Source organism: Cornus florida, unplaced genomic scaffold (genome assembly GCF_030987335.1).
Source record: "Cornus florida cultivar Cherokee Brave unplaced genomic scaffold, ASM3098733v1 CherokeeBrave_3.0.0_Hap2_Chr05, whole genome shotgun sequence".
Classification (NCBI taxonomy): Eukaryota; Viridiplantae; Streptophyta; class Magnoliopsida; order Cornales; family Cornaceae; genus Cornus; species Cornus florida.
This window is the reverse complement of record NW_026775575.1, coordinates 108,211,283-108,313,990: the sequence shown is the minus strand read 5'-3', so window position 1 is coordinate 108,313,990 and position 102,708 is coordinate 108,211,283. Positions and strand designations below refer to the sequence as shown.

At 35.5% G+C, this 102,708-nt stretch overlaps 6 protein-coding genes across 9 annotated transcripts; 1 reads left to right on the top strand and 5 right to left on the bottom strand.

Moving 5' to 3' along the window:
• Positions 1–5,231: 5,231 nt before the first annotated feature.
• On the bottom strand, positions 5,232–8,383 carry LOC132308403 (alpha-1,3-arabinosyltransferase XAT3-like). 3 transcript variants are annotated; one of them, XM_059806472.1, is made up of 4 exons: positions 8,032–8,383; positions 7,571–7,912; positions 6,797–6,871; positions 5,232–6,661 (listed from the first exon to the last, which is right to left on the bottom strand). In XM_059806472.1, exon 4 carries the CDS (start codon positions 6,555–6,557, stop codon positions 5,499–5,501), a length of 1,059 nt encoding a protein of 352 aa, XP_059662455.1. In that variant the 5' UTR covers positions 6,558–6,661; positions 6,797–6,871; positions 7,571–7,912; positions 8,032–8,383; the 3' UTR covers positions 5,232–5,498. The 3 variants fall into 3 exon arrangements, with proteins under 3 accessions (XP_059662455.1, XP_059662456.1, XP_059662454.1); XM_059806473.1 differs by lacking the exon at positions 6,797–6,871; XM_059806471.1 differs by lacking the exons at positions 7,571–7,912; positions 8,032–8,383 and having other exon boundaries at positions 6,797–7,564.
• Positions 8,384–30,165: 21,782 nt separating this feature from the next.
• On the bottom strand, positions 30,166–32,365 carry LOC132310466 (alpha-1,3-arabinosyltransferase XAT3-like). The gene is made up of 3 exons (XM_059808636.1): positions 32,200–32,365; positions 31,998–32,105; positions 30,166–31,548 (listed from the first exon to the last, which is right to left on the bottom strand). Exons 1-3 carry the CDS (start codon positions 32,315–32,317, stop codon positions 30,368–30,370), a joined length of 1,407 nt encoding a protein of 468 aa, XP_059664619.1. The 5' UTR covers positions 32,318–32,365; the 3' UTR covers positions 30,166–30,367.
• An 8,418-nt stretch (positions 32,366–40,783) lies between these two features.
• LOC132308402 (condensin complex subunit 2-like) lies at positions 40,784–49,295 on the bottom strand. 2 transcript variants are annotated; one of them, XM_059806469.1, is made up of 13 exons: positions 48,564–49,295; positions 48,323–48,424; positions 48,063–48,180; positions 47,072–47,145; positions 46,931–46,991; positions 46,634–46,834; positions 46,259–46,545; positions 45,928–46,072; positions 45,583–45,839; positions 44,883–44,910; positions 42,283–42,428; positions 41,761–41,871; positions 40,784–41,251 (listed from the first exon to the last, which is right to left on the bottom strand). In XM_059806469.1, exons 1-13 carry the CDS (start codon positions 48,774–48,776, stop codon positions 41,048–41,050), a joined length of 1,947 nt encoding a protein of 648 aa, XP_059662452.1. In that variant the 5' UTR covers positions 48,777–49,295; the 3' UTR covers positions 40,784–41,047. The 2 variants fall into 2 exon arrangements, with proteins under 2 accessions (XP_059662452.1, XP_059662453.1); XM_059806470.1 differs by having other exon boundaries at positions 42,283–42,425.
• Positions 49,296–60,806: 11,511 nt separating this feature from the next.
• LOC132308401 (GDP-L-galactose phosphorylase 1-like) lies at positions 60,807–63,650 on the top strand. Its single transcript, XM_059806467.1, has 7 exons — positions 60,807–61,462; positions 61,636–61,757; positions 61,846–61,905; positions 62,021–62,263; positions 62,359–62,544; positions 62,648–62,896; positions 63,032–63,650. Exons 1-7 carry the CDS (start codon positions 61,342–61,344, stop codon positions 63,338–63,340), a joined length of 1,290 nt encoding a protein of 429 aa, XP_059662450.1. The 5' UTR covers positions 60,807–61,341; the 3' UTR covers positions 63,341–63,650.
• Positions 63,651–72,480: 8,830 nt separating this feature from the next.
• Positions 72,481–76,072, bottom strand: LOC132308400 (endoglucanase 11-like). Its single transcript, XM_059806466.1, has 5 exons — positions 75,817–76,072; positions 75,496–75,708; positions 74,744–74,944; positions 74,386–74,640; positions 72,481–73,363 (listed from the first exon to the last, which is right to left on the bottom strand). The coding sequence occupies exons 1-5, from the start codon at positions 76,051–76,053 to the stop codon at positions 72,647–72,649; spliced, it is 1,623 nt and encodes a 540-aa protein (XP_059662449.1). The 5' UTR covers positions 76,054–76,072; the 3' UTR covers positions 72,481–72,646.
• A 4,701-nt stretch (positions 76,073–80,773) lies between these two features.
• Positions 80,774–86,067, bottom strand: LOC132308399 (small ubiquitin-related modifier 1). The gene is made up of 3 exons (XM_059806465.1): positions 85,887–86,067; positions 81,131–81,280; positions 80,774–81,037 (listed from the first exon to the last, which is right to left on the bottom strand). The coding sequence occupies exons 1-3, from the start codon at positions 85,968–85,970 to the stop codon at positions 80,972–80,974; spliced, it is 300 nt and encodes a 99-aa protein (XP_059662448.1). The 5' UTR covers positions 85,971–86,067; the 3' UTR covers positions 80,774–80,971.
• Positions 86,068–102,708: the final 16,641 nt, after the last annotated feature.

Here is a 102,708-nt window from a genome sequence, read left to right as displayed (position 1 = left end):
CCATTTATCATGTGATAGTGGACAACTTGACATTCACTTATCATAAAATATATTTGATAATATATATATATATATATATATATATATATATATATATATATTGCCTTTTGAACTCAGAAACCATTGACTTAATAAATATAGGGTAAAGTACAGCCACACCCCCTGAGGTTTGGTAAAATGACACTCAGAGGAAACTTACCTGATTTTTGGACAAAGACACACCTGAAGGTTTAAAAATGGACAAAGACACCCCTTTACATGAAAAATTGACTAAATTACCCTTTAACTGTTTAGGAGACTTTTTTACTTTACAATTTAATAAATTGGACCAATCTACCCTCATGAATAATTTATGCATAAAAAAATAAAAACTTTATATTGTTCACTATTTTTTTTTTTTTACTTTATAAATGTCCCAACTTCTTAAAAATGTAGACGTCTAAAATGATTTTTTGATTCAATACATATATTTTAAATAAATTATATTTTGTTATTACTTTTTTTCTTTTTATTTTTTATTTTTAAATTAAGATGCTTAATTCTTTCATCTAAAAAAAATTAAACCGATCTCTTTTCCTTAAAAAAATATATATATATGGTACCAGTATAACTTTATACATCTTAAATTATATATTAAATATTATGCATTTTCCAATATAAAAAGAAAATAGGTACTAGTATAACTTTATGCATCTTAACTTTATGCTTGCCTTTGTTTTTTTTTTTTTTCCCCTTTGTTTTATTGTTTTTTTTCCCTTTGTTTTATTATTATTTTTTTTTTCCCCTTTTATGTTGAGAAATGTATAATATTTGATATATAATTTAAGATGCATAAAGTTATACTGTTACAATATTTTTTATTTTTAAGGAAAATATATTGATTTAATTTTTTTAGATGAAAGAACTAAGCATCTTAATATAAAAATAAAAAATAAAAAGAAAAGAAGTAATAACAAAATATAATTTATTTGAAATATATGTATTGAATCAAAAAATCATTTTAGACGTCTACATTTTTAAGAAGTTGAGACATTTATAAAGTAAATAACAAAAAAAAAAAAAAAAAATTGAACAATATAAAGTTTTTTTTTTTTTTTGGTTACTTTTTTTTATGCATAAATTATTCATGAGGGTAGATTGGTCCAATTTATTAAATTGTAAAGTTAAAAAAGTCGGCTAAACTATCAAAGGGTAATTTAGTAAATTTCTCATGTAAAGGGGTATTTTTGTCCTTTTTGAACCTTCAGTGGGTGTTTTTGTCCAAAAAATAGGTAACTTTCATTTGAGTGTCCTTTTGCCAACCCTCAAGGGGTGTTACTGTACTTTACTCATAAATATATTATTGAAATTGTTGAACAAGTGGGCGGCGATTTCATTACTTAGACATGGGAGCTTAATAAATATATAATTGAAATTGCAAGGAGGTTCACTTGAGCCAATTTATCTAAGGAGTGCGTTCAAACAAGAAAAGAAAAACAAAGGTGAATTTAAATGTGACCATATGTGGGACCAAAAAGTTATAAAAATGGAGAATTGTTCATATGTTAAGTAGTTTTTCTTCTCTCTTTTTTTCGTGCTCCAAGACCAAAAAAATATAAAATAAGTAAAATAAAAAGTATAAAAATTTCATATAAATACAAACAGAAACAGATACATATGAATGTGTTGACCCTAAAATCGGCTCATAAGATCCGATCTTAATTTGATGTAGTGCAGGCGTGCCAGAACCAATTGTATGGTTCGAGTGTGAGTTGTCAACTTGCAGTCTCTTTGAAAATATTGACTATCAGGCGATGCAAGGAGAAAGAGAACAAATATAATTCTTCTTCAAGTTCTAATTGCCTTAATTAAAAAGACTTTATCAGTGAACAATATATAGTAATAATATAAGAATAGAAATGGGAAAAAAATATAGATATAGAAAGTGATAGGAAGAAGAGATAGGAAGAGAGAGATATAAGGAAGAAATAAAACGAGACTGAAATAGAGAGGGATAGAGATAGAGATAGCAAGGATACTATTTGGGGAAAGTGCTCCGAAAAGCAAACAAATAAATATAATGTTTCTAAGAGTGCCGGACCTCTTACAAAGCATGCTCATAGCATTATTTATAGAAAACTACCTAAAACAAACTCCTATATGCAAGTATTTTACTTGCATTACAACTCTATCACTTAATAAACTATTAATTCAAAATAAATGAATCATATAGGTAACATAATTATGCAACTAAAACTAACTAAAAGATAAGTCTTAAAACAATGATCTTTAACCACAACTTATTTAAAATACTCTTCCCATCTTTGCATGCAATTTCAACTTCAATTTACGTGGAATATCACCCTTCTCTATTGCCACGTCATCAATACAAAATTTACCAAAATGGTGTCAACAATGCCTCCCATTTTAAATGTCTTATCGGCTGTCGGCCGCCCAAGCCGATAAGATATTTGAAATTTTAAAATACATTGGAAGGAAATTTTGAGTTAATTAATTGGAATAAGATTGCAAATCAGTGAGCTCCAAAACTTTATTTCTTTTGAATCACCCCTAAAATCATCTTTATTTAGCAAATCTGCCGATTTAGGCTTCTTCCTAGATTCTCATAAAGTTTGCCGATATCACTTGCCCAGAAATCCAGAAAGGACTTGCCTACCATGAGTTTTCTAACTCCACTAGCAAATCATGATCATGATCGGCAAGAATTAAATTATTATGAAGCGTCATTCTAGCCGATCTACCTATTATCTCTACTAGATGAATAACATTGTGCCAGCAAGGAGTTGTCTTAACTGATTTCCTTCCAGCCGATTTCATTTCAGCCAATTGTCTTTTAGCCGATTTTGCCTTCAGCTTAATCGGCAGGACTGCATTATGCCCAAAAGTCCATTGATCGGCAAACATGACCCACTATAATCGGCAGGTTCAAGTAGATGGTATGAATCAACTAACTTTTGTTGGGGGTTTGCAATCACATGCCCCTCGGCAGCCGTTAGTAGTGCTAGTGGACCTTGTTGAACTACCTCGGCCTGGATTAAGGCTAAAACCTGAGCCATCATTGCTTTAATCTCCTGATTCTCCTGCCGATAATCGACAAATGCCTCATTAAATTCTCCCATTTGGAGATTTAGTTGGGATCTTATTTCTCCCATTTGTTGATTTACCACCTGCCGATAATCGGCAAGTGCCTCTTTAAATTCTCCCATTTGGAAATTTAGTTGGGATCTTATTTCGCCCACTTATAGATTTACCACCAGCCGATAATCGGCTGCTGGAAGATGTCGATAATCGGCTACTGGAAGATTTCGATAATCGACTGCTGGAAGATGCCGATAATCAGCGGTTGTTGGCGTCTGCCGATAATCGACTTCTGGAATATGCCGATAATCAGTTATTGGAACATACCGATAATCAACTGTTAGAACATGCCGATAATCAGCAGCTACTGGAACATGTCGATAATCAGTTGCTGGAACATACCGATAATTTGCGACTGCTGAAACATGCCGATAATCAGCGACTATTGGCGTCTGCCGATAATCGGTTGCTGGAATATGCCGATAATCAGCGACTTCTGGAACATGCCGATAATCAGCGACTTCTAGAACATGCCGATAATCAGCGACTTCTGTAACATGCCGATAATCAACGACTTCTGGAACATGCCGATAATCGGCGACTAATTGCTGATAATTATCTGGCCAACTATATGGCTGATTAGAATATTTGAACATCGGCTGTTTTGACTGATCAGAATATTTGTATGTCGGTTGAGAAGTTTACTGCATATTTTTACTATAAATCACTCACCTAGTGGGGTCCCACTGGGCGTGCCAAAAATGTTAATCCTAAAATCGGCTCCTAAGATCCGATCTTAATTTGATGTAGTGCGGGCGTGCAAGAATCAATTGTATGGTTCAAGTGTGAGTTGTAAACTTGCAGTCTCTTTGAAAATATTGACTATCAGGCGATGTGAGGAGAAAGAGAACAAATATAATTCCTCTTCGAGTTCTAATTGCCTTAATTAAAAGGACTTTATCAGTGAATAATATATAGTAATAATATGAGAATAGAAAAGGGAGAAAATATAGATATAGAAAGTGATAGGGAGAAGAGATAGGGAGAGAGAGATATAAGGAAGAAATAGAACGAGACTGAAATAGAGAGGGAGAGAGATAGAGATAGCAAGGATGCTCTTTGGGGAAAGTGCTCCGGAAAGCAAACAAATAAATATAATATTTCTGAGGGTACTGGACCTCTTACAAAGCATGCCTATAGCATTATTTATAGAAAACTACCTAAAACAAACTCCTATATGCAAGTATTTTACTTGCATTACAACTCTATCACTTAATAAACTATTAATTCAAAATAAACTAATCCTATAGATAACATAATTATGCAACTAAAACTAACTAAAAAATAAGTCTTAAAACAATGATCTTTATCCATAACTTATTCAAAATACTCTTCCAATCTTTGCATGCAATTTCAACTTCAATTTACGTGGAATATCACCCTTCTCTATTGCCACGTCATCAATACAAAATTTACCAAAATGGGTGTCAACAGAATGTAAATAAATTCATCATTTCATTATTCCACTGCGATGGGAATCTAACATGCATGTTTAAATCATTTATCATTTATTTGTTTAATTGAATATCTCTCGTAGGGGCTCCAATCATCTTAAGGCTGACCGGTTCATCTTCATTTTAATATGGCCTAGTTTCATAAAGTAAAAGTTAAATTCATTTTATTTTTTACCTTAATTTATATTGTTGAAGGATTTAGAAATTAACATCACATTCCCTCTAATAACTTGAGTTTTTATAGTAGATGATTATTAATATAGTATCAAAGCAGGTAAGGTTTAGTATTCAAACTTTTCCACCGTCAACCTCATAATTAAAATTGAAACACGTATTGTACCAAAAATAAAAAAATAAATAAATAAACACCACACACAAGTAGTCGGATTGAATAATTTAAATATTAACTCTACACCCTATTATAATAATTTAAGAATTTAAACAAGTATTATAATAATTTAAACTTTTAGAGTAGAAATGTGCATTCAAATATAAAAATAATTATAATGAAAAGGCAAATCACAACCCATTAAGGCTATGCTTATCTATGATAATTAAAATTGGAATACGTTTTGCTGAATGTTATATACAGATTTTTCCGGCCAATGGAAAATGGAAGAGCAGGCATGGAGGAGTTGCTTGCACCAATAAAACACATTAATATTTTCAAATAACGTACCTTCTAAGTGATCTTATTGCTTTCTAAAACAATATTACTCTGCATGACTAATCTTTGCTATTATTTCACAGGATGACAAATCAAAACAATTAATCTTACAAAAAAGCTTTTTGGATAAGACTGCGTAAATTTCACCATCCCTAAATTCCGCAATAATAGTAACCTCGTGCATTAGACTAGTAACCTCGTGCACTAGACTAGCCCTTTTAATCTTCTGAACAAATTCTTCAATTTGTAGGAGATGAGTGTCCAAGAAATCCAAGTGCTTCAACAAGAGTCTTTCTAAACCTCACAAGATTGATCTTCATATTCTGCCCATCAACATATATAGCCCTGGCTGTATAGTAGCCCATTGCAAATATAGCACCTGGATCCACAAAGACTTGGTGATCTCGGCCATACCTATCGATAAGCGTGCTCTCCTCCGGTTCAATCTTATACTCCAAGTACTGCACACCCATGTCTTGAGCTGGTTCGCCAAAGTAGGCATTTGAGGCCCACTCTAGCCCCCACGGCACCACTTGCACCATCACCGCCCCGGTAGGTAAGAACAGTTCATTTGCAAGGCCAGCACCATGTGCACCAACCATCACACTGCAGGAGTTCACAACACTGGCAAACTTGTCTAAATTTGCCATCCTGTTTGGGGTCACCACGACTACGCGAAACCCTAGCTCTTCCATCATACCCACCATCTCATCTTCATTCAGAAACATTCTTGATCCATTACGAGATATAAGCATCAACACCGGTTGCTCTATCTTTGACAGTGTCTTTACTTTAAGATTATATGCTTCTTTAAGAAACTGTTTGAAGTCAAGCATTGAGTACCCTCCTGGGATGTCACTATAATTTATGGCTAGATTGTCATGGTACTCAAGCCCAACAACTATTCCTGGAAAACAATGCACACTACCATTTGAAGCCGAATTTATAAACTCATAAGGAGACAAGTGGGTTAAAATCCGGTTATATTTAGTAACAAACCAAGGATCGTAATCAACAATGATAAATTGTACATGGGATTGGAAGTGGTGGGTTGTGAGGAACAATGGAATGATGATTTCATTGAATTCATGGAATAGGTTTCCCATGAAGCCACTGGTTGAGAAGATCACAGCTGGGACAACATGGGTATAATTACAAGCTGGTGATGTGATGCTTCCTTCAAGTATCTGAACTGGTGTGATGGTCTTCATGGCAGTCTCGTCTTCTTTTCTTGCGTATGGCTGAACATTGCGTTGACTTTGTGGCATAGGCCGATCTGATGGCACATGAACTGTCATAGTTTGGGTGTCAATCCTCACTGGTTTGTTTGAGACACAAACTTCTGAGTGAGGAGCAGAATTGCAAGCAAATCCAGTGGCTTCAAGCTGGGTTCGATCTTTTCCTGTTTGCATACATAGATCAACTAATTTAGTTTTATACAGTAATTAGAAAATAATAAGAGAATCTTGATTCTTGATAATGACAAGGTGCATTTATGATAACTGGACGATTAAAATGCAGTGGGATAAGAAGGAACCTCTCACTAGTCTTTCAAAAATAAATTTCTCACTGGTGCCATGCCTAGCTCTCCAATTTGATAGCTGTTGTTTCCCTATCATTTCCCAACAATTCAAATCATTGAAACTAGCCAAGTTTAAAAACTGAATGCCCATTAAGTACAAGAACAATCAGACTTACATTCATCAAACAAAACAGCTTTTGGTGAGAAAATTGCAGCATAAATCAAAGGGAGAATTAGTAAGTAAAGTATTACTGGAGTTGTACTGAAAACCAGCCTTCTCGAGTCCTTCTCCATCCTCAATCTTAAAAATCTATTTGAAGTTCTTGTGTTTTATAAAATAGATGCATGTTGAAGATGACCCATGAAGGAGTGAATGACTATCAGTTGGGTTGTCTATTTTATTTAGTTAGACTAAACAATTTTTTCGGTAAGTATGACTTAAACAAACATTATCGCGAGGGAATCAATACTCGGTGTAATCACCAATGAAGTCAATATATGCTGGCTCCCATGTAAAAATGTAGAAGATTTAATAAGAGAATATATACTGGGACAATAAAATAATAAGAGAATCTTGATAATAACAATTGCCTAGTTGAAGATTTAATTAATTTTTCGGTGAATCCAATTGCTGCTATCCATATTAAACTATTGATCCTCATAACCTACCTTCTTTTACCACACCGACAAAACAATCATAACTAGTCCTTGGCTCCTTAATATCCTAGTTTCTAACAAGGCTAGCATATAATCTATCAAAGCATTTGGGCTAACTGGATTAGAACATACTTAATTAGGTCAAGAAACTTCTGGGTTTTGAAAGCTCCGCGGCAAAAGCAAAGCTCATGCAGTTTGAAGAAGCTTCTGAGGCTGAGGAGCATTTCAGCTAGACATTTCATCAAACAGAAAATAGGCAATGGGAGTTGATACATTCTTCATCACAGATCATTGGCTGTCGGTCCGTGGGACCCATCTGGTTTGGAACACAAATTCACTCCATTGGTACCAATTTAAAACAAATTGCCAACTCTCTTGATCGCAGCCACCTTCTAATTGCTAATGTTTGTCTAGCAGTGAATCCCCCACACAATATTTGCTCTTCAAATGTGATTTTGTTGCCCCAATTTGGTCCTTTCATCAAAAAAAAACGCAGATTCCATATTAGGCCTTCTAATTGGAGAGCCTTGGGGGACTGGTGTTCCCACCATTTGGATGAAATAATCGATTTCCAATCGAGTTTCAAAACTTACCCTGTCAGCTTGTGTGTACCACGTTTGGATCCAAAGAAACTCCACAATCTTTCGTTGAACTGTTACTACCCAAAATCAGGTCATGCACAGCTTGAATTTACAGGTCTTTTCTGTACATTACTATTTATTTAGAAAAAGGAGTAGTCTTTAATTTTACAAGAAAGAAAAAACTGACGTAAATAGTTTTTAAAAAATATATATATTTGAGAAAACAGAAAAATTAAATAATAATAAATAAAAATAAAATAAAATTAGAGAAGCAGATTTTTGTATAGCTAAAACACTGAACAAGCAATCGCCTATTCCAGCTTTTGATTTTTTAAGTTTGGGAGCTGTATTAAAGAGTGTTCTTCTCCCATTAATCTTGTTGAGATTTTTTTAGCAAGAGAACTATTCTTATTAGTTTCCTCAGATATCACGTCAATACATTTTTTTTTTTTCAAGAAAAATTAATTACAAACCCTACAAAAATATGCTACTTTATTTATTAAAAAAATCATGCAACAATTGTGTAATTATTATTCGTACTAATTGCATCGTACAAAATCTATCTTCATGGAAATGTAATACCCTTAAGAAAAATCAACTTATAAACTAATCCTGTTACATATATATCTATTGCACGATTTAGCTATTATTTTACATTTCTTAGCAAGTATCTCATTTACTCGAAACAAGGTCAACAATTAAATTCAGAATTTCTCTTTTATTGAAGTTGTAACTAACTTGACTCCTATCATTTATCAATAATAAATAATAATAAAATAAAATGGAGATAAAATTATATCAAAAAAAACAAAAACTCGACACATTACTAGTTGTAATGGGTGGGTATTTTGTTATTCGACTCAAAAACTCAAGTTAATAGATGGGGCTAACACCCAGCCCTATATATACCCAATTACTCTCCCATCCGGATTCGATGTAGGACAAACTCCCTCGCCCGAACTCACAACGCCCTCGTCGCAGATCGGGCCACTCTACCTACCCGGATTAGTCACCCGGAAGCCCTCCGAGCCAGGCGCTTAGCGTGACACAGGATCAAAGACTGGGTCTAACTCTGATATCAACTGTTACGAGTGGATGCTTCGTGATCCGACCAAAAAGCCTAACCTAATAGATGGGGCTAACACTCAGCCTATATACACAATCACTCTCTCATTTAGATCAAATATGGAACAAACTTCCCTTGTTACACTAGCCTAATACCGACATATAAAATTTTATAAATTGATTTTAATAAAATATGATACCAGTATGTAAGACATATAAAATTTTATAAACTGATTTTAATAAAATATGTATTACAAGTTTGAGGCCTTTGTTTACTTGTATGACATGCAGGTGAAGAAATGCTTCTAAACTCACACATATAAATTTGGGCTTAAATCCTAAAATTCTCAATACTATCATTTTTTTTATCATAAAACTCTAACTTATTTTTAAAACTTTAACAGTATTACAAAGTTATCACTTTGCCCCAATTTTGTTAGTGTGAGACATTAACCTAGCGCGTGGTTTTCACATGCATTGATAATCAAATTTTGGTGACAAAACTACCCCTACAAGAACATGCGTCAACCGTGTGCTATCAACTTTTATTTTTATTTGTTTGTGCAAGAGGATAATGTTGTAATTTATAAAATATGAATTTTTGTTTTTTTAAATAAAGTGATATATCATAAGGGTAATTTAGTCATTTAACAAACCCCTAATGGTTCATTGACATAATTGGGACAAAGTAATAACTTTGTAATACTGTTAAGGTTTTTACAAATAAATTGAAATTTTTTATGATCAAAAAATGATAGTATTGGTGATTTTACGATTTAAGCCCTTTAAATTTTAATGAACTTACATAATAAAAATAAATAAATAAAAATGTAAAATCACAACTTTGAAGCCTCATTTGTATGGATTTAGAATAGAATTTGGTATAAAAAACAGACTAACTACTTTATATTACCAAACAATCCAAAAAAATACTCTAAGGACAAAGTTATTATTTCAATAATAAAAGAGTTTCAGCAAATATTTTATCAAGACCTGTAATGTCTGTGTGTGGTGTGTTTTAACAGCAAAAGAAAAAGAGAAAAGAAAAGAAAAAAAAAATGTGGGACCCCCGAAGTTTAAGTGGTCATAAGACCACTTTTTTTCCTTTTTTTTTTTGTTCTCTGTTGTTTTTTCTCTCTCGCAGCTCTCTGCTTCTCTGTATTTCTTTTATTACTTTTTCTTTTGCAAGCTTTCACTCTAGATTAATTCCTCATCTCTTGGTATTTTGAAGTGCCGTTTGCGGCAAATTGAAGCCCACGACGAGGTCTTCAAATCCATACCAACAATTTCAGCTTTTGGCCACTCTAGGGAGTCCAAAAATCTTGACCCATTTTGAGGGTTTGAGGTGGAAATTGGGGGTTTTGCATCATTTTCAGGTAGGGGTCTCTAATTCTCATTTTTTCTTGCACCTTTGTGAATTTTTCTACTATGATCCATGTCAAGCATGTCTAATTTTAGTTGGTTGTTTCTAAATTGATTTACTTGGGCATGTGAAGTATGTTAAATGATGTATGGCTAGATTTATATAGAAAACATATCTAAAATGTTAATTTTCCATGTTTTTTTTTTATGTTGTAGTTTAATTGAAAATGATATAAGAAAAGCATGTCTATTGCTCTATGTCTATTGTGTTGATGAAATGTTAGAATTTATATGAGAAAGCATGTGAGATTATGTAGAATTAATTTTCTCATAATGATAAAAAAATAAAAAAATGTCCAATGCATTCATAACATGGGCACGAAAAAAAAAGGATGAAATGATTTGGAATAAATGAAATGGGATTTTGGGAAAGTGTTTCGATAAAATGTTTTGAGAAAACCCGGTCGCTGCGGAGTCACCAAAGGGTCGGTGTGTTAATATAGCCTAGAGGAAATTAGGGAGATTGCCCTAGCATGGTTGAGCTATCTAGGCTCCAAATGACGTTGCGGAATTACCAAAGGTCAGGGACAGTAGTCAATCCTTCTCTCGTGTCGCTGCGGAGTCACCAAAGGGCGGGTTATATTAACAGTTTGTGAAGTGATGATGTTTTTCTGAAAATGGGAAGTGACATGCATAACATTGCATTCATGGCACGAGACTTATTTGATTTGAGCTTAGAATTGATATTGCGTTTTCCCGGCTTTGCATGACCCCAAATTCCTAATGTCCTATTCTCTGTTTGGATTCACGAGGTTTCAAGAGGTGCGTCTTAGGCACTACCTACTGAGCAACTTGCTCACCCTATCATTTAATAAAAAAATTTCAGGAAACGGAAAAGAAGTGACGGATGACGTTCCACCACAGGGCTAATTTGGATTAGAAGACTTTTTGCCATTTTGTGTACTAAGTCCCATATTTTTTGTAAAACCTTAGTTTGTTATATTCGGCATAGAGGTTTGTGGACCCTTGTTATTGTAATTATAATTATGGACTGTAATTTTAGTATAAGTTGTATAAACGTTGTAAAACCTGGACGTTCGATATTATTCTTGTATTTTGGGACTGTAATTATGATATTGGATGATATAGTGTAATACCCCTAATTTTAAAAAGGATATTCCTGATATTTAATGGTATTTAATTTATTATTTAAGTGCATTTTATTTGATTATGTGTCATTATTTTTTTCATTAGATACTTAATTGTTTTCTTTTGTGGTGATTTAATTTATTTAAATGATATTTATTTTTAGTTATTTGATTGGAATTACTTGTTAGTGTTTTAATTATTTAATTGGCATTAATGGTTTAAGTATAATTGGTTTAGTTATTTGATTGGAATTACTTGTTAGTGTTTTAATTATTTAATTGGCATTAATAGTTTAAGTGTAATTGGTTTAATTATTTTATGTGTGTCTTATTTGGTTTAATTGGGTTTACTAATTATTATTTTGTTCAATTAGATTATTTGTTAAGTATTTAATGGTGAATAGGGTAATTAGGTAAATACATCTAACTAGGGTTTTAATTACAGTATAAATTAGGGTTTTATATTATAGCCGTCGTAGGTTTCTACGTTAATTGGATAGGCCGGTTAGGATTGTGAGTTGGACTTAAATGAACCTAGGGTTTAGGAAAACTCTATAAGTATAAGGTAGACGTCTGTGTAGGGTTTTTTTTAAACAAAGCACACGTTTTGTGGAAGTGGAGAAGGAAAAACGCAGTTTTTTACATTCTGCCAAGGTTTGATCAAAGCTCCGATCCCGCTTCGTCCGTGGTCCGATCGAGCTGAATTTTGGAGGAGAGGTTTATGACTCAGTGAGACACAATCTGAACGGTGGAGATCAGAGTTTAACCTCGGGAATAGTGATTCGTACTCGTGAACAGTAACTGGGTCGCACAGGTTTTTTTCCATTCTGCCCAGATTTCATCAAACATCCGATCCCGCTTCGTCCGTGGTCCGATCGAGTTGAAATTTGGAGGATAGGTTTATGACTCAGTGTCGCACAATCTGAACAGTGGAGATCATATTTTGAGTTCGAGAATAGTGTTTCGTACCCATGAACAGTAACCGGGTTTTGGAACTCACCGGGATTTTTTAAAAAGACGACGTTGAAATTTTGAACAAAAGTTTCTGAGCCAAGATTCTATCCTTACTCTTTCCCTTAGGCTTCATACTCTTTGCACTCTTAAATGATTCCAGGATTAATAAAGATTAAACCAAACTAAAATGATATCTGTTTTGCTATGAAACTGGTAGTTACAGTAGTGTTGTATGCTTGTTCAACCTAGACTAAGCATGTTTGTGGATGCATTGTGGTTCTGTGGTTCACGTTTTTCCTTACCACTGCTAGTATAAGTTATTGGAAGGATGGGTCTAGATGATAGCTATCTTAACTTCTGTAATAGCAACTGTTGGAACTTAAACACTAGGAGGATTTGAGTTTAACACTAGATCGGTTTTGTGGAACACTATAATTTGAGCATGTCTACATACATACTGTGAATATTGTTTTGATGCTTACATTATCACAGTTAGTATCAACTGTGGAGGTTAGGATTTTGTGATACATACCCTACATATCTGTATGTCATTTGTAAGGTGTTAAATGGAAGTTTTAATTAATTCTGTCTTTATATCAGACTAAAGGGAACAACTTAAATTGGGCATGTATATGTTGTTGTTGTGACCCTGTTTATCAATGCTTATTTTATCACTGCTAACATTGAATGTTGGATGTTGGAATTTAGTTGATATATACTTGATTTATTGGTATTATTAACTACTGGAGGATTGGAAAGTAGGCACCGGTATGGGACGGTAGCATACTAAGGATGGGTTTGATTTTAAAACAATACCATTACCCACCTACTTGGAATAAGGATGGGATTAACTAAAAGTTAAGTCCCGTGGATTTGTATTGTCATGGCAACTACTTGTTGAGCGGCAATACCAGGGATTTTGGATGGATTTTATATATGTACTGTTATGGTGCCTCGGTATGAGCTTGAGCCTCAGGACCGATGGCTAGGGAGCGTATATGCATCGGGATGTGTAGCTGGCTACGATGGTTGGAGGTGTACCCTGTTTAGGTATAGGTACATATGCCCACTTCGTGTGCGTTTTAGCATGTTACCTCTATTCAGGTTGAGACCGGCCTGTAGTCCAGTGAGAGTCCTTTAGTGTGACTATATATATATTTACGGACTATTAGCTATTGTTGAATTGTTTAGGATGTACATGCGTATCGGGCCTCTGTTTGGATTGTAGTAGTATAGAACTTGCGCGTGGGCCTGACCCACTTCTATTTTTCAGGTACACGACAGTTCCAGGCTTAGACGTGTTCGTGCTGAGCAGAGGTCTCTATTCACTCTTCCGACGATGTAGGGCTCTCTCTATAGTTTTATTTCTGGACGTTTATTACAGTTGTTCTATCTTCCGTTTGGATGTTTAATAGGGGTCCACTAGAGATGGATTCCCAAGTGGTAAACTGATAGAGTTTTGGAGTTTGGGTTTGATGGATTTTAATAATTATAATATTTTTGCGGATTCTATTTTTAGTTCCTTCCAGCTTTAACTTCATTTCTTAATTTATTTTGTATTCCGTGTTCATTATAAAATATTAATTGTTTGATATTCCCTCGAGTTTGGGCCTGGGCCTGATCAACCCGTGTCTCGGATCCGAGGGGTATCACAGTTGGTATCAGAGCACTCCAGGTTCAAGTGTCTCTAGGATGTTTTCATATTAAGTCTTCCGCGTAGCGTTTTCTCTTGAATAGAGCTTAAGTTAGGATTCATTGTATTCCTTATGGTTCGTATAGAAAGGGTACTGATGTCTGTCTTTTCATGTTAACAGATGGTTAACGCTAGAAATGGACAGAACATGCAAGGAACTAGGAAGGAAAGGAGAACGGCACGTAGGCAACAATATCTCCTACGGCGTCAGCAAATGGAGGAAGAGTAGCAAAAGCTTAGGTTTCAAGATGACATGGATCAGTTTCAGGAGGAACAGGAGAATGTTCAACAGACTCTAGACCAGGTCAGAGATCCAGAGATTCCTCCTCACCTCAATGACCTCGTTGCTCGGGCTATAGAGGATGGGGTAATAGCTGCACTTAGGAATCAGCCTCAAGTACAGCCGGCACCTGTACCAGCACCAGTGGTTCAAACGGATTCTTGGGGAAAGGCTAGGAGCTCTTTCACAAAGGGGAGTCCACCTGTGTTCTCAGGCTCAACCGATGCGAGAGCAGCTCACCAGTGGAAACAGGACATTGAGCGTCATCTTCGTTTGGTTCAGTGCACGGAGGTTCAGAAGCAAATGCTTGCTACTTTCAAGCTAGTTGGGGATGCACTACAGTGGTGGGAGTCAGTTACCACCTCAGAGGAGAGGATGACATTGTCTTATGATGAGTTCAGTGCTCGCTTTGATGAGAAATATTTTCCCTATGCAGTCAGGGCAGCTATGAAGACCGAGTTTCTAAGTCTGCAGTAGGGAAACATGACAGTGGCGGAGTATGAGCAGCAGTTCACACGCTTGTCTCTCTTTACACCGGAGGAAGTGGATACAGAGGAGAAGAAGCGCAACAGTTTTGTCAAGGGACTGATGTGGTCTATCAAGAGAGCTATTACAGGTAGTCCAACCTATACTACCTATGCTCAGGTGGTAGACGCCGCTCTACAATAGTATCAGTTGACTGTGGACATCAGACAGGCTCGTGGTGAGAAGCGGGGAGATAAAGACTCTACTAATCAATCAGCTGAAAAGGGGAATGGCAATGGTCACCGGCAGAATGACAAAGGCAAGTTCCAAGGACAACAGCCTTGGAAAAAGCACAAAGGTAGTTCAGATGCTCACCGGAATGGGGCACCTATTCAGAGGTAACAGAATGGGGGACCACAGGCAGGACAGGGTCAGCCACAGGCTAACCGACAGAGGAGGCCATTTGGTACTTTCCAGGGTAGTTGTTACACTTGTGGAGAGTATAGTCATACCACCAGGCAGTGTCCTAAAGCAGGACAAGGACAGGGACAGAGACAGTATGTGCAGCAGGGACAGAGGGCGCCAGTGCCTCTACCAACTCCACAGGTTCCACAGATTCAGGGATAGACACATCTGGCTTTACCGGCACCGCCGTAGACTCAGGGACAGGCACCACAGCAATTGCACTATGGCAGGGTGTATAACCCCATGCCACAGGATGTTCAGGCACCTCAGACTATTGAGGGTAAGTTTTTTATTCATGGTTTGCATGGACGTGTTTTATTTGATACGGGTGCTATACACTCATTTGTAGCTATGACTTTTGTTGCTTTGTCTGGGATGAGGACGAGGGTATGCACTAGACCTCAGGGTATTTCTACACCATTGAATGATACAGCTATTATACATGAGAGTGATGGGCCTGTGACACTAGATATTGGCAGACTCAGATTTCTAACCAATCTATTGGTCCTGAACATGCACACTTATGATGTGATACTTGGGATGGATTGGTTGTCTCACTACCATGCCCAAGTTGTTTGTTTTGATAGATCTATTATTTTTACGATACCTGGTCAGGATATGTATGTAGTAGCTATGCCACGTTCTAAAGGGGGCGGTGGCACCTATTTGTTCCATGTGGAGGAGGAAAATGAGGAGAGGATTACTGTGTCATTGGATAACATACCGATTGTACAGGATTTCCCGGATGTATTTCAGGAGATTCCAGGGTTGCCACCTAGTCGCGAGATCGATTTTGTGATAGACTTAGCTCCAGGCACTGCGCCTATTGCTAGGGCACCCTATAGGATGGCACCGGTAGAGATGATAGAGCTGAGGGATCAAATTCAGCAGTTACTCAGCCAGGGTTTTATTCGTAGGAGTACATCACCTTGGGGAGCACCGGTTCTGTTTGTAAAGAAGAAGGATGGTTCACTTTGTCTGTGTATAGATTACAGGAGTTGAACAAGGTTACGATTCGTAACAAGTATCCTTTGCCCAGGATTGATGACTTGTTTGATCAGTTAAGGGGAGCTACATATTTCTCCAAGATTGATCTGCGTTCTGGGTATCATCAGCTGAGGGTCAGGGAGCAGGATGTTCCTAAGACAGCATTTCTCACGCGATATGGTTCTTATGAGTTTCGAGTTATGCCGTTTGGGACGACTAATGCACCTGCAGTATTCATGGACTTAATGAATAAAGTCTTCCGGGCTTATTTGGATCAGTTTGTTATTGTCTTTATTGATGACATCTTGATCTATTCTCGGTCGGAGGACGATCATGCTAGACATCTTCGCATAATCTTACAGACGCTTCGTGAGCACCAGTTATATGCCAAGTTCGATAAGTGTGAATTTTGGCAGCGGAAGGTGAAATTTCTGGGTCACGTGGTGTCAGAAAAGGGGATAGCAGTGGATCCGGCCAAGGTTTCAGCGGTGGTTGAGTGGGGACAGCCTACATCACCTACTGAGATTCGGAGTTTTCTCGGTCTGGCAGGATATTACAGGAGATTCATCTAGGGTTTCTCCAAGATAGCAGGACCACTCACTCATCTGACCAAGAAGGGTGTACAGTTCATGTGGGATGAACACTGTCAGCGAGCTTTTGATGAGCTGAAAAGGAAGCTGACTTCTGCACCGGTTCTGGCTACTCCGCAGAGCGGGATAGAGTATCTTGTTTACACGGATGCTTCGTTGCAGGGTTTTGGATGTGTATTGATGCAGGAGGAGCGACCGATTTCTTATGGATCTCGGAAACTTAAGTCTCATGAGCTTAATTATCCAACACATGATTTGGAGTTGGCAGCAGTGGTCTTTGCCTTGCGTATTTGGAGGCATTATCTGCTGGGTGAGTCCTTCAGATTATTCAGTGATCACAAGAATCTACAGTACTTGTTCACTCAGCGGGAGTTGAATATGAGACAACGCAGATGGTTGGAGTTTGTAAAAGACTATCATTTTTCTATACAATACCATCCAGGGAAAGCGAATGTAGTGGCGGATGCACTCAGTCGCCGACCTGTTGGTAGTCTTTCTGCTCTATTCACTACTGAGTGGAATGCTTTGAAGAGTGTGGATGAGTTGTCAGACGCTTTTATGGCTTGCATGGTGGTTACACCTTCCATCATTCGCAAGGTTTTACAAGCACAACTCACCGATCAGCAGTGTGTCGACAAGGTCGCAGAGATAGCTTCCGGAGAGGTTCCATTCTACTATGTTGGGGCTGATGGAGGTTTAAGGTACAAGGGACGGTTAGTGGTACCTTCTGCTGATAATTTGAGGAATGATGTGATGACTGAGACTCATCACTCTGAGTTCTCTATTCATCCAGGAGGCGATAAGATGTATCAAGATATGAAGCGGCAGTTTTGGTGGGCAGGTATGAAGAGGGACATTGCTCTTTTTGTTTCTCAATGTAGTACTTGTCAGATGGTTAAGATTGATCATCAGAGGCCGCCAGGAGCTCTACAGCCACTACCAATTTCGGAGTGGAAATGGGAGAGCATATCTATGGATTTTGTGGAAGGGTTGCCAAATTCTTTCAAGGGGCATAATTCCATATGGGTCATTGTGGATAGGTTGACCAAGTCAACTCATTTCTTGCCTATTTGCACTGACTACACTTCAGAGCAGTTGGCGAGGCTTTACATTTCAGAGATTGTGAAGCTACATGGCATTCCATTGTCTATTATATCGGACAGGTATTCGAGCTTTGTATCTGGATTTTGAAAGAGTTTTCAGCAGGCTTTAGGTACGGAGTTACACCTTAGTACTGCTTATCATCCTCAGACTGACGGACAGACTGAGAGGGTGAATCAGATTATGGAAGATATGCTTCGGTCATGTGTTTTTGATTTCAAGGGCCACTGGGAGGAATATTTGCCACTTGTGGAGTTTGCTTATAACAATAGTTTCCAGAAGACTATTGGTATGGCACCATTTGAGGCATTGTACGGTCGACCGTGTCGGTCACCTGTTTGTTGGATGGAGGTTGGAGAGAATCGATTCTTAGGTCCTGAGTTCATCAAGGATACCTCTGAAAAGATTACTCTTATTCGAGATCGCATGCGTACTGCCCAAAGTAGGCAGAAGAGTTATGTTGATCGTCGTACTCGGGCTTTGGAGTTTCAGGTTAGGGATCAGGTTCTACTCAAAGTGTCTCCTATGAAGGATGTTATGCGCTTTGGGAAGAAAGGGAAGTTGTCACCGTGATTTGTTGGTCCATTCATGATTACGGATCGCATTGGAGCTGTTGCTTATCGGTTGGCACTTCCGAATACTTTGGATCGCGTCCACAACGTGTTTCATGTTTTCATGTTGCGGAAATTTCTTCGAGATGAGGATCGGTATCAGCATATCGATGTTAGGGAAATTGTGTTGCAGCCGGATGCAACTTATTTAGAGCCACCGTGTCGTATTGTCAACCGACGAGATCAGATTCTTCGTAATAAGGAAATTCCTTTGGTTAGTGTTCAGTGGAGTCATCACAATGAGTCTGAGTCCCCTTGGGAACGAGAGGATGTCATTCGCTCACGGTTTCCTGAAATATTGAAAGAAGGTAAGAGTGAATTCCGAGGACGGAATTCCTTTTGTTAGGGGGGAAGAATGTAATACCCCTAATTTTAAAAAAGATATTCCTGGTATTTAATGGTATTTAATTTATTATTTAAGTGCATTTTATTTGATTCCCAATTTTAAAAAAGATATTCCTGGTATTTAATTTATTATTTAAGTACATTTTATTTGATTATGTGTCATTATTTTTTTCATTAGGTGCTTAATTGTTTTCTTTTGTGGTGATTTAATTTATTTAAATGATATTTATTTTTAGTTATTTGATTGGAATTACTTGTTAGTGTTTTAATTATTTAATTGGCATTAATGGTTTAAGTATAATTGGTTTAGTTATTTGATTGGAATTACTTGTTAGTGTTTTAATTATTTAATTGGCATTAATGGTTTAAGTGTAATTGGTTTAATTATTCTATGTGTGTCTTATTTTATGTGTGTCTTATTTGGTTTAATTGGGTTTACTAATTATTATTTTGTTCAATTAGATTATTTGTTAAGTATTTAATGGTGAATAGGGTAATTTGGTAAATACATCTAACTAGGGTTTTAATTACAGTATAAATTAGGGTTTTATATTATAGCCGTCGTAGGTTTCTACGTTAATTGGATGGGCCGGTTAGGATTGTGAGTTGGACTTAAATGAACCTAGGATTTAGGAAAACTCTATAAGTATAAGGTAGACGTCTATGTAGGGTTTTTTTTAAACAAAGCACACGTTTTGTGGAAGTGGAGAAGGAAAAACGCAGTTTTTCACATTCTGCCAAGGTTTGATCAAAGCTCCAATCCCGCTTCGTCCATGGTCCGATCGAGCTGAATTTTGGAGGAGAGGTTCACGACTCAGTGACGCACAATCTGAACTATGGAGATCAGAGTTTGACCTCGGGAATAGTGATTCGTACTCGTGAACAGTAACTGGGTCGCACAGGTTTTTTTCCATTCTGCCCAGATTTCATCAAACATCCGATCCCGTTTCGTCCGTGGTCCGATCGAGCTAAAATTTGGAGGATAGGTTCATGACTCAGTGTCACACAATCTGAACGGTGGAGATCAGATTTTGAGTTCAGGAATAGTGTTTCATACCCATGAACAGTAACCGGGTTTTGGAACTCGCCGGGATTTTTTAAGAAGACGGCGTTGAAATTTTGAACAAAAGTTTCTGAGCCAAGATTCTATCCTTACTCTTTCCCTTAGGCTTCATACTCTTTGCACTCTTAAATGATTCCAGGATTAATAAAGATTACACCAAACTAAAATGATATCTGTTTTGCTATGAAACTGGTAGTTACAGTAGTGTTGTATGCTTGTTCAACCTAAACTAGGCATGTTTGTGGATGCATTGTGGTTCTGTGGTTCACGTTTTTCCTTACCACTGCTAGTATAAGTTATTGGAAGGATGGGTCTAGATGATAGCTATCTTAACTTCTGTAATAGCAACTGTTGGAACTTAAATACTAGGAGGATTTGAGTTTAACACTAGATCGATTTTGTGGAACACTATAATTTGAGCGTGTCTACATACATACTGTGAATATTGTTTTGATGCTTACATTATCACAGTTAGTATCAACTGTGGAGGTTAGGATTTTGTGATACATACCCTACATATCTGTATGTCATTTGTAAGGTGTTAAATGGAAGTTTTAATTAATTCTGTCTTTATATCAGACTAAAGGGAACAAATTAAATTGGGCATGTATATGTTGTTGTTGTGACCCTGTTTATCAATGCTTATTTTATCACTGCTAACATTGAATGTTGGATGTTAGAATTTAGTTGATATATACTTGATTTATTGGTATTATTGACTACTGGAGGATTGGAAAGTAGGCACCGGTATGAGACGGTGGCATACTAAGGATGGGTTTGGTTTTTAAAACAATACCATTACCCACCTACTTGGAATAAGGATGGGATTAACTAAAAGTTAAGTCCCGTGGATTTGTATTGTCATGGCAACCACTTGTTGAGCGGCAATACCAGGGATTTTGGATGGATTTTATATATATACTGTTATGGTGCCTCGGTATGAGCTTGAGCCTCAGGACCGATGGCTAGGGAGCATATATGCATCGGGATGTGTAGCTGGCTACAATGGTTGGAGGTGTACCCTGTTTAGGTATAGGTACATATGCCCACTTCGTGTGCGTTTTAGCATGTTACCTCTGTTCAGGTTGAGACCGGCCTGTAGTCCAGTGATGGATTTTAATAATTATAATATTTTTGCGGATTCTATTTTTAGTTCCTTCCAGTTTTAATTTCATTTCTTAATTTATTTTGTATTCCGTGTTCATTATAAAATATTAATTGCTTGATATTCCCTCGGATTTGGGCCTGGGCCTGATCAACCCGTGTCTCGGATCCGAGGGGTATCACATATAGTATGTGGTTGCACCACCATGTAGTGTATTATATGATATTTGTGTTAGGACAGGTTTAAAATTCTTTTAAACAGGTTGTAGGACGATTTTTAGCGAAGGTCATGCCAAATTTTTTATTTTTTATTTTGGCATCAGTTAGGGTCGATACAAATTTGGTATCAGAGCCGAGGTTCGAAAACAGTTAGGACGACGGGTAGAGGCCTACATAGGGGTTGCATGGGAAGTCATTTGCATAGTTTATGTGATTAATTGTTAAAGTATTTTGCTATGTGCAAAAGCATGCTTAACTGTTTACTTGTTTACGTGCTTATGTGCTTATATGCTTATATTAATGTGTTCATTGCCTAGTCTTGCATGTTAAGTGTTAGTATAGCATCCTTTTTTGTTGAGTTGTTCACGGTTGAACCTTAGTGTTATCGTTATTAAATCGTTTTATTTGTTTTATAGAACGATGTCACGGCGTGAGGAACCCAGGGAAGTTGGCCCTAGGCCAACAAGGGGTGATGTTGGCGAGAGCTCGAGCTCCAATCCTGCAGATCAAGTTGATGAGGACATACTTCTTAGGGACTTGATTCCCCCAAGAGTTGTCCCCACAATGAAGGATAATGTTGAAGCACCCGTAGAAGTGGGTGAAGGTTCTGTGGCACTGGAGTTAAATCGTTTGTTGCAAAGTGCCGTGAGGGCAACGATTGCGGCTCAGTCGCAGTCGGCACCATAACCTACAGTTCAAGTTGAGGAGACGCCGGCTCAGAAGCGTCTCAAGATTATTAAAGGGTTTTCTCAGTTGATGCCGGTAATGTTTGAAGGTGGTGCAGATCCTATGGTAGCAGATGACTACATGGAGCAAGTTGAAACTCAATTAACTTCTATGGATGTGACGGAGGATCACTTGAAAATTATCCTAGCCAGTTACAAGTTCACAAATGATGCTAAGTTTTGGTGGAAATCGATAACAAATCAATATAAAATTAAAGAGATGAGTTGGGATAGATTCAAAGAGCTGTTCTATGAGAAATATTTCCCTGCCTCCAATAGGTGGGAGTTAAAGAATTAGTTTATTGGCCTTATCCAAGGTAATATGTCAGTGACAGAATACGAGAACAAGTTCACGTCTCTTTCCCGCTTTGCTCTAGAGATGGTGAGTAATGAAGTTGATAAGGTTCAGAAGTTTATCTCCGGACTTGACTATAAAATGAGGCCGTTGTTAATAGCACAGGACATCAAGGCTTATTCTGAGGCAATGGAATGGGCATTAATGTTAGAGGTGGAGGCCAAAAATAAAGAAGCAAGAAGGGAACAGTGGAGGCAAAAGAGGAATATAGGACCATCTGCAGAGGAACCTTCAGGGAAAAGGAACAGGGGTGGTTCATCTCAGTTTCAGGGGCAGCAGTCTGCATAATCTGCTCATACCACTCCGTTGCCAGCTCGGTCTGATAGGAGTGGAGTCATTTGCTTTCAATGTCAGCAGCCTGGACATTATAAGTCTAATTGTCCCATGAGATTGACTTCAGTTTCTTTAGCTCCGAGGGCTTGTTATGGGTGTGGCCAGCACGGCCATTTGATTCGAGACTATCCGAGTCAGGGAGCAGGCACCATTAGTGGCAGAGGGTCACGGCAGAGGCCGTCACAGTCGGCTACGGTTCAATCAGGTTTCAGACCACCGCCACCACCACAGCCTGCCATGTCTTCTCAAGGTTCACGACCAGCTAGAAGGGATACTCCTACTGTGTCAGCACAACAGTCTGGTGTTCAGATTAGTAGTTCACAGGCACAGGCACCGCAGGGGCGTGTCTTGGCCCTTGCACCGACTGATGCATCTCCTAGATCTTCAGTTCTCTGAGGTATATTTCCAGTGTTTGGTTCTTGCGCCCGTGTTTTGTTTGACTCTGGTGCATCTCATTCTTTCATTTCATCATCATTTGCACTTGCATCGGGGTTAGAGGTCAGTTTCATGGATCGGGCGTTGTGTGTTGATACGCCAGTTGGGGTTTCAGTGTCTTTGAGTCGCGTTGTGCGGGATTGTTCCATTGTGATAGCCGGGCGGACTTTTGTGTTTGACCTTATCCTCCTGGAGATGACTAGCTTTGATGTCATTCTCGGGATGGATTAGTTAGCTTCATTTCATGCTACGATCGACTGTTATAGAGGAAGGGTTACAGTTTGCACTCCCGAGGGAGACTGTTTCTTTTTCGTGGGAGATCGGAGTGATTCCCACATTTCATCGTTTTATGGAGTTTGTGGACGGAGTCGTGGTGAATACTTCTTGGCTAGCCTTATAGCCGAAGAAGATGATGTTGGGAAAGAGGATTATCCTGCGGTTGTTCGTGATTTTCTGGACGTGTTTCCGGAGGATTTGACAGAGTTGCCTCCATATAGAGAAGTGGAGTTCTCTATTGATTTGATACCAGGTATCGCGCCGATTTCTATGGCACCATATCATATGGCACCAGTTGTATTGGAAGAATTAAAGAGGCAACTTGATGATTTGAGGATGAAAGGTTTCATTCGACCGACTGTGTCACCATGGGGCGCACCAGTCTTGTTTGCTAAGAAGAAAGATGGTTCTTTGAGGTTGTGCATTGATTAACGGAAGTTGAATCGTGCTACCATCAAAAATAAGTATCATTTGCCAATGATAGATGATTTGTTTGATCAGTTGAGAAGAGCCAGTTGTTTTTCGAAGATTGACTTGAGGTCAGGCTACTATCAGTTATGGGTTAGGGATGAGGATATACCAAAAATAGCATTCCGTACGCGGTATGGACACTATGAGTTCCTTGTTATGCCTTTTGGCTTGACTAATGCGCCAGCGGCATTCATGGACTTGATGAACCGTGTCTTTTACGATTACTTGGACCAGTTTGTGGTAGTTTTCGTGAATGACATTCTCATGTATTCACGATCTCGGGAGGAGCACGAGGTCCATTTGAGTATTGTTTTACAGATTTTACGGGAGCATCGATTGTATGCCAAATATGAGAAATGTGAGTTTTGGCTACAGGAGGTGAAATTTTTGGGATATGTTGTTTTAGAAAGTGAAGTGTCAGTAGATCCATCAAAGGTTGTAGCAGTTTTGAATTGGGAGCAACCCAAGAATGTTTTTGAGATTCGGAGTTTCCTTGACCTAGCAAGTTACTATTGGAGACTTGTGAAGGATTTTTCCCGTTTGGCAGCGCCTATGACCCGTTTGACCTAGAAAGGGATCAAGTTTGTCTGGAATGAAGCTTGTGAGTCATCTTTTCAATAGTTGAAGACAAGATTGACTACAGTTCCAGTATTAGTAATCCCTGAGCGTGGCTTGGATTATGTAATTTATTGTGATTCTTCACGTGATGGTTTGGGATATGTGTTGATGCAGGATGGTAGAGTAGCGGCTTAAGGGTCTCGACAGCTAAAGACTCACGAGCTTAACTACCCTACTCATGATTTGGAGTTAGCAGCAGTTGTATTTGCCTTGAAATGTTGGAGACATTACTTGTATGGTGAGAGATTCGAGGTGTACTCGGATCATAAAAGTCTCAAGTACCTTTTCTCCCAAAAGAACTTGAACAATAGACAAAGAAGATGGGTTGAGTTCTTGGAGGACTACAATTTTGACTTACAGTATCATCCGGGCAAGGCAAATGTGGTAGCAGATGCCTTAAGCCGGAAATCTTGTGGGACTATGGCCTGTTTGGCTATTCGGAAGTGGAAAATGCTTAAGGATTTGGCAGAGATGGGATTGCATTGCTTTGATGACGATGTTGACAGTGAGCCAGCATTCTTGTTTAGTCTTGTGGCTCAGCCTACTCTTGTTGTACGAGTGATTGAGTTACAGAGACAGGACCCGGATTTAGATGTTATTCACGTTTTGATCTCCAGTGGTGAGACAGTGAAAGATTGGGCCTTGCATGTAGATGGGGGTCTACGGTTCAGGGGGTTTATTAGTGGTTTCCACGGTTTGTCGTGAGGACGTCTTATGGGAGTTTCACACTTTCCGCTTTGCAGTTCATCCAGGTGGTACCAAGATGTATCATAATTTGAGACGTCAGTATTGGTGGAACGGGATAAAGAAAGATGTTACTCAGTTTGTGGCTAAGTGCCTTACCTGTCAGCAGGTGAAGGCCGAGCATCAGAGACCAGCTGGTTTGTTGCAACCATTACCTGTAGCACAGTGGAAATGGGAAAATATTGCTATGGATTTTATGACAGGTCTTCCAAAGTCACGGAGGGGCAATGAAGCCGTATGGGTCATCATTGACAGATTGACCAAGACGGCTCACTTTTTGCCTATTACGGCAACAAATGATGCAGAGAAACTTGGTGTATTTTATGTGAAGGAGATTGTAAGGTTGCATGGAGTTCCAGTAACCATTGTCTCAGATAGGGATGCCAAGTTCACTTCGAAGTTCTGGGAAGGACTTCAAGCAGCGTTTGGTTCAGCGTTGCATCTTAGTACGGCATTCCATCAACAGACAGACGGCCAGTCGGAGCGTACTATCCGGATCTTAGAGGATATGCTTAGGGCATGTGTGCTTGATTTGGGAGGTAGTTGGGAGGATCACCTTTTACTTATTGAGTTTGCTTATAACAACAGTTATCAGGCGAGTATTCAGATGGCTCCATTTGAGGCGTTGTATGGTAGACCTTATAGGTCTCTTGTTTGTTGGACTGAGGTGGGTGAGAACGCCGCCTTAGGACCCGACATAGTACTCGAGACTACTGAGAAGATTAAGCTGATCAGACAGAGGTTACTTACAGCTCAGAGCCGACAGAAGAGCTATGCAGATAGGCGGAGACAACCTCTATCTTTTGAGGTGGGAGACCATGTTTTTCTACGGGTTTCTCCACGAAAGGGGTTGATGAGATTTGGGAAAAGTGGCAAGTTATCGCCACGATTCATTGGACCGTTTGAGATTTTGGACTGTGTAGGAGAGGTTGCTTACAGACTTGCTTTACCACCACAAATGGACAGAGTTCACAATGTCTTCCATGTATCGATGTTACGGAAGTACGAGCCAGATCCATCTCACATTTTGAGTTGGGTTGATGTAGACATTGCTGAGAATGTTTCCAACGAGGAGGGACTAGTTCGGATCCTTGACACACAGCAGAAGGTGTTGAGGAACAAGACAATACCAATGGTGAAAGTTCATTGAAGACACCACGGAGTTGAGGAGGCTACTTGGGAGCTCGAACAGGAGGTTCGCTCCAAGTATCCAGAGTTGTTTTCTCCCTCGGGTATGGCTTGATTTCGGGGATGAAATCTTTTAAAGTTGGGGAGAATGTAATGTGTGTGTGTGGTGTGTTTTAACAGCAAAAGAAAAAGAGAAAAGAAAAGAAAAAAAAAATGTGGGACCCACGAAGTTTAAATGGTCATAAGACCACGTTTTTTTTCCTTTTTTTTTTTCTCTGTTGTTTCTTCTCTCTCGCAGCTCTCTACTTCTCTGTATTTCTTTTTTTTCTTTTTCTTTTGCAAGCTTTCACTCTAGATTAATTCCTCATCTCTTGGTATTTTGAAGTGCCGTTTGCGGCAAATTGAAGCCCACGACGAGGTCTTCAAATCCATACTAACAATTTCAGCTTTTGGCCACTCTAGGGAGTCCAAAAATCTTGACCCATTTTGAGGGTTTGAGGTGGAAATTGGGGGTTTTGCATCATTTTAAGGTAGGGGTCTCTAATTCTCGTTTTTTCTTGCACCTTTGTGAATTTTTCTACTATGATCCATGTCAAGCATGTCTAATTTTAGTTGGTTGTTTCTAAATTGATTTACTTGGGCATATGAAGTATGTTAAATGATGTATGGCTAGATTTGTATAGAAAACATATCTAAAATGTTAATTTTTCATGCATTGGACATTTTTGGGATAAATGAAATGGGATTTTGGGGAAGTGTATCGATAAAATGTTTTGAGAAAACCTGGTCGCTGCGGAGTCACCAAAGGGCCGGTGTATTAATATAGCCTAGAGGGAACTAGGGAGATTGCCCTGGCGTGGTTAAGTTATCTGGGCCCCAAATGACGCTGCGGAGGTATCAAAGGTCAGGGACAGCAGCCAATCTTTCTCTTGTGTCGCTGCGGAGTCACCAAAGGGCGGGTTATATTAACAGTTTGTGAAGTGATGATGTTTTTCTGAAAATGGGGAGTGACATGCATAACATTGCATTAATGGCACGAGACTTATTTGATTTGAGCTTAGAATTGATATTGTGTTTTCCCGGCTTTGCATGACCCCAAATTCCTATTGTCCTATTCTCTATTTGGATTCACGGGATTTCAAGAGGTGCATCTTAGGCACTGCCTACTGAGCAACTTGCTCACCCTATCATTTAATAAAAAATTTCCAGGAAACGAGAAAGAAGTGGCGGATGATGTTCTACCACAGGGCTAATTTGGATTAGAAGACTTTTTGCCATTTTGTATACTAAGTCCCATATTTTTGTAAAATCTTAGTTTGTTATATTTGGCATAGAGGTTTGTGGACCCTTGTTCTTGTAATTATAATTATGGACTGTAATTTTAGTATAAACGTTGTAAAACCTGGACGTTCGATATTAATCTTGTATTTTATGACTGTAATTATGATATTTGGATGATATAGTATATGGTTACACCACCATTGAGTGTATTATATGATATTTGTGTTGGGACAAGTTTAAAATTCTTTTAAACAGGTTGTTGTAGGACGATTTTTAGCGAATGTTATGCCAAATTTTTTTTTTAATTTTGGCATCAGCTAAGGTCGTGACAAGACCGAAAAACCCTTCTGACAATAGAAGCTCTTCTAAAATAAAATTTTCAAATAATAACACAAAACGCAAAGCTAAAGCTATGCCAAAAGGACTAAGGGGTTGCGGAATAAATTCAAAAAAAAAAAAAAAAAAAACGCTTTTATCAGTAGAGTTTTCAAAAAATTATGGTTTACCCTAATTTTAAAAACACTAAATTCTAACTTCATTCAAGAGTTTTACTAAGCTAAATTTGATAACCACTAAAAAGGCTTTTTATGATTACCAAACATATTTAAATACAATTTTTCAAAATAAAAGTGATTTTAAACCGTAGATAAGCAATCCCGAACGATCTCCAAATCTTCGATGCATGAAACGCCTTATAAACTACTTAGACACTTGGTAAATGGAGACATCTTGATCCAACAATGTTCTTTTTCTTTTCTATGCACGTGTTTCCCTAATCTCCCATAAACAATACGAATCAACTAAGTTAATAGATATAATAAGTTCCTATTTAAATGGAAGGAAAGTAATAATATAACCTTTTGCAGCCACTATATATTATTTATTATATGGTAGGAAAGAAAAATTAAGTTGTATTCAAATGAGTTTAAGGAGCCCTTTAATTCAAAATAATATTGTTGAAGTGGTTAGACTCGAACTTCTTTTTATGGACAAGTCTGCAACTAATATGTAGTTGTGTAAAAGAATAGGGGATTTCAGAGGATATTTTCAAGCACTAATAGATCCTCGCACAGACTAAGATTTATATAAGAGCTAAATTTATATGGAATCACTTTCAAGTTAAGAAAATTTTGATAAGAAAACATATTTTCGTGGTGAACTCATGTTTCAATCGAACCTTACTTTAGTTATTGTGTTCGAAGCTAACACAACTGAGATCAAGCGAATTTTGATTGCCACTAACACTACTTACTGAGATCAAACTTAACACAGATACAATTGATCCCAGTTCATTCGTGTCCAAAACAAGGTGTCTCGTTAAAAAAAACATTCCTAGGGACACTATCTCCTCGACCCCGCAAGTTGAGACTTGGGATTTGCAAAGTGCCAACATATATAAACCAAACTTGTGATTTAGACTCCACAACCTCAACATAACATATTATAGTAACAGAGATCGTTGGATGCTTGGCTTATCCCATCAGCATTGCTTGCGTTGCCGGAATGCTTATGTTTGGTTGAGTCGTTTTTGTTGCAGTGCAAATGGGGGACAGTTATGTCTTTGGTTCAATTTTATTTCCTATGAGTATGAGTTTGTTGTTGTTGTTATTATTATCATTTTTACTTTATATATATACATATATATATATACACATTTTTGTTAGGTTGTCCCATAACCCTCTGTGTTTGGCTGTCATGGTTGATTGAATACAATTCTTTGAACACTTACCTTTCAAAAAAAAAAAAAAAACTATTGAATCATTAATTTTATTTATTAAAAATGTTTGGGACACGTAAAAATTGACATATTATTAAGATAATGTATATCTAAAATGACTGTATGTACCCATGTTAGACAGTTAGAGGCCACGTCATCATCAAAAGACTCATTTAGGGAAGAGATGAACTGGGGAACGATTATAAAAAATAGAAAACGTTAGGTGAAGATAGGGAGAGTTTTGTCTATTTAGAAACAGATAAAGGTGGGAACACATTAAGAAAAGACGTGAGGGTTTAATAACTATATTGTTGAAGTTAAACTGGGGGCAATTTCATAAATAGACATGAAAGCTCAATAAGTATATTATTCAACTTGTATAAAAGTCAGGGACTCAAAACAAAGAAAGAAAAAGAAAGGTGGAATTCAGATGTGAACATGTGGACCAAAAAATTATTAAAATGGAGAATTGTTCCTAGCTTCTTTTTTTTTTTTCCGACCTTTGTGATCATTCTTTTATTTCCCACCATTCTTCTTCGGCTAAATTCATTCTCATTTTTAGCCCAAGTTTCTATTTTCCTCCACATTTGTCAAAATCATGCAAATGTGCATTAAAAGAAAATAATAAATAGAAGAGCAAGCATGCATGAAGTTGCTTACACCAATAAAACATCTTACCATTTTCTGATAATTACATACCTTCTGAGTGATCTTATTGCTTTACAAAACAGTATTAATTACCATGCGTGACTAAATATTTATTGATCTTCCCAGGGTGATAAATTTAAAGAATTAATCTTGAAAACAAGTTCTTCAATTTGTAGGTGTAGGAGATGACTGTCCAAGAAATCTAAGTGCTTCAATAAGAGTCTTTCTAAACCTCACAAGATCGATCTTCATATTCTGCCCATCAACATATACAGCCCTGGCTGCATGGTAGCCCTTTGCAAATACAGCACCTACATCCACAATGACCTCGTGATCTCGGCCATAAGTATCGACAAGCGAGCTCTCCTCTGCTTCAATCTTGTACTCCATGTACTTCACACCCATGCCCGGAGCTGGTTCACCAAAGTAGGCATTTGAGGCCCACTCCAGCCCCCATGGCACCACTTGCACCATCACTGCCCCGGTAGGCAAGAACACTTCATTTGCTAGGCCAGCACCATGTGCACCAACCATCACACTGCAGGAGTTCACAACACTGGCAAACTTGTCTAAATTTGCCATCCTGTTTGGGGTCACCACGACAACGCGAAACCCTAGCTCTTCCATCATGCCCCCCATCTCATCCTCATTCAGAAACATTCTTGATCCTTTACGCGATATAAGCACCAACACCGGTTGCTCTATCTTTGACACAACACTACTCTTTACCTTAAGATTATATGCTTCTCGAAGAAACTGTTTGAAGTCCAGCATTGAATACCCTTCTGGGAGATCACTAGAATTTATGGCTAGATTGTTATGGAACTGAAGCCCAACCACCATTCCTGTAAAACAATGCACACTACTACCATTTGAAGCCGGATTTATGACCTCATAAGGAGACAAATGGGCTAAAATCCGGTTATATTTATTGACAAAATAAGGCTTGTAATCAACGACGATAAATTGTAGATTGGATTGGAAATGGTAGGTTGTGAGGAACAATGGGATGATGATTTCGTTGAATTCATGGAATAGGTTTCCCACGAAGCCACTGGTTGAAAAGATGGCGGCTGGGACATTGTGGGTGTAATTGCAAGCTGGTGGTGTGATATTGTTTCCTTGAAGTATCTGAACTGGTGTGATGGTATTCATGGTGTTCTCATCTTCTCTTCTTGCATATGGCCGAACATTGCGATGACCTCGTGGCATAGGCTGGTCTGATAGCACATGTACTGTCATGGTGTTGGTGTCAATCCTCACCGGTTTGTTTGTCACACAAACTTCCGAGTGCTCAGCAGTATTGCAAGCAAATCCAGTGGTTTCAAGTTGCGTTCGATCTTCTCCTGTTTGCATATATATATATATATATATATATATATAGATCAACTTTAGTTTTACATCGTAATTAGAAAATTATAAGGCAATCTTGATTCTTGACAATGATTCAAGGCATGTCCAGATGCAAATTCACTTGAGACAAAATGACTTCAATGTTTTCCAAGAGCCTATATATACATATATAGCATCACCAGAAAACATGTCACTGTTCTTTCTAGCAATCACTTTGAGAGGTAATTAGGTCAAACTCATTAACTAGAACCAAATAAAGTTGTAGCATTATTTCATCCTTTAAATTGCTCCTACACATACCTTGGACTAATACATAATTTTTTAGCAGATGATTTTCACGACACTACTGATATTAGATCGAAAAGCCTAACCATGGCATGAATTATATTTAAAAACATATCTATATATATATATAATTGAGCACACATAATTAAGAAGGAACCTGTCACTAGACTTCTAAAAATAAATTTCTGGAACTCTTGCTCTTGTACATCGTTATCGACATTTCTGGTGCCAAGCCGAGCTCTCCAATTTGATAACAGTTGTTTCCCTGCTATCATTTCCCAACAATTCAAATCATTGAAACTAGCCAAGTTTAAAAAACTAAACTCCCATTATATAAGTACAATAGCAATCAAACTTACACTCATCATACGAAACTGATTTTGTTGAAAAAATGGCAGCATAAAACAAAGGGAGAATTAGCAAGTACAGTATCAATGGAGTTTTATTGAAAACCAGCCTTCTCGAGTCCTTCTTCATCCGGCCTCGATCTCGAAAATATGATTTGTGTTCATGTCTGATATAAATTAGATGAGCATGTTGAAGGATTGAATGATTGTTGAGTTGTCTATTTTTTGGAAGACTAAGCCTGTTTTTATTCTTGGATTAGCTTTCTCATTTTTTATTATATTTAATTGTTGAAAGGGAAACTTGAGCTGAATTGTCGAAGCATGTAATTTGTGTCAGCTGTTCAAACATTGTTTAGCTAATGGTTGTTAGTGTTTGGACTTTAATTCATCACAATAATTAATCATTCACCCAACCAGCTTCATTAGGGGGCATCTTAATTTGATTTAATATATTTGTATATATTATATATTAGTATATCAAATCTTGGCATGGTATGACATATTAAACTTATTGCGATGTTTATTCAGCATTAATGGTGTCAATGGCTACCGTAGAAAAATGTAGAAGAAATTAAATAAATGTTTTGTTATGGCTAGCCAACGAATTATTAAGTAGTAGTGTATACCCACTCATTTATGCCCAATCACTTTCCCATCCGATTTTGATGTGAAACAAATGACTCTTATTACATTCTTCCCCACCCAAACTCGCAAAGCCCTCATTGCGGCTCGGGCCACCCTACTTACATGGGTTGCTCATCCGGACGCCTTCCGAGCCGAGCGCTTAACGTGACACTGGATCAAAAACTTAGTCTGGCTCTGCTATCAACTGTAACGGGTGGGCGCTTGCCCATTTATCCAAAAGTTCAAACTATTGGGTAGTACTGCATACTTACCCATTTATACCCAATCACTTTCCCATTCGATTCCGATGTAGAACAAATGACCCTTGTTACACTAACCTAGTTGAAGATTCAAGTGGTTTTAGTTAATTAATCTCAATCAATCATTTAGTTAGGTTACAATTAAGCAACTAATTATATCTATGAACTCATGTAGTAAAGTAGGTAAAGATTTTTATGTGAAAAACTCAGACTTGTCAAAAACTTGACAAATCAATGAAATAATATTATATTATTACATTATAAGTAGAAAAACAGTGTTATAACTAGTTAGGAATTCTAATTCCCTCTTAATCACCGGTGGTTAGTTTATCTATAATTTACAATCTCGCTCTTGAAATCATACATCTTCTGATCCCAATTACTGATATTAAACAATCACTCCTCATAATATCTTTTACCATATGAACAAAAAATCCAACTAGAATAATCTTTAATTTGACTAGAAAAAAGATGATGTGGTTTCTAGTCTTCTTCAATGCATGAAGCGCCTTATAATTAAACTAACTACACACACAAATGGGAGGGTTTTTTTATTATTTTTTTTTGGAATTTTTAAGCAAAATTGTATAAATATGAAACGTAATTACAAAGATCTCCAGCTTGGCTGAAGAGACAAAGCAATTGACCCAAAACAAAAGCAACAAATGGATCAAGCCCAACCTATTCCGAGCCCACAAGGAATTGTACAAGATATGTTATACCACACATCCTTAAAATGAAAAAACTCTCTTTTCGCATTTTTTTTAAATTTTAAAATGTTTGAAAATTCAAATGAAAATGTTTGAAAATGCAAGAGATGACAGCTACATTTTCATTTGAATTTTTAAAAAAATACAAAAAGAAAGTTTTAATTATTAATATGTAATTGATCGAGTCAATAAATATGCATTTATTTAGCACAGCAAGAGATAACCATTACATTTTCATTCTAAATTAATTTTATTAAATAAATACATCACTAGATTTTAGTTTGATAACATATTATGCCATACACTTTGGCTAGTCATTTTATCTCTACTATCGGATTTCATATTCCAATTTTAAATAGTGGAGTCTTCTCTACTAACGGTACGTGTTTTAAATTACACTCAATTCTTCTAACTACTTGGAATGATTTTTATTTTTTATTTTTATTTTTTTTCACATTGTCCAAACTCAGTCTAGGTTTATGGATGAGAAAGGGCATATTAGCTCATGTGCTTAACTAATGCACACACCAAATACGCGTATTTTACGCACCTTTTTTATACAACTTTTTACCAACCCACCACTCAGAAAACATTTATCAAAAATGAATTGAGATTCTTGAAAGACTATAAAATAATACAAGTCAATGTCTTTTATATATATATATATATATTTAAAGTCACTGTACAGATGGATAAGGTTGTGACAAATTTTGCTTAAGTTGGAATGAATTGGCTATGCATGCACATATACAATGGAATTCCTATATAATCCCTTTGGTTAGATAGAAATTTATATATGATAGAAAGTGAAAGTGAAATAAAGAAAAAGAAAATCAAGTTTTCAGTATGCATTTAATTAGCAGGAAAAATTTTCAACAAAATTATGAGAAAATATTACTTTGTTAATTTGGATAGGATGAAAATGAAAAAAAAAATATATGATTCTATTACAAAAACTATCCTAAGGAATTTAAATATTTTAAAATAAAATAAATTTGTATTTGATGAACCACTTTATACCTAATTGTTTATATCCATTTTTAACAAAATAAATAAATAAATAAATAAAATAAAAGGAAAGTAAAATAAATATATTATTAAAAATAATAATATTATTATTTCTATTAATATCTAAATTGTATCTTTAACGGACACAACAATTGTAAAACCCAAATCTGGAGATTGTAAGTTTCCAATTAAACTAAGAATCTCAATTACCTACAGCACCAACAGTAAAAAAATATAATAATAATAATAAAATAAAATAAAATAAACATGTATATATACCACTTGATCTCAATCATTATTAATTATAGAACCCAAAATAATAATAATAATAAATAAATTTTATATGCACATATAAAAATATAAATAATTAAATTAGGATTATATCAATTTACAGAAGAAAATGCGTGAAGTTTGTGACAACGAGTGGAGAGAATCAAGGAGAGAAACATGGAAAAACCGAGAAAGTGAAGAAAAGTGGGGGGAGAAACAACTGACAAGGGTATAAGATGAAACTAAGGTATAAAGTGGCTAAGTTTTGCGAGAAAGTAAATTTTCGCGTATTTTATACTGGAAAATTTTTGGCTTGGTTTGGTTAGATAGAATCAACTCAACTGGGAAAAAAAAGAATATAGAAAATTTTAAAACTTTTTTATAGTTTGGTTAGATAAAAAAATAAAAGTTCTAGAAAATTAGAATTATTGTAACCCTTTATTTTTTCCAAAATATTTCCTTTACAAAACAGGGGGAAATTTTATTTTCCCATGAAAACACATTTTTTAATTTAGTTTTCCTATTTCACCCAACAATTTCATTAATATTATTTTACCCAACAACTTCATTTTATATTTGGAAACAATAACAATTTTTTACTAAGTTTCAAAGAATTGGTGTCCATTAATAACTTTATCATTGATAAATTTTTAATTAACTTGACTTACATTCTTAGTTGTTTTTCATCATATATGAATAATAGTATTTCAAAAGGTCTAAATTAAATGAAAACTTTATCATTTTTTTAATATATTTTATTACTAATTCTTTATTATTTTATTATTTTATAATATAAGGGTAATTTAGGTATCCAAACTATAATATGATATTTTCCTACCATTTCCTTGAAGAAATTTTCATTCTAACCAAATACATACTATAAGATCAATTTTCTTTTCATTCACTTCACTTTTCTTTTCATTTTTCATTTCTTTGGGTTTGTTTGATTAGATGGAAATAGATGGTGGAAAGTGAAAATGAAAGAAAGTAAAGTGAAGGAAAAGAAAGTAAAGTTTCCATGTTGCATTTGGTTAGCATGGAAATTTTTCAAGAAAATTGTGAGAAAATATTATGTAGTTAGTTTGGATAGAATGAAAGGGAAAAGAAAATGATTGTACTTGTCAAAATTGTCCTTATAATTTTAAATACTAAAAATATAAATAAATCTGACTAAAATTAATTCATGCATCAAATTTTGTTATTGATAATAATATTCTGAACTTGTGTGAGACACCAAGTCACCGGAATTTCTTTACTCAAAAATATTTTAATATATATATATATGATTTGGACCTTACAATTTATATAGTAATTGTAAAAATTTTGATGAAGTCGAATAAGATTAGGATTGTTCCACTATATGTTTGTTTATATTAGAATAATCAAAATCAATAAAATTTTACATATAACAACCAAATTTATGAGGGTTTTCTTTTTGAATTCAACTAGAATTATATAACTATAAAATATTTTGTATTATTCTTTTTAAGGAACGTATATTTTTTGTAAAATTTATAATAACTCTAGTATTAAAATTATAAAACCTAGTTGATATGTATATAAACATATTAAAAATTAATATAATGCACTTAAAAAATATCCACCATAATATGTTATATGTATATACGTATTTGGAAGGAAAAAAAAAAAGCAATAAAAATTGATTAAAAAAAAAATTGCTAAAAATAAGATGTCTCCAATTTCACAATTTCATTTGCGTTTGGAAAAAAAATGTTTCTAAAAAAGGGACAAAAAAATAAAGGAAACCCAAGTTATCCAACTGATAATAATAGGTATAATAGGAATTTAAAATATTACTTAACAACTTTCCCGAGAAATAAAAATTTTCGCGCACAAAAAATTTAAATATTTTTCGATTCTTTTCTTTTCTTGCTAGTTCTACCTAACCAAACAAACCCTTTGTCATTCTTACTAGAAAATCAATTTTCTTTTCATTCACTTCACTTTTCTTTTCATTTTCCATTTCTTTTCCATTCTTGCTATTTCCATCTAACCAAACGGAGCCTTTAAGAAAAATTCACAAGAGCGAGAATCCTACTTTTCCAAAAGTTTTCACTTTCTATCTAACCAAAATGTATAAATTTTTAAAATATTTTCTTTTTCTTTTCCTTTCTAACTAGTTCTTGCTAACCAAAGCAACCCTAGTGAATAAGATCTCATACGTATTAAAATTGAGCTCTCATCGATATAACAGTCTGCAATGTGGCAAGAACAATAACATGGACTTAAAGAGCAAACAGAACAAATTAAGAACACCATGAATAAATACATAACTAAAAGACAGCATTTAGCATAAACAACAAGCTCTTTACAATTCAACTAAAAAAAAACAAGCTCTTTACAAACAATCCTATATGTTTTTATTTTATTTTTTAATAATACCATCATGTCTAAATTTGTACAGTGTTCGACAGAAGAACCTGTTTAATTGTAGAATATTAATAATAAGTGGAAAAGACTTGAGCCTTTCTCTTGAAGCAATAGGTTTCATAATCGATTTTTTTTAGATGCAAATAATGTTTTAGAGGTCATACTCACAGACATAATCCGAGGTTAATTTACCCAATCTGTGTGGGAAGCGCCTTACACAAGTCCAGTAATTTAGTCAAGGCATAGCCCCAAACACCCCGTCGGAAAAAAAAAATCGAAAAGGCATGCATTGAGCATGAGACTTTGAATAGGATGATTAGGATCCTCAAAAGGGTTGGTGAGATAGCCCATGAATCCTCTTCCATGACTCCTCCCTCTGCATCTTCAATTGCTTATAGAAGTTCCCTATAAATATCTCAGCTCTGGTAAACAGTTCTTGCCCACTAAGGACCTCGGCCTCCTCTTCTTCTTCTTCTTCATCATCACCTTCAGCTAGCTTTTCAGCTTCAGTCTCTCCACCTCCTATAAAGAAAAGGCTCGGTGTAGACGGGCATTTCTTCACCTTATGCACCTTGACAGTGAAAACTATCTTCTCTGATGAGGATTTTTGTACCACCTTTGGCTTTTTAGGGTTACATTCAGAATTGATTATGCTATCGGTAGGAGAGGCTTCTGAAACGACAACCGGAGGTTTTTGGTCATCTGGAGCTTTAGAGAAGAAGTGGAGAAGGCCAGCTTCGGCTCCGAGTGCGATAATGAGAAGATTGAAGACAAAGTAGAGATATGTAGGCCTTAAAGATGTGGATAGAAGAGGTGTAATGACGAGTGCAGCAGCTATGAGAGAGAGCTTCAGAATCTGAGACTTGGCCTTGTCCATGGCTTTTGCCGGCTGAAAAGGGTCGTGCAGATTGGGGTTTATATAACCAAAGGGAATAGGCTGAATAGCAGTTGTTTTGGTATAAATGATGTATGTGCTTTGTGGACATACATATACATACATACATACATATATATATATATACACACACACACATATGTATGTATGGAACAGAGAGAGAGGGGGGGGGGGGGGGGGGGATGACTGTAAATGACTAAGATATGCATTGATACTTTTTTATTTTTATGATTAGAGACACGGGACACGAATACGACATGACACTCATACGGTGATACAGTAAATTTCAAAAAAATTGAACACGGACACGGTGGGCTGGGATATGCCTATATATATATATATTTAAAATCCACAATATTATAAATCTATCCTCCTCCAAAAAAATATTGTAATAAAAGAAATATTTTAATTAATTAAGAACAAAGCAAAGTTATCAACAAATTTACAATTTACATTTTACACACATCCCCAAATATAATTGTTCTGATTTTTCTCTGTTTTTCTTGTTACGGTCTAAAAATTTATTTAATTTCAGTACTAAGATGAATGAATCAAATAAAAAAAATAAACATGATGGAATCATAAAGTTCAATAAAAGTAAAAGTTCAGAATCTCAGACAAAAAAGTCAAAAGAATTAAACTTCTAAAATTAAATTAGATACCCTATTTTTCTTTTTAAAAAATTACAAAATATACCCTACCGTATCCTCCACGTGTCCCAGCCGTTTCCACCTCGTATCCAATAAAAAATAATTTCTAAACACTTCACAAAAGTGTCGAAGGCATGTACAATACTGTTACAAGACCCCTAAAAAGAATGTCCATGCTTCATAGTTAGAGACTTATTAGAGTAATGCGAAGAGAATTGCTTGACCGAACTCTGTTTAGACTTAGAGTTAAAGTGACTTATTTAACAGAACACTTTAACTCAATAATTTAAAAGCCTTTTTTTATGATTATTTTATCATATTTCGTTTTTTTGTTACAGGAACCTTAAAAGCATCTGTGTTGTCAAATTGTGAATACGTACCATTATCCATATACTGAAGTGTCATTGATTTGGTACAATTCATATTGAAGAGAATATAGTTTTTGAAAGACATGGGAATGTTGGGGGTGGGAGACAAGAGAACATGCAAGAGAGAAGAGAGAGGGAATATGATTGGGCTATATTTGATAAGGTCGGTGGAAGGATATTCTTATTCCTCTCTTTCCCTTTTTAATCCTCTTTTCCATAATCCAACTTTTGCCGCTGCCTTTTCGGATTTTCTGGGTTATGGGATCCAAAAAGAACACCACAAGAGGGCCTCTCCATCTTTGCTTTGGGCCCTGAGTGAGACCCATGTCATCGTAAATTTTATGTTAGTTTTGTTTTCCTTTTTTTTACTTGTGTGCCGCCAATTGATAATTGTGTTTTAAAAACATATATATATTAATAATTAACTGAGGCTATGTAATAATTTCTCATCATGTCATAGCGCTGTCATGATCCTACTAGGAAATTCAAAGCCTCATAAATGGAGCAAACTTGCATGGCCCAAATGTACTGATCCTGTCCATTAAGATATATGGGGTCTATGATTTATTTGAACAATATTTAATAAATGGGCATAATGTTATGGGTTCTTGTCCCACATCAAATCTGAATGAGGGAGTCTTGAACATATAAAACTGAACATTAACACCGCAGAGCACCCAACCCATAACAATGAAATGATCATGATTTATGACTTATACAGAGCATTATTATGATTACTATAGGTGTTTTTTTTTTTCCCCTGATAAAGAGGGTAGAGGATGGGATGAGTCAACCAGAACTCCCACCATCCAGCCAACCCAAACACTTACCACCACCACTCACCTTCAACACACGCACGAAACCCCATTCGTTAATCTTTTTAGCAAAATAGTCACCCTTTATCTGTGAGAAATGCTTTTCCTTACTTTTCAAAATAAATAAATTGCTTTTCCTATCCTTTTGTTTAGATTTAACGTGTAAAAAACCAATGTCAAAAGTAGCATTCACATTAAACACTGACAGTCCAGGATAACTATTGCCAACCAACTAGTTCATTGATTTTAATTTATTTTTCGCTGTTAAAGAAGATGATAGACTGTCATTGACAACCTGAGAGAAATGCCTCCACCTGTAACTAAACTCTTGGAAGTTCGCTTGTTGTGTAAAGACTCCTGTGGCAATTTTACTTCACACTCTAAATTACTTATTCAGATCAGAACAAATACCATCTGTATAATTGTATTGACTCTATATCCATCACGTTTTCTCACAAATTTCAATAATAATTAAACCAGAAGGCATAAAACTCCTGCCTCCCTTGCACTCACCACCACGTATTATATCTATAAGGCATGCACAGACTTGCTAGGAACTATGCAATTCAATAGTAATAGATTTTGCCACTTGCGGCAAACAGATATCACTTCTGAACTGATGCTATACAATATATTATACTTGCACAATATCCAGGAAGAAACAAATACAGGACCAAGATGTGCTTTACAAAGCTATATATTTTTGCACACATAATCAACAAAAATGACATGGAGAAAGGCAAGCCAAAAATATTAACATTTTCTTCCGACACTGAATAAAAGAGTCCAAAATCTCACATAAGGAGAAGCTTGTTACCTCTCCATGTTCATGATACGTGTAACGTTATGCATTGTGACTGTTATGATGCCTAGATCATTTCCTCCGTGTAGGGAAGGCATATACTGAGATCATCCAAGGTGGGGCAATCACAGATGCTTAGGCAATGCTCGTTTGCTAAATGCAAGAGGCAAATGAAACACAAATGGGGGGAGATATACTCTGGCGCTGCAGCTTGGCAGTCATCAGGAAACGTAGCTAGAACATGTCTGAAAGATGTTGTGTCTTTGCACACCTTCCAAGAAGAAAAGATTGTCCACAATTACAAATTATATTTCGAAGTAGAAAAATGATCTATGGCAAAAGAAAGGCGTGCAATATTCAGAATTGTAAGCAAGCAGAGTAAGCTGCTAACCTAGAACTGAATCATGGTGAATTTAAGTGTTCATATTTTTCAAATGCAACTGTAAGCAAGCAGTATAAGATGCCAACAATATCTGTTGCCGGTCAGATGCCCAAAAATAGATTGAAAGCGGAAAGCAGGAGCATGAACGCTCCAAACTTGAAAATTGTGAATATTAAGATCACCTCCTAGGTGCCTATATTAATGGTGGGCAAACACATCTTTTAAATAAATAAATAAACAAAAATTGTTAAATACTCTAGAGATAAAGTATAAGAAATAAAAGATATAAAACAAGAAGCATCACAAGAAGATGGGGTGACTCAACCGTAAAAACTAGTTCTTTGTTCAACAAGTCAAGGGTTCAAGTCTGATGTTCAATATACAATATATAAGCTCACCATATCAGGCACTTTAATAGATTCTTGTATATGATCCCAAAGGGTCTCCTTCAACACGTGTACATCAACCTGTTTAGAGGTTTTGTCATACTGAACCTCGATTTTGTTTACCTGAGTTGATGGAACAAGAAAGAGAATTAGAGAAAACTTTGAAAACAATGTGCAGAATCTTTACAGGCAATATCAAATCAGATATCTAGTAAGGCCCCAAAATATCAGAGAAAATTCAAGCAGATAGTTTTCGCGTAGACTGCATTCTCATAAATAGATATCCACATACAGAAATGACAAATAATTGACTTTCTTACCGTAATCCTTCAAAAGAAGTAGAATATATATATATATATATATATATATATATATATCAAACGGCTCTATAAAAGTTGGTTAGACTGCCCTGACTGAACTAAGAGACCATCTTGGCTCCTACACCATAACCAATCATTTACACGAGCACCAAATGATCTAACCTGGAAGAGTACCAGGATTGAAAAGAAGTAGAACCAAGATAAGTTGACATACCTGACGAGGCTGAGAGACGAGAGATGCTGAATCTTCCAGATCACTGTGGATACACCCATCATCATATTGGCCACCATACATATTTTCATTGTCCCATGATGGCAATGTTTCACTGAAACCATTGCTCTTTTGCCTCGCCTTGTCTTCTGAAAGGGAATAAAACATGCAAATATACTAATTTCACAAAGAGAAACTCAACATTCTCTTGTCAAATCTGAAGATTCATTTATTTCATAAAGACGACATAATCTCTTATCTGATCCTTTCTTTATAAACCGCGAAACTTTCAAACATTTTAAATATTACTACCATAAAATTGATATTACAAACACCAAAACTCTTAAGAAGAAGACAAACAGAAACAGCCTAAAATAGCAAGTCAAAACATCTGAAATACATATCCTACGAAAAGGAAAGGGGGGAAGCAGGAAGAAGAAGTTGGTTGAATGGCTGAAGTATATTTATTGAAACTTCAGGTGCTCAAAATAAACCAAGGAGTACTACATACCCAGAACAGATGAAAATGTGAATTTTAAGTAATTTGATGATGTAAACCCAAGGGGATAGTCTAATGGTAAGATGCTCACCTCACATCCTAGAGGTAGGGAGTTTGAATTCCCTTGTAGTCACCCCCAGGATATTTTTCCAAAAATTTCCTGGTGCATATAGGACGGGGGGACTGCATGTGCCTGGTAGTAGATTATGGGGTGCTCTAAGGGAGGCCAAACACCACCATTGTCAACCAAAAGAAAGTATTAATTTTATGGTGTGGTCATCAAACCACACCACATAAATTATTAGTCAATTCATTTTCATATCAAAATGAGAAAACACAACATTATCTTACACGTGATGGACGATATGATGCATCTTTGTGGATTTCATTCATATGCATATTATAGGACTGGGGACTGCATGTGCCTGGTAGTAGATTATGGGGTGCTCTAAGGGAGGCCAAACACCACCACCATCAACCAAAAATATATATATATAGTAATTTTATGGTGTAGTTGTCACGACCCGAAAATTCTACTAAAATTCTCAATTTATTCAAATCCAATTACATCAAAATACACCCAGAATAACAAGAAAAATGCCCTCTTTTATATATACATAAAACTCTCATATATATATATATATATATATATATATGGTGATAAGGATGATGAGAAAGGAAAAGGGCGAGTAAGTGGCCGAAGGTGGGAGAGAGAAATTGTGATTATGGTGGTATGTACTTGGGGGCCCACTGAAGATTTTTCTTCTTGTTTTGGTTTCCTTCACGTGCCTTATTTTGTGGTTAGGGTCTGATGGACGTAAAGATAAGAAAGGAAAGAGGTGGTGGTGGTGGGCCCCCACTTGTGATGATTGTCCTTCGAATTTGTAAATTGAGTCGGTGGGTTTGCCTATAAATTAGGCTTGTGACTTTGGTGCAAATGCAGAAGATAGAAAAATTAGAGAGAGACTAGAGATACAGAGAGAGTTTGCAGACAGAGGAGGCTGAGAGTTGCAGAGGAGGCCGGAGCTTGAGATTTAGTGATTCAGTGAGGAAATTATTTTTTTCAGTGCAGGGTTCTCTATACCTTGAATGGCTTGGAGTGGTTTTGCTTCAAATGGTTTTATTAAATGTTTTTAATTAAATGCATATTTTGTTTATATATTCACCTGACTATGTATATTTTGTGAAGTTGTTTTGTTAAACCTCCATGAAATTCTTGTTATGGTTTTTCCTACTGGGACTTTTGTCTCACCACCCTCCAGTTTCAGGTACCGAAGATGAACGGGGATTGCTAGATTCGGGCTTAAGCTGAAGAGTCGGCGTTGCAGAATTTTATTTATTTATTTGGAGAGTTTTATGTATACATAAAAGAGGGCATTTTTTTTGTGATCCTGGGTGTATTTTGATGTACTTGGATTTGAATAAATTGAGGATTTTAATGGAATTTCCGGGTCGTGACAGTAGTCCTCAAACAACACCACATAAATTATTAGTCAATTCATTTTCGTATCAAAAATGAGAAAGCACAACATTATCTTACACGTGATGGACGATATGATGCATCTTTGTGGATTTCATTCATATGCATATTCTAGGACTAGAGGACTGCATGTGCCCAGTAGTAGATTATGGGGTGCTCTAAGGGAGGCCAAACACCACCACTGTCGACCAAAAAAAAAAAGATAGTAATTTTATGGTGTGGTCCTCAAACCACACCACATAAATTATTAGTCAATTCATTTTCATATCAAAATGAGAAAACACAACATTATCTTACATGTTGTGGACGTTATGATGCATCTTTGTGGATTTCATTCATATGCATATTCTTTGATACAAAACCGGATGATTCCTTCTTTGTAAGTTTCCACATAATTCCTCAATGTTTAATAAAGAGAGTCGGTTTCCTTCGAAGTTATATAGATTCTTTCTTTTTCTCTTCATATTTTGTTTTTCTCCTAATTTTCCACACATTCAAACAAGAAAAAGTGGAATTCAATATGACAAAATATTGTTTTGACACAGATGGAAACCTAATATTGCTGCTTCCTAACATCGCACTGAAAGACAGAAGCATCTATCAGTGGGAGAAAAAAACTGATACCTGAAAGTCTTCTTCTCTTCCCAAAGCACTGCAAGAAAACATGAAATTCACACTCAATCGAAACAAACGGAAAAAAGGTACATATATTAAACAGCAACAACCTGAATCGAGCAAGTAGCTTGAGCTAGAATGTTACAAACTCCAGATGGTCAATCCAAAGTATGGGTGGGGGCCAGAGCTAATTTGAAATTTTCAAACAGATGCAAGCTCAGGCTAAGATAAGAAAATAAAAGGATTTATAATGAGGGTTTTGGCAGGCCTCTACTCAGCCGGATGCCCAACTCAGGATCAATTTTCTGTGTATTCAATACCATATTCCATAATATCATATTACATCACAAAATATTATGTCACACCAGTTACCACACTATACTGTAGTAGTATTTCTTTTCTTTCGTAAGTTACAGTAGTCCTAGAATATTTCTACTCTATTGTTTTTTTTTTGGTAAATAAAATCATGCATATACTGATAATACAATTCACAGTATAAAATGGTTTTATACATGTAGTAGGATATTAAATTTGTGGCAACCCAAACTCAACCCAACACTTTTAAACTTTAATATGTGGAACTAAGGCAGAGGAATTTAGACCCAGAACGGGGTAACCACAGCTGGCTTAGTCTTGACAAAGTACCAAACTTAAACGCTACTCAATAACAATACATACAATGAACTCATTATAGGTGACTTTATATTACCATAACATTAGGAAGAAGAAACAACTTGACAAGATCTTCAGGTTGATAATGGCAATCTTCAGGAAGTATGTTACCCCAAGGCACTCTATTTGGAGGAAGCGAAATCAACTTCACATTTTTGGGGGGAGCAAAGATATTAGGCATTTCTTTCTCCAAAGCTTTCATAAAGTCGATATCAAGTTCAGTTGCTTTATTGTTCTTAGGTTTCTTTGTTATGAAACCTGATTTGCTTCTTCTGGCTGTAACATCCTCCAAACCTACAAACAGATACCACGCTAAAAAGTCAAAACCCCCAGAACAGAGAATCCGAAGTGATGAAAGATGTCATTTATTCCCAATACCAACCCTTAGTCTTCCTATATTTCCAGTAATCAGGACCTGCCCATGCATTTTGTTCTGAAGTGAATCCCAGCCCTTGAAATAGAAACATAGCAACCTTCTCAGATGTGCCGTCCACATCAGGTTCAAAGGGTATATAGGGATCATCCTCCTACATAGATAAATAAACTAAAATAAGTGTTTTAGGTTTTTTTTTTTTTTTTTTTTTTTTTTCCCTTCTTTTGTGTTCATCTCCCAAGGGAATTTGGGGAAAATGGGATTTAGGTTAAGGAAAGAGCAAGTGATATGCATGTAAAGGTAATCCAAACCACTTCAACACATAGACTGCAACAAATACCTCATCATGACTCAGAGAAGTCGTGTCTCCAAAATTGAAGCTCTCATCAAGCACATTTGTCTCTTCATCATGATCAAAGGTCATTGCCTCATAATTGCCAAACGAATTACTATCCAACTCAGCATTACTGTCATCAATTGAATCAACCCTACAGAAAGATGTTTGGTCTTCATTAAATGCATGTGATGGCCTCTTATTGTCTTCATCAAACTGAGAAACAATGTCACCAAGAGTCGGAGAAATTTCATTCTTCGCAGGCATGCTCATCACCATCTGCTCAATGTATTCTATAAAGAACAAGCAAATGGCTAAAACAAGGAAGAAGTGGACTCTATTAACAAGAGATTAGACTCCCCAACTAGCAATGTCACAAACCTCTAGCAAAAAAGATATCAATCGTATCTGAAGTATCATTTTGGAATACGCACGATACGCAGTTATTTGGTACTTCCAGAGAATCAAAAAGCACCCTACATCCACCATATATGCCAAGATTGTTCAAGAGGAGACCCTTAGCTCCACCTTCATCAAATTGGGCAGATGTCTGACGATAAAGAGGATCCACTGCAAATGCAACTGGAAAACCAGGAGAAAAAATACAGATGTCAGAAGGGGGGGAAAAAATCATAGGTTTATCACCTACTTAAATGGGTAATGAGTCATGTAAATTACCCTCAAACTTCTTCACATTAAGAGCTTCATAAGATGGCTCCAAAGTTGACAAAGGTGAAATCTGCTGAACGATTTCAATGAGTTAGCAGTCCAATGCATTTGTGCACTCAAACAGAAAAAAAGGAAAAAGGCGAACTGCACCTTCCTATCTAACCCATTCTTAGAACCACCTTCATCTTGTCCATTGTTGATGCTGTCACCCTCCACCACTGTTTCTGTCACCAAAGCTTGACATTAGGGAACTGACAAATTTACGATCATATGATCCATCTTTGCAACAAGATGTTGCAAGTTGAAGGAAAAATCATAATACTCAAAATAGAACATGCTGCTAGAAATAAAATTCATTAAGTGGAGATGACAAAATAGTTATCAAGGAATATTGTTTTAAGAAAATTGATAGAATTTAACGAATTTACTGCCTTCCGGAAATGGCAGTTAAAGATCCCATAAGTGAATCTGTAAAGATTTCCTACAGTTTAAATACTTGAATGCATTGAGGTAAAACAAGAAGGCTAGGCTTCCAAATATATGGTACAAAGGCCAACCTTTCCACTTGAATTCCATAAGGTTATGGAGGTACTGCATAGGCTTCTAAGAATGACCAAGAAGGAAGGGTGAATGGTGCATTTGTTGTTGGATCAGAAGCACGTAAGTCAATTACCTATCGTTTGCTTGCAAATAATTCCCTCCTTATTTGGTATAGCTTCCCTTCTCCATTAAGAATTATTTGGTGTCCTCCTTATTTGGAATGTCATCCTCCATTAAAAGTCATTTCTACAAGACTTAATACTGAGAGGTCACTCCAAGGATTGATAGTCTTCTTACCACAATCTCATCCTCTCTTATTTTCTCTCTCAAGTTGCCCTAGTCTATACCTAACCCAAGCCCCTTGGAGTACCATCATAATTGAAGCAATACCTCCACCCTCATCAACAATTTGAACCAACAAAAAAGATAGGAAACATTGTTTGTTTTAAATAATATTCTTGAAGCTTAAATACCTCCAATATATTTATACATGCCCTTCATAGACCCCTAAAATGTGGAATAACTACATAACATGAAAACATCAGATTATTTTATAACCCTAAATAAGCTAAATTGAACACATACAAAAAAGGGCCCAAACCTTCTTCATCCTCTCCACCTGCCCAACTGATTCGACCAAGGACCTTATATGCTTCCGAGTGCACAGAATCCACCCTCATAGAGTATATCTTCACCCCAGCTTCCAATGTGCAACTCGCCTACCCATTAAAAGTAGTTGAGTAGAGGTGTATTGATTTATTCATTAATCAACAACTCATAATTGGCTAATTAAAATAAAAATGCAAACGCATAAGCATACAAATATCCCGCAATTTTAATTTGCAAGGAAAAGCTTCAAACCTTTTGAAAGTTAGTCTCAGAGTTATTCTCTGTTTCAACTTTGATAACCTCGCTGAGATGGTCTATCAGTTTCAACTCCCAAGTGTTCTTTTGGTTTATTTTCTGCATCCCGAAATATACATTAATACATATATGTATATGAGCGTAAATGCAAAAGGAAAGTACAAAGTTTACTAAGATTAACCCCAAAATTGCACATTAGAAAAGAAAAAAATGCATACATACAAGAGAGAGAATTTACATTTTCTGATGCAAGTTTAATGCAATTATGGAACAACTCAATGATCTGTTCTCTGCCAAGACAGGGAACAGAGGGAGAGATGGTGGTGGAGGCAGTCATGGCCTTGCGGCGAACAGCGGCTGCACGTGCTGCACGTGCCTGTGCGCGTTCGAGTTGATCGTTGTTGGAGCCCAAGAAGAAGGGACTTGTCGGTGATTGGAGACGTGTAGCCATTGGAGCTCTCTGCTTCGGACCCTTTCGTCGATGAATTAGGGCTTACTCTTTCTGATTCTTCTGCAATTTCATCAGATTGTAAGGGTTCTAAGGTCTCTGAATTTCTATCTTACTCTGTGTGTATTGTGTGTAGAGAGAGAGACAAATTAGGATCGTACTCTTCTTCCTGGTGTGGTACATGGGAAACGGTGGTTTTGAACTGTGATGTTAGCAAGGCGATATTTACCGGTGACAGGAGGGAAGGAACTAGAACGATTTCGTTTTGAAATCAAGCTATTTAAAACTCTGTCGTGTTAGGCCTTTGGTATTTTATTACGTTTTTCTCATTTTTTAATTATTTTTATTCTTTTCTTTTGCCAAAGTTTCATTTTATTTGTTTCCCTCCTTAATTTTGAACCTCAGAAGGAGAGAAAGTTTGGGTGTGAACTGACTTATGCTTCGTTTAAATGTATCCCCTAAAGGCAGGATAACTGCATTAGGCCATCTGTATAGTCTTTTCGAATTTTGACTCTCTAAAAATGTCACTTCAACTTTTTCAAAAGTCACGTTAGTAATTTTAAGAATCACGTCAGCATCTTTTACTCTCCAAAAACATGCACTCTATCAAACTCTCCGAATTTTCGTTATCCCAAAAAATATAGAACAATGCTTGCCTTAGACCGCATAAGAAGGAGGTTCCTTCTTATGATGAGGTGTCCTAATAAAACATGAATAGGTATTTAAGTTTTAAAAATAAAAAATGATGACCACAGGCAATAAAAACTTCAAAAAGTTTCCATAGGCTATTCAATCGGCTACTCCTTGGAAAAGCGAGCCCCATGGAATCATTCCAAATTCCAACTCGACATCATGGATTTGGAGTTAAACCCATGGCCAGAGCCGTAAAACAACACCACCAAAGTTGATTCCCATTTCTTCTAAAATCATGTACAGGTCACAGGCCAAGGGGTCGGCAACCACTCAAGAAGAGGGCAGAAAAAGCAACCAATAACCGAAATAATAGAAATCAAATACCTCTTACTTCTACTGCTACTTTTTAGATATGCAGACAGTCTTTCTTCAGAGATCCTCTTCCTCCTATTTTTTTCTGTTTATGGGGATTTTTCCTTATCAACCAATTTCACTAAGGCATGCAGGAGGGTTGAAATATTGTACCTGTACACTCAAAAAGGAGAAGCTACAGAAATCCTTAAAGATCTATTAAATAAAGGAATGTCCCGGTAATAGAAAGGAAAATCAGAAACCCAAAGTAATATATATCTGTGTGAGAGAGAAAGAGGGAAGGACGATTCCATGTAGTTATCATTTTTTTTTTCTTTTACGATTTTAGTGTTGATATTTTATTGGGTCACCTCATCATAAGAAGGAGATTCCTCTTTATGTGGCCTAAGGCAAGCATTGTTCAAAAATATATATATAAATTTTTTTTGAAAAAAAAAAATTTATAACTGCTATATTTCTAACCAATATATTCCCAATGATTATATTTATAACAGCTATATTTCGTATACTATAATTTTATTATGTAATGGTTTTTTAATATTTAAAATGATGAAATTGTTTCGCAACAGAAATATTTTCAATCAAACAGTATTTTTGTAAATTATTAAAAAAAAAAAACTAGGATTGATATTATAACTTTAAACAATACATTATCCATTATGGATTAAAAAAAAAAAAAAAAACCAAATTAAACAAAACAATTAAAAATAACTTAAATAATACAATATTTTAAATTGGAATAAGAAAATAAATAGACTAAGGATTACAAAATCATATAGGAACTTTGAGGCAGACCATGAATGCAAAGATGTTAATATCTCATTTTGTCGTGCAATAATCCCCGCTTTCCCCACTTCTGTTGGTGTAGAATTTGAATCTGTTAACATGATCGCCTTCTCTTCAACTCTTTGTTTGTCTAGAATCTCTAATTGCCTCGTCTTCTCTTTCTCCGTTTTTCTTACTTCTCGTGCCACTTGGGCATACTTCATTTTCTCCTGACGACTCTCATAATAGCATTTGAGATCATTAAAATTGGAAACGAATGAATTTTGCAATTCAAATGTTAAATTAATTTTTGCTCGGCGCTGCTTCGCCACTTTTCTTCTTGCTGGTCGTTATAGTTGTTAATATTCTTCCACACCAGGTGAATCATTTTCCCCCATGTGTAGTGATTCTTCAGTTGAAACTCCATCTGTCGTAGCTGCATGACTTAACGGAGTAGATGGTAATGAGTGTCCAACAGAGTCATTAATGTCAAAGCCAAATTCACTCCTCTTCTTCGACTGTTTTTTCTTTTTGTCCATTTTTTACTTGTTCGGCACAATGTGACTGTCATTTATTGTTATACTTCAAGATCTTCCAGCAACTTTCTAACTTAAATTCACTACCTGTTTGACTACGAAACAGGTCTTTAGCTGCTACCATCTATACGAAAAAATTAACAAAAAATTAAAAGCCGACTATTTAAAATATTTACAAATTATATTTAAACAATAAATAACTCATCATATCATCAGTGCTAAAGCTGCTGGAACGATTCATTTCAATGTTAGTCATGCACCCAGAAAATGTAACGATCTTAGCTGATACCAAAATTTAAAAAAAAAATTCGGCATAAACTCCCCTAAAAATGGGCCTACCACAACCTGTTTAAATATATTTTTAACCTGTCCCAGCACAATAAACATATAATTCATTCTAACATCCCTTTCATCCATTCACCATGCCTTAACTTAGTTCATTTCATAGTGGTACAACCACCTACTATATCATCCAGATACCATAATTACAGTCCCAAAATACAAGATTAATATCAAATGTCCATAAATATAATTACAATAATAAGAGTTCACAAATCTCTATACCAAATATAACAAACTAAGAGTTTACAAAAAATATAGGACTTAATACAAAAATAGCAAAAAAAGTCTTCTAATCCAAATTAAGCCTGTTGTGGAAAGTTATCCGCCACTTCTTTCCCGTTTCCTCAAAAAAATTATTAAATAATAGGATGAGCATAAAGCTCAGTAGGTAGCAGTTAAGACACGCCTCTTGTGTCCCAGTGAATTCAACCAAAGAATAGAGCAATGGGAATGGGGGTCATACTATGCCGGGATCATATCACATAACAATTAACTCAAATATAAACAATATAATGTAATGGGAATGCAATGCATGTCGATGTCGCTCCCCATTTCCACATCTCAAAAATCATCACTTTCAAACTGTTAATATAACCCGCCCTTTGGTGACCCCGCAGTGACACGAGAGAAGGATTGGCTAGTGTCCTTGACCCTTGGTACCCCCGCGGCGTCATTATGGGCCCAGCTAGCTCAACCACGCTAGGGCGACTCCCTAGTTCCCTCTAGGCTATATTAACACTCCGGCCCTTTGGTACCCCCGCGGCGACCAGATTTTCATAAAACACTTTTCATCAAACACTTTCCCAAAATCCCCCTTTTTCATTTCAAAACAATCTTCCCAATCATGACCCATGGTATGCATGTATGTCTTGCTTTCACAGTGCCATAGAATTAAGGGATTTAAACATACTCTACAAATATTGAGGAAAAATTACACATGCCATCACATATCATTTCTAACAAATTTTACAACAATATAGGCATGCTATATCAACTATTAGACAAGAAATTAACCAAATAAACACGTTCACATACAATTCAGATAGTCCATTTAATCACAACTTCTCATATAACATCTACATCATCCACAAGACAAGTAATTCATAATCAAGCATGCTTTACAACAAATTAGGAGGAGTAATTCACATAGGAGCAAGAAAAACGGGAATTAAGAACCCCTACCTCAAATTTGCACAAAACCCTTAAAATGGGTCTTGAATTTCGAACTCCAAGGAGGGCACCAAATCTGGAATTGTTCGTATGGATGCGTAGAGCTCGTAGTGGGCTTCGTTTTGCCTCAAACGGCACCTTAATCCGCCAAGAAATGAGGGAGAAATTAAGCTTTGAATTTGCAAAATAAAAAAGAAAAAGAAAAAAGAAGAGTATGCCGAGGGGAAGCAAGTCTGGCAGCGAGAGAGAAAGAGAGTGAGATTATAGAGACTAAAAAAAACATGGTCTTATGACCACTTTTAATAAATAAAAACTTGTGGGCCCCTCCACTAAAAGAAACTCACCCACTTTAATATACACACACACACATATATATATACAAACTTAAACATTACAGAAAAATTGTTGATTTTTTGTTGGATCACCAACCAACGATTCATCAAAGCTCCAGGATTTCGGTCAATTGGAGTAACACCATCCAATCAAGCCCAATATCTAAGCCACAATTTTAAAACAAAGGCTCAACCAAATAAGCCCAAGCCGAACAAGCCCTAAACAATCACTAAGACAAAGCATGAGAATTCTTAAATTCCTAATCTTGCACAAATCAGAGAGCTCACTTATTCTCTCCCTCTAAAGTCTCACCCTATTTCCTCTAAAATTTTCCAACTCTTTAATCTTTCGATCCCTAATTTTCCCTTGTTTAATTTTAGCCCTCCCCATTAACAATTCCTGGATTCGCCCTTGCTCCCATGCCCAACATAAAGCCTCATTTTCAGCCTTGGTCCAAACTGCATTTCAGATAATCAGTTATTTTGGCAAAAGTTTTAAGTTACTGGGTTGTGGAACACTAGTACCACAATATTGATGAGAATGTTGGGATGGTTGATGAAAAGGTTGGAATGGTTGATGAGAAAGAAATTGAGATTCTCCTCCATAATAATTACAATGTAGTTATGACTGTGAAGAAAAATTGATATTGTTTTTGGGAAATGGCAAAAACTCATCGTTTGATGGGTTGAATTGGGTGTTGTAATAAAATAGGTGTTGATGATCCATGAAATTGAAATGAGTTTGAAAATAGTAGCTAAGAATGAAATGATAGAAGAAGAAATAACTTAAATAGTAGATAATATAGATGGGATAGATGTGATGAATGATGGTAGGAGTTAGGGTATTTATAGAAAATAAGTGATTTTAAAATTTTTAATTAATTTTTTTTTAAAAAAAAAAAAGTTAAAAATATTGAATTTTTAAATTTTTTTTTAAAAATTATAGCCATTAAGGCACTATTTGTGTCAGCCAAATCGTGTCTTAATCGCCAAATACACTATTTGTGGCAGACATTTAAAATTTAAAGCAAAAAAATTTAAAAATAAAAAAACAAACTTTAAGGGGGAAAAAAAAGATGTTTTTTATTATTTTTTTTTTTTGCCCAAATAAATTTTTTTTTTTTTGACAAACAATGCCTAAACAATATATTTTTTATTTAAGGAATTTTATTTTATTTTTAAAAAATGAGCTCAAAATAACCTATTTTTGGGTTTTCTCTTAAAAAAAAAAAAAACATTGTGCTGAACAGTGCCTTAACTGTTCCTGACCATTTTTTATTTAAAAAAAAAAAAAAAGCTTCACGAAAACGTTGCCGTTTTGGTCAAGGGAAAAAAAAGAAAAAATTACCCCGATCGGGCTCGAGCTCGCGCTGTTCCGTGAACCGGCCCACGAGCTGATGTGGGCCTTGCCCAGTTCCGCGAGCCTAATGGAGTGACTTTGGCCCATTTGACTCGAGGAAAAGGGCTTCCTCGAGCCTGCTAAAGATGGCCTTATAGTGTTAAGATGGGGTAAGTATATACACCATCAAGCAATCCAGTGTGACAAGTTAAAAAGTCAAACAAATTGGGACTGTTGTTTCCACGCGACAAGACGATAAGTCAAAAATGTTTGGACTATTATGACCACGCGACATTTATCTAAAAATGGGCAAAATCTTGGTCCCCCACCAAGTTATCAAATCTCGAGATGATAATTTTTGAATCGTCAAATCTCGAGAAGGCAATCATCAAGTCATCAAACCCTGATATCTTACCGAGTCATTAAACCTTGAGGATTTAACCTTACCCTGGTATCTCATCAAGTCACTAAACCTCTAGTCATTAAAAACCATATAATCCCACTAGGTCACCAAACCTTAAGGGTTTAATCATTGAGTTACCAAACTCTAACATCTCATCAAGTCACGAAACCTCGAAGGTCCAACCCTCGAGTCATTAAACCTTAGCATTTCACCAAGTCACCAAACCTAAAGGGTTGGACCCTCGAGTCATCAAACTTTGACATCCACCGAGTGATCATCTCGAGTTACCAAACCCTGGCATCTCATTAGGTCACCAAACCTCGAGGATACAATCCTCGAGTCCCAAGTATGGTCTGGGCAACAAATCTAGTCGCCAAACCTTGAGCTTGCCCGGACCTCAGTTTAGCATTTTCAAACGAAATGTGAGATAAAGGCATAACCTTATCACATGTTTGCAACCTTATATTTGGGACACTTTAAAGACCTTAGATTGGTGGATGAAAAGTCAGAAGATACCCCGTACGAACGAAGGGGCTTAACCAATGAAATGATGGATGTATGCTGTGACAAAGAACCTTACCATCACAATTAATGTTGTGATAAAGTATTTAATAATTTAGTTACTGTCATTCTCATAAAGCCAACTGTATTTAATGCTCATGATAGAACTAAGCACATTGTATTGCAGAAGGGATGGCTCGATAAGAGGATGTGACCTCTTAGATGCCTAGGAGTATTATGCCTATATGCATTAGGACTGCAAGTTGGGCGGGTTCAACCCAGCCCAGTCCCAACCCAACCTTAACCCGAATCAGGTTGGGTTGGGCCAACCCGAATTATACTGAACATGGGATATAGTCAAAACCCAGCCCGAATATTTTTGGGCCGGTCGGGTCGGGTTGACGGGTTGAGTTTTTAAAAATTATTTATATTTTTTTTTTGGAAAATATATTATATATATATATATATATATATTATTAAAAAATAAAAAAAAATTAGGGCAAATCATTTCAACCTCCCCTGTCTCATTCTCAACTCTCTCTCTCTCTCTCTCTTTCTCTCTCTGCAACTTCAAACTACAAAATCTACAAGAATCAGAAGTTCAAAATCCATATATTTCAGATCTGTCTGCAAGAATCAAAAGTTCAAAATCCATATATTTCAGATCATTTCAGATTGTTCAAAAAATCAAAACCCATATGTTTCAGTTTCCATCGCCGGCTGTTCCAGTTCTTGCCGTTCGCAAGCTTCAGCCGTCTCAAGCTTGCCCCCCTCTCTCTCTGCAACTGCTAACTTGTATGTATGGGTTTTGTTTTTATTTTTGGAAGTGACGGCGGCGGCGGTGGATCGGCTGAGGACGGCGGCAGAAAGAGAGAGAAAGAGAAAGAAGAGAAAAGAAAAGAGAAAAGAGAAAAGAGAAAAGAGGAAAAAAAAAATTTCGGGCAGAGAGAGAAAGAGAAAGAAGAAAGAAGAAAGAGAAAGAGAAAGAGAAAGAAGAGAGAGGAGAGAGAGAAAAAAAAAATTCGAGCAGAAAGAAGAAAGAAGAAAGGGAAAGAAGAGAGAGGAGAGAGAGAGAAAAAAAAAAAAATTCGGGCAGAAAGAAGAAAGGAAAGAAAAGAGAGGAGAGAGAAAAAAAAAATTCGGGGAGGAGAGAGAAAAGAGAAAAAAAAAAAAAAAAATTAATTTTGGGTTTTGGGTTAGGTTCGGGTTGAGCCCGAGCCCAACCTGAATTGTCTGGGTTTTGACAAAACCCAACCCGAGCATGAACCCGATTTGTAAATTGCGTGTCCAAATTTTAAAATTTTTGGGTTGGGGTTGGGCTGGGCTGGGCTAACCCGCCCAACTTGCAGCCCTAATATGCATAGGTACAATGCAAGTACAAGGCATGACAAAAACTGTTGAGTAATACCAGAGAAGCAAAGGGCTATAAATACCACCCTTAGAGCAAGCATTAAAGGCAGAGAACAAGAACCATTGAGATACCAACACTTAGGCTATGTTTGGTACAGTGAAAATGAAAAGAAATGACAACATTAATTATAAGGGAAAAGAAAGGAAATGATAATGGTAATCCAGTATCGCATTTGGTTGAATAATGAAATAAAATAAAGGAAATGATAATAATCATGTTTAAGAAAAGAAAGGAAATAAAACTATTTTAATTAGTTTACTATTTTACCTTTTTACATTTTAAAAGGCAAATTTATATATAAAGCATGCCATTTCTGAGCCTGATGCCCACTGATAGCTAAAACATGCTTTTAGCCTTTTTAAGTTTGAATCAAGTGAAGTTGTCAACATAAATTATATATTTCTTCATAGCAATTACTAAAAAATATATCAGATTTTTGTTAACAGCTCATTAGTCATTCCTTTCCTTGGGTGCCTTTGTTTCCTGTACATGTAATTTTGATTTTGTTTTAAGGGTAAATTTGGTATTAGTAAAATCAAATTAGTCTCTTCTTCCCTTTTCTTCCATTTCCTCTCTTTTATGGGAGATAACAAAACTTAGTTTTTAAGCCTTTCTCTGTCCCTCCATAACTCCCTTTCATTTCCTTTTAGTCTCTCCTTCTCTTTTCTTTCATTTTATCTCATTCTTGGGAGGATAACAAAAATTAGTATTTAAGTCTTTCTCTATCCCTCCATAACCCTTTATTCCCTTTCATTTCCTTCCAACCTTTCACACCAAACACAATTTTTTATCCCCCTTCATTACATTTCTTTTCTTTTCTTTTCCTTTCCTCCCATTTCCATTCTACCAAACTGGCCCTAGGATAACATCCATACCTCCACCAATATTCTCACTGGTTTGTCTGTTTTTCCTCCTCCATCTAGATCCACGTCATCTGCAGTCTCTTACATTGTGCTCTTGATATCACCATAAGAACCCCTACAAATGGTGTTTGAAGCATATTTGGGAATAGATTTTGGAATTTTTTTTAAATGTAAAATACTTCTGATAAACTAGTATTTTGTAAACTCATGTTCATTCAATTAAATGTTCCCCCAAAGCCATTGTTCAGACTAAATTAATGAGCATTAGTTATTTTTTTTTAGTTTTCTTCGAAAAAGAAAGAAACCTATTAGGTTAACTTAGAATGAAGTGAGAATAATTTGATATTAATTCGATCCAATTTTAAGTATATTCTAATATTTTTATAGATGTTAATAAAAAATTAACATGCTTTGATTTAGGTTTAAAAAAATAAAAAATGGGTCATATATGAGTCTTCCAGCAAAGATCCAATATAGAATCGGGTCGACTTTGAATATTGACAATTCTTAAATAGATCAAGTTTCATATAAGATTTGACTTCAATGGTATACGGTCGGATAAGGACCATATACATAGGATTCAATCCAGATTGGAGGGGTTATTGAACAATCATATATGGAATTTGATGTATGAATATTGCTAGAAAATTACCATCAAATCATCGATATTCTTATCAAACTGTTGCTTTTTGTAGCTACCTTTTTATAGGCAATTAAAAAGTAAAATGAAAATAGAAATTTAAAAAACCGGGTTATGCGACATACAATGTGTATTTATGGACCTGTGCATTCAAGACCATAAAAGACCAGGTGACATTACTTTGTTCTCATGCATATACCTAAGTTTGCCTCCATTCTTGGACAATTTAATTGGTACAAAGTTGTATGAGAGCCCACAATATGAACAAAGATTCAGGTGCATCGTTCACCAGATTAATTAGAATCATCTCTGATGTACGCACGCTAACGTATGTTTTACACCCATAGTTCTAATCATGTACATGGTATACCAAGCGCACCAAAGTTTTCCTGGTCGTCTGTTTACTAGCTTGTTAACCCAAAAATTCATAAGCTGTTTTTTTAAGCTTTTTTGTACATTAATTTATATGCCAAAAAACCAAAAAGGGTGCATGGACCATCTAAAAATAATACTAGTAGGCCGATGATAAATTTCTAACAAAAAACATAATTGAAGGCTAGGTGTAACGTTTCAATCGGTTAGAAATAAAGAGAGAATATAAAACTCTGTATTATATTGATGTATATAAGAGGGGTTTATATAGGAGGGATTATGTATGATGAACAAGTAAACCTTATATGCATATGGTAACTATATATATGGTAATATAAAACAAGGTTAGAATATATTATATGGTATAGTGATAATATATTCTAACACAAACATTCTTTTTCACTCCAACTTGCAACACCTTCGTTGTGGTCGGGCCAATCTGTCTATCCATTGTACAATTCGGACCCCTTCAAGCCGGGTGTTTGGCATGACACTGGTTCAAGAACTGACTCTGATGCCAACTATACATATGAGCGCTTGCCCGTTTTCTCAAAAACTTAAACTATTGTGTAATATTGCATACCAACTCAACACTCATTTATATTCAATTCAATTCTTATTTGAATCCAATGTGAGACACCTCTAACACTATATCATTTGATCAAGGTGCCTCATAAAGTATTAGATTTGAAAGTTTGATTAGTTTCCACTTAATGCAAATAATATTTTGGGCCTACACCTCTGCGATCACATTTCAAAACTTACCCGACTCAGAATCAAGAGGTATCATTATTCCAGTCCCTTAAAAATTAGTCAGGGCAAAGGCCCCCCGCCGCCGCGGCCACCCCTTCCCCCCCCCCCCCCCACCCCAAAAAAAAAAAAAAAAAAAAACTAGAATTTGGATAATGATCATAACAAGTCTTTAATCTTAAAAAAATAATGAAAGATTGAGTTGCTCAGAGAAATGGTATGATTAGGAAAACACGTGTTGAGCACGAGGACCAGACATTTGTTGATGGGTCAGCTGGCGTATATCACGAGAAATATCCGAGGAAGCCCAGGGCAAGCCACGCCACTACCGGCCGATAGGTACTTGTGGCTTCATCTACTACTTTTCTTCCCGGTGGTTGTTGGTATAACTATAACGAAATTTCCTCAACCTGGACTTTACTGTAAAGAAATTTCCTCATTTATAATTCGCTATGTAATCATTACATTACATCTTCTTCTTCTTCTTTTATTTATATATTTAATTTTTTATTTTTAGGTAAATGATTGCATTACATAATATGAGGTTAACTTCCTTCTCCTCCTCCCTTTTTTTTTGGCAGTTAATGTAAATGTCACAAGGTTGAAAAAGAAAAACTTTCTTTTGGTGTGCTTTAATCCATTCTTTTTCCATTTTTATTTTGCAAAAACTCTCTTTAACTCTATTTGATGTTAAATAGCTCCCACACATTTCATTATTATTTTAAATTCTTTAATTTTTAAAAATTAAGTTCATTTCAGAAATTATCATCATAGTCAATTGTTAGAGTATCATACACTCCATTATTCTTCTCTAATTTCTGATTAAACTTATTTTTAAGTTGAAATCTTAAAATTATTATTATTTTGCTTTGCTGAAAACTAAAACACACACCTATATCACCCATATCCACATGCCTCTAGTTATACCTCTAGTTATACCTCAATTTCATAATTTATTTATTTAATATAAGTTGATAGTTTAAATAGATTAATATTCAAATAAGACTTCTTTTTCTTTTCTTTTTTGATTTATTCTGTTTATCTCCTTATTCCACGATTTCATGGAAATTGGATTTCAAGAAAATTTTGAGTTATTTGGGTCAACAAGATTTGAAAAGAAAATGAGAATTAATGAAATTTTAGAGGAAACATTGTAACATCACGAAAAATTGAAGGGATTTGATAACTAATTATTAACTTACTAAAATTACACACCAACAATCGCTACAATATGCTTTAATATCTCCTGTTCGATAAACTAACTTTAACAGTTTCACATGTTTAAGTGTCTTATTCAAAATGGTACAAAATTAAAATATTTTTTTCAAGTTCCATTTTACAAAGTCCAATTTATTCTAAATTGTAAATAAAATCATATTTTAATTACGTCCGATTCTTTTCCAATTCTAATTCGAAATCCGAAAAACAATTGATTTCAAACGGAGCATAAATTAATTTATTTATTTCCAATTCTAATTCCATGATTTTATTACAAAATACCATATTATTTGCCTATTCGTAGATTTCAGTGGTCCCAAGCAAGTCCGTACGACTATACAGTATCTCTCCCTCCATCGCACACCCTCTATCTATATATCTCCCGTTCGCTGTGTCTCATCTCCTCACCCCCAATAGAGAGCAAACATCGAACACCAAACGATCACATTCTAAACCCACCTGTTTCTTGCGATCAGAGTTAAAACAAAAAAAAGGCATCCCTTTTCTTGTGTGTGTTTTGGCGGAAAAGAACTGGGTTTCGGATCGGAGAGAAAAGCAGTGGGTTCAATTTTCAGATTTGGGGTTAAAACCCAGTGTTGACAAGTTGTAGACATCACGGCTATATACAGAGTTTCTCGGCCACTCATACATGTCCGCTCAGGACGACGCGATGGTTGTGTAATTGAGAGCAACCCTTCGCCGCACGGCGGACGTGGCGCTCTGCCTTCCGAAGGCGGTAGCCCTTCCGACCTCCTCTTCCTCGCCGGCGGTGGCGCTTTGATCTCCTCCTGTTAGTTTAGGTCTATATTAGTTAAAAGAGTATTTTAAGTATCTTTTAAAGTTGTTCTAGCTAATATCGATCTTTCTAGTGCGTATTGTTTTGGGCTTGGTGTGTGTCTGTGTGTTTTTGTTGATTCAAAAATGTTGAGCATCAAGAGGGTTCCAACTGTTGTTTCCAATTACCAAAAGGAAGAGGCGGAGGAAGCTGCTCGCCACGGAGGCGGTTGTGGCCGGAATTGCCTCAACAAGTGTTGCATTACAGGTATTTGTTAAAATACTCATTTAACTTTTTTAAATCTTTGTGATTGAATGAGGTATAATCTTTCTGGGTCTTAATTTCATTAATTTGTGATTCTAAATTTAACTTCTATATCTCTATGATTGAAATGGAGTATAATTTTCTTGTTTTTTAATTAATTTGGGGTTTTAAATTAGGGGCAAAGTTACCTTTGTATGCCTTCAAGAGGACGAACAAGATTGGTAGTGAAAAGGGTTTGCTTGGCTATGATAACGAAGAGCCTCCAGTTGCCTTCTTGGATTCCCTCATTCTTGGGGAGGTACGATTTTTTTCGAGTTTCTAAGCAATTTTTTAAAGTATTTATCAATCGTCATTGTCAGCTAAAATTTCTTACCACTTGATGGTAGTGGGAGGACCGTATGCAGAGAGGGCTATTCCGCTATGATGTCACTGCCTGCCAAACCAAGGTCTTATATCATTTTATTTCGGTTCCAATAATAGTCAATTTAACATGCCCAAGACCGTAGAGCACCATAGTATGATGTTTGGATTTTATCTCAATGTTTGATAATGTTGGTATAGGTGATTCCCGGAGAATTTGGCTTCATTGCACAGCTGAACGAGGGCCGTCACCTAAACAAGAGGCCCACTGAATTTCGAGTCGATAGGGTTCTCCAACCATTTGATGGGAAAAAATTCAACTTCACTAAAGTTGGACAGGAAGAGGTGCTATTCCAGTTTGAAGCAAGCGAAGATGATCAAGTTCAATTCTTCCCCAATGCACCCATTGATGTCGAGAATTCTCCAAGTGTTGTTGCCATAAATGTATGTAGTTTGATTCTTCTTCTTCATTTCCTAAGGAATTTATATATGGAGGAAGGCTGCAGTAAGCGGTTGTTTGTTGTATATGATTTTAACAGGTTAGTCCCATTGAATACGGGCATGTTCTTTTGATCCCACGGATTCTTGAGTGCTTGCCACAGAAGATTGACCATGAAAGCTTCTTGCTTGCACTTTACATGGCAGCAGAAGCAGGGAACCCATACTTTCGATTGGGTTACAATAGCTTGGGTGCATTTGCTACCATCAACCACCTTCACTTCCAGGTTCTTATTTGCCTTTCCTTTTACTTCACAAACTTGTTATAGAACTGGCTCGTGATATCTAGTACTTAAATTAATGAAAGGCAATTCTATAATTTTTCAACAGGCATATTACTTGGCCGTGCCCTTTCCCATTGAGAAGGCTTCCACTAAGAAGATAACAACTCCCACTAATGGGGTGAAAATTTCTGAGCTGTTAAACTATCCTGTCAGAGGTCTTGTTTTCGAGGGTGGGCATACTCTGCAAGATTTGTCCAATGTCGTCTCCGACTCCTGCATTTGCCTTCAAGATAACAACATTCCTTACAATGTCCTTATCTCTGATTCTGGGAAACGGATCTTTCTCCTCCCACAGGTATTATCATTCAAATCAGATATTTCTTTGTGTATATCTTTCTTTGTTCTATCCTTCTTTATAAGCCGTGTCAATTGCTGCTTCAGTTTTGAACACTAAACCTTGGGTTTTTCTTCTTGGTGAACAAATGCACAGTGTTATGCTGAGAGACAGGCTCTCGGGGAAGTGAGTCCTGATCTTCTGGACACCCAAGTGAACCCAGCAGTTTGGGAAATTAGCGGGCATATGGTTTTGAAAAGGAAGAAGGACTATGAAGAGGCGTCTGATGAAAATGCTTGGAGGCTCCTTGCTGAGGTCTCCCTTTCTGAAGAGAGGTTCCAAGAAGTGAAAGCTCTTATTTTTGAAAGCATTGGTTGTGGTGATGATGGAAATGGAGGTGTCACTCAGATCTTGCTTGAGGAGCCAGATATCACACTTCAACCCCTTGAAGTAGAAGCCCTTTAACAAAGATTCCCGTCCTTCACAAGAATGCCTAGTTCTGCACGGAGAATTGGGCGTTGAAGAACAGAACGGTGGTCTATAAGTATGTCTATATCAACTATAGCAGTGTGCTATTGGACTTTGTATGCGTTCTGATGTGAATTGTCCCTAAATAAAGGAAACTAGGCTTGGTATTGAGGTTATGTCTATGTTGTATGCATATTATTAGCTTTGATGTTCTATTTGCTTGCGCTTTGTGGGTTTATGTAAAAAAACTAGGTACTGTTTGCTCTGAAGAGCTATATGTATCTGTTTGTTTGAGATTTTAGAATCATTATGGTGTAATTGCTGATAATAGGGTCTTTGTCTGTGATGCTTTGTGATTAATTGTTACTGAGTAAAGGTTTGATGTTTGAGTATCAAATTCCTACAAGATCACCTGTAGTTACGGATTCAGTTTCTGATATACTATAATTCTGGATCAAGAGGCAGACCGACCCTTCGCGGAGGATATATATATATATATATATAGACAAATAGTTAATGTGTCTCATTTTCATTAGATGAATACGGTGTTGCACCCAATTTCTTCCCCAATGGAGTACCCATTGGCAGTAACTCTATATTATGCTGTATCACGCTGGTTGCATTTTCAAATAAAATAAAACATTGAATCATGTCAAATTTCAGCATTCAACACATGACAGAATAATTTTAGAAGCCACGTTCATAAGTAAACTGAAAATAATTGAAACAACCATTAATCAGTGCTAAGCATGGATATGTGTACCCACACTTGACTCTTTATTGACTTGGTGATGAAATAAATTACTTATCTATTTACTTTAAATGGGAATGATATTCATATTATGAAAATATTCTTATAATCTATTTACTTTCTTTTTTCCTAAAAAAATTGATACAATTGTCACTCAAAATACTCTTATATTTGACAATTATTCATCTTATAAATTCTGCAAATAGAAGTTGTAAAATTCTTTAGCTATTGATTATTGTTTTTTATTTTATTGGTTTTGATAAGTAAATTACACACATGCAGTCATTAATCATTATTCCCTTTGCGAAATATCCCAAAATTTTCGTATTTAAAACAATTTAGTCATATGGTATAGTGTTAGGATTTTAGTGATTTTTTTTTCAAGCAATTTGATTGTTCTGGGGAGGCAAGGGTGTTCAAAAAATCCAGTAAATCTAAAAATCAGACCGGACCGTACTGAATTGGACGGTTTGGGCTAGTTGTATGGCAGTTTGGTCCGGTCCTGGATCCAAAATTATGGAATCGTAATTTTTCAGTCCGGTCCTGGTTTAGGGTCATGTTAGATTGGCCTACCGTTACTATGTTATATAATATATATATATTTATATATTTATATCATATCCTAAACCTAAATCAAGTAAAGTTCTCACGTGCCCCCTTTCTTTTGTTCTTTAAATTCCTTAAATTTCTTTTAAAAAAAAGTCAAATTTCCCTTTTCAAATATATTTTCATTTTCTTTCCTTTCAAATATATCTCAATTTTCTTTCCTTTATTTCTTCTTAAAATTTTTTTTTTTTTTGGCGTGTTATATCAATGTTAGTTGATTTTTTATTTTATTTTTTTAAAAACTTTGCCCCCTCTAAATTAAAATAAAATAAAAATGAAATCAACTTAAACCGATAAACCGAACCAAACTAAATCAATTTTTTGCGATTTGGTTTCGGTTGGTTTCATGGACATTATGGTTCGGTCTAGTTGACCGTGTGCAGCCCTAGGTTCAACCGTTCAGGTGGTTGGCGTTGTCTTTTAACATTTTCTCACTGTTTTATAAGAAAATTTGAAAACATTACATTAAAATCATTGAAATTCTTTCCTTTTCTATTTTCTTCTCCCAAAGCAAATCCTTGAATACTCCTTTTCCTTCGTGGTTTTCGAGTCTTAAACTGAGTGACGTAATTTGACAAAAAAAATCCGCATGGTATATCTAACCATCTGGCAAGTTCTAGTGGGGGTATTTTTGAAGAGCAAACTGACGTTGGAGGTCATTTCTGGAAACTAATATAAATGAGGGTCATTTACTCATTTTCCATTTCTAAAAGAGAATAGAAGGGAAGGAAAAGGGCAGAGAAGTCGTCCTCATATCATCCTTCTTTAGACGAACCCTTATGACGAAGAACACAAAGTGATCAGTCACACAGATCAAAAAAACAAGGTGAGCGAGTCTTTTTCTTTTTTTCTTCGTAGCTTTTTCATGTTTTTCTTGTATTCGATTCAGTATATGTGTGTTTATATTCAACAGTTAAGTTTATTTCGTGCATAAATTTCTTACACACCAGTCAGCTGGTGAACGGTCCTATATGTATATGTATATATATATATATATATGTTATATATGTATATATATTTGTTATTGTTGAAGGTAGTTCTTAGTAGGATGGGGATATCGTTCAACGTGAGTCAGGAGACCTGAAATCAATGTCCAAGCGGAGATCCAAGCAACACAAAGGATTCTTCAATGGTGAAGATTAAGAAAGGGAAGGCCGACCTCGGTAAATGATAAACTTGAGCTTAACTTCAAAATTATGAGACTAATGTTTGTTACCTGCCTTAAAGGCTGATTAATGCTCCTATTTATAGTCAAGACAGATGAGACGTTGACAGATGGACCGCGGCGCTTTGCCCCCGATCCAAAAGAGTAATGGTGCTCCTTAATTAATGCGGATCTTATCAAATATCTTTTATAATTAATGTCCTCTTCATCACCCATAGCTCGAGTTCAAGTACTGAATGTCCTTTCCCCCTTGTATTGACCTTGGACTGAGGCGGTGCCTTAGACCTCAGCCACCTGTCCACGTACCCTTGGATTCCCAAATCTGGTATGGGAAAGGGCCTCCTCCGAGGTTCTGCCTTCTTAACCTCACGGAGACACCTTCCGGCAACACCTCAAAATCCCTCTATCCGTAAAGAAAGAGAGGTTTATAGGGTAGGAAGCCCGAGGTCACTCCAGCAGGGAGTGACCTCGGAAGAGCAGGAAACCTCGAGGTCGCTCTAGCAGGTGGCGACCTCGAACAAACAGAAAGGGTGGGCCCATCCGACTGGAGTGGGGCGCATCCCTAGGCGAGGAAAGGTAGCGACCCCCTCCTCGTTCAGCAAGTCCGGTCTTGGGACAAGTGGCTCGAGGACACTTGCCGGGGCGCATCCCTAGGCGAGGAAGGGTAGCGACCCTCTCCTCGTTTAGCAAGTCCGGTCTTGGGACAAGTGGCTCGAGGACACTTGCCCCCCTTTTAGGGGTGAGGTACGCCAAACAAATATTGGCCAGGTGTGCCTATTTTCAGAAGTGGCGCCACTTGGACAACAAGCATGGCACAGTCATCAACAGTTATATATGTATATGCATATGTGCGAGATACCAATTGTGTATGTAATATGTAGATAATATGTTGGTGATTCATTTCTTAATCACATTTAAATACTTTTAGTTGTAGCTGTTGTTAAGATGAAATTTTATTTTGTAACTTTAATCAAGTCCAAACACACGCACGTATATCTTTTTAAACATTGTATGTTAACTTATTCTATATTTTTTTGTATCTTTTGATTTGGCCTCCAGGTATGCGATGAAATGCCCCTAACATAAGTTTGTGAATGCGTGTCTTGGAAACTTGCGTTTTGACTATGCACATATTGAAGCTGTCTTTATTGCTTGCTATTTATTGGGTGTGAAAATGGGTGTTGATTTAAGATACCAACATTGAGTTCGTGGGCAAATTTATTTTTGAAATTAGATTGTTTGAATACAATTCACAAACTCAGACAATTGTTTTGACTTTATAACACATAACAGATGGCAGGGCTGTTGGAAATATTTGAATAGCATATTGTAGCAGACCAGACTATATGTGCACATTGGGGTAGAGTACAGTACCAAAAGTTCTCGGAGTGACACAGAATTTTTTCCTTTGGGCAGCTGTTCACTATTGGATCTTGCATGTAGTCCTTCATAGTTTTCATTACTAAGATTTTTTTTTTTGGGGGAGGGGGGTTTAATCAGCTCCCATGCTCAAATTTGAACCAAAGGTTGTCACTATTCTTTCTTGGTGAGCAGGAGGAAGCATACCGGCAGAGTGATTCTGAATGTACTTGTACATATATATTCTCCCAAGTCTCCAATGATGAAAGTGATCCAAGCATCATGTTTAAAACTATTGAATGTTGTTCCATTAACCCTAATATTAGTTTCTTTGTTCTACTAATTAGTAATAAATTTGTAACAATTGTCAATTATATCCATCAGTTTATTAGGAAATAATTTGTTTATTTATGGAATTAGAAAGTTGTTGCAATGTCTCTTTCAAATAAGTTTCTTTTGAATTGCAGTTAGTCGAAAATGAAGAAAGGGATACACCCTCAACTGCAATGGATATCCTATGTAACACAGAGTGGTCGATTGATGAATGTTACGATGACCAAAATACACCAAGTTGGTAAAGTTTATCACCTCAGAGCGAGACGCCAGATGGCTAAGAGTGCTGGGCAGATTGCCAAGTTTAATCGTCTTTATGGACCGAAGAAGGATGAGGAGCATGAAGAAAAATGAGTTTTGAATATGCAGAGAGAATTTTAAGTGCCACAGTTAGATGGTTAGGTCAGTGTTTGGGGTAGGCCATGAACCACAAATAAATTGGGGGTTAAGTATCTTCTTTTTGGGAACCTGCTGGTGCTTTGCAGCACATTTCTTTGCGCTTCTATTGGCTTGTTTTATTCTTAGTTTTTTTTTTTTTTTTTTTTAATTATTATTATTGTTTCATTTTGATGAATTAAAAGGGTATTACTGGCAGTTTAATAGGGATAATAGTTTGGTTTCTTACATTGGGAAGTTGGCTGAATAATACAGTATTAGTGAAGGGTTGCAATGTTTAAGAATAACTTTATCTTCACAGGTTATTTATGTGCGTGTGTTTTACTATCTTTTTTTTAATAAAATTCAAAGTCCCATGTAAGTAAGTTACTGTGACTTTCCATTGTCAAGCTCCAATTGCTGAGAATGATCCAATAAAGAACCTCTTTGACATTGAATCAACATCACTGGTATATGAGGTATTTCTACAGATCACCAATCAAGTTGCTCTCTGTATTTCTCAATGTAAACACATTTTGTGTTTTTGTTTTGTGTATGTAAGTTTTGTATATACACCACCTAATCACCATTGCATGCAAGAAAAGCCTTTTAGTTTCCCTTCCTCGTCCTTGTCCTTCCCCTTTTCCTTTCTCCCACTGTTTCTGAGTGCCAAACAGAGCTTGGAAGTAACTTTTAAGGATTGCAAGAATTTATTTCTCTTCAAGTTTTGAGTGTTAAGGTAATCAACAATCCATGACTTGCCGTGCAGCATCGATATGTTATTTGCTTGAAATTTGATCTGAACTGTCAGCAGAATGTTGAAATTTGTATATATTGTTATAACTTTGTTGGCGAGGTTTGTGGGCTAGTGATCAAAATTGGAACTGTTTTAAAATTTTAGTATTTTTTTTTTTAAAAGCAAATTGAAAACTTAACAATTCTAAATAATAGAAACTAAAAATCAATGTTGAAGTAAATAACAATTACATAAAACATATAAATACGATTAAATTAGCGAAGAAAGGACAGAAATATAAGAAGAAATTGACACGTGTTATGGAAATATTATTATGAATTTTAATACTATTAACTAGGCTCGGTTTGTTTTGATGCCCTCTCTTTTAACACCACAGACAGCCCAACACAAAACAAAATTCAAAGCATTGCATGGTTTTAAGGCAGTGGCCATCTTCTGGCTTTGACATGTTGACAGTGCAATGGTGGACTAAAACAGACACGAAGCTAAGACACGTGTAATACAACATCTCATGTATGTATAGTTGTCGGTAACTGATATACTCGATCTTCTCCTCCTCCTACATCTCCAGTTGTATCTTTTTATCATTCAATAGGACTGGTGTCCTCAATACCACCGTAGTTATCATGGATCGCCATCTTCTTTACCTATACACCTCATCACGTGCGCCGCTGATCAACCGGTTTACAGCCTATTTCCCCAAACCCATCAGGGTAACATTTTTTTTGTTTTTTTGTTTTTTTTTTGGTTTTGTATCAATTGGTATAATTTATACAAAAAAAAAAAAAAAAAAAAAAAAAAAAACTTAGTCCTTTATATATACATATATAAAGATGATTAATTAAGACTTAATGTAGAGTGACTTACTTTTGGGTATAATTTGTGGATGGTTTGATATTTCAGGGATATAGGAAGGAAAGAAGCAAGGAAAGTAGTTATCAAGGAAACGTATAAAGGGCCCGTTGGCAAGGGCACCTTTCACAGGATTTAATGAAATTTACAACACACACTCACACACGGACGAATGTGACAATATGAAATAAGGTTGTAATGAAGTAGTATATATCCCAGTGCAACAGTCTTACGTACGTACGATGAGGTGCAACGCTATAAATAAGGATGTATTGATATAAGCAGGGATGAAACCAATGAAGGCTTAGGGGGCACGTGTCCCCCTAAGTTGGTAAACAACCTATAATATATGTGGTAATATTTAAAAAAAAATTCATATATATGAAAAAATTATATAGTGCCTCCCTCAAATTTGTAATTCCTAAAATTATATTCTTATTTTTTCTTTTACTCTTCACATTCCTTAAATTTCCTTAGTAAAAAAAGTCAAATTTTTCTTCCTCAATTGAAACTTTTTAACTATTTTCTATTAAATTTCTTTCATTTTTCTTTTCTTTTATATTTTATTAATTTTTTCTTCTTTGTCTTTTTGAATTTTATAGTTGTTATATATATATATATGTACTCCGTATTGTTTTTTTTTTTTTTTTGCCCCCCTCACTTGAAATTATGGCTCCGTCACTGTGTATAAGTGTGATATAGTGATATGTACATTATGTAATGAAGTACGTAGTTGTATAAGTGTTGTAAATTGTTGCTTAAGCTGTGAATTAATGATCGAGCTACTAATCGAAGAGATGAACTGAGTTTGTTGGACAGTGCTCTTTTTTCTTTCTTTTTCTTTTTTTTTTGGGTAAGAAATAATGTTAAAGACTAAAGGTTGTGATTTACATTAGTCAATATAAACACACTCTGTATATGAAATTGTGTGAAGTTATGAGAGCTAGCTCACATACACGCACGTGAGGATTGAAGTATATTGGTATATTTTTAAACCGATTCAATCTTAATGCAGTGATACTATATATTAGTATATTTTTAAATCGATTCAATATATCTTAACATGCATGTTAATGGTGATACTATATATAATATTTATATTATAACATGGTGGGTATTCTAGTCATAATAAGTTCATTTTACAAGGAAAGAATCGCCTTTTTGGAGGTTTTATTATAAGAATGACAATGAATTTTTCTCTCTCATGAGAGCTATAGCTCGCTGTCCCTCTTTGACTGAGATAAAAAATAATAATAATAAAAATAAAAAATAAAATAAAATAAAATAAAAAGCTGCAATCCACGCAAACTATATTAGTATTTATTAAAACCGATTCAATCTTAACATGCATGTTAATGGTGAATACTATATATAAATATAATAATATGGCGGGTGTTCTTACTCATAAATTCGTTTTACAATGAAAGATTACAAGATTAATAACTAACTCGCCTTTCTTGAGGTTTTATTATAAGAATGACAATGCATTTTTCTCTCTTAGACCTATTCCTAATTACAATAAAAATAGAATTTTTTAAGCACGAGGAGTTAAATTAACATGTCTAAACAATAAATTTTCTTTAATCAAAAGGTCTATGGCCTAGCGGTGGTACCAACTTGAGCACCACCAACTTGAGCTTGGACAAAAGAGTATGTGTGTGTGTGTTTTGCTTTACCATTCAAAAAAAAAAAATCTTTAATCCAGATCAACTAAAATTTCAATTTTCAATTTGAGTTAATCTAAGCATATTTTGTTAAGCTTAAATTATGTTTAGGTTGATTGAATTAGAGTTATGATAGTATGTAAGAAAATTTTAATAAATTTATAATATATTCAAGGTTGGGTGGGACAACAATTTAATAAATTTATAATATATTCAGGACGGGGCAGGACAACCCTTTTCCGAAATCGCCCCAAAGTCCGACTTTTCAAAGCCCCCAATCTTTGATCCCATTTACATAATTGATTTTCCAAAATTACTTCAAGATGAAGAAGGCTCCGCGGAGATGAGAAATTTTGCCATCCCTAATAATGTACACCTGCCATTTACAGCATAAACTAAGATTGCGTGAATTCGTATCCATTTGCTAATTAGTAAGAGTCTTATATATTGTGTTTATATATCAAATCATCAATCAAGACTTAAAAAGACTGCAAAGTACTCCACAGTCAACTAAGTACTCATACATCGATCATACATATCAAGTATTTAGTATTATACTATTATGTGGGCTAAGCCCTTTTAATATCAGGTATTATTATTACGTGTATATCATAACTATTTCGAGCGCGTGACATATATTGAAAAAAAAAAATCACATAGTTTATCAAAAGAAGATAGCATTAAATCCTCCTTGATTAACGATATATGGGCGTGATCCACGTGGACTTTTGTGAACCGTCCACGCACAAAAATAGGTCAGTAAACGTGGAATTTGTATCTTTAAGATTTGGCTTAAAGCATTGCGAAACTCCGCAATTAAAGGAGGTAACAAATGTGTCACTTGCATCTTGTTGAATTCCAGAACTATCTATTTAAAGACAATACAATCCGTGAATACCATTACTTTTTTCCCAGCTACTGCACTTGTGCTCTCTTCATTCATCCACAATTACTCTCACGTATATGATGATAATAATAATAATAATATACAATATCACATTCACACAAGACACACAACCAAAACCTTTGTATTCATCACTCAAAGCATAAACTAAATGCCAATTTCATCAATTCTCTTAGCAAGTCACGAGAAAAAAGATGTTCTTATATTAGTATATCGTATCAATTATGTTCTTATATTATATACTCTATAGCAAAGAAAATTAAACTACCTTGATTTTAGCAGTAAATTAAGGTTGGGTTTTGAATATGTAGATTCAAATAGTATGCATACTTAGAAAGGAAAAAAAAATGAATAAAAGTCTTTGGGCTTGTTTTATATAAACTGACTTTTTTGTTTTTTGTTCTGTAAGAAGAAAAACTCAATTTTTTTTTTTTTTTTTCTTATGAACTTGAACCATCAATCTTCTACTTTAAAAAAATAAAAAGGTAATACCATCTTTTATATCTCACTTTGTATATAATTTATTACACGAAGGGATTACATCACATTGATTCTCATGTAAAACCCACAAATTTTTTCCTTTTTAACATATCTAGCTAGAAGATGGTATGGATCTACAACACGTCTCATACTACCTTCTAATTCATGCAATTTAGCAAAAACCCCAACCAAAGGTGCAGTATTGTAAGTGCAGGCCTCACTCTGCCTGTAATTCCCTCTATCATCCCTGAATTGATCCTCTTCATCTGGCCCACCAACTAGGGCCCCAACAAGAATATTAGGGTTCTGATCTTGCCGTCCATACCAGTTATCATACCCCTGAGTGCACCCAATAAAATCTTTGCTCTCCCTATATGATTCAATAGATGCTCCTCTGTGGTGCACCTTCTGGGGGTATTTTGGGCCAAAGCCCACTAAGTAGCTCATGCCCATTGGATTGGAGCCTAAGATGTAGTTGACCTGTGATTTGACGAAATGGAGTATCTCTTGTGGGCCCACCGATTCTCCTCCGTGGCAGTTGAGCGTCCGATTGGAGGATTGAAGATGATCAGAGTAGACCATCAGAAGAAATGATGCGGTTGAGACGTATTGCATGTTGTTCCATTCCCGGATGTACAGGAGTCCGCCTGGGGTGCGTTGTACATTATCAGTGGAGTTGTTTTTGTTGAGACACGCACATACGTAGTGCTCTGCTTTTGAGCGGTACTGTCCTAAAATGTCATTGTACTCTTTGTGCATCCCTTTCATATGCAACTGCAACAAAATATAAGAGGAAAAATGTAGTTATTATTACGAAATTTGACTTCTTTTTTTTCTTTTTTTACCATTTCTCTCTATTTCAACTCCAACGCTCACTTTTTAAAAATAAAAAATTATATATTGATCAATTTGGCCATATTGCCTCCCAAAGTATTAGATTTAGTTAGGCTCCTTTTTTTAGTGTAAATAATTTTCAACGGGTATAAATTATGAAAAAAATATATATATATTGATTGAAATATAAGAATCCTCTCAAGTCAAATCTCTCTTCTAGACTTTGCACACTTCCTCTTCGGCTTCACAAACCTTAATTTTGTGGTCCATGTTAAGTCAGGTTATCACCTTATCAAAGTCTAATGCATACAAATTAGTTGTGACATATTTCCCACCATGTACTTTGACCAAACATGCTGAGTCACATCATTACCTTGTCAAAGTCATATTTTCCAATTTGTGCTTTGACCCAATGATGACGCGCAATGCCGAAGTTGGACAACGTGATTGAGGTTGGAAAGTCCGAGAGAAAAATTTGGTTGGAGAGGATCCAAATCTACGAAAATGCGGCATTGCAAATACTCATAGCCCTTTTGTGGAGCCATTATTTTCTTTTTTGGAAAGAAAATGATTTTTAGGTTGAGTGGTTAAAGTGAATTTCTTGACGTATAATTTTTAATTGACCATGTATATAAAAGTATAAGGAAGTAAACCCTTCACTTCCTTATATTTAATAAACAGGACCAATCAAAAGTTATAGATTAAGAAATTCACTTTAATTGGGTTGACCCTCTTTCAAGAAACTCACACTTCCCATTTACTTCAACGACTTAAACCCTCTCACTTACACGAGCATTGCAAATACTGACCACCACTTGTGGGGGCTTACCACGGAGTTGTGACTAGTCTCCAAGTCACAAGTTGGACATTCAAATTGTGGAATTTTCAATTAAAAACTATTAGAACTAGCTAGAAAGTAAAAATAAATAAATAAATAAATAATGAGAAGATAGATGGTTTACTTGAGAGGCGAGAATTTGAACACCAGCATACTTAACATCCCAGCTGAACTCTTGGATGGCCCAAGTGATCCCACCAAAAGAATGGGCCTTGTCAATAACATAATTCAGATACTGGTCTCTGTCGGTGGCCTTGTATAGCCACAAAGCTGCCCACAACAACTCATCCATATACCCACTCACCGACGTATAGTAACCTTTTGCAACCCCAATGCTATCATCATACTTCCCTCTATATTTGTCACCAAACTCAAACAACTGCAACAACAAAACTCCATTTTACTATAATTAATCCTAATTTTATATATATATATATATATATATAAGACTTGGGACTATTAACCAACTCCTCCTAACTTACCTGTTGTGCATGTTGCAAAAGAAGGTGAGAGTAGTGTGGGTTTGTTCTCCTAAACACAATTGATGCCGACGCCATTGCCGCAGCCGTCTCTCCGGCCAGATCCGAGCCGGGGTTTTTTTCGTCTATTTTATAAGCTCGCCGTGATGTCGTCATGTCCTCCGGCCGTTGCCAACAGTAGTGATCAGTGTACCCCTCGCCCACCTGAAAATCTTACTTTTTCTAGTTACCATTTGTGGTACAAGTTTAATAAGTAGTTAAATAATGACAGCTGATATAATTTCAAAATTATTAAAGTAAAAGAGACTCACTTTTTAATTAAATTTTTTTTTTTAGATAAAAGTTAAAAATGATAAAAAGGTAATTCAACCCTGAAATCAATGCGTGACTAAACGGTTGCAATGACACAGATAGTCAAACTGCAAGCCGCTTTCCGGCGCGATTGGAGGAGTTTCACTCTCCCTTGAATGCGCGTGGGTCTACAAAAATGTAGAATGTCTCCTTTCAAATTAACTGTTAATCTTATTTCTCGAATTAAACATCACTTTAAAAAAATTAAAACTCTTTCCAAATATTTGTTATGTTTTGAGATCTTCACCCAAATAATCGAGTAAATTTCAAAACTTTCAAGAATAAATTTCGAAATTTTCAAAGAAAAAATATATATTTAATGCTCCTTTTTTATACTACGTAGTAATAAAAACAAATAATTATTGATCATAAACCTGGCAGTAGTAGTAAGTAAATAATTTTACCTGAGCCCATAAAACATTTGGGTGAGGATGAGCTTTGATGAAATAGTCAGTCCCCCACTTGATGGCCTGAAGAGCGTTACTGTACTCGCCGGCGGCGAATATCTGCTCGCCGTATTCGATGACGGCCCACGACAGCATTGTTACTGTAAAAGCCATTGGCAGACCAAATTTCACATTGTCACCAGCATCATAATACCCTCCCACCAAGTCCACCTGCAATATATATACATATATAGAGAGAGAGAGAAAACAAGAGGCTTAAGATGAATTTAGAGAGAGAAGCGTTAATTGAGTAATGGGTTGTGGTGAAAATGGACTAACTCCTTGTTCTAAGCCGTCGGTGATGCCGGAATGGTGTCGCCAAGTGGCTCTCTGGTTGTACGGTAAGCGACCCGAACGCTGCGATTCGAAGTAGAGGAGACTCTTCTTGAGAGCTTCGCCATAGTCCAAGGATTGAGATAATGGTAAGATTAAAAAGATGGAGACAATTACAACACACCACTTTTTATGAAATCTAAGTTCCATTACTTCGCAAAGCTTTTGCTTCTTCTCTACCATTTCCTTCTCTGTCTCTGTTTCTTGTCTGTGTCTCTGTATTTAGTGCGTTTCTATAATCTCATACATATATTACACCAGACACGTTTTATGTCATTTAATTAAGGGTCAAGCAGAAACACCTTTTACACACCATGCATATAATACCCTTCACAATACCTCTAAAGTTTTAATTCAGTACAAATAATTTCATCCCACAAATTTTAATTATAAGTTAACTAAATTATTCTTACTTAATTATTTTATAAAATATATAAAAATAAATAATTTTGTAAAAGAATCGAAAATAACATTATTAAAGAATGCTCCTTGCATGTAAAAAAACATCCTTAAAGTTTCAATTTTGTGCAAATAAGTCTCTCTGACAAATTTGAACTCTTATTTGACAAAATTATCCGTACTCAACTATTTTATAAAATATATAAAAATAAATAATTTTGTAAAAGGACCGAAAATGATACTATTGGAGAATGTCGGCAATGGACAAGATAAAAATAGAAAATATAAATATAAATATAAAAAAAAAAGTAAAGAGAAAAATAGAAATAAAAATAAAATGCAAACTAAAAAAAAGCAAAATCAATGCATACTTATATTGGAATCTTTTTCCTTTTTTTTTTTTTTTTTTGGTTTAACTGTGTTGGTATGAAAGAAAAAAAAAAAAAAAAAAAAAAAAAAAAAAAATTGGTAGAAAATATTAAATTTGAAATTTTTAAAAAATAAATCAAATCCTTAGTTTACAAATTCTCAAAGTTTCAAAAAAAAAAAGTTTAAAGATATATATATAGAAAAAGTTTCAAAAAAAAAATAATGTAATGTGCACGTACCACTCCTATAATATGAAATTAATAGAATATATACTCCCTTGGGCATTTCAAAAAATTAAAAGAACAAAACGGATATTACAGCATAAATTTATGTCAGATTTTTTATTGATAAATATTTTTTCACGTATGAAAAAATTAGAGGTGTTTTTGATACACATTTTCAAATATGGTAAAAGTGCTAGGCGAAAGTATAATTTAAGAATATTATCTGGGTGTTGATTCTGCATCTGAGATATGTGTTGATAGTGCTCCAGTTCTTTATGACCGCTCTAAGTTTTGACCTTATTAACTGATGTAATAAGGATATTTATTAGTATAATCTAATTAATGTTAAGTTAAATACTTCTCTATTACTTCCTCTGTCTCAAAAAAGATGTCATATTTTTCTTTTTGGTCTGTAAGTTAAATACTTCTCTATTACTTCCTCTGTCTCAAAAAAGATGTCATATTTTTCTTTTTGGTCTGTACCAAAATAGTTGTCCACCAATATATTTTACATCTTTCCATATATATCCTTGGAGTTTAAAATTTCAAACTTCAATATAAGGACAAATTAATAACTTTTCAAGGAGACAAGTCATGTTCCACATGTTCTCTTAAAAATTCATACTCCCTCTGTCCCAATTTAGATGATGTCGCTTTTTGGGAATAGAATTTTTAAAGGAACATGTGGGGCATGTCTTATATTCTTGAAAAGTTACTAATTTGCCCTTCTATGTTTTGAATGTTAATGTTTAAAATTTTAAATTTCAACAACATATATAGAAAGATGTAAAATATATTATTTAAAAAAGAAAAGTGACAACTATTTTAGTACAGACCGAAAAATATATATATATATGTGATATTTTTATTGGGACAGAGGAAATAAAAATACTACTCCGTGCTAATCCTAGGAAACCTGAGACATATGCAACACTCTAAAAACAAGAATCTAGTGTTAAAAAAAATAAAAATTAATAATAATAAAACAACAACGAGAAGAATCTAGAGTCTAGAGAGATTTAGTATTCAAGTTTTTTGAGAAGTACTTCCAAACTATTCAGTTTGAGTGTGTATTATACTCTGATTGTTGATAGGACATAGATGAATGCATGAATTCACGAAAAAAAAAAATTACAATATTCATGAACAAACAAAAATTAAATATTTGGACTTTTTGAATTTCACAGAAAATGCTGTCATTTATCATTCATTTGCACATGGTAGAGATTTCAAGAATCTTAAATTAATACTCCCTTGGTTTAATATTAGTTATCTATTTTTGCTTTTAATATGTAATTAGTACATTGTTTCCTTTTAAAAAATTTAAGTTATCATTTTTAAGTTTAAATACATGAATACTAGGTTTTGAGATTTTTGAAAATTTAAAATACAATTATAAAAATATGACATTATTTTGCTTTAACTTTTCAAATAATACAACTAATATGAAACATGGACATCATGAGTAATAATAAAAAAAAAAATAACAGATTAAACTTTCACCCCTTTTTAACAATTTATTGTAACGTTCATAAATAATATAGAGTAGGACTGTAATATTTCACCCCTTATTCTCAAAATGTTACCCAACTCACGTATCATTCCGTGCAGTACTTGGACATAAATATAAATGCAAGTTAAATATGTCAAATTTTTTATTTATTAATTATTATTATTATTTATTTATTTTAACAAATTTGTCACACCATACCTCAAAACATATCATTCCGTTGGATTGGTAGAAATAAATAAATATAAATACTAGATTAAGTGTGTCAATTTTTTATTTATTAATTATTATTATTATTAATTTTTGGCAAATTAGTCACACTACCCACTTTGTACCTCAAAACATATTATTTCTTGTACTGGTTAGACCTAAATAACTATAAATACTAAGATTAAGTGTGTCAATTTTTTATTCATTAATTATTATTATTATTTTTCATTTTTGACAAATTAGTTACAACAAACACTTTGTAACTTAACAACATATCATCATGCATGGGATGGTTCGACATAGATAAATTTAAATACTAGATTAAGTGTGTCGATTTTTATTTATTTTTGACAAATTAGTTATACCACCCACTTTGTAACTTTAAACATATCATTCCCTGTGATTTTTAGACATAAATAAATATAAATACAAGATTAAGTGTGTCAAAAAAAAATTTAATAATAATAATTATTATTTATTTATTTTGGACAAATTAATCACACCCACCAACTTTGTGTGATTATTAGACATAAATAAATATAACTACAAGATTAAGTGTGCCAATTTTTGCAGATGCCTCAATAACTCAGTGAATTAGTACCTCCGATAGACTTTGGAATGTCAGGTTTCGCCTCTTTGCATCTACTAATTTAACTTCTAACCTTACCTTTCAAAAAAAAAAATGTATTAGCCTCTTTACATCTACTAATTTAACTTCTAACATTGCCTTTCAAAAAAAATTTGTCAATTTTTTTTAAAAAAAATAATTATTTACTTATTTTTGACAAATTAATCACACCACCCAATTTTTTTATTAATAATAATTATTTATTTAATTTTGTCAAATTAATCACACCACCCACTTTGTAACTCAAAACATATCATTCCGTGCCATGGTTAGACATAAATACAAATACTACATTAAGTGTGTCAATTTTTTATTATTTATTTATATATTTTTGACAAATTAGTCACCAAACTTGTGAAATTCTTTTACTAATGTCAATTATATTTTTATAAGAAGGCTCAAGTGTACAAAACCAAGTGTAAATAACACTTCTCAACGTGTGCTAAAAGAAAATCTCACCCCAATAATCGAGCAATTTCAACTCAAAAGGCCAAAGCTTATAAGCATTGCAAAATCTATCAAGAATGACACATTTGAAAGCTTTTATTTGATATTGAAAGAAATTTAGTTCAAAATTTTAAACAAATTTATACCATTTCCAAATCCAAACCGCCAATTATATGCTTCTTAACATAACACGAATAAACAGCATTCAACAATGTTACGAACAATTTTGGAAAATATGTTAGGGTTGAACGAATGGAGTAGAAATGCGGAAGTATTGGAATACTTTGGAATTGATCAAATCACTTGAGAAGCTTAATTTCCTAACAACCCCCATGTCATGCCAAGGATGCAAACCTTTTAAAAGGTTGACCAATTCCAAGCAATAGGAGTCGCCCAACCAAACGGACCTAATTGCAGTACATAACAAGACCATCGAACAAATTAATTTATAGTTACAAGACAATTACATCAAATAAATAAATAAAAGATAAAAGGATGAAAAAAGGGGCCAACAACAATTCAATGGCACGATGGAAGGCCAATCACAATTACTCCCTTGTTTAAAAAAGAATGTCTCTTTTGAAAAACTGTGATCCAAAAGAGACATTCTTTTTAAGACAAATGAAGTAAAAGATACAGCCAAACATATATGCCCATCCAATCAACATGCTCCATTCATAAAAAGTGGTCCCACTTGGCACTTGCATAAAGAAATGATCCATCACAATAGAAGACTAAAAACTGTGTTGTTTGAGGTCTTCAATGTTGGATTGAAAGGGCAATCAAAAACTATTCTTTATGGCCTGTCCCTAATTTGTTCAATTCACAATTCAACCACATGAACAAATTGCAAATAACCAGGAGGCAGAGTAGGCTGCTGATGCAGAATACCTTAGAGATATCCGCATGGTATCCTGCACGGTAATTTCGTCACAAACGAGATAGCATCGAGGTGCCTGGAATTAATAGACAATACTAAATTCAGATCGTCTTACCTTCCAGTGCCTGTAAAGGTTCCAACTCTTCCTCCTCCCACTACTCATAACAAATAATCAAAGACACGTCAAAACTAGAAACATGAAACTGAATAGCATATCGAAAAACTAATACCAAATAGAAATAGAAAGGTGTCAACAAACACCAACTTGACTGAAGCAGAAGCAGCATAGTACCAATCCAGAACCAGCATGTATCCATGCCCAATCCTACTAGTCAACCATAAATGGTAAAATCCAGGAACAACTTGACAGAAGTTAAGCGGACATTATATATAAACACACTTAAACACAGTCTTCTGACAATCTTATAATGCAACTAGACAGTAGCACCTCCAGTTTGGTGCAGCATAGCATCAATCTCATCGCCATCCTCCATCTCCAGCTGTAACAACAAAATTCTGAAGTCAGAAACTTAAGTGTGTGTGTGTGTGAGAGAGAGAGATATATATATATATAGAGAGAGAGAGAGAGAGACCTCATCAGGTGTCTGCTCCGCTCGGAGACGACGGCCATCAAACAGGAATGCAATAGAGTTGAGCTCCACTGATTGCCGATCACAGTAAGCATTCATGAGCTTCTTCAGTTGTGTGCTTCTCTTAATCCTGAAGAACACTTCGTTCCCATCCTACAAAAAATGACAAAATTAGGGACATTTAGCAAAATTCAGTAACACTGACAAGACTCCAAATGCCCAGCTAACATCACAAACAGATATGCTTTATAATGTGGTCCCCATCTTCAGAGTGGAGATCTTTAAGCTAAAGTCAGAGCTAAATTCATAATCTAAGTCGGTGTTGTAATTGAAAGAATTAAAGAAGTATGCATTCGGTAGGTTAAATTTAGTTGGCATGGCCCACACTCTCCTTTTTACAATTTAATCGACTATTGCAAACTGAATATCAATGCACTGTTTTCCCATCACAGAATATCACTATATCAAAGAAGAAAACTTAGCATCAGAAAGGTAGTTACTCAGTGAGTAAAACCAATTATTTATTTATTATTACAAACTCAGCAAGAAACTAGGAGTTCATTAAAACTTGGAAACATGGGAAGTAGCTTCTATTAATCTAATTTTTTCCAGAAGTGGAACATGGTAGGCAAGTTTTAGAGAACATAATTGGTTTAAAAGCAAGCACATACAGCATAAAAAATCATATGCTAAGACGAATTGAAAGAACGTGCATTAACACAATAGCTCATTGCCGATAGCTTCTGAAACCAAGTCAAAACAGAAATACACTTAGCTGCCACACCAGCTCCAATGCCCACCAATTCTGTGTCATACAAGCCAATTACTCAAGAAGCACTTGCTCCAATGCATTTGAACAAATGATCTCAAACTAAACCACAGAAGAAGTAGACATGATCTAATGAGTAGACCATAGATGACGAAAACCACCAATTCCAAATCATAAAAGCCAATAAATCAAGAAGCACATCGACACCTTTGAAATGAGCATTGAATAAAAAGCGGATCCCATCACTAAAATTCAAGTAACAAAAGAACTAGTAGGGAGGGGGGAAATCAATGTTTCACTTATAATTACTAATTCAATGACTCGCTATATAGTTCAAAGAAATAAACAAGGAAATAAGCAGAATCTTACAATATATCAATACCAGTCATAAACAGCTAATTAGCATGAGTCTTAATATCAAAACAATTTCAAACAGAATCACATAAGCAAATGTTTGCCTCACTTTACAGTATCTGAAAAATTACAATTGAGTACAATCATAGAAAAGGATAGTCTCACCTTAATTCAGATTTATTAAGATATTAAGTATTAGCATGTGTAAATTATCGTATAAATTACAAGATGACAGCCCCATAGAAAAGAGAGCCAGGGCACACAGCCATAACAAAGAAACATGTTATTGTTAAGAAAAGAAAAAAATGTTTTAAATTAGCTGACTTGCTCATAAAAAGTTCAGGCTTAGCTCTTTTACTGGCTGATTCACTTCATTCATCAACCAAGTTTGAAAATGTTTTTTTAAGTTAGTTACTAGATGAGCCGAATTTAAATTTACATGATTCTGCTTGCTAGCTCAGAAACAAATATGTTAGTGTGTGACTAACGTTAAAATATTTTACCTTGTGGAGTCTAATCATGTGTCACTAGCAAAGAGATTGTAATCAGAAAAATAAATAAATAAATAAGGTAAGAGATGAAACATTAAATCTAGTAAAATTTGACATCTTATAAAGTTAAAGTGAATTTGAGATTATTCAAAGATATCTACTAATTCTAGGAATTAGGAAAATAAGAGAGAAAACACCATTCTTATTCTCATTTTTCTCTTTTCTGAGTCCATACTGGAATCACATGTTTGAACGCTAAAACACATAAAAGAATATCATAAAAGTAATACTGGATATAATAATATTACATATCTAGCTATATGTTCAAATATCAGGCTTTTGTTATTAGTTATGTGTCAGTAGGGGCCACTGACCAACAAGCATGAGAACGCAGGCCTAATTAAAAATGCGGCAACTTTACACAAAATAATGCCATCTTCAAGCTTTTACTCCAAAAACACTGAGTATGGCCTGTAGGCAATACTAGACTGGGTAATTTTTTTATTTTGTTCTTTCTGACAATTTTCTATAATCTCAATCTTCCATTAGATTCACCAAGGACTGTACTCTCTGTTTCTTAACTTTTGGTTTCTACTTCTTGTGTATTTTTTCTCCTCTTCCATTTCACGAAGATTCTGACCTTTAAATGGTGCACATTTTTCCTATTATACTATTTGGGAAACAATTGGATATATAGCTAAGTAAAAAAATCTAGTAGCAGTTCACATGCAGCAAAATAAAAAAGTAAGGGACGACAAAAACTGCAGCTCCAGATAAGTCTGTAATATGAATTTTAATTTAATGCATCTAAAGCAGTTTAAATAGCAGAAAATTGCTTAAATCTTACAAAAAATAAAAAATAAAAAAAATAAAATAAAATAAAGAGTACTAATTAATATATAGGAAAATTTTATAACACCAAACGAATATATATCTTAATGCCAACATATATGATAGGCTACACAGAATAAACAAAATTCACAGATACTTTAAATTGATTACAAATAAAGTAAACCTCTCCCAAATGGAATCTAACAAAATTCCAAACACAATTTTCTTTTCCCATAGCTAGTACTCACACACACATGCCTCCATTGAGGCCTGAACCCCTGACCTCCCATTGGGAAAGTAAGAGTCTGATACCGCTAGGCCACTGACCCGTTGGTATAATAGGAAATCCTTTATATCACACCCAAAACCCCTGTTTCGTATTGAATATAGAGAACCAAGATGTGAGAATTAAATACAATAGAACCACAAAAATTTAAGGAATTAGATGCATTGGGAAAACAGATATTTAAGGAATTGAATACATTAGAACCACAAAAAATTACGAATTGATAAACAAAGTGCCACTTGAAAAACACTGGAAGATTCAGAATTTAGGACTCCCCCCAGGGGAATTTTTTATTTTAGTAATATACCCTTGTTAATTTGTTTTTTCCAATTATATACTCATAAAATATAACTATTGCCCCCACCCCCCTGAAATTACTAAAAAAAATTATTATTGCCCCCCCCCCCCCCCCCCCCTCACATATTTTTCTGGGTCCAGATGGCCATTGAAAAATCAACCATATGTTTTTGTAAACTCGGTGTTATCAAAGGCCCAAGGCGCACTAAGGCACTATAGGTCTAGGCGCAAGTCACAAACGTGGCCCGCGCCTGAGTGAAGTGAGGTCAATGGAAAAATTAAATTACTATTAAAGCATTCATTTTTTTTTATAAGTTACTATTAAAGCATTCATATAGAAGAATTCATATTCCATACTAAAGGCACAAATATTGACAAAGGCACGCTTAGGCATGCAACGAGCACAAGTCTTGCGCCTCTATGAGCCTGGAGCCTAGGCGCGCCTTTAACCAACATTGGATACACTCAAAAAAAAGAACTGGATTTAAAAATTAAAAAAAACTACACAAAGTTACCCTAGAATAATCTTCCTACAGCAACAGCACCTAGAGTAGCAGCTTGCAACTGCTACTCCAATGTAACTACTACTCCATTGCATTTAAAACCACATACTACATTTTAACAACATTTGCCTGATTCAATTTCAAAATTGACAAAATCCCAATAATTTCTAGATTAAGAGACCAAAACCAGATATCTTACCACACTAAAGACACTTGCATCAACCGAGATTGAGAGAATTTATAAAAATATATACATATACATACATACATATATATATATATATACACACACACACATATGAATAGCAGATTTAGTACAAGTAATCAATTACAACGCTTTGGTATAAGCTACAAGGCCCACCCATCTCAGCCATCGCAATGAAGAGTGCAAGCACCTTTCCTCCATACCACTCTACCAAATACAATGTTTTTTATTGACTGCTGAACGGAGTACCTAGCTACCAAAGGACACCCTAGTCAAGCAAAGCCTCTGCAAATACGATTTTAGAACTTAAAAATATATATACAGTTTAAATTAGTTCAATTATTACAAAATTTGATATCAGGCCTTTCGTTCATTATCTTGCTTTTAAATCATGAGAATCTATAAAACACGTTTTCAAATTTTCACTTTCACAAATAGTGCACAAGCATGCAAAACCCAGAAGTCAAATCAAACAGATCATTCTGATCTCTAATCCCTGAATGTGCATAAATCCAATTGTTCCACAAAACTATTCTGCCATAGAAATGAAACTTAACTTTAACTTACAACAAGAGATATTTTAAGTGACTCATGTCATAGCTTATAAGAACCACGTCACTCGTTTGAAGTTAAATTAGCAAAACAAATGATAGTTGCAGAGGTTGGGTGTCACATTAAATACTGGAACTTTGCAACTCAAAGAATAGGTGATGTTTTAAAGTACAAAACAAACTAAAATCGTAATTTCCCAGTATAAATCTCGAAGTCCACAAACACTATCTCGCGTATTACAATATATATATAACCACCAAAATTATAACCCTAATAGTTAATAAACAAAATGCCTCGTAAAAAACAAACCCTAAGAACGATCAATCGAGAAATCATAACTGTCTAGTAATAGAAACCCTAACAACGGAAATGCAAAAATAAAAAAATAATCATGATGACAGCACATACACACGCACACGAATATATATATATATATATATATATATATATATATATATATATATATCATACCTGACCCTTGACCTTAAGATTGATGTGAGCCGTTTGATCGGTGGGTTTCTTGTCTTCCTCCTGGTTCGTAACACCCGACGACATTCTTCACCGATTCGTTTCGCTCCGATATTTCGCTGCGATTCCAAGCAAACAAACACCTCTCCCCCCACTCTCACTCTCTCTCTCACGAGTTTAAACGAATAAAGGGTCAGTGAGAAAAGAAAACAACGGTACAGATGCGTTTCTAAATGATCGTACGGACCAGGTACATTAGTTATCCTTTTCCTGCTAGTTGAAGTTCATTGATTAACTTCTTCCTTTTTTTATCGGTAAGTAATCAATTTTTTTATCGGTAAGTAATCAATTTCAGCGATACCCGGGTACGAAAGTATCAAATTTTAAATTTGTTCCGTTCAATTTTCTGAAAATTACTAATACAGTAAAAAAATTACTCTATATTTATTTTCCGGTTCAAAACATTAGTCAATGATTTTAATGGATACATTTGATTTACTGACTACATAGAAGTCCACTGAATTTTGCGACACTTGTGATCAAAATCCAACCTTTTCCCTTATCAACCCTAACAATCATCTCGCGACATATGACTAGAAACAAGTTAGAATTTTTAATTAACGAATAATAAAAACAACATATTTAACTAGACTTTTAAAATTCTTTTTGATCTTCTTTATTTATATAGACGATTAGATTAAATTTAATAGTCATTTTACAAATCCACTTAGGCCTTTCATTTTAACACAAAACCACTCTCACCTTATTTTTAGTAAATAATATAATGATTAGGTTTGGGATTTGGGTGGGTCTAACCAGGCAATCCAATTTTCACCCATAAATTTTGAAAGATACTTGAAACCATTGAATAGAATTGAGTTTAAATTTTAGTGCGGAATTCTGGATTAAATTTTATTAATCCAGCAACACAAGGGATCCGAAACTACATGAAAAGTGTAAGTTTGTTACGTTATATGTTAATGCATAAAAAGTTATACGTTAATGATTGGTAAATTATACTCACCTCCTTTGAGTAAATCTCATTGGTATTGTGAGATTGAAGTTTATTACTTTAATCTCTCAACAAAAATTACTGTTCTATCCAATATATATATAGATACATATATATATAAATATATATATATATACACACACACTTGGTTTCCCTCTCTTCCATGCTTCTCTCCATCTCCATCTCCATCTCCATCTCCATCTCCAGTACCACAAAACATATACGAATTCTTATACATATGTCCTGCTAATGCATGTTCTCCATCACCACAAAACATATACGAATTCTTATACACATGTCCTGCTAATGCATGTTCTATATATGAATTTATCTATAAGAAAGTAAAGGTTTATTTGTATACATAAAAATCCAAAGCTGATAGGTTGGAAATAAAGAATTGGGAAAACATAAAAATCAAAAAGAAAATGGGTTTAATTCAATTACATCCCTGTGGTTTGTTCAATTTTCAGATTGACTTCTTCACATTTATAAAAATTCAATCAGCCCCTATCAGACATTATTGGCTGACAAAAACAAATAAATGGATGTAATGACTAATTTACCCTTTTATCGTTTTCTATATACGCTTAACCAAACAATCCCACCAAAGTTAGTTCTATCTGTTGAACCAAACAGCAGTAAATGATATACCATCTTTCAAGCAAAACAACTTTCTCTCTCTAAAAACTGGTTCTTTTTCTTGGTTTTGTTTTGTTGAGAAATGCATGAAAGTGGTATGGAGGTGGACTGGGATGTAACAAGATGAGATGAGTCGACAAAAGGGGCATGAGCTATACCCAGATGATGAAGAAGATAGAGAGGTCAAACAGATGAGGGGAGCAATTGGCGACGGAAGCGCTGGCCTTGGCCGGCTCTGTGGGTGGCCGACATCGGGGATTGTTAGGGTTTCTCGGCAAGCCTAATCTCATCGTTTGGTTGTCACTGTCGATAGAGTCCAATCTCATCGATTGGTCGTCGCCGAAGCCAGAGCCAAAGAGAGAGTTGTAGAATTTCTGGGTTTTCGGTGGGAGGGGCATCAAAAAATAGAAATTGAACTTGGACAAACTGCGTACGGCACACGAGTTGAGTTGAGTTAGAGTTGAAGCTCCAAACCCACAACCCACCAGAGTATAATGATCAAATTTAAATCAAAATCCAAGAAGATAAAATCCGTGGAGTGACAAAGTCCAAAGGTGGGAACCATGGAGCTGGCTCGGCTGCTGATTATTTCTCTCTCGCTCTCTCTGATTTTGTATTTTTGCCTTGCACATATAAACCCTAATTAAAAGCCCTAAAAGCCCTAATCTTATCTCTATTTTCTATCTCTATTTGAATCTAAAATTGAAAGCCCTAATCTTATCAGCCCTAATATGAATTAATTTTCTCTTTTTTGATATTTTTATTTTAATAAGTTTGCAAAATCTTATTCATTGTAGCTTTTGGATACCTAATTTTCCATCTGCGGCCCTAATATGAATTAATTTTCTCTTTTTGGATATTTTTATTTTAGTAAGTTTGCAAAATCCCTTATTAACCCTAATACGAATTAATTCTCTCTTTTTTGATATTTTTATTTTAGTAAGTTTGCAAAATCTTTTAGTGTTTAGCGTTTAAACAAACAAAATCTTTTTATTCATGAGAAGAAATCACAGGATCCTTCCTTTTGAATTACAAACAAAATCTTAAAATTTGTGCATTAAAATTTAATTTTTTAATTTATTAGTACAACTTGATTCAAAGATGTTATTATATAGTATGTAATCAAATATAACAGTTGAGAGGCAATTTGGACATTAAAATTTAATTTTTTGCTAATGTCAACAAAAAACATCTATGACCAGCTTTGATCGATCACCGAGGGGAAGACTGATATGTGTCAGAAAAAGTAAAAGATCTGATTGAATTTTTGTAAATGTGGAGCGGTCTCCTTGAATTAAGATTGGACAAACCACAGGAAGTGTAGCTAAATTAAACCCAAAAAAAATCAAATAATTCAAAACCCTAATCTTAGTTTACCTTAATTACACGATATCCACAACATTGTTAAAATAGAAAGAAAAAAAATCATGAGAGTGAGTCTTCCAAATCAGAAACCCTAACCCTAATATAGAAACAAAATTTTAAGTGAATAGAGATACCAAAAATAAATAAAAAATTTCACGATGAGGTGATCGGAAAGGATGTGACTGAAATCGATGGGTTTAGAATAGAAGTTGCAATATTTGACACGACACACTAACACGACACGAGATAAGCGGGTTAGGGTTTGGGCTAATCGTGTTCCTATCATAATCATGTCGACATGGATTGACCCGCTAACTAAACGTGTCGTATTCGTGTTTGACCTTGTAAACACGATTACGACACGATTAACTCGATTAACTAAACATGTCAGATAAACGTGTCGTGTTAGTGTCAAAAATGACCATGTAGCAAAATATGTCATATTCGTGTCAAAAATGATTTAAATGTGTCTTTTCGTGTCATGTCAAGTCTTGACCCATTTATTAAACAGGTTATGCGTGTCGTGTCGTGTCGTGTCGTGTCGTGTTACAGGTATAATAATCGTGTCGTGTTCGTGTCAAAGGTCTTAGACACTATTAATAATCGTGTCGTGTTCGTGTCAACCCTAATCGTGTCCGTGTCGTAATCGTGTCGACACAAATACGACACGCCAACACGAATTGCCACCTTAGTTTAGAACCGACGCATGAGAAGGAGAATGAATTAGGGGTAATGCAGCCTAAGGGTAATACAGCCATTATAAAAAATTTGGTTAACGGTTCTAACGATTAGAAAACAGCAGGGGTGTGAGTAAGCAAAGTTGTCAAACTTTGTAAGAGGTTAAAGTAATAAACTTCAATCGTTTCATCTTTGGAAGATTTGTCCCAACCTCATGGGAAGTCAGTGTAATTTACACTTAAATAAATATAGGGGCGTGTTCACCTAACTTAGACATACTTGCTTTAAATTTTAAAGTAAAACAAAAAATTTATAGTATTGAATTTTAGTTAAGAAAAGAATATAAGATTTGAGTTCTTTCCAAATTTTAACTAGAATGATTTTTTTTTATATCTCACAAGTTTTCAAATTCTAATAACATAATTCGGTTAATTTATGTATCTTTTGTTTTATTTCAAGTATATATAAAATATATTTTAATATTATTTTAATATTTATTTATTAGTAAGATAATACAATTTGGAATTACTTTTTTTTTTTTTTTTTGGCGTAACAATAAAATGCCCTACGACATTTACAAGCACAAAAGAACAAAACAACCACACAAAGGAAACAAACTAGCAAAAGCACAAAAGAGCCAAAACCTCACAAAAACAACATAAACAACAGATCAGTGTGACGTGTTAACCCTAGGTTAGACATCACCAACCAAAAGAGCCAGCTGCGTAGCAAAAGACTGCGACGAAGATGATTCCGAGTTAACTGAATCGCCAGTCTGCGCACGAACAGGAATATTACCCGCAGCTTTAAATGAAAACTGATCCGTGACCAAACAGTTTAGAAAGGGAGCCACTAAGACCTTAGGCTTCTTCTCATCAATCAAAGATGATCCCGGAACCAAGACAGGATTAATAGTGCGACACTTACGACTGTTCCACATGGGAAGAGAGCCCTAGCTTTGAAAGGATTCCGACGAAGCAGAAGAACGACTTTTACGAGACCCCGCCGAACCTTCACCTTTCTGAATACCTTTTGAGAGTTGATCCCATCGGGACAAAGGCAACACCTACCCTTGGCATTGAGAAACCGAGGGCACACATTGAACGAGCTCCTCCACATGGACAGAAGCAACGAAACTCTGAGAGAGGGAGCTATGAACTTCATTATTTGCCGACCCATACATATCCGCCCCTTCCTGAACACATTCATCAGTATGACCCGATCCCACAACCGCATTAACACCCAAAAGAGACCCCACAAGTTGAGACTTGGAACAGGCACCTATAGCAACACCAACACCAACACTAACACCTCCCACAGTCGCCACACCCACCACATTGGATAATGCCATGCCCCTTCCATAATTGGAATAGTATCAGAAAAAACATGACCACGAAGTGTAGTCACAGTGAGGTCGCCCAAAACCCCGTTGGAATCATCGCCGTCCACATAAAGCCAATTTTTGCCAGAACTCCCAGCCAAAGAGTTATTGCAATCACCACCGGGATTCCAGATATCCTTCCCCAAGTAACCCTCCACCCCTAACCAAAGACCATACTCCAATAATTCCACATGGGGCCGAGAAGTTCCAACCGAACAAGTCTTCCAATTATGCCCAATAATACCACAAGCATAACACAAGGACGAGAGTTTTTCATAACGAACTTGAATCCAAAACTCCGTATCCAATGGACCTAGCAACCGTACATTCCGATGAAGTGGTTTAGAAATATCTAACTCCACTTTGAGACGGAGAACTTGACTATCAACTAACAAAAAGTCCTTGCTCTTCATCGCAGCCTTGTCACGCAACTCTACCTTCAAACACCGACCAAAGGAATCAACGATGCGCCGGCCGACCATTTCAAAGAGGTAATTAGCTGGAACATCACAAAGTTGAAGCAAAAATGGGGAAAGCTGAAACGCCGACTCTGAAAGGAGAAAACCTTCCTCCCACTCTTTGAGAACCAACAAAAGTCTATCAAACAACCATGGGCAGCCTTGCAAGATCCGGAGACGAACTGAACTGTCCAGAATGACAAGTTGAAACAAATTCCCAGCAATCTTATAAACAACGAGACGGGAGGACAGAGCTTCAGACTGTCGCTCCTTTAGCCACAACTTTTGAAACATCCGACCAAACGTATACTTAGCACCAGCAAGCGTAATAGTGTGCCAAACAAGCTATTACAACACATAGACACCCCTTGAGTTGTATCATCTGCCGATAAATGAACAGACAATTTCTCTGCACTCGTAAGAGTCAAGCCATTCATTTGAGCAATCAAAGAAGATGCCATCAACCCAAGACAAACAAAAGCAAAAACAAAACCATAGAAAAAGACCGACAACTTGCACTGACTCTGTAAAATAGAAACCATGAACCCAAAAAAGAAGCACAGAAGACCCAGATAGTATAACACAAAAAAATAAGATATGAGAAGAATATAGAATCCAGTCAACCCTTAGACAGCAAGTAAAATATCCCAGCCACAAAGAAAGATGAGGATGATAGGAAGTACAATGACACACAAACGAGCTTGAAAGTAACCCACAATTTTAAAAAGACCCGGACAAAGACCCACGTGAAGCATTGGAATAAGTAATGAATGGATATAGGATGATAGCAACACGTGGCAACAAGAGAAACCAAAAACAAAGAAGCAAAAGGCAAGCATTAAACTCACCTGCATACCCTGACTTAAACCCATGTGAAGGAGTCCCACATGGAGTTGACCGGCCGAGGCCCACCACAAACCGGCCCAACCACACAAAACCCACCAGAGCCCGATCCACACCAACCGGGAACACCCCCATGACCAAAGCCGACGACTAACTCCGACCAACAACGAGCACATAACAGAGGAAAAAACACACAGCAGCTATCGCCGCCCATAACCCACCCAAACAAAAATAAAGAACAAATGCAAAAATAGCACAGGAAGAAACCACCATGACCACAAGAAGAAAACCTCACGATCAAATCGAAAACGAAAACGCGAATAGCCTGGAACTTGCATCTGTGATACCCCTCGATTCTAGAGCCACGGGTGATCAAGTCCGAGCACAGATCTGAGGGATACCAACTGTCAATATGTAAACAAGTAAGAATAAAACTGAATTAAGAATAAGATAATAATGCGCTGAAAAAAAACTAAAATGAAAATCCTCGAACCTTAAATAATAAATTAATATAATTTAAATCCGTACAACTCGGGAATCCATCTAGTGGACCCCTAATTCCAAAACTTTAAATAAATTTACAGAATTAAAATCCAAAACCAAAATAGAAAGAAAATCCTATATAACCGGAAGAGTGAGTGTCTGTATCTGCATCAACACGATCCAACTCTAAGCCTAGTACTGGGGAATACCTGAAAAATAGAAGTGGGTCAGGCCCACATGCAAGTTCCAATCTACTACAATCCATACATAAACCTGATAAGCAGATACATCCTTGATAGCTCGGCAATATCTACAATAGTCCATATATATATATACACACTATAGGATGCTCACTAGCCTATAACATAGTTCAGCCTGGGTAGAAGGTGACATATAAAACACGCTTTTCAGCGGCCAAGTACCTAGACCTACCAGGGAACATTAGCTATATCTAGCTACTTAACCTTTGCAATATACGCACCCTAACCGTGATCAGGAGACTCAAGCTCGTATCACGGTACCATAAATATATATATAAATTCCTTCCTAACGCAAAAAGATAAAACAAACATCCGTTATGTCGTTCAACTGTTTTAGTTGACAGGACATGCATCCATGTAGGATTTAACTGTTTTAGTTAATCCATTCCGTATGTATGAAAGGGTAAGACTTAGCTTTTTGATCTAATCCATCCCAGATATGTCACCGTCCCATACCGGTACATGCAAATGATCCACCAGTGATGCACATTCATTAGAACATCAAGTATATCCATGAACCAGCATAATAGAAAACAGGTATTATTAAGATCCTATTATGCATCCAGTATATGATTATAATCATAGATCCTCCTTTTAAATTGTTAAAGTACCGATAAACAATTTAAGCCATCAATTTCCATATAATTGACAGAACAGAAATTATGACAGTTCAACAATTATCATCCATAACATAATATAATGAATAACAGAATTATAACTGCACATTATACTAGAATTCCCAACCAATACATCCATATTAGTTCATTTACATTATTAAAACAAAGACTAGCATATAAATCTTCCTCAATCTTTGTCGGCATGTAAATTAATATTTAATTCTCATGGCGACTATTTAATCCCCAACTATAAGTCCGAAGCATGATCTAATGATACTCAGATATAAAAACTGAACACATTTTATTTGAATGCCAAAACCACCTCCATGCTAGTCCATTTAGTTTTCTAAAGCGAGACTAGCAATTGCAACTTCCACTGCTCCTGACAGCATATAATTTAGTATCTAAATTTCATGATGTCTATAACTATAATAGAAACCAACATTCCTGGGACCCATACATTATATATTTCATTTATATAACCTCACAAAAATAACTTTTATTTTAGTCCGTTTAATTTACTAGTACCACGCTAGAAATTAACCCTTCCACCCTCCTTGACTGCATGTTTAATTAATAATTAAAAGTCATGACCTCCACTCCCATAGCCTCAACCAATAATTCTAGGTCTTTTAATAGATTAAATACATCATTTTAAAACCTCTCCATTAAATTTGCTTAAACATCACGACAAGAAATTTAATTTCTTCCAAGCCGTAAACCGCATGTGAATTTAATTTTAAATCCCAAGTTGATCAAGTTCCTAACATGAATTAATCATTCATGGGTATAATTAATCATTCTTGGGTATAATCCTATTTAATTACATCATTCAAATCCATCCAACCAAGTTTAAACACACACTGGAGCCCTGAAATCACAAAATTCACGTACTGGGCACTTTATAAAATTGGAGCCGCCTCCAATTTTAAGTTGAGCCGGCTCCAATTTTAAGTTGAGCCGCCTCAACTCTTTGTGGAGCCGGCTCCACTTCAATGGAGCCGCCTCCATTGAAGTGTGGAGCCGCCTCCACTTCCCCAGCTTCCGTTTTTCCTTTTTTACTTCCTCTGTGTTGCCTTCTTCGTGTCCGGCAAAGCCTCCACCCTCTGTCCCACCTTTTGTTAAAGATTTCTAAGGTTCAAATTAAGTCCTAACAAGCCTAGAAACTTCTTTTATTCCAGCATGAATTACCTAGCAAAAGCTTAAACCATGAACGCAACAGTTTATGTTTTCTCCGTTTATCTTCTTCGCGTCCGGCGAAGTTCAACCCTCCGTTCTAGAATTTTTCTTACATTCCTAGGGTTCAATTCAAGTTCATTAAATCTTAGAAACTCCTCAAATTCTCTTGTGAAATTAATGACAAAAAAATTTAAAACCAAAACACAACAGTTCATAGTTTCAAAAGCAAACAGGGGTTTAAAATTGTACAGAGACTCTATCACGCATAAACATCCATTTTAATAATTAAATTAGATTCCTGGAGACTATAGAGAATGCATAGAACACAAGTTTACAGGAAGGAGATAGAATGAAACTTGCCTTTAGATTTCGGTTTGAAATCTTCACCGCCGTTTATGGAGTTTCCGACGAACGGACGACTACCGACAACATTCCTACTACTCCAGTTCTATTCCACCATCAACCTCTTCCTTCCTCTGTGGCACACCTTCAGTCTATAGCTAAAAGCTCTCTGTATTTTCCCCTCAAACCTCTCTGTTTCTCTCTTCTCTAGTTTTCCTCAGTTTTTCTTCTCAAGATACTATGTCGTGAATAGGGTTTGTAACCTAGCAGACCCTACTGTCTTATATATATATAGGTTCCTTCTAAACCCTAATCCTAATCCCAGTCCATTGATATGTCGGCTACCCCATTATACATAAATTAAACCCTAAACATAATTATAAGTACAACACACGTAAATACTCTAAGCTACCAAAAATACATGTCAATTAAGTCACTAATAATCAAATAATTAAATCACAAATACACCAATTTAAATTAAAACACATAACCCATTACAATTAAATAATTAAAGTACAACCAATAAATAATTCACAATTAATCAATTACGCAAATAATAAAATAAATAACAATTTCAAATGCACACAAATCAAATAATCAATTAATCAATTAAAATGCATATAAAATAAATAAATAAATTTCAGTTATATCCTTTTGAGAATTAGGGGTATTACAGCATCACACTCAACCCACAGCAAGATCAAAGAGCAACAACAATAAGAAAGAGAAAAATTAGAACTCTGATCGCACAAAAGATTCAGTGAAACTGAGAACTCTCATGAGAAAGAGAGAAACTTGGTCTTTTTTAACTCATAATTTGGAATTACTTGGGGAGTCGAAAATTTCATGAAATCCATGTTGTATGGCACGAATTGAGGATATGATGAATTTTTTTGGACTTGGGCTTGGCTTGGGTTAACCCTTCCACCGGGCCCAACCCACCCAAGTCCCACCTCTAACAATTGTTATGTGTAGGCACATGAGTTACATAACAATGACACTATATTTGGAATGTAAGATTTGATGGGTAGTGAAATTCGAGATTGAATTTGGAATGTATTGAATCTTAAAATGAATTGAATATCATATGATTTGAAATCTTAAAATACAAGGTGTACTTAAGTTCTATGAAAATGGTGATTTTTAATAATATTGGTAATTGCCTGGCTAAAGAGTTTGTAACCCATCTAATTTGTCATTTTTTCTTATGAAACATAATTTTCGAATAAAATTGGAAAAAAAAAAATAATTTGATTCCTTTATAATTAAAATTTAATTAATTCATTTCAAATCCAATTTAATTTGTTTTTCCTTTCCAAATTTACATTGATGAGAATTTGATTGTAAACAAGGAGAGAAAATTTTACTCATCCATGAGATCATGACAAACCCCTGATAAGGGGCTCTCATAACAAACCACATTGGTGGCCTCACTTTATTTATTGGTATGATCGTAAATGTGGCTTCCTCGCCGTTTTGTTGTATTGGGTCACTCTTTGTTCTCGTTAGCATAAGGCTGATAATTCCTCTGATTGTTTGAGTTTAATGGCTTTTATTTGTTGGACCATTTGGAAGTGCCGTAATGATTTTATTTTCAAGCAGCAGCAATGGGATCCTCATGACACTGCCCAAAAGCTCTCTCAGATTTTTTTAAGTTACAAGAAATTTCTAGACAGAATCAGATGTCCTCTTTGCCTCCTCTATCTTTATCTTCCCCTTCTCATGTGTGGACGGCCCCAGTGGCGGGGTCTCTAAAACTTAATTTTGATGCGGCTTTTAACTCTGCTAGAATGTCTTGTGGTGGCGCTTTAATCCTTCGAAATCACCTGGGCCATCCTATTAAAGTTGCATCCATTTTTCTCAAGAATGCTAGTTGTACTGCTCTTGCTGAAGGTCTTATCCTTCGCGAGTCTTTGCTTCTTCTCCAATGCTGGGATACTCTAATGTTGTCGTGGAAAGTGACTGCCAATCCATTATGAACTTGCAAGAGTCTATTGAGGAGTTAAATGTTGTTTTCTTTGATGTATCTTCTCTATTAAAAGCCTGTATAGGTTCTTCCCTTACTTGGGTTCCCCGCAGGGGAAATGTTGTTGCTCATATGTTGAGCAAGAAAGTTTTGTTTGCTAGGTTTGGTGATTTAAAGTGGAGCATCTGGCCTCTATGGCTTTTGGATGTTCTTCTTCTTGACTGTATTTTTTCCTCTATTTAATCTACTTTGCTTGTTGGTGTCAAAAAAAATAAAATAATAAATAATAAAAATTAATAAATAATAGCAAATGTTCAGCTATTAGCAATTTTACTTTTCCACCGTCATCCGGTGGCCTAATTGGTATAGCTTACAACTTTTCGAAAGAATAAATCTATATTTTTACAAGTGTACTGTGATACCCCTCGAATTCGAGACACGGGTTGATCAGGCCCAAGCCCAAACCCGAGGGAATGTCAAACAATTAATATTTTAAAACGAACACAGAATATAAAAAGATTTAAGAAATAAATAATGAAGCTGAAAGAAATTCTAAAATATAATTCTTTAAAAATTAATACTTAAAATCTAACTCTCCAAAACCTCAAAGAGTACAACTCGGGAATCCATCTAGTAAACCCCTCAATAAAAACTTAACTGAAAAGTAAACAACTGAAAATAAAACCAAAACTAAACCATGGAATGAAATCCTACGTCGTCGGTAAAGTGAATGATAGTCTCTGCTCAGCACGATCAAGCTTAAGACTGGAACCGTCCGATACCTGAAAAATATAAGAGTGGGTCAAGCTCACAAACAAGTTCTAATACAACTGCAATCCATACAGTGATCCGATACGCAGATACACCCTAGATATCTCACAATATCTATCTAGTCCATAAATACATATATATCCACACTAAGGGACATTTACTGGACTACGAAGGGGACATGAATAGAAGGTAACATGCGAAAATGCACCCAAAGGTGGGTATGAATACCTAGACCTAACAGGGTACACCTCAACCTATCATAGTCAGCTACGCATCCACTGCATATACGCACCCTAACCAACAAACCTGAGACTCAAGCTCATCTCGTGATACCATAACCATATATCTAAAGTCCGTCCAAAACCAGAGTATGTCATTCAATTATTCATTGAGTTGACATACGATATACAATCCAGTTAGTCACTCAACTTATTCAGTTGATATGACTTAATTACAACCAACTAATCCAGGAAGTCATTCAACTTAGTCAGTTGATCTGACTTAAACATAATTAGGATTTAATATTTTACAATCCATTCCTTTAATCCAATAGGTTAGGTCGTAGCGTTTTGAGCTAAATCATCCATAATATGCCACCGTCCCATACCAGTGCAAACAATCCTCCATATCCATGTAAATTACAGCACATAAATAATAGTTCAGCAATTTACAGTCCAAAACCATTATCCGGATAGTTGCAGAAAAGTGTTTAATATTTCAGTAATTAAAATCCAAGCGTTAATCCATGTAATTGCAGAAAAGAATTTAATATTTCAACAATTAACATCCAGAGCATGCACAGATCAAATCCAATACATAAATGACCCTATCATGCATTCTAAATAAGTTTTATAATCATACCATATCCCATTAAATTGCTAAAATTAAACCAAGCAATTTATTTCCTCCCATCCGTTAACAGCATAACAAATAGTTTAATTTTATACTGTTCGTCCCATTAACTTAGAGGTACAACTTAATCAATTAGAGGTCTTAATAAAACCCAAAATTAACTACTTAACCCCTTTGTGAAGTCCCAGAATTAATCCAAATAGTTCAACCCTCAAACAGTCTCAATACAGTGCATCAAAATTTTTTCAGAAAAGGCAAAATTGAGAGAGCCTGCTCCATAAACTTGGGAGCAAGCTCTTTTGTGCTTGGAGCCAATTACATGCATCTTGGAGCCGGCTCTAAGAGTGGGAGCCGGCTCCCATTTCCATTGAGCCGGCTCTCTCTTCCTCTGAGAGCCTCCAGTTCAGTTTCGCTCCGTTTCAGCCCATCTGCTCCGTCTCCGGCCATTCCAACCTTACTGTTTTTCCTCTAAATTGAACTTAAGGGTCTTAAATCTCATCTAGTATTAGTTCAGACCTTGGTTTATAATAGTAAGACTCAATACAAAGATTAAAATAGTGGCGACCTTTTATGCTAAAAACAGATGATAAAACCATACATGCAAGAATTACTTTAAATAAATTTCCACATGCTACAGATAATCAATTTAACACATAATAATCATGCATGGTTCAATTAATGTCCAATTAATCTCCTAGAGACTATCTAAGTGCACAGAACACAAGCCAATGGGAGAGAGGAAGAAAATAACTTGCCTGTACAGTTTTGTAATCAAAATCTTGTCACTGTCTTTTTAAGCTTTCCGACGACGTCCGTCTACTATCAACTCAACCTCCTACTGTTCAACCTTCCCTCCTCCTAGGTCCGTCCGTTAATCCACAGCCGAAACCCTGACTGTAACCTCTCTGTTCTTCTCACAACCTTATTATGTTTTCTCTCAATATCTAGGTACGTGAATAGAGTTTTGCTAATCCTAACAGACATTCTATTATATATATAAAGACTAAAACAGAACCCCAGTTCATGTATAATTAGAGACAAAACCTTAATTAAAACCTAATCGGCCCATAGAACAAAACCTAAGTTATAATCTATGTCGGCTACACATACGTGACTTCTAAAAGAAACCTAAGTAATTAACGTATTTAAAAAAACTCATTTAACTTAATTACATAATTAAACAATTATAATAAATCACTTACGGACACATAATCTAACAATTTAAATCCAACAATATAATCAAACAAGTTAAAGAATTACAATTACGTCAATTTATTCAATTAAACAAATAAAAATTCAATTACTTCAAATATCAAGCAAATAAACAAATAAAATATTAAAAATGCAACAAAATACTTAAATAAAAATACCATGACTATCCTTTTAAAATTAGGGGTATTACATGTACCATGTTCGGATAGTATACATTTGTCACCTTTCAAAAAGAAGAAAAAATTTATACTCCTTCGGTCCCAAATTTTTTGTGCTAAGTTTGGAGTGCATGAATGGAATGAAATCTAAGTGAGAATGAAAATAAAATACAATGGTCATTCTTATTCTAATATTTGGTTACAAATATGAAATGTGTAGAAATGATATGATAATAACCATTCTAGTATTTGGTTAGACTAATTTAAAATTAATAATAGGATGAATTTAAATTAAATTATCCAAAATATCCTTATTAGTGATAATTAAATTAAATTAACAAAATAACATTATTCAATTTTTTTTTTCAAGAAATGGTGGTGAAGGTGGAAAGCGGTAGTGGTGTAGGTGGTGGTGTTGGAAGGTGGGGCAATGGTGGAAGACGGGGGTGGAAACAGTAGTGGTAGTGATGGAAGGTGTCAGTGAGGTAGGCGATGACAGTGGAAGGCAGTGGCGGTGGCAGTGGAAGGTAGTGAGGTGATGGAAGGTAGCGGAGGTAACGGTGGTAGCGGTGGCAGTGGTAGTGGTGGAAGGACGTGGAGGCGGCAATGATGTGATGGTGGTGGTGATAACGGTGGCGGTAACGATGACGATGGTGGCGGTGGCAATGACGGTGGTAGAAATCAATTGAGGTTGCAGTAGTCAAATGTGGTAGTGGTGGTGGCTGCGGTGTAATATGTTGGTAAAATATATGCTTAATGTGACTTTTAAGATATAACAACCTTTATACTAATATGTCATGAGATAATTAACAATATGCTAATAAATCATTAATTAAATATGCAACTCTATATTTAATTAAATATACAAAATAAAGCAATAAAATAATAATAATATGCAAGGAATGAACCTGGACCGAGGCTAGTATTGGATACTATGTCCTTAAGACAGATTCGCCCCGCTATGGTGCTAACGGACTCAGTGGCGTCTATCTCCCAGGATACAACGGTCTACATCCACCAGTAGCAGCACTACAAACTCGTGGATACGGCGAACCTCCTCCGTGTAATACTCTCTCTGACTCAAAAATGCATCTATATACTATATAAATGCTGAATTGGGTGTAATCCGAACCAAATGATTCGGACCAATCTTAATATAGCTCGATGAAATTGGATTAGGATCGAAGTGGCTCGGACCACTTAACCTAAGGTTTGAACCCACTTGGGTTGGGTTCTAGTCTAGAGAGGGAGATAGAAGAAAATGAAAATGAATAAATTGCAAATGATCCAAAGGGGGGTATTTATAGAAACAGAAATGCCTTTTCTGATTGGGTGCGTCTCTTCATCATTAGACACAACCATTACAATAGGTTGCAATGGTTCACATGGTGTCTATTCACCACTAGACACATCCATTCCAATAGGTTGCAATGGTTCACATGGTGTCTGTTCACCAATAGACACATCCATTCCAATAGGTTGCAATGGTTCACATGGTATCTGTTCACCAATAGACACATCCATTCCAATAGGTTGCAATGTGTCTTTTCGAATGGGTGCAACCATAGGTCATGATGGTTCGAAAAAAAAGGTGTAACCTTTTGAAAAAACTAAAAAGTGGTTTTTTAATTTAAAAGGTGTAACCCTTTAGAAAAACTAAAATATGGTTTTTTTTTTAATTTAAAAGGTGTAACCTTTTAGAAAACTAAAAAGTAGTTTTTTTAATTCAAAAAACCAACCACCCAAAAAAACCTACTCATTTGTAAAACCCATTTAAATAAGCCCAGCCCAAAATTAGGCCCAATCTAAAATTCCAAAAAAGAATAATCTGGACTTTACAATTAGGCCCAAGCCCAAGCCCAAGCCCAAATCCTAAACTCAGCTTATTTAAATTTCAATTTGTTTCAACATTTTTTCCATGTGGGACAAACACTTCCCACATTTTGCATACCTATTTAGGCTTATCAAAACACTACACTTTGGAGCTAATTTCTCATTCATCCAGAAACGGATTTCAGAAAGTAAATATACCACGTTCATCTCCTTGCGGAGAGAAACGTGCTTGTCTAGAGATCCGTAAAAAATTAGTAGCGGAATCTATTTCAAATCTCATCCAAAGTTTATGTTTTTAATGCCCCCGTTTCCAACAATCCCCCACATGAATGGAAATTTGCGTAAAATGCAAAAGATGATCATGCAGACACTAGAGAGAGTATAATCGAAAAGTTACTGCATCAGGATAGGTGGCTTTTGGCTTTGAACCTTCCCTAGTGTATTGCTATCGGATTTACTGGCTAACCAGTGAACGCGATGTCTTGAACTGTTCAGCCGTTTGTGTAAACCAAGACAATAACAAACACACAGTAGCTTTCCTCACAAAGTTGGTTCTCATTATTGTGTTCATTTTGGCCCTGAACAAGTCCTGGTATTCAATGAGTGCTCTAGAAAACTTAGCCTTTATAGTTCTCATAGAAGCGGCCTTACTTCATACTCATATAGGTGACTTCTTATTAAGAGTATCCTACCAAACCCCACTTGAATTTTCAAGGTATAAGAGTCATTAAAAGCGTAGCTTATCCTGATCATCGCTGTAGGCAGCACTGTCTCAT

Coding starts and splice junctions, on each gene's coding strand:
- LOC132310466 (XM_059808636.1), bottom strand. CDS start 32,317: ATGAAGAAGGACTCGAGAAGGCTGGTTTTCAATAAAACTCCATTGATA. Junction 32,106..32,199: donor ATCAGTTTCGTATGATGAGT/GTAAGTTTGATT, acceptor AAATGATAGCAG/GGAAACAACTGTTATCAAAT. Junction 31,549..31,997: donor TTTTAGAAGTCTAGTGACAG/GTTCCTTCTTAA, acceptor ATATGCAAACAG/GAGAAGATCGAACGCAACTT.
- LOC132308401 (XM_059806467.1), top strand. CDS start 61,342: ATGTTGAGCATCAAGAGGGTTCCAACTGTTGTTTCCAATTACCAAAAG. Junction 61,463..61,635: donor CAACAAGTGTTGCATTACAG/GTATTTGTTAAA, acceptor GTTTTAAATTAG/GGGCAAAGTTACCTTTGTAT. Junction 62,545..62,647: donor TCAACCACCTTCACTTCCAG/GTTCTTATTTGC, acceptor ATTTTTCAACAG/GCATATTACTTGGCCGTGCC.
- LOC132308403 (XM_059806471.1), bottom strand. CDS start 6,932: ATGGGCATTCAGTTTTTAAACTTGGCTAGTTTCAATGATTTGAATTGT. Junction 6,662..6,796: donor TTTTGAAAGACTAGTGAGAG/GTTCCTTCTTAT, acceptor GTATGCAAACAG/GAAAAGATCGAACCCAGCTT.
- LOC132308402 (XM_059806469.1), bottom strand. CDS start 48,776: ATGGCTACACGTCTCCAATCACCGACAAGTCCCTTCTTCTTGGGCTCC. Junction 46,992..47,071: donor AGAATGGGTTAGATAGGAAG/GTGCAGTTCGCC, acceptor ATCGTTCAGCAG/ATTTCACCTTTGTCAACTTT. Junction 46,546..46,633: donor TGATATCTTTTTTGCTAGAG/GTTTGTGACATT, acceptor TGTTCTTTATAG/AATACATTGAGCAGATGGTG.
- LOC132308400 (XM_059806466.1), bottom strand. CDS start 76,053: ATGGTAGAGAAGAAGCAAAAGCTTTGCGAAGTAATGGAACTTAGATTT. Junction 74,641..74,743: donor TTTTGCAACATGCACAACAG/GTAAGTTAGGAG, acceptor TTGTTGTTGCAG/TTGTTTGAGTTTGGTGACAA. Junction 73,364..74,385: donor TTCAAATTCTCGCCTCTCAA/GTAAACCATCTA, acceptor ATTTTGTTGCAG/TTGCATATGAAAGGGATGCA.
- LOC132308399 (XM_059806465.1), bottom strand. CDS start 85,970: ATGTCGTCGGGTGTTACGAACCAGGAGGAAGACAAGAAACCCACCGAT. Junction 81,281..85,886: donor ATCTTAAGGTCAAGGGTCAG/GTATGATATATA, acceptor CATTTTTTGTAG/GATGGGAACGAAGTGTTCTT. Junction 81,038..81,130: donor CGGAGCAGACACCTGATGAG/GTCTCTCTCTCT, acceptor TTGTTGTTACAG/CTGGAGATGGAGGATGGCGA.